This window comes from Argiope bruennichi, chromosome 10 (assembly GCF_947563725.1).
Source record: "Argiope bruennichi chromosome 10, qqArgBrue1.1, whole genome shotgun sequence".
NCBI lineage: Eukaryota > Metazoa > Arthropoda > Arachnida > Araneae > Araneidae > Argiope > Argiope bruennichi.
Window position 1 is genome coordinate 123,626,732 of NC_079160.1, and position 144,179 is coordinate 123,770,910.

The 144,179-nt window shown below is 34.2% G+C and overlaps 1 protein-coding gene and 1 long non-coding RNA gene across 3 annotated transcripts; one reads left to right on the plus strand and one right to left on the minus strand.

The window, feature by feature from the left end:
- Nucleotides 1-797: 797 nt before the first annotated feature.
- On the minus strand, nt 798-61,106 carry LOC129987768 (fibroin heavy chain-like). The gene is made up of 73 exons (XM_056095706.1): nt 60,490-61,106; nt 57,116-57,304; nt 56,226-56,504; nt 54,051-54,380; nt 53,216-53,256; nt 52,741-53,119; nt 51,910-51,945; nt 51,616-51,861; nt 50,774-50,821; nt 50,306-50,572; nt 49,474-49,509; nt 49,180-49,425; nt 48,338-48,385; nt 47,870-48,136; nt 46,769-47,014; nt 45,903-45,974; nt 45,459-45,725; nt 44,628-44,663; nt 44,334-44,579; nt 43,492-43,539; nt 43,024-43,290; nt 41,923-42,168; nt 41,057-41,128; nt 40,607-40,879; nt 39,776-39,811; nt 39,482-39,727; nt 38,640-38,687; nt 38,172-38,438; nt 37,340-37,375; nt 37,046-37,291; nt 36,204-36,251; nt 35,736-36,002; nt 34,635-34,940; nt 33,301-33,840; nt 32,200-32,445; nt 31,334-31,405; nt 30,866-31,156; nt 30,035-30,070; nt 29,777-29,986; nt 28,935-28,982; nt 28,443-28,733; nt 27,463-27,648; nt 27,232-27,336; nt 26,014-26,058; nt 25,004-25,099; nt 22,626-22,640; nt 22,218-22,316; nt 20,171-20,320; nt 19,988-20,011; nt 17,538-17,642; nt 16,350-16,406; nt 15,055-15,453; nt 14,224-14,259; nt 13,930-14,175; nt 13,088-13,135; nt 12,947-12,997; nt 12,629-12,895; nt 11,798-11,833; nt 11,504-11,749; nt 10,662-10,709; nt 10,521-10,571; nt 10,203-10,469; nt 9,361-9,408; nt 9,220-9,270; nt 8,920-9,168; nt 7,843-8,124; nt 7,001-7,048; nt 6,860-6,910; nt 6,551-6,808; nt 5,480-5,755; nt 3,006-3,059; nt 1,864-2,211; nt 798-1,275 (listed from the first exon to the last, which is right to left on the minus strand). Exons 1-73 carry the CDS (start codon nt 61,082-61,084, stop codon nt 860-862), a joined length of 12,672 nt encoding a protein of 4,223 aa, XP_055951681.1. The 5' UTR covers nt 61,085-61,106; the 3' UTR covers nt 798-859.
- Nucleotides 61,107-72,723: 11,617 nt separating this feature from the next.
- LOC129988564 (uncharacterized) lies at nt 72,724-82,786 on the plus strand. Of its 2 annotated transcripts, none has more exons than XR_008785656.1 (4): nt 72,724-73,050; nt 79,040-79,155; nt 79,307-79,379; nt 81,463-82,786. It is a non-coding gene; the product is annotated as an uncharacterized LOC129988564 (long non-coding RNA). The 2 variants fall into 2 exon arrangements; XR_008785655.1 differs by lacking the exon at nt 81,463-82,786 and adding an exon at nt 81,181-81,423.
- The last annotated feature ends 61,393 nt before the right edge of the window (nt 82,787-144,179 follow it).

A 144,179-nucleotide genomic window follows, 5' to 3' on the forward strand; every position in this document is an offset into this window, starting at 1 on the left:
TACAATTATTTTTTTTTAAAAAAATCTTATATTCCTCCTCATCAATTAAAGTATCTGAATACAGTTTTCTTTTTATTAAAACAATAAATTTTAAAATAATCCAATTTAAAATAATATCCCAAATTTTAATTTAATATCCTAACATACCTCACACACAATCCGCAAAACAGTATGAAAGTAGTCTATAATTGCAGAATATCTGTGTCCTACATTCATTGCATAATTTTACAAGCAGGTTTATGTTAAATGTAATAGAAAAAAGTTGAAAATATCTGTTTTTCAATTTTTTTAAAATTTTAAAATGATGAATTTCAATTCGTCAAGACGAAATGAAGCAACCGACTTTTCACTGACTTTTACACTGTGTTAGAATTTTGAAGTATTAAAGGCATTTTACAAACTTTTGTTAGCTTGCTTTGTTTCATATATGAAAACTTTGTGTTTACGAAAATTGAATGTTCTAAATGATTTAAATCCCTCTTTGATGTTCCACTAGAATTCTGAAATTTTCTATAATTTAGTGTTTTCTATGATAAGCACTACTTTAATATTTTCAAAACTTAATCATTAGCTAACATTATTCATTTTTGTTCCAATATATGAGGTACTATCAAGAGGCAAATTTAATTTTAAGATTATTTATAATAATGATTCATAAATTGAAGACAAAACATTTTGGATCTACTAACAAAGATATTTTAATAAATACAGTATTATTATTATTTTAAAACACGATAAAATTTTCAAATTTTTGTAGCAAAATAAAATAACAAAAGCTATATAAACACAAATCAAAATATGCTTTACATTTTATTGCTTTAATTTCTAATTTTATACAATAAGGAATTACAGATGAACTTTAATATGCAAACATTCTGCGGATAGATTGGTTGTAGGCAGACATCGCCGAATACGACGGGGTAGAGGGGACTGAGCCGGATCCTCCATAAGAGAGGCAATGCAAGGCCGCCATGAGTGCGTCCATCATCAGATTCATGTCATTGCTGTTGCAGGTTCCGGAACCTGTGGAGTACTGAGACATAACATTTCCGAAATTCTGATAGTTGAATCCGGATGGCTGCATGGAGCTTAGCACTCCGTTCACCAAAGATGACATCCTAGATGGTCCGCCATATGTTTGGCCGCCAGGGGCGCCACCAATTCCTCCTGATGGTCCACCGCTCACTATTATGTTTTCAACGACTCTTAATTGGTTTGCAACTCCAGATCCGCTGGAGGTGGAAACAGTGCCACCACGGACTCCACCTGCACTACCTAAGATTCCAAAGAAATTACAATGAAACTCATTATGTGCATTGTTTTGTGTATTCATTAAACTTTTCCAGAATTTTTTTTGTATAACAATTTATTTATATTTACTTCTTCTATGTTTAGAAAGATACAATTTTTCAATCCACATTCATTCGCTTTCTGATAAATTTCATGTTTAAATTTTATTTTTATAACAGTCATAATCAATTATAGTCATTTAAGAACACAATTATCTCGAAGCTAATCACAAAATTCACAAAACTTGTGATTTGAGAGGCAGAGATAGAGAAAACGAAAATAAAACTGGTTAGTAAAGAAAATGCAATTGTAAAATATTAAGGAAATTAGAGAACTTAACACAATTCATTTATAATAACAATTTCAGTCAATTAGGAAGTTCCTTTTTTTAAGTGTTACATGCAAAATAATAATAAATGCCTTATAAATTAAATATAAAGAAGATAAAAAATATATATTTAATTATACATAAGTTAAATAGAGGATGCACAAAACAATCATACATTTACTAGCTACTTCTGTCAACTATTTTAAAACTTTATGTATAAGGATACAGAAAGAAAATCACTCTACCTCCAGGTCCGTACGCTATTCCTCGTCCTCCTGAACCACCGGGACCTCCTGGCGCACCTCCTGGACCAAATCCAGCTCCACCTCCAGGACCAAATCCAGCTCCACCAGGTCCAGTGCCGCCAGGGCCTCCTCCTGGTGCCCCGCCAACAGTTACGTCGACATCCACTGTTACGGGACCCTCACCTCCTGCGCCACCTGGTCCTGCACCACCTGGTCCAATTCCTCCAGGTCCATAACCTCGGGCTCCACCTGGTCCGACTCCTCCTGGTCCATAACCTCCGGCTCCACCTGGTCCAAAACCTCCGGCTCCACCTGGTCCATAACCTCCGGCGCCTCCTGGTCCGGATCCTACAGATCATAAAATATATAAATATCTATAACAGTAAATAATGGTACTAAAAGATTTCATTTCTTATAGGACATGCAATCTGTAACAATGAATTCCACAAAATTGGATACTTTCAGACATCCTGTGTGAAGACAACCAAGCAAAATAGTCGAAAAAAATATTTATTTGTATTTCCAATAAAAATATATTCTTTTAATGTTTAGTTTCCGATTTTCCAGTTAGTGTTCGTTTTCTCTTCTCTTATGTATTTGGCGATTTCAGTTTATTCCTCTTCAATGTGTAGCTATTCCTTACGACAGAACTACTCCTATATCAACTTGGGCAAGGATGGAACGTATATAAAAAAGGGAAATATAAATCTCCCGTATAAAGTATCAGCCAATACAAACAACTATCTTGAGAATATTAAAGATGTAAAATTTTCTTAGGAAATACATTTTATTTCCCCTTTTTTCGTTTCTGTTAGTAAAGATTCTTCTTTTCCTTGAAATTTCAAATATCAGCATTATAAATAATGTTTGTTCGATCCAATACCTTTCAATGAATATTCAGAGTAAAATCAATGCACCCGAAATTATTTTCAACAATTTATTATTTGGCTTCGAAGAATATTGCATTAAAAAAATTCAAATCTTCAAGCACGATGTGGCAATTGCAAAGAAATGAAGATATTATCAAATTATAGGATTAGAATGTTGAAAATACTACGCGGAAAAAATTAAAATAGGATATCTTGAAGATTATGTTCCCAAATACTTTAAACATATACGAATAATATTTAAAATCACTCTACCTCCTGGTCCGCCTGGACCACCTGGTCCACCGGGACCTCCTGGACCACCGGGACCTCCTGGCGCTCCAGGTGCTCCTCCTGCACCAGGTCCAACGCCGCCGGGACCTCCGCCTGCTCCTTCAGGACCTACTGTTACGTCCACTTCCACTGTTACGGGACCCTCGCCTCCTGCACCGCCCGGTCCTGCACCACCTGGTCCGACTCCTCCAGGTCCATAACCTCCGGCTCCACCTGGTCCAAAACCTCCGGCTCCACCTGGTCCAAAACCTCCGGCCCCACCTGGTCCATAACCTCCGGCGCCTCCTGGTCCGGATCCTACAGATCATAAAATATATAAATATCTATAACAGTAAATAATGATGCTAAAAGATTTCAACCTCTTATATGACATGCAATCTGTAACAATGAATTCCACAAAATTGGATACTTTCAGCCATCATGTGTGAAGACAACCAAACAAAATAATCGAAAACAATATTTATTTGTATTTACAATAAAAATATATTCTTTTAATGTTTAGTTTCCGGTTTTCCAGTTTGTGTTTGTTTTCTCTTCTCTTATGTATTTGGCTATTTAAGATTATTCCACTTCTATGTATTGCTATTCCTTACGACCGAACGACTGCTATATCAACTTGGGCAAAGATGGAACGTTTATAAAAAAGGGAAATATAAATCTCCCGTATAAAGTATTAGTCAATACAATCAACTATCTTGAGAATATTAAAGATGTAAAATTTTCTTAAGAAATACATTTTATTTCCACTTTTTTCGTTTCTGTTAGTAAAGATTCTTTTTTTCCTTGAAATTTCAAATATCAGCATTTTAAATAATGTTTGTTCGATCCAATACCTTTCAGTGAATATTCAGAGTAAAATCAATGCACCCGAAATTATTTTCAACAATTTATTATTTGGCTTCGACGAATATTGCATTAAAATAATTCAAATCTTCAAGCACGATGTGGCAATTGCAAAGAAATGAAGATATTATCAAATTATAGGATTAGAATGATTAAAATACTGAGCGGAAAAAATTAAAATAAGATATTTTGAAGATTATGTTCCCAAATACTTTAAACATATACGAATAATATTTAAAATCACTCTACCTCCTGGTCCGCCTGGACCTCCTGGTCCGCCTGGACCTCCTGGTCCACCGGGACCTCCTGGACCACCGGGACCTCCTGGCGCTCCAGGTGCTCCTCCCGGACCAAATCCAGCTCCACCTCCAGGGCCAAATCCAGCTCCACCTGGTCCAACGCCTCCAGGGCCTCCTCCTGGTGCACCTCCAACAGTTACGTCGACATCCACTGTTACGGGACCCTCACCTCCTGCACCGCCTGGTCCTGCACCACCTGGTCCGACTCCTCCAGGTCCATAACCTCCGGCTCCACCTGGTCTGACTCCTCCTGGTCCATAACGTCCAGCTCCACCTGGTTCAAAACCTCCGGCTCCACCTGGTCCGACTCCTCCTGGTCCATAACCTCCGGCTCCACCTGGTCCAAAACCTCCGGCTCCACCTGGTCCGACTCCTCCTGGTCCATAACCTCCGGCTCCACCTGGTCCAAAACCTCCGGCTCCACCTGGTCCAAAACCTCCGGCTCCACCTGGTCCATAACCTCCGGCGCCTCCTGGTCCGGATCCTACAGATCATAAAATATATAAATATCTATAACAGTAAATAATGATACTAAAAGATTTCATTTCTTATAGGACATGCAATCTGTAACAATGAATTCCACAAAATTGGATACTTTCAGACATCCTGTGTGAAGACAACCAAGCAAAATAGTCAAAAAAAATATTTATTTGTATTTCCAATAAAAATATATTCTTTTAATGTTTAGTTTCCGATTTTCCAGTTAGTGTTCGTTTTCTCTTCTCTTATGTATTTGGCGATTTCAGTTTATTCTTCTTCAATGTGTAGCTATTCCTTACGACAGAACTACTCCTATATCAACTTGGGCAAGGATGGAACGTATATAAAAAAGGGAAATATAAATCTCCCGTATAAAGTATCAGCCAATACAAACAACTATCTTGAGAATATTAAAGATGTAAAATTTTCTTAGGAAATACATTTTATTTCCTCTTTTTTCGTTTCTGTTAGTAAAGATTCTTCTTTTCCTTGAAATTTCAAATATCAGCATTATAAATAATGTTTGTTCGATCCAATACCTTTCAATGAATATTCAGAGTAAAATCAATGCACCCGAAATTATTTTCAACAATTTATTATTTGGCTTCGACGAATATTGCATTAAAAAAATTCAAATCTTCAAGCACGATGTGGCAATTGCAAAGAAATGAAGATATTATCAAATTATAGGATAAGAATGTTGAAAATACTACGCGGAAAAAATTAAAATAGGATATCTTGAAGATTATGTTCCCAAATACTTTAAACATATACGAATAATATTTAAAATCACTCTACCTCCTGGTCCGCCTGGACCTCCTGGTCCACCGGGACCTCCTGGCGCTCCAGGTGCTCCTCCTGCACCAGGTCCAAATCCTCCGGGTCCAACGCCGCCGGGACCTCCGCCTGCTCCTTCAGGACCTACTGTTACGTCCACTTCCACTGTTACGGGACCCTCGCCTCCTGCACCGCCCGGTCCTGCACCACCTGGTCCGACTCCTCCAGGTCCATAACCTCCGGCTCCACCTGGTCCAAAACCTCCGGCTCCACCTGGTCCAAAACCTCCGGCCCCACCTGGTCCATAACCTCCGGCGCCTCCTGGTCCGGATCCTACAGATCATAAAATATATAAATATCTATAACAGTAAATAATGATGCTAAAAGATTTCAACCTCTTATATGACATGCAATCTGTAACAATGAATTCCACAAAATTGGATACTTTCAGCCATCCTGTGTGAAGACAACCAAACAAAATAATCGAAAACAATATTTATTTGTATTTACAATAAAAATATATTCTTTTAATGTTTAGTTTCCGGTTTTCCAGTTTGTGTTTGTTTTCTCTTCTCTTATGTATTTGGCTATTTAAGATTATTCCACTTCTATGTATTGCTATTCCTTACGACCGAACGACTGCTATATCAACTTGGGCAAAGATGGAACGTTTATAAAAAAGGGAAATATAAATCTCCCGTATAAAGTATTAGTCAATACAATCAACTATCTTGAGAATATTAAAGATGTAAAATTTTCTTAAGAAATACATTTTATTTCCTCTTTTTTCGTTTCTGTTAGTAAAGATTCTTTTTTTCCTTGAAATTTCAAATATCAGCATTTTAAATAATGTTTGTTCGATCCAATACCTTTCAGTGAATATTCAGAGTAAAATCAATGCACCCGAAATTATTTTCAACAATTTATTATTTGGCTTCGACGAATATTGCATTAAAATAATTCAAATCTTCAAGCACGATGTGGCAATTGCAAAGAAATGAAGATATTATCAAATTATAGGATTAGAATGATGAAAATACTGAGCGGAAAAAATTAAAATAAGATATTTTGAAGATTATGTTCCCAAATACTTTAAACATATACGAATAATATTTAAAATCACTCTACCTCCTGGTCCGCCTGGACCTCCTGGTCCACCGGGACCACCGGGACCTCCTGGCGCTCCAGGTGCTCCTCCCGGACCAAATCCAGCTCCACCTCCAGGGCCAAATCCAGCCCCACCTGGTCCAACGCCTCCAGGGCCTCCTCCTGGTGCACCTCCAACAGTTACGTCGACATCCACTGTTACGGGACCCTCACCTCCTGCACCGCCTGGTCCTGCACCACCTGGTCCGACTCCTCCAGGTCCATAACCTCCGGCTCCACCTGGTCTGACTCCTCCTGGTCCATAACGTCCGGCTCCACCTGGTCCAAAACCTCCGGCTCCACCTGGTCCGACTCCTCCTGGACCATAACCTCCGGCTCCACCTGGTCCGACTCCTCCTGGTCCATAACCTCCGGCTCCACCTGGTCCGACTCCTCCTGGTCCATAACCTCCGGCTCCACCTGGTCCAAAACCTCCGGCTCCACCTGGTCCATAACCTCCGGCGCCTCCTGGTCCGGATCCTACAGATCATAAAATATATAAATATCTATAACAGTAAATAATGATACTAAAAGATTTCATTTCTTATAGGACATGCAATCTGTAACAATGAATTCCACAAAATTGGATACTTTCAGACATCCTGTGTGAAGACAACCAAGCAAAATAGTCGAAAAAAATATTTATTTGTATTTCCAATAAAAATATATTCTTTTAATGTTTAGTTTCCGATTTTGCAGTTAGTGTTCGTTTTCTCTTCTCTTATGTATTTGGCGATTTCAGTTTATTCCTCTTCAATGTGTAGCTATTCCTTACGACAGAACTACTCCTATATCAACTTGGGCAAGGATGGAACGTATATAAAAAAGGGAAATATAAATCTCCCGTATAAAGTATCAGCCAATACAAACAACTATCTTGAGAATATTAAAGATGTAAAATTTTCTTAGGAAATACATTTTATTTCCCCTTTTTTCGTTTCTGTTAGTAAAGATTCTTCTTTTCCTTGAAATTTCAAATATCAGCATTATAAATAATGTTTGTTCGATCCAATACCTTTCAATGAATATTCAGAGTAAAATCAATGCACCCGAAATTATTTTCAACAATTTATTATTTGGCTTCGACGAATATTGCATTAAAAAAATTCAAATCTTCAAGCACGATGTGGCAATTGCAAAGAAATGAAGATATTATCAAATTATATGATAAGAATGTTGAAAATACTACGCGGAAAAAATTAAAATAGGATATCTTGAAGATTATGTTCCCAAATACTTTAAACATATACGAATAATATTTAAAATCACTCTACCTCCTGGTCCGCCTGGACCTCCTGGTCCACCGGGACCTCCTGGACCACCGGGACCTCCTGGCGCTCCAGGTGCTCCTCCTGCACCAGGTCCAAATCCTCCGGGTCCAACGCCGCCGGGACCTCCGCCTGCTCCTTCAGGACCTACTGTTACGTCCACTTCCACTGTTACGGGACCCTCGCCTCCTGCACCGCCCGGTCCTGCACCACCTGGTCCGACTCCTCCAGGTCCATAACCTCCGGCCCCACCTGGTCCATAACCTCCGGCGCCTCCTGGTCCGGATCCTACAGATCATAAAATATATAAATATCTATAACAGTAAATAATGATGCTAAAAGATTTCAACCTCTTATATGACATGCAATCTGTAACAATGTATTCCACAAAATTGGATACTTTCAGCCATCCTGTGTGAAGACAACCAAACAAAATAATCGAAAACAATATTTATTTGTATTTACAATAAAAATATATTCTTTTAATGTTTAGTTTCCGGTTTTCCAGTTTGTGTTTGTTTTCTCTTCTCTTATGTATTTGGCTATTTAAGATTATTCCACTTCTATGTATTGCTATTCCTTACGACCGAACGCCTGCTATATCAACTTGGGCAAAGATGGAACGTTTATAAAAAAGGGAAATATAAATCTCCCGTATAAAGTATTAGTCAATACAATCAACTATCTTGAGAATATTAAAGATGTAAAATTTTCTTAAGAAATACATTTTATTTCCTCTTTTTTCGTTTCTGTTAGTAAAGATTCTTTTTTTCCTTGAAATTTCAAATATCAGCATTTTAAATAATGTTTGTTCGATCCAATACCTTTCAGTGAATATTCAGAGTAATATCAATGCACCCGAAATTATTTTCAACAATTTATTATTTGGCTTCGACGAATATTGCATTAAAATAATTCAAATCTTCAAGCACGATGTGGCAATTGCAAAGAAATGAAGATATTATCAAATTATAGGATTAGAATGATGAAAATACTGAGCGGAAAAAATTAAAATAAGATATTTTGAAGATTATGTTCCCAAATACTTTAAACATATACGAATAATATTTAAAATCACTCTACCTCCTGGTCCGCCTGGACCTCCTGGTCCACCGGGACCTCCTGGCGCTCCAGGTGCTCCTCCCGGACCAAATCCAGCTCCACCTCCAGGGACAAATGCAGCCCCACCTGGTCCAACGCCTCCAGGGCCTCCTCCTGGTGCACCTCCAACAGTTACGTCGACATCCACTGTTACGGGACCCTCACCTCCTGCACCGCCTGGTCCTGCACCACCTGGTCCGACTCCTCCAGGTCCATAACCTCCGGCTCCACCTGGTCTGACTCCTCCTGGTCCATAACGTCCGGCTCCACCTGGTCCAAAACCTCCGGCTCCACCTGGTCCGACTCCTCCTGGACCATAACCTCCGGCTCCACCTGGTCCGACTCCTCCTGGTCCATAACCTCCGGCTCCACCTGGTCCGACTCCTCCTGGTCCATAACCTCCGGCTCCACCTGGTCCAAAACCTCCGGCTCCACCTGGTCCATAACCTCCGGCGCCTCCTGGTCCGGATCCTACAGATCATAAAATATATAAATATCTATAACAGTAAATAATGATACTAAAAGATTTCATTTCTTATAGGACATGCAATCTGTAACAATGAATTCCACAAAATCGGATACTTTCAGACATCCTGTGTGAAGACAACCAAGCAAAATAGTCGAAAACAATATTTATTTGTATTTACAATAAAAATATATTCTTTTAATGTTTAGTTTCCGGTTTTCCAGTTTGTGTTTGTTTTCTCTTCTCTTATGTATTTGGCTATTTAAGATTATTCCACTTCTATGTATTGCTATTCCTTACGACCGAACGACTGCTATATCAACTTGGGCAAAGATGGAACGTTTATAAAAAAGGGAAATATAAATCTCCCGTATAAAGTATTAGTCAATACAATCAACTATCTTGAGAATATTAAAGATGTAAAATTTTCTTAAGAAATACATTTTATTTCCTCTTTTTTCGTTTCTGTTAGTAAAGATTCTTTTTTTCCTTGAAATTTCAAATATCAGCATTTTAAATAATGTTTGTTCGATCCAATACCTTTCAGTGAATATTCAGAGTAAAATCAATGCACCCGAAATTATTTTCAACAATTTATTATTTGGCTTCGACGAATATTGCATTAAAATAATTCAAATCTTCAAGCACGATGTGGCAATTGCAAAGAAATGAAGATATTATCAAATTATAGGATTAGAATGATGAAAATACTGAGCGGAAAAAATTAAAATAAGATATTTTGAAGATTATGTTCCCAAATACTTTAAACATATACGAATAATATTTAAAATCACTCTACCTCCTGGTCCGCCTGGACCTCCTGGTCCACCGGGACCTCCTGGACCACCGGGACCTCCTGGCGCTCCAGGTGCTCCTCCCGTACCAAATCCAGCTCCACCTCCAGGGCCAAATCCAGCCCCACCTGGTCCAACGCCTCCAGGGCCTCCTCCTGGTGCACCTCCAACAGTTACGTCGACATCCACTGTTACGGGACCCTCACCTCCTGCACCGCCTGGTCCTGCACCACCTGGTCCGACTCCTCCAGGTCCATAACCTCCGGCTCCACCTGGTCTGACTCCTCCTGGTCCATAACGTCCGGCTCCACCTGGTCCAAAACCTCCGGCTCCACCTGGTCCGACTCCTCCTGGACCATAACCTCCGGCTCCACCTGGTCCGACTCCTCCTGGTCCATAACCTCCGGCTCCACCTGGTCCGACTCCTCCTGGTCCATAACCTCCGGCTCCACCTGGTCCAAAACCTCCGGCTCCACCTGGTCCATAACCTCCGGCGCCTCCTGGTCCGGATCCTACAGATCATAAAATATATAAATATCTATAACAGTAAATAATGATACTAAAAGATTTCATTTCTTATAGGACATGCAATCTGTAACAATGAATTCCACAAAATTGGATACTTTCAGACATCCTGTGTGAAGACAACCAAGCAAAATAGTCGAAAAAAATATTTATTTGTATTTCCGATAAAAATATATTCTTTTAATGTTTAGTTTCCGATTTTCCAGTTAGTGTTCGTTTTCTCTTCTCTTATGTGTTTGGCGATTTCAGTTTATTCCTCTTCAATGTGTAGCTATTCCTTACGACAGAACTACTCCTATATCAACTTGGGCAAGGATGGAACGTATATAAAAAAGGGAAATATAAATCTTCCGTATAAAGTATCAGCCAATACAAACAACTATCTTGAGAATATTAAAGATGTAAAATTTTCTTAGGAAATACATTTTATTTCCTCTTTTTTCGTTTCTGTTAGTAAAGATTCTTCTTTTCCTTGAAATTTCAAATATCAGCATTATAAATAATGTTTGTTCGATCCAATACCTTTCAATGAATATTCAGAGTAAAATCAATGCACCCGAAATTATTTTCAACAATTTATTATTTGGCTTCGACGAATATTGCATTAAAAAAATTCAAATCTTCAAGCACGATGTGGCAATTGCAAAGAAATGAAGATATTATCAAATTATAGGATAAGAATGTTGAAAATACTACGCGAAAAAAATTAAAATAGGATATCTTGAAGATTATGTTCCCAAATACTTTAAACATATACGAATAATATTTAAAATCACTCTACCTCCTGGTCCGCCTGGACCTCCTGGTCCACCGGGACCTCCTGGACCACCGGGACCTCCTGGCGCTCCAGGTGCTCCTCCTGCACCAGGTCCAAATCCTCCGGGTCCAACGCCGCCGGGACCTCCGCCTGCTCCTTCAGGACCTACTGTTACGTCCACTTCCACTGTTACGGGACCCTCGCCTCCTGCACCACCCGGTCCTGCACCACCTGGTCCGACTCCTCCAGGTCCATAACCTCCGGCTCCACCTGGTCCAAAACCTCCGGCTCCACCTGGTCCAAAACCTCCGGCCCCACCTGGTCCATAACCTCCGGCGCCTCCTGGTCCGGATCCTACAGATCATAAAATATATAAATATCTATAACAGTAAATAATGATGCTAAAAGATTTCAACCTCTTATATGACATGCAATCTGTAACAATGAATTCCACAAAATTGGATACTTTCAGCCATCCTGTGTGAAGACAACCAAACAAAATAATCGAAAACAATATTTATTTGTATTTACAATAAAAATATATTCTTTTAATGTTTAGTTTCCGGTTTTCCAGTTTGTGTTTGTTTTCTCTTCTCTTATGTATTTGGCTATTTAAGATTATTCCACTTCTATGTATTGCTATTCCTTACGACCGAACGACTGCTATATCAACTTGGGCAAAGATGGAACGTTTATAAAAAAGTGAAATATAAATCTCCCGTATAAAGTATTAGTCAATACAATCAACTATCTTGAGAATATTAAAGATGTTAAATTTTCTTAAGAAATACATTTTATTTCCTCTTTTTTCGTTTCTGTTAGTAAAGATTCTTTTTTTCCTTGAAATTTCAAATATCAGCATTTTAAATAATGTTTGTTCGATCCAATACCTTTCAGTGAATATTCAGAGTAAAATCAATGCACCCGAAATTATTTTCAACAATTTATTATTTGGCTTCGACGAATATTGCATTAAAATAATTCAAATCTTCAAGCACGATGTGGCAATTGCAAAGAAATGAAGATATTATCAAATTATAGGATTAGAATGATGAAAATACTGAGCGGAAAAAATTAAAATAAGATATTTTGAAGATTATGTTCCCAAATACTTTAAACATATACGAATAATATTTAAAATCACTCTACCTCCTGGTCCGCCTGGACCTCCTGGTCCACCGGGACCTCCTGGACCACCGGGACCTCCTGGCGCTCCAGGTGCTCCTCCCGGACCAAATCCAGCTCCACCTCCAGGGCCAAATCCAGCCCCACCTGGTCCAACGCCTCCAGGGCCTCCTCCTGGTGCACCTCCAACAGTTACGTCGACATCCACTGTTACGGGACCCTCACCTCCTGCACCGCCTGGTCCTGCACCACCTGGTCCGACTCCTCCAGGTCCATAACCTCCGGCTCCACCTGGTCTGACTCCTCCTGGTCCATAACGTCCGGCTCCACCTGGTCCAAAACCTCCGGCTCCACCTGGTCCGACTCCTCCTGGACCATAACCTCCGGCTCCACCTGGTCCGACTCCTCCTGGTCCATAACCTCCGGCTCCACCTGGTCCGACTCCTCCTGGTCCATAACCTCCGGCTCCACCTGGTCCAAAACCTCCGGCTCCACCTGGTCCATAACCTCCGGCGCCTCCTGGTCCGGATCCTACAGATCATAAAATATATAAATATCTATAACAGTAAATAATGATACTAAAAGATTTCATTTCTTATAGGACATGCAATCTGTAACAATGAATTCCACAAAATTGGATACTTTCAGACATCCTGTGTGAAGACAACCAAGCAAAATAGTCGAAAAAAATATTTATTTGTATTTCCGATAAAAATATATTCTTTTAATGTTTAGTTTCCGATTTTCCAGTTAGTGTTCGTTTTCTCTTCTCTTATGTATTTGGCGATTTCAGTTTATTCCTCTTCAATGTGTAGCTATTCCTTACGACAGAACTACTCCTATATCAACTTGGGCAAGGATGGAACGTATATAAAAAAGGGAAATATAAATCTTCCGTATAAAGTATCAGCCAATACAAACAACTATCTTGAGAATATTAAAGATGTAAAATTTTCTTAGGAAATACATTTTATTTCCTCTTTTTTCGTTTCTGTTAGTAAAGATTCTTCTTTTCCTTGAAATTTCAAATATCAGCATTATAAATAATGTTTGTTCGATCCAATACCTTTCAATGAATATTCAGAGTAAAATCAATGCACCCGAAATTATTTTCAACAATTTATTATTTGGCTTCGACGAATATTGCATTAAAAAAATTCAAATCTTCAAGCACGATGTGGCAATTGCAAAGAAATGAAGATATTATCAAATTATAGGATAAGAATGTTGAAAATACTACGCGGAAAAAATTAAAATAGGATATCTTGAAGATTATGTTCCCAAATACTTTAAACATATACGAATAATATTTAAAATCACTCTACCTCCTGGTCCGCCTGGACCTCCTGGTCCACCGGGACCTCCTGGACCACCGGGACCTCCTGGCGCTCCAGGTGCTCCTCCTGCACCAGGTCCAAATCCTCCGGGTCCAACGCCGCCGGGACCTCCGCCTGCTCCTTCAGGACCTACTGTTACGTCCACTTCCACTGTTACGGGACCCTCGCCTCCTGCACCGCCCGGTCCTGCACCACCTGGTCCGACTCCTCCAGGTCCATAACCTCCGGCTCCACCTGGTCCAAAACCTCCGGCTCCACCTGGTCCAAAACCTCCGGCCCCACCTGGTCCATAACCTCCGGCGCCTCCTGGTCCGGATCCTACAGATCATAAAATATATAAATATCTATAACAGTAAATAATGATGCTAAAAGATTTCAACCTCTTATATGACATGCAATCTGTAACAATGAATTCCCCAAAATTGGATACTTTCAGCCATCCTGTGTGAAGACAACCAAACAAAATAATCGAAAACAATATTTATTTGTATTTACAATAAAAATATATTCTTTTAATGTTTAGTTTCCGGTTTTTCAGTTTGTGTTTGTTTTCTCTTCTCTTATGTATTTGGCTATTTAAGATTATTCCACTTCTATGTATTGCTATTCCTTACGACCGAACGACTGCTATATCAACTTGGGCAAAGATGGAACGTTTATAAAAAAGGGAAATATAAATCTCCCGTATAAAGTATTAGTCAATACAATCAACTATCTTGAGAATATTAAAGATATAAAATTTTCTTAAGAAATACATTTTATTTCCTCTTTTTTCGTTTCTGTTAGTAAAGATTCTTTTTTTCCTTGAAATTTCAAATATCAGCATTTTAAATAATGTTTGTTCGATCCAATACCTTTCAGTGAATATTCAGAGTAAAATCAATGCACCCGAAATTATTTTCAACAATTTATTATTTGGCTTCGACGAATATTGCATTAAAATAATTCAAATCTTCAAGCACGATGTGGCAATTGCAAAGAAATGAAGATATTATCAAATTATAGGATTAGAATGATGAAAATACTGAGCGGAAAAAATTAAAATAAGATATTTTGAAGATTATGTTCCCAAATACTTTAAACATATACGAATAATATTTAAAATCACTCTACCTCCTGGTCCGCCTGGACCTCCTGGTCCACCGGGACCTCCTGGACCACCGGGACCTCCTGGCGCTCCAGGTGCTCCTCCCGGACCAAATCCAGCTCCACCTCCAGGGCCAAATCCAGCCCCACCTGGTCCAACGCCTCCAGGGCCTCCTCCTGGTGCACCTCCAACAGTTACGTCGACATCCACTGTTACGGGACCCTCACCTCCTGCACCGCCTGGTCCTGCACCACCTGGTCCGACTCCTCCAGGTCCATAACCTCCGGCTCCACCTGGTCTGACTCCTCCTGGTCCATAACGTCCGGCTCCACCTGGTCCGACTCCTCCTGGACCATAACCTCCGGCTCCACCTGGTCCGACTCCTCCTGGTCCATAACCTCCGGCTCCACCTGGTCCGACTCCTCCTGGTCCATAACCTCCGGCTCCACCTGGTCCAAAACCTCCGGCTCCACCTGGTCCATAACCTCCGGCGCCTCCTGGTCCGGATCCTACAGATCATAAAATATATAAATATCTATAACAGTAAATAATGATACTAAAAGATTTCATTTCTTATAGGACATGCAATCTGTAACAATGAATTCCACAAAATTGGATACTTTCAGACATCCTGTGTGAAGACAACCAAGCAAAATAGTCGAAAAAAATATTTATTTGTATTTCCGATAAAAATATATTCTTTTAATGTTTAGTTTCCGATTTTCCAGTTAGTGTTCGTTTTGTCTTCTCTTATGTATTTGGCGATTTCAGTTTATTCCTCTTCAATGTGTAGCTATTCCTTACGACAGAACTACTCCTATATCAACTTGGGCAAGGATGGAACGTATATAAAAAAGGGAAATATAAATCTTCCGTATAAAGTATCAGCCAATACAAACAACTATCTTGAGAATATTAAAGATGTAAAATTTTCTTAGGAAATACATTTTATTTCCTCTTTTTTCGTTTCTGTTAGTAAAGATTCTTCTTTTCCTTGAAATTTCAAATATCAGCATTATAAATAATGTTTGTTCGATCCAATACCTTTCAATGAATATTCAGAGTAAAATCAATGCACCCGAAATTATTTTCAACAATTTATTATTTGGCTTCGACGAATATTGCATTAAAAAAATTCAAATCTTCAAGCACGATGTGGCAATTGCAAAGAAATGAAGATATTATCAAATTATAGGATAAGAATGTTGAAAATACTACGCGGAAAAAATTAAAATAGGATATCTTGAAGATTATGTTCCCAAATACTTTAAACATATACGAATAATATTTAAAATCACTCTACCTCCTGGTCCGCCTGGACCTCCTGGTCCACCGGGACCTCCTGGACCACCGGGACCTCCTGGCGCTCCAGGTGCTCCTCCTGCACCAGGTCCAAATCCTCCGGGTCCAACGCCGCCGGGACCTCCGCCTGCTCCTTCAGGACCTACTGTTACGTCCACTTCCACTGTTACGGGACCCTCGCCTCCTGCACCGCCCGGTCCTGCACCACCTGGTCCGACTCCTCCAGGTCCATAACCTCCGGCTCCACCTGGTCCAAAACCTCCGGCTCCACCTGGTCCAAAACCTCCGGCCCCACCTGGTCCATAACCTCCGGCGCCTCCTGGTCCGGATCCTACAGATCATAAAATATATAAATATCTATAACAGTAAATAATGATGCTAAAAGATTTCAACCTCTTATATGACATGCAATCTGTAACAATGAATTCCACAAAATTGGATACTTTCAGCCATCCTGTGTGAAGACAACCAAACAAAATAATCGAAAACAATATTTATTGGTATTTACAATAAAAATATATTCTTTTAATGTTTAGTTTCCGGTTTTCCAGTTTGTGTTTGTTTTCTCTTCTCTTATGTATTTGGCTATTTAAGATTATTCCACTTCTATGTATTGCTATTCCTTACGACCGAACGACTGCTATATCAACTTGGGCAAAGATGGAACGTTTATAAAAAAGGGAAATATAAATCTCCCGTATAAAGTATTAGTCAATACAATCAACTATCTTGAGAATATTAAAGATGTTAAATTTTCTTAAGAAATACATTTTATTTCCTCTTTTTTCGTTTCTGTTAGTAAAGATTCTTTTTTTCCTTGAAATTTCAAATATCAGCATTTTAAATAATGTTTGTTCGATCCAATACCTTTCAGTGAATATTCAGAGTAAAATCAATGCACCCGAAATTATTTTCAACAATTTATTATTTGGCTTCGACGAATATTGCATTAAAATAATTCAAATCTTCAAGCACGATGTGGCAATTGCAAAGAAATGAAGATATTATCAAATTATAGGATTAGAATGATGAAAATACTGAGCGGAAAAAATTAAAATAAGATATTTAAAAGATTATGTTCCCAAATACTTTAAACATATACGAATAATATTTAAAATCACTCTACCTCCTGGTCCGCCTGGACCTCCTGGTCCACCGGGACCTCCTGGCGCTCCAGGTGCTCCTCCCGGACCAAATCCAGCTCCACCTCCAGGGCCAAATCCAGCCCCACCTGGTCCAACGCCTCCAGGGCCTCCTCCTGGTGCACCTCCAACAGTTACGTCGACATCCACTGTTACGGGACCCTCACCTCCTGCACCGCCTGGTCCTGCACCACCTGGTCCGACTCCTCCAGGTCCATAACCTCCGGCTCCACCTGGTCTGACTCCTCCTGGTCCATAACGTCCGGCTCCACCTGGTCCAAAACCTCCGGCTCCACCTGGTCCGACTCCTCCTGGACCATAACCTCCGGCTCCACCTGGTCCGACTCCTCCTGGTCCATAACCTCCGGCTCCACCTGGTCCGACTCCTCCTGGTCCGACTCCTCCTGGTCCATAACCTCCGGCTCCACCTGGTCCAAAACCTCCGGCTCCACCTGGTCCATAACCTCCGGCGCCTCCTGGTCCGGATCCTACAGATCATAAAATATATAAATATCTATAACAGTAAATAATGATACTAAAAGATTTCATTTCTTATAGGACATGCAATCTGTAACAATGAATTCCACAAAATTGGATACTTTCAGACATCCTGTGTGAAGACAACCAAGCAAAATAGTCGAAAAAAATATTTATTTGTATTTCCGATAAAAATATATTCTTTTAATGTTTAGTTTCCGATTTTCCAGTTAGTGTTCGTTTTCTCTTCTCTTATGTATTTGGCGATTTCAGTTTATTCCTCTTCAATGTGTAGCTATTCCTTACGACAGAACTACTCCTATATCAACTTGGGCAAGGATGGAACGTATATAAAAAAGGGAAATATAAATCTTCCGTATAAAGTATCAGCCAATACAAACAACTATCTTGAGAATATTAAAGATGTAAAATTTTCTTAGGAAATACATTTTATTTCCTCTTTTTTCGTTTCTGTTAGTAAAGATTCTTCTTTTCCTTGAAATTTCAAATATCAGCATTATAAATAATGTTTGTTCGATCCAATACCTTTCAATGAATATTCAGAGTAAAATCAATGCACCCGAAATTATTTTCAACAATTTATTATTTGGCTTCGACGAATATTGCATTAAAAAAATTCAAATCTTCAAGCACGATGTGGCAATTGCAAAGAAATGAAGATATTATCAAATTATAGGATAAGAATGTTGAAAATACTACGCGGAAAAAATTAAAATAGGATATCTTGAAGATTATGTTCCCAAATACTTTAAACATATACGAATAATATTTAAAATCACTCTACCTCCTGGTCCGCCTGGACCTCCTGGTCCACCGGGACCTCCTGGACCACCGGGACCTCCTGGCGCTCCAGGTGCTCCTCCTGCACCAGGTCCAAATCCTCCGGGTCCAACGCCGCCTGGACCTCCGCCTGCTCCTTCAGGACCTACTGTTACGTCCACTTCCACTGTTACGGGACCCTCGCCTCCTGCACCGCCCGGTCCGACTCCTCCAGGTCCATAACCTCCGGCTCCACCTGGTCCAAAACCTCCGCCTCCACCTGGTCCAAAACCTCCGGCCCCACCTGGTCCATAACCTCCGGCGCCTCCTGGTCCGGATCCTACAGATCATAAAATATATAAATATCTATAACAGTAAATAATGATGCTAAAAGATTTCAACCTCTTATATGACATGCAATCTGTAACAATGAATTCCACAAAATTGGATACTTTCAGCCATCCTGTGTGAAGACAACCAAACAAAATAATCGAAAACAATATTTATTTGTATTTACAATAAAAATATATTCTTTTAATGTTTAGTTTCCGGTTTTCCAGTTTGTGTTTGTTTTCTCTTCTCTTATGTATTTGGCTATTTAAGATTATTCCACTTCTATGTATTGCTATTCCTTACGACCGAACGACTGCTATATCAACTTGGGCAAAGATGGAACGTTTATAAAAAAGGGAAATATAAATCTCCCGTATAAAGTATTAGTCAATACAATCAACTATCTTGAGAATATTAAAGATGTTAAATTTTCTTAAGAAATACATTTTATTTCCTCTTTTTTCGTTTCTGTTAGTAAAGATTCTTTTTTTCCTTGAAATTTCAAATATCCGCATTTTAAATAATGTTTGTTCGATCCAATACCTTTCAGTGAATATTCAGAGTAAAATCAATGCACCCGAAATTATTTTCAACAATTTATTATTTGGCTTCGACGAATATTGCATTAAAATAATTCAAATCTTCAAGCACGATGTGGCAATTGCAAAGAAATGAAGATATTATCAAATTATAGGATTAGAATGATGAAAATACTGAGCGGAAAAAATTAAAATAAGATATTTTGAAGATTATGTTCCCAAATACTTTAAACATATACGAATAATATTTAAAATCACTCTACCTCCTGGTCCGCCTGGACCTCCTGGTCCACCGGGACCTCCTGGACCACCGGGACCTCCTGGCGCTCCAGGTGCTCCTCCCGGACCAAATCCAGCTCCACCTCCAGGGCCAAATCCAGCCCCACCTGGTCCAACGCCTCCAGGGCCTCCTCCTGGTGCACCTCCAACAGTTACGTCGACATCCACTGTTACGGGACCCTCACCTCCTGCACCGCCTGGTCCTGCACCACCTGGTCCGACTCCTCCAGGTCCATAACCTCCGGCTCCACCTGGTCTGACTCCTCCTGGTCCATAACGTCCGGCTCCACCTGGTCCAAAACCTCCGGCTCCACCTGGTCCGACTCCTCCTGGACCATAACCTCCGGCTCCACCTGGTCCGACTCCTCCTGGTCCATAACCTCCGGCTCCACCTGGTCCAAAACCTCCGGCTCCACCTGGTCCATAACCTCCGGCGCCTCCTGGTACGGATCCTACAGATCATAAAATATATAAATATCTATAACAGTAAATAATGATACTAAAAGATTTCATTTCTTATAGGACATGCAATCTGTAACAATTAATTCCACAAAATTGGATACTTTCAGACATCCTGTGTGAAGACAACCAAGCAAAATAGTCGAAAAAAATATTTATTTGTATTTCCGATAAAAATATATTCTTTTAATGTTTAGTTTCCGATTTTCCAGTTAGTGTTCGTTTTGTCTTCTCTTATGTATTTGGCGATTTCAGTTTATTCCTCTTCAATGTGTAGCTATTCCTTACGACAGAACTACTCCTATATCAACTTGGGCAAGGATGGAACGTATATAAAAAAGGGAAATATAAATCTTCCGTATAAAGTATCAGCCAATACAAACAACTATCTTGAGAATATTAAAGATGTAAAATTTTCTTAGGAAATACATTTTATTTCCTCTTTTTTCGTTTCTGTTATTAAAGATTCTTCTTTTCCTTGAAATTTCAAATATCAGCATTATAAATAATGTTTGTTCGATCCAATACCTTTCAATGAATATTCAGAGTAAAATCAATGCACCCGAAATTATTTTCAACAATTTATTATTTGGCTTCGACGAATATTGCATTAAAAAATTCAAATCTTCAAGCACGATGTGGCAATTGCAAAGAAATGAAGATATTATCAAATTATAGGATTAGAATGTTGAAAATACTACGCGGAAAAAATTAAAATAGGATATCTTGAAGATTATGTTCCCAAATATTTTAAACATATACGAAGAATATTTAAAATCACTCTACCTCCTGGTCCACCGGGACCTCCTGGACCACCGGGACCTCCTGGCGCTCCAGGTGCTCCTCCTGCACCAGGTCCAAATCCTCCGGGTCCAACGCCGCCGGGACCTCCGCTTGCTCCTTCAGGACCTACTGTTACGTCCACTTCCACTGTTACGGGACCCTCGCCTCCTGCACCACCTGGTCCGACTCCTCCAGGTCCATAACCTCCAGCTCCACCTGGTCCAAAACCTCCGGCTCCACCTGGTCCAAAACCTCCGGCCCCACCTGGTCCATAACCTCCGGCGCCTCCTGGTCCGGATCCTACAGATCATAAAATATATAAATATCTATAACAGTAAATAATGATGCTAAAAGATTTCAACCTCTTATATGACATGCAATCTGTAACAATGAATTCCACAAAATTGGATACTTTCAGCCATCCTGTGTGAAGACAACCAAACAAAATAATCGAAAACAATATTTATTTGTATTTACAATAAAAATATATTCTTTTAATGTTTAGTTTCCGGTTTTCCAGTTTGTGTTTCTTTTCTCTTCTCTTATGTATTTGGCTATTTAAGATTATTCCACTTCTATGTATTTTTATTCCTTACGACCGAACGACTGCTATATCAACTTGGGCAAAGATTGAACGTTTATAAAAAAGGGAAATATAAATCTCCCGTATAAAGTATTAGTCAATACAATCAACTATCTTGAGAATATTAAAGATGTAAAATTTTCTTAAGAAATACATTTTATTTCCTCTTTTTTCGTTTCTGTTAGTAAAGATTCTTTTTTTCCTTGAAATTTCAAATATCAGCATTTTAAATAATGTTTGTTCGATCCAATACCTTTCAGTGAATATTCAGAGTAAAATCAATGCACCCGAAATTATTTTCAACAATTTATTATTTGGCTTCGACGAATATTGCATTAAAATAATTCAAATCTTCAAGCACGATGTGGCAATTGCAAAGAAATGAAGATATTATCAAATTATAGGATTAGAATGATGAAAATACTGAGCGGAAAAAATTAAAATAAGATATTTTGAAGATTATGTTCCCAAATACTTTAAACATATACGAATAATATTTAAAATCACTCTACCTCCTGGTCCGCCTGGACCTCCTGGTCCACCGGGACCTCCTGGACCACCGGGACCTCCTGGCGCTCCAGGTGCTCCTCCCGGACCAAATCCAGCTCCACCTCCAGGGCCAAATCCAGCCCCACCTGGTCCAACGCCTCCAGGGCCTCCTCCTGGTGCACCTCCAACAGTTACGTCGACATCCACTGTTACGGGACCCTCACCTCCTGCACCGCCTGGTCCTGCACCACCTGGTCGGACTCCTCCAGGTCCATAACCTCCGGCTCCACCTGGTCCGACTCCTCCAGGTCCATAACCTCCGGCTCCACCTGGTCTGACTCCTCCTGGTCCATAACGTCCGGCTCCACCTGGTCCAAAACCTCCGGCTCCACCTGGTCCGACTCCTCCTGGTCCATAACCTCCGGCTCCACCTGGCCCGACTCCTCCTGGTCCATAACCTCCGGCTCCACCAGGTCCAAAACCTCCGGCTCCACCTGGTCCATAACCTCCGGCGCCTCTTGGTCCGGATACTACAGATCATAAAATATATAAATATCTATAACAGTAAATAATGATACTAAAAGATTTCATTTCTTATAGGACATGCAATCTGTAACAATTAATTCCACAAAATTGGATACTTTCAGACATCTTGTGTGAAGACAACCAAGCAAAATAGTCGAAAAAAATATTTATTTGTATTTCCAATAAAAATATATTCTTTTAATGTTTAGTTTCCGTATTTCCAGTTAGTGTTCGTTTTCTCTTCTCTTATGTATTTGGCGATTTCAGTTTATTCCTCTTCAATGTGTAGCTATTCCTTACGACAGAACTACTCCTATATCAACTTGGGCAAGGATGGAACGTATATAAAAAAGGGAAATATAAATCTCCCGTATAAAGTATCAGCCAATACAAACAACTATCTTGAGAATATTAAAGATGTAAAATTTTCTTAGGAAATACATTTTATTTCCTCTTTTTTCGTTTCTGTTAGTAAAGATTCTTCTTTTCCTTGAAATTTCAAATATCAGCATTATAAATAATGTTTGTTCGATCCAATACCTTTCAATGAATATTCAGAGTAAAATCAATGCACCGGAAATTATTTTCAACAATTTATTATTTGGCTTCGACGAATATTGCATTAAAAAAATTCAAATCTTCAAGCACGATGTGGCAATTGCAAAAAAATGAAGATATTATCAAATTATAGGATTAGAATGTTGAAAATACTACGCGGAAAAAATTAAAATAGGATATCTTGAAGATTATGTTCAAAAATACTTTAAACATATACGAATAATATTTAAAATCACTCTACCTCCTGGTCCGCCTGGACCTCCTGGTCCACCGGGACCTCCTGGACCACCGGGACCTCCTGGCGCTCCAGGTGCTCCTCCTGCTCCAGGTCCAAATCCTCCGGGTCCAACGCCGCCGGGACCTCCACCTGCTCCTTCAGGACCTACTGTTACGTCCACTTCCACTGTTACGGGACCCTCGCCTCCTGCACCGCCCGGTCCTGCACCACCTGGTCCGACTCCTCCAGGTCCATAACCTCCGGCTCCACCTGGTCCAAAACCTCCGGCTCCACCTGGTCCAAAACCTCCGGCCCCACCTGGTCCAAAACCTCCGGCCCCACCTGGTCCATAACCTCCGGCGCCTCCTGGTCCGGATCCTACAGATCATAAAATATATAAATATCTATAACAGTAAATAATGATGCTAAAAGATTTACACCTCTTATATGGCATGCAATTTGTAACAATGAATTCCACAAAATTGGATACTTTCAGCCATCCTGTGTGAAGACAACCAAACAAAATAATCGAAAACAATATTTATTTGTATTTACAATAAAAATATATTCTTTTAATGTTTAGTTTCCGGTTTTCCAGTTTGTGTTTGTTTTCTCTTCTCTTATGTATTTGGCTATTTAAGATTATTCCACTTCTATGTATTGCTATTCCTTACGACCGAACGACTGCTATATCAACTTGGGCAAAGATGGAACGTTTATAAAAAAGGGAAATATAAATCTCCCGTATAAAGTATTAGTCAATACAATCAACTATCTTGAGAATATTAAAGATGTAAAATTTTCTTAAGAAATACATTTTATTTCCTCTTTTTTCGTTTCTGTTAGTAAAGATTCTTTTTTTCCTTGAAATTTCAAATATCAGCATTTTAAATAATGTTTGTTCGATCCAATACCTTTCAGTGAATATTCAGAGTAAAATCAATGCACCCGAAATTATTTTCAACAATTTATTATTTGGCTTCGACGAATATTGCTTTAAAATAATTCAAATCTTCAAGCACGATGTGGCAATTGCAAAGAAATGAAGATATTATCAAATTATAGGATTAGAATGATGAAAATACTGAGCGGAAAAAATTAAAATAAGATATTTTGAAGATTATGTTCCCAAATACTTTAAACATATACGAATAATATTTAAAATCACTCTACCTCCTGGTCCGCCTGGACCTCCTGGACCACCGGGACCTCCTGGCGCTCCAGGTGCTCCTCCCGGACCAAATCCAGCTCCACCTCCAGGGCCAAATCCAGCTCCACCTCCAGGGCCAAATCCAGCCCCACCTGGTCCAACGCCTCCAGGGCCTCCTCCTGGTGCACCTCCAACAGTTACGTCGACATCCACTGTTACGGGACCCTCACCTCCTGCACCGCCTGGTCCTGCACCACCTGGTCCGACTCCTCCAGGTCCATAACCTCCGGCTCCACCTGGTCTGACTCCTCCTGGTCCATAACGTCCGGCTCCACCTGGTCCAAAACCTCCGGCTCCACCTGGTCCGACTCCTCCTGGTCCATAACCTCCGGCTCCACCTGGTCCAAAACCTCCGGCTCCACCTGGTCCGACTCCTCCTGGTCCATAACCTCCGGCTCCACCTGGTCCAAAACGTCCGGCTCCACCTGGTCCAAAACCTCCGGCTCCACCTGGTCCATAACCTCCGGCGCCTCCTGGTCCGGATCCTACAGATCATAAAATATATAAATATCTATAACAGTAAATAATGATACTAAAAGATTTCATTTCTTATAGGACATGCAATCTGTAACAATAAATTCCACAAAATAGGATACTTTCAGACATCCTGTGTGAAGACAACCAAGCAAAATAGTCGAAAAAAATATTTATTTGTATTTCCAATAAAAATATATTCTTTTAATGTTTAGTTTCCGATTTTCCAGTTAGTGTTCGTTTTCTCTTCTCTTATGTATTTGGCGATTTCAGTTTATTCCTCTTCAATGTGTAGCTTTTCCTTACGACAGAACTACTCCTATATCAACTTGGGCAAGGATGGAACGTATATAAAAAAAGGGAAATATAAATCTCCCGTATAAAGTATCAGCCAATACAAACAACTATCTTGAGAATATTAAAGATGTAAAATTTTCTTAGGAAATACATTTTATTTCCTTTTTTTCGTTTCTGTTAGTAAAGATTCTTCTTTTCCTTGAAATTTCAAATATCAGCATTATAAGTAATGTTTGTTCGATCCAATACCTTTCAATGAATATTCAGAGTAAAATCAATGCACCCGAAATTATTTTCAACAATTTATTATTTGGCTTCGACGAATATTGCATTAAAAAAATTCAAATCTTCAAGCACGATGTGGCAATTGCAAAGAAATGAAGATATTATCATATTATAGGATTATAATGTTGAAAATACTACGCGGAAAAAATTAAAATAGGATATCTTGAAGATTATGTTCCCAAATACTTTAAACATATACGAATAATATTTAAAATCACTCTACCTCCTGGTCCGCCTGGACCTCCTGGTCCACCGGGACCTCCTGGACCACCGGGACCTCCTGGCGCTCCAGGTGCTCCTCCTGCACCAGGTCCAAATCCTCCGGGTCCAACGCCGCCGGGACCTCCGCCTGCTCCTTCAGGGCCTACTGTTACGTCCACTTCCACTGTTACGGGACCCTCGCCTCCTGCACCGCCCGGTCCTGCACCACCTGGTCCGACTCCTCCAGGTCCATAACCTCCGGCTCCACCTGGTCCAAAACCTCCGGCTCCACCTGGTCCAAAACCTCCGGCTCCACCTGGTCCATAACCTCCGGCGCCTCCTGGTCCGGATCCTACAGATCATAAAATATATAAATATCTATAACAGTAAATAATGATGCTAAAAGATTTCAACCTCTTATATGACATGCAATCTGTAACAATGAATTCCACAAAATTGGATACTTTCAGCCATCCTGTGTGAAGACAACCAAACAAAATAATCGAAAACAATATTTATTTGTATTTACAATAAAAATATATTCTTTTAATGTTTAGTTTCCGGTTTTCCAGTTTGTGTTTCTTTTCTCTTCTCTTATGTATTTGGCTATTTAAGATTATTCAACTTCTATGTATTGCTATTCCTTACGACCGAACGACTGCTATATCAACTTGGGCAAAGATGGAACGTTTATAAAAAAGGGAAATATAAATCTCCCGTATAAAGTATTAGTCAATACAATCAACTATCTTGAGAATATTAAAGATGTAAAATTTTCTTAAGAAATACATTTTATTTCCTCTTTTTTCGTTTCTGTTAGTAAAGATTCTTTTTTTCCTTGAAATTTCAAATATCAGCATTTTAAATAATGTTTGTTCGATCCAATACCTTTCAGTGAATATTCAGATTAAAATCAATGCACCCGAAATTATTTTCAACAATTTATTATTTGGCTTCGACGAATATTGCATTAAAATAATTCAAATCTTCAAGCACGATGTGGCAATTGCAAAGAAATGAAGATATTATCAAATTATAGGATTAGAATGATGAAAATACTGAGCGGAAAAAATTAAAATAAGATATTTTGAAGATTATGTTCCCAAATACTTTAAACATATACGAATAATATTTAAAATCACTCTACCTCCTGGTCCGCCTGGACCTCCTGGTCCACCGGGACCTCCTGGACCACCGGGACCTCCTGGCACTCCAGGTGCTCCTCCCGGACCAAATCCAGCTCCACCTCCAGGGCCAAATCCAGCTCCACCTCCAGGGCCAAATCCAGCCCCACCTGGTCCAACGCCTCCAGGGCCTCCTCCTGGTGCACCTCCAACAGTTACGTCGACATCCACTGTTACGGGACCCTCACCTCCTGCACCGCCTGGTCCTGCACCACCTGGTCCGACTCCTCCAGGTCCATAACCTCCGGCTCCACCTGGTCTGACTCCTCCTGGTCCATAACGTCCGGCTCCACCTGGTCCAAAACCTCCGGCTCCACCTGGTCCGACTCCTCCTGGTCCAAAACCTCCGGCTCCACCTGGTCCAAAACCTCCGGCTCCACCTGGTCCGACTCCTCCTGGTCCATAACCTCCGGCTCCACCTGGGCCAAAACCTCCGGCTCCACCTGGTCCAAAACCTCCGGCTCCACCTGGTCCATAACCTCCGGCGCCTCCTGGTCCGGATCCTACAGATCATAAAATATATAAATATCTATAACAGTAAATAATGATACTAAAAGATTTCATTTCTTATAGGACATGCAATCTGTAACAATGAATTCCACAAAATTGGATACTTTCAGACATCCTGTGTGAAGACAACCAAGCAAAATAGTCGAAAAAAATATTTATTTGTATTTCCAATAAAAATATATTCTTTTAATGTTTAGTTTCCGATTTTCCAGTTAGTGTTCGTTTTCTCTTCTCTTATGTATTTGGCGATTTCAGTTTATTCCTCTTCAATGTGTAGCTATTCCTTACGACAGAACTACTCCTATATCAACTTGGGCAAGGATGGAACGTATATAAAAAAGGGAAATATAAATCTCCCGTATAAAGTATCAGCCAATACAAACAACTATCTTGAGAATATTAAAGATGTAAAATTTTCTTAGGAAATACATTTTATTTCCTCTTATTTCGTTTCTGTTAGTAAAGATTCTTCTTTTCCTTGAAATTTCAAATATCAGCACTATAAATAATGTTTTTTCGATCCAATACCTTTCAATGAATATTCAGAGTAAAATCAATGCACCCGAAATTATTTTCAACAATTTATTATTTGGCTTCGACAAATATTGCATTAAAAAAATTCAAATCTTCAAGCACGATGTGGCAATTGCAAAGAAATGAAGATATTATCAAATTATAGGATTAGAATGATGAAAATACTGAGCGGAAAAAATTAAAATAAGATATTTTGAAGATTATGTTCCCAAATACTTTAAACATATACGAATAATATTTAAAATCACTCTACCTCCTGGTCCGCCTGGACCTCCTGGTCCACCGGGACCTCCTGGACCACCGGGACCTCCTGGCACTCCAGGTGCTCCTCCCGGACCAAATCCAGCTCCACCTCCAGGGCCAAATCCAGCTCCACCTCCAGGGCCAAATCCAGCCCCACCTGGTCCAACGCCTCCAGGGCCTCCTCCTGGTGCACCTCCAACAGTTACGTCGACATCCACTGTTACGGGACCCTCACCTCCTGCACCGCCTGGTCCTGCACCACCTGGTCCGACTCCTCCAGGTCCATAACCTCCGGCTCCACCTGGTCTGACTCCTCCTGGTCCATAACGTCCGGCTCCACCTGGTCCAAAACCTCCGGCTCCACCTGGTCCGACTCCTCCTGGTCCAAAACCTCCGGCTCCACCTGGTCCAAAACCTCCGGCTCCACCTGGTCCGACTCCTCCTGGTCCATAACCTCCGGCTCCACCTGGGCCAAAACCTCCGGCTCCACCTGGTCCAAAACCTCCGGCTCCACCTGGTCCATAACCTCCGGCGCCTCCTGGTCCGGATCCTACAGATCATAAAATATATAAATATCTATAACAGTAAATAATGATACTAAAAGATTTCATTTCTTATAGGACATGCAATCTGTAACAATGAATTCCACAAAATTGGATACTTTCAGACATCCTGTGTGAAGACAACCAAGCAAAATAGTCGAAAAAAATATTTATTTGTATTTCCAATAAAAATATATTCTTTTAATGTTTAGTTTCCGATTTTCCAGTTAGTGTTCGTTTTCTCTTCTCTTATGTATTTGGCGATTTCAGTTTATTCCTCTTCAATGTGTAGCTATTCCTTACGACAGAACTACTCCTATATCAACTTGGGCAAGGATGGAACGTATATAAAAAAGGGAAATATAAATCTCCCGTATAAAGTATCAGCCAATACAAACAACTATCTTGAGAATATTAAAGATGTAAAATTTTCTTAGGAAATACATTTTATTTCCTCTTATTTCGTTTCTGTTAGTAAAGATTCTTCTTTTCCTTGAAATTTCAAATATCAGCACTATAAATAATGTTTTTTCGATCCAATACCTTTCAATGAATATTCAGAGTAAAATCAATGCACCCGAAATTATTTTCAACAATTTATTATTTGGCTTCGACAAATATTGCATTAAAAAAATTCAAATCTTCAAGCACGATGTGGCAATTGCAAAGAAATGAAGATATTATCAAATTATAGGATTAGAATGTTGAAAATACAACGCGGAAAAAATTAAAATAGGATATCTTGAAGATTATGTCCCCAAATACTTTAAACATATACGAATAATATTTAAAATCACTCTACCTCCTGGTCCGCCTGGACCTCCTGGCGCTCCAGGTGCTCCTCCTGCACCAGGTCCAAATCCTCCGGGTCCAACGCCGCCGGGACCTCCGCCTGCTCCTTCAGGACCTACTGTTACGTCCACTTCCACTGTTACGGGACCCTCGCCTCCTGCACCGCCCGGTCCTGCACCACCTGGTCCGACTCCTCCAGGTCCATAACCTCCGGCTCCACCTGGTCCAAAACCTCCGGCTCCACCTGGTCCAAAACCTCCGGCCCCACCTGGTCCATAACCTCCGGCGCCTCCTGGTCCGGATCCTACAGATCATAAAATATATAAATATCTATAACAGTAAATAATGATGCTAAAAGATTTCAACCTCTTATATGACATGCAATCTGTAACAATGAATTCCACAAAATTGGATACTTTCAGCCCTTCTGTGTGAAGACAACCAAACAAAATAATCGAAAACAATATTTATTTGTATTTACAATAAAAATATATTCTTTTAATGTTTAGTTTCCGGTTTTCCAGTTTGTGTTTCTTTTCTCTTCTCTTATGTATTTGGCTATTTAAGATTATTCAACTTCTATGTATTGCTATTCCTTACGACCGAACGACTGCTATATCAACTTGGGCAAAGATGGAACGTTTATAAAAAAGGGAAATATAAATCTCCCGTATAAAGTATTAGTCAATACAATCAACTATCTTGAGAATATTAAAGATGTAAAATTTTCTTAAGAAATACATTTTATTTCCTCTTTTTTCGTTTCTGTTAGTAAAGATTCTTTTTTTCCTTGAAATTTCAAATATCAGCATTTTAAATAATGTTTGTTCGATCCAATACCTTTCAGTGAATATTCAGATTAAAATCAATGCACCCGAAATTATTTTCAACAATTTATTATTTGGCTTCGACGAATATTGCATTAAAATAATTCAAATCTTCAAGCACGATGTGGCAATTGCAAAGAAATGAAGATATTATCAAATTATAGGATTAGAATGATGAAAATACTGAGCGGAAAAAATTAAAATAAGATATTTTGAAGATTATGTTCCCAAATACTTTAAACATATACGAATAATATTTAAAATCACTCTACCTCCTGGTCCGCCTGGACCTCCTGGTCCACCGGGACCTCCTGGACCACCGGGACCTCCTGGCGCTCCAGGTGCTCCTCCCGGACCAAATCCAGCTCCACCTCCAGGGCCAAATCCAGCTCCACCTCCAGGGCCAAATCCAGCCCCACCTGGTCCAACGCCTCCAGGGCCTCCTCCTGGTGCACCTCCAACAGTTACGTCGACATCCACTGTTACGGGACCCTCACCTCCTGCACCGCCTGGTCCTGCACCACCTGGTCCGACTCCTCCAGGTCCATAACCTCCGGCTCCACCTGGTCTGACTCCTCCTGGTCCATAACGTCCGGCTCCACCTGGTCCAAAACCTCCGGCTCCACCTGGTCCGACTCCTCCTGGTCCATAACCTCCGGCTCCACCTGGTCCAAAACCTCCGGCTCCACCTGGTCCGACTCCTCCTGGTCCATAACCTCCGGCTCCACCTGGTCCAAAACCTCCGGCTCCACCTGGTCCAAAACCTCCGGCACCACCTGGTCCATAACCTCCGGCGCCTCCTGGTCCGGATCCTACAGATCATAAAATATATAAATATCTATAACAGTAAATAATGATACTAAAAGATTTCATTTCTTATAGGACATGCAATCTGTAACAATTAATTCCACAAAATTGGATACTTTCAGACATCCTGTGTGAAGACAACCAAGCAAAATAGTCGAAAAAAATATTTATTTGTATTTCCAATAAAAATATATTCTTTTAATGTTTAGTTTCCGATTTTCCAGTTAGTGTTCGTTTTCTCTTCTCTTATGTATTTGGCGATTTCAGTTTATTCCTCTTCAATGTGTAGCTTTTCCTTACGACAGAACTACTCCTATATCAACTTGGGCAAGGATGGAACGTATATAAAAAAGGGAAATATAAATCTCCCGTATAAAGTATCAGCCAATACAAACAACTATCTTGAGAATATTAAAGATGTAAAATTTTCTTAGGAAATACATTTTATTTCCTCTTTTTTCGTTTCTGTTAGTAAAGATTCTTCTTTTCCTTGAAATTTCAAATATCAGCATTATAAATAATGTTTGTTCGATCCAATACCTTTCAATGAATATTCAGAGTAAAATCAATGCACCCGAAATTATTTTCAACAATTTATTATTTGGCTTCGACGAATATTGCATTAAAAAAATTCAAATCTTCAAGCACGATGTGGCAATTGCAAAGAAATGAAGATATTATCATATTATAGGATTACAATGTTGAAAATACTACGCGGAAAAAATTAAAATAGGATATCTTGAAGATTATGTTCCCAAATACTTTAAACATATACGAATAATATTTAAAATCACTCTACCTCCTGGTCCACCTGGACCTCCTGGTCCACCGGGACCTCCTGGACCACCGGGACCTTCTGGCGCTCCAGGTGCTCCTCCTGCACCAGGTCCAAATCCTCCGGGTCCAACGCCGCCGGGACCTCCGCCTGCTCCTTCAGGACCTACTGTTACGTCCACTTCCACTGTTACGGGACCCTCGCCTCCTGCACCGCCCGGTCCTGCACCACCTGGTCCGACTCCTCCAGGTCCATAACCTCCGGCTCCACCTGGTCCAAAACCTCCGGCTCCACCTGGTCCATAACCTCTGGCGCCTCCTGGTCCGGATCCTACAGATCATAAAATATATAAATATCTATAACAGTAAATAATGATGCTAAAAGATTTCAACCTCTTATATGACATGCAATCTGTAACAATGAATTCCACAAAATTGGATACTTTCAGCCCTCCTGTGTGAAGACAACCAAACAAAATAATCGAAAACAATATTTATTTGTATTTACAATAAAAATATATTCTTTTAATGTTTAGTTTCCGGTTTTCCAGTTTGTGTTTCTTTTCTCTTCTCTTATGTATTTGGCTATTTAAGATTATTCCACTTCTATGTATTGCTATTCCTTACGACCGAACGACTGCTATATCAACTTGGGCAAAGATGGAACGTTTATAAAAAAGGGAAATATAAATCTCCCGTATAAAGTATTAGTCAATACAATCAACTATCTTGAGAATATTAAAGATGTAAAATTTTCTTAAGAAATACATTTTATTTCCTCTTTTTTCGTTTCTGTTAGTAAAGATTCTTTTTTTCCTTGAAATTTCAAATATCAGCATTTTAAATAATGTTTGTTCGATCCAATACCTTTCAGTGAATATTCAGAGTAAAATCAATGCACCCGAAATAATTTTCAACAATTTATTATTTGGCTTCGACGAATATTGCATTAAAATAATTCAAATCTTCAAGCACGATGTGGCAATTGCAAAGAAATGAAGATATTATCAAATTATAGGATTAGAATGATGAAAATACTGAGCGGAAAAAATTAAAATAAGATATTTTGAAGATTATGTTCCCAAATACTTTAAACATATACGAATAATATTTAAAATCACTCTACCTCCTGGTCCGCCTGGACCTCCTGGTCCACCGGGACCTCCTGGACCACCGGGACCTCCTGGCGCTCCAGGTGCTCCTCCCGGACCAAATCCAGCTCCACCTCCAGGGCCAAATCCAGCTCCACCTCCAGGGCCAAATCCAGCCCCACCTGGTCCAACGCCTCCAGGGCCTCCTCCTGGTGCACCTCCAACAGTTACGTCGACATCCACTGTTACGGGACCCTCACCTCCTGCACCGCCTGGTCCTGCACCACCTGGTCCGACTCCTCCAGGTCCATAACCTCCGGCTCCACCTGGTCTGACTCCTCCTGGTCCATAACGTCCGGCTCCACCTGGTCCAAAACCTCCGGCTCCACCTGGTCCGACTCCTCCTGGTCCATAACCTCCGGCTCCACCTGGTCCAAAACCTCCGGCTCCACCTGGTCCGACTCCTCCTGGTCCATAACCTCCGGCTCCACCTGGTCCAAAACCTCCGGCTCCACCTGGTCCAAAACCTCCGGCACCACCTGGTCCATAACCTCCGGCGCCTCCTAGTCCGGATCCTACAGATCATAAAATATATAAATATCTATAACAGTAAATAATGATACTAAAAGATTTCATTTCTTATAGGACATGCAATCTGTAACAATTAATTCCACAAAATTGGATACTTTCAGACATCCTGTGTGAAGACAACCAAGCAAAATAGTCGAAAAAAATATTTATTTGTATTTCCAATAAAAATATATTCTTTTAATGTTTAGTTTCCGATTTTCCAGTTAGTGTTCGTTTTCTCTTCTCTTATGTATTTGGCGATTTCAGTTTATTCCTCTTCAATGTGTAGCTTTTCCTTACGACAGAACTACTCCTATATCAACTTGGGCAAGGATGGAACGTATATAAAAAAGGGAAATATAAATCTCCCGTATAAAGTATCAGCCAATACAAACAACTATCTTGAGAATATTAAAGATGTAAAATTTTCTTAGGAAATACATTTTATTTCCTCTTTTTTCGTTTCTGTTAGTAAAGATTCTTCTTTTCCTTGAAATTTCAAATATCAGCATTATAAATAATGTTTGTTCGATCCAATACCTTTCAATGAATATTCAGAGTAAAATCAATGCACCCGAAATTATTTTCAACAATTTATTATTTGGCTTCGACGAATATTGCATTAAAAAAATTCAAATCTTCAAGCACGATGTGGCAATTGCAAAGAAATGAAGATATTATCATATTATAGGATTACAATGTTGAAAATACTACGCGGAAAAAATTAAAATAGGATATCTTGAAGATTATGTTCCCAAATACTTTAAACATATACGAATAATATTTAAAATCACTCTACCTCCTGGTCCACCTGGACCTCCTGGTCCACCGGGACCTCCTGGACCACCGGGACCTTCTGGCGCTCCAGGTGCTCCTCCTGCACCAGGTCCAAATCCTCCGGGTCCAACGCCGCCGGGACCTCCGCCTGCTCCTTCAGGACCTACTGTTACGTCCACTTCCACTGTTACGGGACCCTCGCCTCCTGCACCGCCCGGTCCTGCACCACCTGGTCCGACTCCTCCAGGTCCATAACCTCCGGCTCCACCTGGTCCAAAACCTCCGGCTCCACCTGGTCCATAACCTCTGGCGCCTCCTGGTCCGGATCCTACAGATCATAAAATATATAAATATCTATAACAGTAAATAATGATGCTAAAAGATTTCAACCTCTTATATGACATGCAATCTGTAACAATGAATTCCACAAAATTGGATACTTTCAGCCCTCCTGTGTGAAGACAACCAAACAAAATAATCGAAAACAATATTTATTTGTATTTACAATAAAAATATATTCTTTTAATGTTTAGTTTCCGGTTTTCCAGTTTGTGTTTCTTTTCTCTTCTCTTATGTATTTGGCTATTTAAGATTATTCCACTTCTATGTATTGCTATTCCTTACGACCGAACGACTGCTATATCAACTTGGGCAAAGATGGAACGTTTATAAAAAAGGGAAATATAAATCTCCCGTATAAAGTATTAGTCAATACAATCAACTATCTTGAGAATATTAAAGATGTAAAATTTTCTTAAGAAATACATTTTATTTCCTCTTTTTTCGTTTCTGTTAGTAAAGATTCTTTTTTTCCTTGAAATTTCAAATATCAGCATTTTAAATAATGTTTGTTCGATCCAATACCTTTCAGTGAATATTCAGAGTAAAATCAATGCACCCGAAATAATTTTCAACAATTTATTATTTGGCTTCGACGAATATTGCATTAAAATAATTCAAATCTTCAAGCACGATGTGGCAATTGCAAAGAAATGAAGATATTATCAAATTATAGGATTAGAATGATGAAAATACTGAGCGGAAAATATTAAAATAAGATATTTTGAAGATTATGTTCCCAAATACTTTAAACATATACGAATAATATTTAAAATCACTCTACCTCCTGGTCCGCCTGGACCTCCTGGTCCACCGGGACCTCCTGGACCACCGGGACCTCCTGGCGCTCCAGGTGCTCCTCCCGGACCAAATCCAGCTCCACCTCCAGGACCAAATCCAGCCCCACCTGGTCCAACGCCTCCAGGGCCTCCTCCTGGTGCACCTCCAACAGTTACGTCGACATCCACTGTTACGGGACCCTCACCTCCTGCACCGCCTGGTCCTGCACCACCTGGTCCGACTCCTCCAGGTCCATAACCTCCGGCTCCACCTGGTCTGACTCCTCCTGGTCCATAACGTCCGGCTCCACCTGGTCCAAAACCTCCGGCTCCACCTGGTCCGACTCCTCCTGGTCCATAACCTCCGGCTCCACCTGGTCCAAAACCTCCGGCTCCACCTGGTCCGACTCCTCCTGGTCCATAACCTCCGGCTCCACCTGGGCCAAAACCTCCGGCTCCACCTGGTCCAAAACCTCCGGCTCCACCTGGTCCATAACCTCCGGCGCCTCCTGGTCCGGATCCTACAGATCATAAAATATATAAATATCTATAACAGTAAATAATGATACTAAAAGATTTCATTTCTTATAGGACATGCAATCTGTAACAATGAATTCCACAAAATTGGATACTTTCAGACATCCTGTGTGAAGACAACCAAGCAAAATAGTCGAAAAAAATATTTATTTGTATTTCCAATAAAAATATATTCTTTTAATGTTTAGTTTCCGATTTTCCAGTTAGTGTTCGTTTTCTCTTCTCTTATGTATTTGGCGATTTCAGTTTATTCCTCTTCAATGTGTAGCTATTCCTTACGACAGAACTACTCCTATATCAACTTGGGCAAGGATGGAACGTATATAAAAAAGGGAAATATAAATCTCCCGTATAAAGTATCAGCCAATACAAACAACTATCTTGAGAATATTAAAGATGTAAAATTTTCTTAGGAAATACATTTTATTTCCTCTTATTTCGTTTCTGTTAGTAAAGATTCTTCTTTTCCTTGAAATTTCAAATATCAGCACTATAAATAATGTTTTTTCGATCCAATACCTTTCAATGAATATTCAGAGTAAAATCAATGCACCCGAAATTATTTTCAACAATTTATTATTTGGCTTCGACAAATATTGCATTAAAAAAATTCAAATCTTCAAGCACGATGTGGCAATTGCAAAGAAATGAAGATATTATCAAATTATAGGATTAGAATGTTGAAAATACAACGCGGAAAAAATTAAAATAGGATATCTTGAAGATTATGTCCCCAAATACTTTAAACATATACGAATAATATTTAAAATCACTCTACCTCCTGGTCCGCCTGGACCTCCTGGTCCACCGGGACCTCCTGGACCACCGGGACCTCCTGGCGCTCCAGGTGCTCCTCCTGCACCAGGTCCAAATCCTCCGGGTCCAACGCCGCCGGGACCTCCGCCTGCTCCTTCAGGACCTACTGTTACGTCCACTTCCACTGTTACGGGACCCTCGCCTCCTGCACCGCCCGGTCCTGCACCACCTGGTCCGACTCCTCCAGGTCCATAACCTCCGGCTCCACCTGGTCCAAAACCTCCGGCTCCACCTGGTCCAAAACCTCCGGCCCCACCTGGTCCATAACCTCCGGCGCCTCCTGGTCCGGATCCTACAGATCATAAAATATATAAATATCTATAACAGTAAATAATGATGCTAAAAGATTTCAACCTCTTATATGACATGCAATCTGTAACAATGAATTCCACAAAATTGGATACTTTCAGCCATCCTGTGTGAAGACAACCAAACAAAATAATCGAAAACAATATTTATTTGTATTTACAATAAAAATATATTCTTTTAATGTTTAGTTTCCGGTTTTCCAGTTTGTGTTTGTTTTCTCTTCTCTTATGTATTTGGCTATTTAAGATTATTCCACTTCTATGTATTGCTATTCCTTACGACCGAACGACTGCTATATCAACTTGGGCAAAGATGGAACGTTTATAAAAAAAGGGAAATATAAATCTCCCGTATAAAGTATTAGTCAATACAATCAACTATCATGAGAATATTAAAGATGTAAAATTTTCTTAGGAAATACATTTTATTTCCTCTTTTTTCGTTTCTGTTTGTAAAGATTCTTCTTTTCCTTGAAATTTCAAATATCAGCATTATAAATAATGTTTGTTCGATCCAATACCTTTTAGTGAATATTCAGAGTAAAATAAATGCACCCGAAATTATTTTCAATAATTTATTATTTGGCTTCGATGAATATTGAATAAAAAATATTCAAATCTTCAAGCACGATGTGGCAATTGCAAAGAAATGAAGATATTATGAAATTATAGGATTAGAATGTTGAAAATACTACGCGGAAAAAATTAAAATAGGATATTTTGAAGATACTGTTCCCAAATACTTTAAACATATACGAATAATATTTAAAATCACTCTACCTCCTGGTCCGCCAGGACCTCCTGGTCCACCGGGACCTCCTGGACCACCGGGACCTCCTGGCGCTCCAGGTGCTCCTCCCGGACCAAATCCAGCTCCACCTCCAGGGCCAAATCCAGCCCCACCTGGTCCAACGCCTCCAGGGCCTCCTCCTGGTGCACCTCCAACAGTTACGTCGACATCCACTGTTACGGGACCCTCACCTCCTGCACCGCCTGGTCCTGCACCACCTGGTCCGACTCCTCCAGGTCCATAACCTCCGGCTCCACCTGGTCTGACTCCTCCTGGTCCATAACGTCCGGCTCCACCTGGTCCAAAACCTCCGGCTCCACCTGGTCCGACTCCTCCTGGTCCATAACCTCCGGCTCCACCTGGTCCAAAACCTCCGGCTCCACCTGGTCCGACTCCTCCTGGTCCATAGCCTCCGGCTCCACCTGGTCCAAAACCTCCGGCTCCACCTGGTCCAAAACCTCCGGCTCCACCTGGTCCATAACCTCCGGCGCCTCCTGGTCCGGATCCTACAGATCATAAAATATATAAATATCTAAAACAGTAAATAATGATACTAAAAGATTTCATTTCTTATAGGACATGCAATCTGTAACAATGAATTCCACAAAATTGGATACTTTCAGACATATTGTGTGAAGACAACCAAGCAAAATAGTCGAAAAAAATATTTATTTGTATTTCCAATAAAAGTATATTCTTTTAATGTTTAGTTTCCGATTTTCCAGTTAGTGTTCGTTTTCTCTTCTCTTATGTATTTGGCGATTTCAGTTTATTCCTCTTCAATGTGTAGCTATTCCTTACGACAGAACTACTCCTATATCAACTTGGGCAAGGATGGAACGTATATAAAAAAGGGAAATATAAATCTCCCGTATAAAGTATCAGCCAATACAAACAACTATCTTGAGAATATTAAAGATGTAAAATTTTCTTAGGAAATACATTTTATTTCCTCTTATTTCGTTTCTGTTAGTAAAGATTCTTCTTTTCCTTGAAATTTCAAATATCAGCATTATAAATAATGTTTTTTCGATCCAATACCTTTCAATGAATATTCAGAGTAAAATCAATGCACCCGAAATTATTTTCAACAATTTATTATTTGGCTTCGACAAATATTGCATTAAAAAAATTCAAATCTTCAAGCACGATGTGGCAATTGCAAAGAAATGAAGATATTATAAAATTATAGAATTAGAATGTTGAAAATACAACGCGGAAAAAATTAAAATAGGATATCTTGAAGATTATGTCCCCAAATACTTTAAACATATACGAATAATATTTAAAATCACTCTACCTCCTGGTCCGCCTGGACCTCCTGGTCCACCGGGACCTCCTGGACCACCGGGACCTCCTGGCGCTCCAGGTGCTCCTCCTGCACCAGGTCCAAATCCTCCGGGTCCAACGCCGCCGGGACCTCCGCCTGCTCCTTCAGGACCTACTGTTACGTCCACTTCCACTGTTACGGGACCCTCGCCTCCTGCACCGCCCGGTCCTGCACCACCTGGTCCGACTCCTCCAGGTCCATAACCTCCGGCTCCACCTGGTCCAAAACCTCCGGCTCCACCTGGTCCAAAACCTCCGGCCCCACCTGGTCCATAACCTCCGGCGCCTCCTGGTCCGGATCCTACAGATCATAAAATATATAAATATCTATAACAGTAAATAATGATGCTAAAAGATTTCAACCTCTTATATGACATGCAATCTGTAACAATGAATTCCACAAAATTGGATACTTTCAGCCATCCTGTGTGAAGACAACCAAACAAAATAATCGAAAACAATATTTATTTGTATTTACAATAAAAATATATTCTTTTAATGTTTAGTTTCCGGTTTTCCAGTTTGTGTTTGTTTTCTCTTCTCTTATGTATTTGGCTATTTAAGATTATTCCACTTCTATGTATTGCTATTCCTTACGACCGAACGACTGCTATATCAACTTGGGCAAAGATGGAACGTTTATAAAAAAGGGAAATATAAATCTCCCGTATAAAGTATTAGTCAATACAATCAACTATCTTGAGAATATTAAAGATGTTAAATTTTCTTAAGAAATACATTTTATTTCCTCTTTTTTCGTTTCTGTTAGTAAAGATTCTTTTTTTCCTTGAAATTTCAAATATCAGCATTTTAAATAATGTTTGTTCGATCCAATACCTTTCAGTGAATATTCAGAGTAAAATCAATGCACCTGAAATTATTTTCAACAATTTATTATTTGGCTTCGACGAATATTGCATTAAAATAATTCAAATCTTCAAGCACGATGTGGCAATTGCAAAGAAATGAAGATATTATCAAATTATAGGATTAGAATGATGAAAATACTGAGCGGAAAAAATTAAAATAAGATATTTTGAAGATTATGTTCCCAAATACTTTAAACATATACGAATAATATTTAAAATCACTCTACCTCCTGGTCCGCCTGGACCTCCTGGTCCACCGGGACCTCCTGGCGCTCCAGGTGCTCCTCCCGGACCAAATCCAGCTCCACCTCCAGGGCCAAATCCAGCTCCACCTCCAGGGCCAAATCCAGCCCCACCTGGTCCAACGCCTCCAGGGCCTCCTCCTGGTGCACCTCCAACAGTTACGTCGACATCCACTGTTACGGGACCCTCACCTCCTGCACCGCCTGGTCCTGCACCACCTGGTCCGACTCCTCCAGGTCCATAACCTCCGGCTCCACCTGGTCTGACTCCTCCTGGTCCATAACGTCCGGCTCCACCTGGTCCAAAACCTCCGGCTCCACCTGGTCCGACTCCTCCTGGTCCATAACCTCCGGCTCCACCTGGTCCAAAACCTCCGGCTCCACCTGGTCCGACTCCTCCTGGTCCATAACCTCCGGCTCCACCTGGTCCAAAACCTCCGGCTCCACCTGGTCCAAAACCTCCGGCACCACCTGGTCCATAACCTCCGGCGCCTCCTGGTCCGGATCCTACAGATCATAAAATATATAAATATCTATAACAGTAAATAATGATACTAAAAGATTTCATTTCTTATAGGACATGCAATCTGTAACAATTAATTCCACAAAATTGGATACTTTCAGACATCCTGTGTGAAGACAACCAAGCAAAATAGTCGAAAAAAATATTTATTTGTATTTCCAATAAAAATATATTCTTTTAATGTTTAAATTCCGATTTTCCAGTTAGTGTTCGTTTTCTCTTCTCTTATGTATTTGGCGATTTCAGTTTATTCCTCTTCAATGTGTAGCTTTTCCTTACGACAGAACTACTCCTATATCAACTTGGGCAAGGATGGAACGTATATAAAAAAGGGAAATATAAATCTCCCGTATAAAGTATCAGCCAATACAAACAACTATCTTGAGAATATTAAAGATGTAAAATTTTCTTAGGAAATACATTTTATTTCCTCTTTTTTCGTTTCTGTTAGTAAAGATTCTTCTTTTCCTTGAAATTTCAAATATCAGCATTATAAATAATGTTTGTTCGATCCAATACCTTTCAATGAATATTCAGAGTAAAATCAATGCACCCGAAATTATTTTCAACAATTTATTATTTGGCTTCGACGAATATTGCATTAAAAAAATTCAAATCTTCAAGCACGATGTGGCAATTGCAAAGAAATGAAGATATTATCATATTATAGGATTACAATGTTGAAAATACTACGCGGAAAAAATTAAAATAGGATATCTTGAAGATTATGTTCCCAAATACTTTAAACATATACGAATAATATTTAAAATCACTCTACCTCCTGGTCCACCTGGACCTCCTGGTCCACCGGGACCTCCTGGACCACCGGGACCTTCTGGCGCTCCAGGTGCTCCTCCTGCACCAGGTCCAAATCCTCCGGGTCCAACGCCGCCGGGACCTCCGCCTGCTCCTTCAGGACCTACTGTTACGTCCACTTCCACTGTTACGGGACCCTCGCCTCCTGCACCGCCCGGTCCTGCACCACCTGGTCCGACTCCTCCAGGTCCATAACCTCCGGCTCCACCTGGTCCAAAACCTCCGGCTCCACCTGGTCCATAACCTCTGGCGCCTCCTGGTCCGGATCCTACAGATCATAAAATATATAAATATCTATAACAGTAAATAATGATGCTAAAAGATTTCAACCTCTTATATGACATGCAATCTGTAACAATGAATTCCACAAAATTGGATACTTTCAGCCCTCCTGTGTGAAGACAACCAAACAAAATAATCGAAAACAATATTTATTTGTATTTACAATAAAAATATATTCTTTTAATGTTTAGTTTCCGGTTTTCCAGTTTGTGTTTCTTTTCTCTTCTCTTATGTATTTGGCTATTTAAGATTATTCCACTTCTATGTATTGCTATTCCTTACGACCGAACGACTGCTATATCAACTTGGGCAAAGATGGAACGTTTATAAAAAAGGGAAATATAAATCTCCCGTATAAAGTATTAGTCAATACAATCAACTATCTTGAGAATATTAAAGATGTAAAATTTTCTTAAGAAATACATTTTATTTCCTCTTTTTTCGTTTCTGTTAGTAAAGATTCTTTTTTTCCTTGAAATTTCAAATATCAGCATTTTAAATAATGTTTGTTCGATCCAATACCTTTCAGTGAATATTCAGAGTAAAATCAATGCACCCGAAATAATTTTCAACAATTTATTATTTGGCTTCGACGAATATTGCATTAAAATAATTCAAATCTTCAAGCACGATGTGGCAATTGCAAAGAAATGAAGATATTATCAAATTATAGGATTAGAATGATGAAAATACTGAGCGGAAAATATTAAAATAAGATATTTTGAAGATTATGTTCCCAAATACTTTAAACATATACGAATAATATTTAAAATCACTCTACCTCCTGGTCCGCCTGGACCTCCTGGTCCACCGGGACCTCCTGGACCACCGGGACCTCCTGGCGCTCCAGGTGCTCCTCCCGGACCAAATCCAGCTCCACCTCCAGGACCAAATCCAGCCCCACCTGGTCCAACGCCTCCAGGGCCTCCTCCTGGTGCACCTCCAACAGTTACGTCGACATCCACTGTTACGGGACCCTCACCTCCTGCACCGCCTGGTCCTGCACCACCTGGTCCGACTCCTCCAGGTCCATAACCTCCGGCTCCACCTGGTCTGACTCCTCCTGGTCCATAACGTCCGGCTCCACCTGGTCCAAAACCTCCGGCTCCACCTGGTCCGACTCCTCCTGGTCCATAACCTCCGGCTCCACCTGGTCCAAAACCTCCGGCTCCACCTGGTCCGACTCCTCCTGGTCCATAACCTCCGGCTCCACCTGGGCCAAAACCTCCGGCTCCACCTGGTCCAAAACCTCCGGCTCCACCTGGTCCATAACCTCCGGCGCCTCCTGGTCCGGATCCTACAGATCATAAAATATATAAATATCTATAACAGTAAATAATGATACTAAAAGATTTCATTTCTTATAGGACATGCAATCTGTAACAATGAATTCCACAAAATTGGATACTTTCAGACATCCTGTGTGAAGACAACCAAGCAAAATAGTCGAAAAAAATATTTATTTGTATTTCCAATAAAAATATATTCTTTTAATGTTTAGTTTCCGATTTTCCAGTTAGTGTTCGTTTTCTCTTCTCTTATGTATTTGGCGATTTCAGTTTATTCCTCTTCAATGTGTAGCTATTCCTTACGACAGAACTACTCCTATATCAACTTGGGCAAGGATGGAACGTATATAAAAAAGGGAAATATAAATCTCCCGTATAAAGTATCAGCCAATACAAACAACTATCTTGAGAATATTAAAGATGTAAAATTTTCTTAGGAAATACATTTTATTTCCTCTTATTTCGTTTCTGTTAGTAAAGATTCTTCTTTTCCTTGAAATTTCAAATATCAGCATTATAAATAATGTTTTTTCGATCCAATACCTTTCAATGAATATTCAGAGTAAAATCAATGCACCCGAAATTATTTTCAACAATTTATTATTTGGCTTCGACAAATATTGCATTAAAAAAATTCAAATCTTCAAGCACGATGTGGCAATTGCAAAGAAATGAAGATATTATAAAATTATAGAATTAGAATGTTGAAAATACAACGCGGAAAAAATTAAAATAGGATATCTTGAAGATTATGTCCCCAAATACTTTAAACATATACGAATAATATTTAAAATCACTCTACCTCCTGGTCCGCCTGGACCTCCTGGTCCACCGGGACCTCCTGGACCACCGGGACCTCCTGGCGCTCCAGGTGCTCCTCCTGCACCAGGTCCAAATCCTCCGGGTCCAACGCCGCCGGGACCTCCGCCTGCTCCTTCAGGACCTACTGTTACGTCCACTTCCACTGTTACGGGACCCTCGCCTCCTGCACCGCCCGGTCCTGCACCACCTGGTCCGACTCCTCCAGGTCCATAACCTCCGGCTCCACCTGGTCCAAAACCTCCGGCTCCACCTGGTCCAAAACCTCCGGCCCCACCTGGTCCATAACCTCCGGCGCCTCCTGGTCCGGATCCTACAGATCATAAAATATATAAATATCTATAACAGTAAATAATGATGCTAAAAGATTTCAACCTCTTATATGACATGCAATCTGTAACAATGAATTCCACAAAATTGGATACTTTCAGCCATCCTGTGTGAAGACAACCAAACAAAATAATCGAAAACAATATTTATTTGTATTTACAATAAAAATATATTCTTTTAATGTTTAGTTTCCGGTTTTCCAGTTTGTGTTTGTTTTCTCTTCTCTTATGTATTTGGCTATTTAAGATTATTCCACTTCTATGTATTGCTATTCCTTACGACCGAACGACTGCTATATCAACTTGGGCAAAGATGGAACGTTTATAAAAAAGGGAAATATAAATCTCCCGTATAAAGTATTAGTCAATACAATCAACTATCTTGAGAATATTAAAGATGTTAAATTTTCTTAAGAAATACATTTTATTTCCTCTTTTTTCGTTTCTGTTAGTAAAGATTCTTTTTTTCCTTGAAATTTCAAATATCAGCATTTTAAATAATGTTTGTTCGATCCAATACCTTTCAGTGAATATTCAGAGTAAAATCAATGCACCTGAAATTATTTTCAACAATTTATTATTTGGCTTCGACGAATATTGCATTAAAATAATTCAAATCTTCAAGCACGATGTGGCAATTGCAAAGAAATGAAGATATTATCAAATTATAGGATTAGAATGATGAAAATACTGAGCGGAAAAAATTAAAATAAGATATTTTGAAGATTATGTTCCCAAATACTTTAAACATATACGAATAATATTTAAAATCACTCTACCTCCTGGTCCGCCTGGACCTCCTGGTCCACCGGGACCTCCTGGACCACCGGGACCTCCTGGCGCTCCAGGTGCTCCTCCCGGACCAAATCCAGCTCCACCTCCAGGGCCAAATCCAGCCCCACCTGGTCCAACGCCTCCAGGGCCTCCTCCTGGTGCACCTCCAACAGTTACGTCGACATCCACTGTTACGGGACCCTCACCTCCTGCACCGCCTGGTCCTGCACCACCTGGTCCGACTCCTCCAGGTCCATAACCTCCGGCTCCACCTGGTCTGACTCCTCCTGGTCCATAACGTCCGGCTCCACCTGGTCCAAAACCTCCGGCTCCACCTGGTCCGACTCCTCCTGGTCCATAACCTCCGGCTCCACCTGGTCCAAAACCTCCGGCTCCACCTGGTCCGACTCCTCCTGGTCCATAACCTCCGGCTCCACCTGGTCCAAAACCTCCGGCTCCACCTGGTCCAAAACCTCCGGCACCACCTGGTCCATAACCTCCGGCGCCTCCTGGTCCGGATCCTACAGATCATAAAATATATAAATATCTATAACAGTAAATAATGATACTAAAAGATTTCATTTCTTATAGGACATGCAATCTGTAACAATTAATTCCACAAAATTGGATACTTTCAGACATCCTGTGTGAAGACAACCAAGCAAAATAGTCGAAAAAAATATTTATTTGTATTTCCAATAAAAATATATTCTTTTAATGTTTAGTTTCCGATTTTCCAGTTAGTGTTCGTTTTCTCTTCTCTTATGTATTTGGCGATTTCAGTTTATTCCTCTTCAATGTGTAGCTTTTCCTTACGACAGAACTACTCCTATATCAACTTGGGCAAGGATGGAACGTATATAAAAAAGGGAAATATAAATCTCCCGTATAAAGTATCAGCCAATACAAACAACTATCTTGAGAATATTAAAGATGTAAAATTTTCTTAGGAAATACATTTTATTTCCTCTTTTTTCGTTTCTGTTAGTAAAGATTCTTCTTTTCCTTGAAATTTCAAATATCAGCATTATAAATAATGTTTGTTCGATCCAATACCTTTCAATGAATATTCAGAGTAAAATCAATGCACCCGAAATTATTTTCAACAATTTATTATTTGGCTTCGACGAATATTGCATTAAAAAAATTCAAATCTTCAAGCACGATGTGGCAATTGCAAAGAAATGAAGATATTATCATATTATAGGATTACAATGTTGAAAATACTACGCGGAAAAAATTAAAATAGGATATCTTGAAGATTATGTTCCCAAATACTTTAAACATATACGAATAATATTTAAAATCACTCTACCTCCTGGTCCACCTGGACCTCCTGGTCCACCGGGACCTCCTGGACCACCGGGACCTTCTGGCGCTCCAGGTGCTCCTCCTGCACCAGGTCCAAATCCTCCGGGTCCAACGCCGCCGGGACCTCCGCCTGCTCCTTCAGGACCTACTGTTACGTCCACTTCCACTGTTACGGGACCCTCGCCTCCTGCACCGCCCGGTCCTGCACCACCTGGTCCGACTCCTCCAGGTCCATAACCTCCGGCTCCACCTGGTCCAAAACCTCCGGCTCCACCTGGTCCATAACCTCTGGCGCCTCCTGGTCCGGATCCTACAGATCATAAAATATATAAATATCTATAACAGTAAATAATGATGCTAAAAGATTTCAACCTCTTATATGACATGCAATCTGTAACAATGAATTCCACAAAATTGGATACTTTCAGCCCTCCTGTGTGAAGACAACCAAACAAAATAATCGAAAACAATATTTATTTGTATTTACAATAAAAATATATTCTTTTAATGTTTAGTTTCCGGTTTTCCAGTTTGTGTTTCTTTTCTCTTCTCTTATGTATTTGGCTATTTAAGATTATTCCACTTCTATGTATTGCTATTCCTTACGACCGAACGACTGCTATATCAACTTGGGCAAAGATGGAACGTTTATAAAAAAGGGAAATATAAATCTCCCGTATAAAGTATTAGTCAATACAATCAACTATCTTGAGAATATTAAAGATGTAAAATTTTCTTAAGAAATACATTTTATTTCCTCTTTTTTCGTTTCTGTTAGTAAAGATTCTTTTTTTCCTTGAAATTTCAAATATCAGCATTTTAAATAATGTTTGTTCGATCCAATACCTTTCAGTGAATATTCAGAGTAAAATCAATGCACCCGAAATAATTTTCAACAATTTATTATTTGGCTTCGACGAATATTGCATTAAAATAATTCAAATCTTCAAGCACGATGTGGCAATTGCAAAGAAATGAAGATATTATCAAATTATAGGATTAGAATGATGAAAATACTGAGCGGAAAATATTAAAATAAGATATTTTGAAGATTATGTTCCCAAATACTTTAAACATATACGAATAATATTTAAAATCACTCTACCTCCTGGTCCGCCTGGACCTCCTGGTCCACCGGGACCTCCTGGACCACCGGGACCTCCTGGCGCTCCAGGTGCTCCTCCCGGACCAAATCCAGCTCCACCTCCAGGACCAAATCCAGCCCCACCTGGTCCAACGCCTCCAGGGCCTCCTCCTGGTGCACCTCCAACAGTTACGTCGACATCCACTGTTACGGGACCCTCACCTCCTGCACCGCCTGGTCCTGCACCACCTGGTCCGACTCCTCCAGGTCCATAACCTCCGGCTCCACCTGGTCTGACTCCTCCTGGTCCATAACGTCCGGCTCCACCTGGTCCAAAACCTCCGGCTCCACCTGGTCCGACTCCTCCTGGTCCATAACCTCCGGCTCCACCTGGTCCAAAACCTCCGGCTCCACCTGGTCCGACTCCTCCTGGTCCATAACCTCCGGCTCCACCTGGGCCAAAACCTCCGGCTCCACCTGGTCCAAAACCTCCGGCTCCACCTGGTCCATAACCTCCGGCGCCTCCTGGTCCGGATCCTACAGATCATAAAATATATAAATATCTATAACAGTAAATAATGATACTAAAAGATTTCATTTCTTATAGGACATGCAATCTGTAACAATGAATTCCACAAAATTGGATACTTTCAGACATCCTGTGTGAAGACAACCAAGCAAAATAGTCGAAAAAAATATTTATTTGTATTTCCAATAAAAATATATTCTTTTAATGTTTAGTTTCCGATTTTCCAGTTAGTGTTCGTTTTCTCTTCTCTTATGTATTTGGCGATTTCAGTTTATTCCTCTTCAATGTGTAGCTATTCCTTACGACAGAACTACTCCTATATCAACTTGGGCAAGGATGGAACGTATATAAAAAAGGGAAATATAAATCTCCCGTATAAAGTATCAGCCAATACAAACAACTATCTTGAGAATATTAAAGATGTAAAATTTTCTTAGGAAATACATTTTATTTCCTCTTATTTCGTTTCTGTTAGTAAAGATTCTTCTTTTCCTTGAAATTTCAAATATCAGCACTATAAATAATGTTTTTTCGATCCAATACCTTTCAATGAATATTCAGAGTAAAATCAATGCACCCGAAATTATTTTCAACAATTTATTATTTGGCTTCGACAAATATTGCATTAAAAAAATTCAAATCTTCAAGCACGATGTGGCAATTGCAAAGAAATGAAGATATTATCAAATTATAGGATTAGAATGTTGAAAATACAACGCGGAAAAAATTAAAATAGGATATCTTGAAGATTATGTCCCCAAATACTTTAAACATATACGAATAATATTTAAAATCACTCTACCTCCTGGTCCGCCTGGACCTCCTGGTCCACCGGGACCTCCTGGACCACCGGGACCTCCTGGCGCTCCAGGTGCTCCTCCTGCACCAGGTCCAAATCCTCCGGGTCCAACGCCGCCGGGACCTCCGCCTGCTCCTTCAGGACCTACTGTTACGTCCACTTCCACTGTTACGGGACCCTCGCCTCCTGCACCGCCCGGTCCTGCACCACCTGGTCCGACTCCTCCAGGTCCATAACCTCCGGCTCCACCTGGTCCAAAACCTCCGGCTCCACCTGGTCCAAAACCTCCGGCCCCACCTGGTCCATAACCTCCGGCGCCTCCTGGTCCGGATCCTACAGATCATAAAATATATAAATATCTATAACAGTAAATAATGATGCTAAAAGATTTCAACCTCTTATATGACATGCAATCTGTAACAATGAATTCCACAAAATTGGATACTTTCAGCCATCCTGTGTGAAGACAACCAAACAAAATAATCGAAAACAATATTTATTTGTATTTACAATAAAAATATATTCTTTTAATGTTTAGTTTCCGGTTTTCCAGTTTGTGTTTGTTTTCTCTTCTCTTATGTATTTGGCTATTTAAGATTATTCCACTTCTATGTATTGCTATTCCTTACGACCGAACGACTGCTATATCAACTTGGGCAAAGATGGAACGTTTATAAAAAAAGGGAAATATAAATCTCCCGTATAAAGTATTAGTCAATACAATCAACTATCATGAGAATATTAAAGATGTAAAATTTTCTTAGGAAATACATTTTATTTCCTCTTTTTTCGTTTCTGTTTGTAAAGATTCTTCTTTTCCTTGAAATTTCAAATATCAGCATTATAAATAATGTTTGTTCGATCCAATACCTTTTAGTGAATATTCAGAGTAAAATAAATGCACCCGAAATTATTTTCAATAATTTATTATTTGGCTTCGATGAATATTGAATAAAAAATATTCAAATCTTCAAGCACGATGTGGCAATTGCAAAGAAATGAAGATATTATCAAATTATAGGATTAGAATGTTGAAAATACTACGCGGAAAAAATTAAAATAGGATATTTTGAAGATTATGTTCCCAAATACTTTAAACATATACGAATAATATTTAAAATCACTCTACCTCCTGGTCCGCCAGGACCTCCTGGTCCACCGGGACCTCCTGGACCACCGGGACCTCCTGGCGCTCCAGGTGCTCCTCCCGGACCAAATCCAGCTCCACCTCCAGGGCCAAATCCAGCCCCACCTGGTCCAACGCCTCCAGGGCCTCCTCCTGGTGCACCTCCAACAGTTACGTCGACATCCACTGTTACGGGACCCTCACCTCCTGCACCGCCTGGTCCTGCACCACCTGGTCCGACTCCTCCAGGTCCATAACCTCCGGCTCCACCTGGTCTGACTCCTCCTGGTCCATAACGTCCGGCTCCACCTGGTCCAAAACCTCCGGCTCCACCTGGTCCGACTCCTCCTGGTCCATAACCTCCGGCTCCACCTGGTCCAAAACCTCCGGCTCCACCTGGTCCGACTCCTCCTGGTCCATAGCCTCCGGCTCCACCTGGTCCAAAACCTCCGGCTCCACCTGGTCCAAAACCTCCGGCTCCACCTGGTCCATAACCTCCGGCGCCTCCTGGTCCGGATCCTACAGATCATAAAATATATAAATATCTAAAACAGTAAATAATGATACTAAAAGATTTCATTTCTTATAGGACATGCAATCTGTAACAATGAATTCCACAAAATTGGATACTTTCAGACATATTGTGTGAAGACAACCAAGCAAAATAGTCGAAAAAAATATTTATTTGTATTTCCAATAAAAGTATATTCTTTTAATGTTTAGTTTCCGATTTTCCAGTTAGTGTTCGTTTTCTCTTCTCTTATGTATTTGGCGATTTCAGTTTATTCCTCTTCAATGTGTAGCTATTCCTTACGACAGAACTACTCCTATATCAACTTGGGCAAGGATGGAACGTATATAAAAAAGGGAAATATAAATCTCCCGTATAAAGTATCAGCCAATACAAACAACTATCTTGAGAATATTAAAGATGTAAAATTTTCTTAGGAAATACATTTTATTTCCTCTTATTTCGTTTCTGTTAGTAAAGATTCTTCTTTTCCTTGAAATTTCAAATATCAGCATTATAAATAATGTTTTTTCGATCCAATACCTTTCAATGAATATTCAGAGTAAAATCAATGCACCCGAAATTATTTTCAACAATTTATTATTTGGCTTCGACAAATATTGCATTAAAAAAATTCAAATCTTCAAGCACGATGTGGCAATTGCAAAGAAATGAAGATATTATAAAATTATAGAATTAGAATGTTGAAAATACAACGCGGAAAAAATTAAAATAGGATATCTTGAAGATTATGTCCCCAAATACTTTAAACATATACGAATAATATTTAAAATCACTCTACCTCCTGGTCCGCCTGGACCTCCTGGTCCACCGGGACCTCCTGGACCACCGGGACCTCCTGGCGCTCCAGGTGCTCCTCCTGCACCAGGTCCAAATCCTCCGGGTCCAACGCCGCCGGGACCTCCGCCTGCTCCTTCAGGACCTACTGTTACGTCCACTTCCACTGTTACGGGACCCTCGCCTCCTGCACCGCCCGGTCCTGCACCACCTGGTCCGACTCCTCCAGGTCCATAACCTCCGGCTCCACCTGGTCCAAAACCTCCGGCTCCACCTGGTCCAAAACCTCCGGCCCCACCTGGTCCATAACCTCCGGCGCCTCCTGGTCCGGATCCTACAGATCATAAAATATATAAATATCTATAACAGTAAATAATGATGCTAAAAGATTTCAACCTCTTATATGACATGCAATCTGTAACAATGAATTCCACAAAATTGGATACTTTCAGCCATCCTGTGTGAAGACAACCAAACAAAATAATCGAAAACAATATTTATTTGTATTTACAATAAAAATATATTCTTTTAATGTTTAGTTTCCGGTTTTCCAGTTTGTGTTTGTTTTCTCTTCTCTTATGTATTTGGCTATTTAAGATTATTCCACTTCTATGTATTGCTATTCCTTACGACCGAACGACTGCTATATCAACTTGGGCAAAGATGGAACGTTTATAAAAAAGGGAAATATAAATCTCCCGTATAAAGTATTAGTCAATACAATCAACTATCTTGAGAATATTAAAGATGTTAAATTTTCTTAAGAAATACATTTTATTTCCTCTTTTTTCGTTTCTGTTAGTAAAGATTCTTTTTTTCCTTGAAATTTCAAATATCAGCATTTTAAATAATGTTTGTTCGATCCAATACCTTTCAGTGAATATTCAGAGTAAAATCAATGCACCTGAAATTATTTTCAACAATTTATTATTTGGCTTCGACGAATATTGCATTAAAATAATTCAAATCTTCAAGCACGATGTGGCAATTGCAAAGAAATGAAGATATTATCAAATTATAGGATTAGAATGATGAAAATACTGAGCGGAAAAAATTAAAATAAGATATTTTGAAGATTATGTTCCCAAATACTTTAAACATATACGAATAATATTTAAAATCACTCTACCTCCTGGTCCGCCTGGACCTCCTGGTCCACCGGGACCTCCTGGACCACCGGGACCTCCTGGCGCTCCAGGTGCTCCTCCCGGACCAAATCCAGCTCCACCTCCAGGGCCAAATCCAGCCCCACCTGGTCCAACGCCTCCAGGGCCTCCTCCTGGTGCACCTCCAACAGTTACGTCGACATCCACTGTTACGGGACCCTCACCTCCTGCACCGCCTGGTCCTGCACCACCTGGTCCGACTCCTCCAGGTCCATAACCTCCGGCTCCACCTGGTCTGACTCCTCCTGGTCCATAACGTCCGGCTCCACCTGGTCCAAAACCTCCGGCTCCACCTGGTCCGACTCCTCCTGGTCCATAACCTCCGGCTCCACCTGGTCCAAAACCTCCGGCTCCACCTGGTCCGACTCCTCCTGGTCCATAACCTCCGGCTCCACCTGGTCCAAAACCTCCGGCTCCACCTGGTCCAAAACCTCCGGCTCCACCTGGTCCATAACCTCCGGCGCCTCCTGGTCCGGATCCTACAGATCATAAAATATATAAATATCTATAACAGTAAATAATGGTACTAAAAGATTTCATTTCTTATAGGACATGCAATCTGTAACAATGAATTCCACAAAATTGGATACTTTCAGACATCCTGTGTGAAGACAACCAAGCAAAATAGTCGAAAAAAATATTTATTTGTATTTCCAATAAAAATATATTCTTTTAATGTTTAGTTTCCGATTTCCCAGTTAGTGTTCGTTTTCTCTTCTCTTATGTATTTGGCGATTTCAGTTTATTCCTCTTCAATGTGTAGCTATTCCTTACGACAGAACTACTCCTATATCAACTTGGGCAAGGATGGAACGTATATAAAAAAGGGAAATATAAATCTCCCGTATAAAGTATCAGCCAATACAAACAACTATCTTGAGAATATTAAAGATGTAAAATTTTCTTAGGAAATACATTTTATTTCCTCTTATTTCGTTTCTGTTAGTAAAGATTCTTCTTTTCCTTGAAATTTCAAATATCAGCATTATAAATAATGTTTTTTCGATCCAATACCTTTCAATGAATATTCAGAGTAAAATCAATGCACCCGAAATTATTTTCAACAATTTATTATTTGGCTTCGACAAATATTGCATTAAAAAAATTCAAATCTTCAAGCACGATGTGGCAATTGCAAAGAAATGAAGATATTATAAAATTATAGAATTAGAATGTTGAAAATACAACGCGGAAAAAATTAAAATAGGATATCTTGAAGATTATGTCCCCAAATACTTTAAACATATACGAATAATATTTAAAATCACTCTACCTCCTGGTCCGCCTGGACCTCCTGGTCCACCGGGACCTCCTGGACCACCGGGACCTCCTGGCGCTCCAGGTGCTCCTCCTGCACCAGGTCCAAATCCTCCGGGTCCAACGCCGCCGGGACCTCCGCCTGCTCCTTCAGGACCTACTGTTACGTCCACTTCCACTGTTACGGGACCCTCGCCTCCTGCACCGCCCGGTCCTGCACCACCTGGTCCGACTCCTCCAGGTCCATAACCTCCGGCTCCACCTGGTCCAAAACCTCCGGCTCCACCTGGTCCAAAACCTCCGGCCCCACCTGGTCCATAACCTCCGGCGCCTCCTGGTCCGGATCCTACAGATCATAAAATATATAAATATCTATAACAGTAAATAATGATGCTAAAAGATTTCAACCTCTTATATGACATGCAATCTGTAACAATGAATTCCACAAAATTGGATACTTTCAGCCATCCTGTGTGAAGACAACCAAACAAAATAATCGAAAACAATATTTATTTGTATTTACAATAAAAATATATTCTTTTAATGTTTAGTTTCCGGTTTTCCAGTTTGTGTTTGTTTTCTCTTCTCTTATGTATTTGGCTATTTAAGATTATTCCACTTCTATGTATTGCTATTCCTTACGACCGAACGACTGCTATATCAACTTGGGCAAAGATGGAACGTTTATAAAAAAGGGAAATATAAATCTCCCGTATAAAGTATTAGTCAATACAATCAACTATCTTGAGAATATTAAAGATGTTAAATTTTCTTAAGAAATACATTTTATTTCCTCTTTTTTCGTTTCTGTTAGTAAAGATTCTTTTTTTCCTTGAAATTTCAAATATCAGCATTTTAAATAATGTTTGTTCGATCCAATACCTTTCAGTGAATATTCAGAGTAAAATCAATGCACCTGAAATTATTTTCAACAATTTATTATTTGGCTTCGACGAATATTGCATTAAAATAATTCAAATCTTCAAGCACGATGTGGCAATTGCAAAGAAATGAAGATATTATCAAATTATAGGATTAGAATGATGAAAATACTGAGCGGAAAAAATTAAAATAAGATATTTTGAAGATTATGTTCCCAAATACTTTAAACATATACGAATAATATTTAAAATCACTCTACCTCCTGGTCCGCCTGGACCTCCTGGTCCACCGGGACCTCCTGGACCACCGGGACCTCCTGGCGCTCCAGGTGCTCCTCCCGGACCAAATCCAGCTCCACCTCCAGGGCCAAATCCAGCCCCACCTGGTCCAACGCCTCCAGGGCCTCCTCCTGGTGCACCTCCAACAGTTACGTCGACATCCACTGTTACGGGACCCTCACCTCCTGCACCGCCTGGTCCTGCACCACCTGGTCCGACTCCTCCAGGTCCATAACCTCCGGCTCCACCTGGTCTGACTCCTCCTGGTCCATAACGTCCGGCTCCACCTGGTCCAAAACCTCCGGCTCCACCTGGTCCGACTCCTCCTGGTCCATAACCTCCGGCTCCACCTGGTCCAAAACCTCCGGCTCCACCTGGTCCGACTCCTCCTGGTCCATAACCTCCGGCTCCACCTGGTCCAAAACCTCCGGCTCCACCTGGTCCAAAACCTCCGGCTCCACCTGGTCCATAACCTCCGGCGCCTCCTGGTCCGGATCCTACAGATCATAAAATATATAAATATCTATAACAGTAAATAATGGTACTATAAGATTTCATTTCTTATAGGACATGCAATCTGTAACAATGAATTCCACAAAATTGGATACTTTCAGACATCCTGTGTGAAGACAACCAAGCAAAATAGTCGAAAAAAATATTTATTTGTATTTCCAATAAAAATATATTCTTTTAATGTTTAGTTTCCGATTTCCCAGTTAGTGTTCGTTTTCTCTTCTCTTATGTATTTGGCGATTTCAGTTTATTCCTCTTCAATGTGTAGCTATTCCTTACGACAGAACTACTCCTATATCAACTTGGGCAAGGATGGAACGTATATAAAAAAGGGAAATATAAATCTCCCGTATAAAGTATCAGCCAATACAAACAACTATCTTGAGAATATTAAAGATGTAAAATTTTAGGATTAGAATGTTGAAAATACTACGCGGAAAAAATTAAAATAGTATATTTTGAAGATTATGTTCCCAAATACTTTAAACATATACGAATAATATTTAAAATCACTCTACCTCCTGGTCCGCCTGGACCTCCTGGACCACCTTGACCTCCTGGCGCTCCAGGTGCTCCTCCCGGACCAAATCCAGCTCCACCTCCAGGACCAAATCCGGCTCCACCTGGTCGAACGCCGCCAGGGCCTCCTCCTGGTGCGCCGCCAACAGTTACGTCGACATCCACTGTTACGGGACCCTCGCCTCCTGCACCACCAGGTCCATATGGTCCTGCTCCACCTGGTCCAGCTCCTCCTGGTCCATATGGTCCGGCACCACCTGGTCCTACTCCTCCCGGTCCTGCAAAATATCAATCTCAATCATATCTATGAATACCAGCATCAACTTTAGCGACAACACGGAGTCCTTATTAATGATATTTACCCATTAAACTAGTCTCAAATGTCATGTGCGAAACATTTCAACCATATATCTGATAGGGAAGGAAAATTATTCTTTAACATAATCATATATAATGGCTTTGCATTTTTTCAGTTTTGTATTCACTTTCAGATTTCAGCACATAACTATTCCATTTCTCTCAACGGAAATATGCCCCTATCAACATGATTATGAATGAAAAGTATCCTCTACAGGGATATACACATTTCCTGTTTAAAGTATTACTGTTTATATGGCAATCTATTTAAATATATGAGAGATAATGTATTCCGCTTCACTCTCATTTCTGTTCTTTCATTGAATGAACGCAAAATTCTCCTACAAACTTTATATTCCAGGATTGAAAAAGTCTTTGCACAATTCAGAAATCCGTGAAAAGCCAGTTTTTTCTTAAAAGCGATCTTGAATTTCGAAATAATTGCTTGAGATACGATTTTCCATATTTCTATGGTTATAAAATCTCCTGTTAAAGTTAAAATGAAAGAAAGATTAGAGGCATTTATTCCTACCTCCAGGTCCACCAGCTCCTGGGCCACCTGGCCCTCCTGGACCGCCAGGTCCTCCAGCACCACCGGGTCCGTAAGGTCTTCCTGCAGCTCCAGCTCCTGGTCCGATTCCACCTGCACCTCCTGGTCCGATTCCACCTGCACCTCCTGGTCCGTATGTTCCGGCTCCCCCTGTTTGGTATGGCCCAGTTCCTACAGATCATAAAATGTATAAATATCTATAACAGTAAATATTTATACTGAATTTTTCAACGTCTTATATGACATGCAATGTGTCGTAATGACTTCCATACAATTTGAGTTTTTCAGGCATTCTGGTCGAAGACCACCGAACAAAACACTGGAAAAATTTTTTCTTGATATTTGCAATAAAAATATCAAAAATTCATTCATTTATATTTTTTTGGAGAATTTATTTAATACTTGGTTTTCAATTTTTCAGCTATTGTTCAATTTCTCTTATTTTATGATTTAGCTGTTTCAGTTCATTCTACTGCTATGTATAGTTATATCTTACGGCCGAATTACTCCTATATTAACATGGCCAGGGATGAAACGTTTATAAAATAGGTAATATAGATACGCCTAAAAGTGAATAGTGAATATAAGCAACTATCTTTAGAATATTAAAAAAGTATAATTTTGTCAAGAAATGCATTTTCTTTTCTTTTCTCGGCCTCTTTTAACCCCTCTGACGGTAAGTCCGAGATTTCTTTGCAAACTTTTCTTGCTTCATAACGGCGGACCTCGAGAGTTACTTGCCAACATTTCTCTTCTTTTATATTTCTTACTGTTAACCTGATCTATAGGATTTTAAATCTTTCTACCATAAGAAAGAAGTTAAACTGAAAAATGAAAGAAATAAAAAATAAAATAAAATTTAACTCTTTTATAGATTGTTTACATTTGAGTGTATTCAAACTGAATTGGCATATGTAATTTATGTCTGAAAATACGAGTCTAAGCATATGTACAGTATTTGCTGAAAATAGTAAAGCACGATTATAATTTTTAATGAAATCATTTTCTTAGTTTTCATTATTTAGTGTATTTGAAAAAGGGGAAATTTACAACCGACGTTTCGAAGTGTTTTATTTTGAAAAAAATAACCTTGATTATATTATTAAATCGTACATTTTTATAGCATAATAATCTGTGTAAGCAAAATTGAATGTTTGTTTCATTCTTTAAACCTAATGCTATTCCACACTCTTTGGTGAGTTCAAACAAAATTCGGTACAAATGCTCCTTAGCACTTGAAAGGTTTATCCTATTAAAGATTTTCTATAAATCTCTAAAGTCTTAGGCATGTGAGGGGGGGGGGATTGTAATTTCTGCCATCATTTCTTATCACATCTCTGTACAGAAATATTTTTCACCATCCGAAAATCAATTTTTTTTTTAAATGAAGCATTCTAGTATGATCAATTTTATTGTTTTGCTATTTTTCTCTGATTTTTAATACATTTTTCAAAGAAAATGTAAAAAATTTTTTTATCAGATCCCTTTTCTCCCAGAAATATTTTCTTTACAAAGCTTATATTAACAGCTTTATTATTCGCGCCCTTCTGTTCATGTTGAATGGGCTTCCACTGGCATTTTTCATTTCCCTTTTTATGAGCAAAGTATAAGCGAACATTTAAATACATGCGAGAGATAATAAACACGTTTTTAATTTCTTTAACTGCTTGGTTTAAATCTATTCTAATATCTTCGATATTTAAATTTTCAATACGCATATCTGTCTTTTTTTTGTGCTCTTACTTTCTCATACACATAATATATAAGAAGTCATCTTTAAAACATTCGAACTCAAGATTTTAAATTATCTTCGCATTTTAGATTTTTCTGAGTTTAAAAAACAAATCTTTAAAAAATATTTGTCCACCCATCTGCCGTCTGTGACTAAGATAACTCAAAAATGCTTTGAGTTAGACGGGTGATATTTAGTATCTGGTTCTAGATTTCTATATCATTTTCTGGAACATTTATTCAGAGGAAATTTGCCAGGCCGGCTGTTTCAATATAAGACGGTACTGACAAAACAAAAAGAGAGCTAGATGGATAAAATTCGATGCACAGATGAAACATTCACAGCGTATCAAATGTTGAGATAAATGGAATAAGATGCTAACCGTCTGTCGGTCTGTACTTTTAGAAGCATGTCAACACAATAACTCAAAAAAGCCATCACCAGTGACTTGAATATGTCCAGTTTGGTATGTGATGCGACTACAGTTATCAGTTTGGGACACATTTTGTTCTCAATCGTTTGGGTGTCAAAAAACCTTCATTAGAATGCTAAGCGGGAGATCACTCCTCCATCTGAATAGGATTTTAATTCACTAGTTAAATGTTCATCGTCTTATGCGCCAAATAGCAAGACTAAAATAGTTTTTTATATTCTCAAATCTTTAAAGTAAGCATTCATAACAGTGAATGAAGTCGAAGGTTTCTATCACTTCTTAATCCATTGAATATGAAAATTCAAAACCTGTTAGACATAAAACTTCAAGCTGCTAAAATTTTCTCAAGGTTTCGTCATCTCTGTTCTCACGATTAGAAACCTTTAAAAACAATGATTGTTTTGTTTTCATTTTAAAAAAAGAAGACGTCCCGTTTTAATTGTCTCCATAATATTTTACAACGAAATACTTCGGGGGATAAAAGCCGCAGGTGACATTTCAAGGATCGGTTTCGTCTCATTATTGAAATGTCCTGAAGAGTGGGAAGGAAAAGTGCCATTCACAGCTTTCTGAAAATGGAGCCTTATATTAATCAGTGACCTGGATAGAGCTCCCCCCCCCCCCAAAAAAAAAGCCCTAACGAAAAAGGATTTAAAAATGACCAAATAAATGATTGCAAAGTCTCTCATTAAAAACATTAGGCATGCTTTCATTGTAAGAGACTATCAGAAAAGGTAAAAAAAGTGATATTTGTTCATTGTTTCTTCTGGGAGCAGTCAGAATATAAACAATTAAGGAGTAAAAAAAATCTATTATAAAATATTAAAAAATGCACAAAAACTACGATAAAAATGATTCAAATATACTGAAATGTAACACTAAAACAAGGTATTTGCGATCACTGAAATAAGAAGATTTCGGGAACATCCACATTTCAAACAATTTGAAATTCGTTACTCTCATTAAACTAAATGAAGGCTTATATTTTCCTTTTTCAAAACAAAATGTGTTTCAATAAGGGTGTCAAACACGCAGGCCACAGGAGTTATTTTCAAGATACCACAGTCATCCCATATGATTCTGGGGAATTATTCTTCGGCTAAGCATTTACTAGCCAAATAGAAAAAAAAACTTTATGATGCCCCACAGTTAAAGTGCTGGCTAATTGAATAGTAAAGACTGAAACCATACCTGAGGGTTGAGCAGCACCACCGCCACCTCCACCAACGATGACCGTAACCGTTTCGGTAACAGTCGGAGTTCCTCCTTGACCACCACCTGTTGAGGACTGATAGTACTGTCTTGATGAACCGGTGTCTACCTCGTTGAACTGCTCTTGAGAGAAGAGGTTGACGAGTTCTATAATTTCGCTGACGAAACCCTCGTCCACTTGCCCAGTTGTGGACATCAAGGCGCTCCTCAAAGCGTTTACCGCCGCGTTAGTCTTTTGCTGCATGTTCACCCCGCCGCTCTCCTCCACTATCAGCTCGGCGATCGAGGAGGCCAGAGCCATCTGCATGGCTTTAGTCTTGGCTTTGGTGTCATGCCGGCCTTTTCCCATGGTCTGGGCTTGTATCAGACTCTGAATGATGTCGTCAAAGTCCTCGGTGCCTTGGCTTCCGAATTCTCCGCAGCTCGCGATGTTGCTCACAAAACTTTTTGCAAACGTCATTGCCGTGTTGGGGTCAGAAAGGGGCGCGTAGATCGAGACATGGATGCCCCTCGCATAAGTCGTCGCACTCTGTGCTAAAAGGAAAAACACCACTGCTGTTGTAAAGCAGGCCATGTTGTCTGCTTTGTTCCAGAAGTGATCTGAGGTTGCCCCAACTTCAACCCGCTTATATATGGAACTGATCACGCTTTTCCGTGACTCGCGAGCATCGCAATTCGCAGAAACAGGTGGATCCAGTTGGATTCCTTAAATTAAACGCATGAAATATGCGCAATAAAAATTGATGAAAACGAGAATCAATCAAGTTTTAATGTTTACTTGTTTTTCTATAGCGAAAATACTGTTTGTCTGGTCCTCTGTTTGTCTATTAAAACTAATAGAATTCATGACGGGGAAAATTTGGAAATAGATTAAAAACCAGAAAATTCTGTAAATATTTCATCTGAGGTCATTCTAAATCATAACTACCATGAATTATGCAAGGAATTAAGAGATTCAAAATTTTTTAACATTTATCAAATATACTCCAGATTTATTAACGTGAATGTATATATTTAAATAAAATAGCATTATTACACGGTTCAATATATATGTTATGGTAACAATTCTACATCAGTAGCAAAAAATGTAACATTTAAAAAATTAAATTAATATTTAAATATATAACATTAATATGTTATAATAAATAATTAACATAAGAAAAGGTTAAAAATACAATAATAAATTGGTAACCATTACTAAATTTTTAATAGAATAAAACATAGTTTTTCATTCCTTGGAAAATTGACGTGAAATAACAACCAGCATGGTCAGCATAGTAGATTCAGAAAATGTTTTACCAGACTATATGAATTCATAATTCAGGCAGCTATGACCATATTTTTATTTTTCCAAATATTTATTTTGTACTTTATTATCAATCTTCGAATTGATTCTAATACTAAAATAAGCAGGTGGGTTTCTTTCAATCATAATTAAATGTTTAAATTTGATAAATCATATTTAAAAAATTGAATTAGACCCAAATCTGTGTTGCTAAATTCAGATTTCATTCATGCATTCGTATACAGAGTCATAAACCTAAGAATGAAAGTATGATAAAACGTCATTTAACAACTACATTAAAAATAAAATCATCTTCATATTTTTTCTAACATTTCAATCTGAACAATTATTAATCTCATCAGGGAATACACGAATACAGAGATGGGAATTTTTAAGATTAATAAAAAGGTGTCTTCAGGGTAAAGCAATACCTTCACTCAGATGCCTGTCATTAAATGACTTCCATTCAGATTGAATGGAAGTCATTTAATTACAGACACTGCCCAGTACAGGTCATCGTACTGGGCAGTGTCTTTTAGGACTATATCATCAGTTCCAGAGCTAATGTCGCGACGATTATCATTCAGATAACTTCAGTTGCATAGGCAGCGAGGAGAAAGTGCGCATTTAGCTGTCAATATTCACACTGATATTTTTTAAATTAAACATAATAGTTATATTGAAAGCAGCATTAATTTAACTTTAAAATAATGTGCAACGCAATAGTATAATATATAAAAGTATTCTATAAACTAGGAAACTCAAGGTGCGTGTGCGTGTGTGTGTTTTTTATATTGTAGCCATTTTCTTTTTCACTGTCGGTAATTTGCAAAGGTGCTTAGCAGTGTCAATTGGTTTTATCCTCCCACCCTTTTATTCTTTGAACCAATGTTTTCCCCCCTTCAATTTATGCGAATAAAGAAAAGAACATTTTTCTTTTCTTTTTTTAAAAATTTCTTTTTGTTTTTCTCGGGTACGTCAAATGCTGTATATAAACATGCATATAGTTTTATACACACTTTTTCATTTAAGAAAATTAAATTCCTTGCAGTTGTGTTAATTGAGACCACACAGGCCTATATTTTAACATTAATTCGTTGAGTGTTACGCAGGGGGAAAAACCTTAGTTGTATATCATCGGGATATTTTTTCACTTAAAAAGGAATACTCTGCGATTCTACTCTTATTTACTTTGATATTTTATTTCGTTCTGCTCGTTGTACTAACAGTTCTCTAATTTTTTGTCATCTCCTCTAAAATTTTAGCTTTAATTTGATATTATAGTGTTAAATTTTTTATTACAGAAACTTTCTTGCTGAAGAACCGTCGTATAAGTGGGTCTGGTGCACGTTAATTCCGTCGGGGCCAAACATCCTTCCGTTGGTGTGGTGTGAAAGTTTGGAGAGGGGTGTAGTCCTCGTCATCTGACGGCGGTTCAAAATTGCTAGGTCCGTCCCAAAATAGTCCAAGGGTTGCTTTAAAAACGGGACGTTAATATAACTAAACTAAACTAACAACTAACGCAAAAAATATTTCAGCATAAAAATAATTTTAACATCATTTGAAAATCAAAAAAAAAAAAAAAATTCTTATCATCTTAATTTTATTTATTTTTATTTATTCCTCTTATCAACGTAGTTGATAAGAGGAATCTACGTAAACGTTAAAATCGTCTACGTTTTTTTATCAATTAAAACTGTCTATGTTTATCTACTTTTTTTCTACATTTTATTCAATTAAAAATATTTTTGACATTTGTTAGGCAATATATTTCATTAACGAATTAAAATACAACGTGTGCTTTTTCATAGTGATTTCTAATATTTCATCCAGACATTTCAGTCCATTGTTAGTAAACAAGATACAAAAATTTGGCTTATTTTTTTCATACTGAAAAGGTTTCAGAATAAAGCTGATTTTAATAAAAGATTTGAAATTTTTCTTTACTTAAGATTTAACTTTAGAATCAGTTAACAGAGAAAATTTGTTAAAAAGGGTCCATTTTTAAACATTTCTGCTCTTTCTCATATTATTATTGGATGCATAAAGATATTAACTAAAGATATTAAAGATTAAAAAATGAGTTTAGTTTCAATTGATTACATTAACGTCCCGTTTTAAAGCAACATTAGGGATATTTTGGGACGGACCTCGTCATTCTGAACCGTGGTCAGATAACCGGGGACGACATCTGATTTTTAAAAAAAGTGACAGAAAATGTGTAGCACAATGAACCAAATGGCACATGGCTTTTAAAATACCCTGACTTAAATAATTTATCCGGAAGATAGATCCGACCACACTTTTCAAAGTCTCGATTCTTAATTGAAAATATGAACCACTTTTTTATTTTCTCGTTTACGAAGTGAACAGAAAGCATTGTAATCGTCAAAAAAATTCGAATTCGAGATTTTGACGAATCCCCATGTTTCAAATTTCTCTGAATTCGAATAACACATTTTGGCATAAAGTCTGAGTGTAACAAAGATAATTTAAAAACGCTTTAAGGCAAATGGATGAAATTTTGCATGCCACCTTTACGCCAAATGTGTGGAGTGCAAACTCCGTCTGGAAGATGTCTGTTTGCTCGATTATTCGAATATAAGACAATACGATAACTACAAAACGAAGAAAGCCAAAGATATAAAATTCGGTACACAGATCTATCATCTACAAAGTAGACACTTATCAAACATGAGCCAAATCCAATAAGGGGTTCGCGGTCTGTACTTTCAGAAGCATGTCAACGCGATCACTCAAAAAACGCAATGTCTTAAATATATCGAATTCGGTATGGAATTTTATGATTAAAAATGCAGCTCTGTGTCAAAGTTTTTGTTTTACTCGGTTGGGGAAAATGTGTCTAAAACACAAATTCGATTTTCAGATACTATTAACTCAAGCCAAGATTAATCGCCAAAATATTCATCAAGATCCAGCAAAAATGCCAATTATTCTAATTACCAATCCAAGTTTGGTCGTTTACTCCAATACCATACAAGGCGTTCTCTGATGTAACACTTTGTTTTAGAGATATGCGAGAAGGTTTTGGAGAGATCCCTCCCTCTGTTTGGTAGAGATGATCCTACAATAATCATTCACAAAGCAATATGCTAAAAATATTTTTATTTTTTAGTTTATATACATACAGTTTTGTTTATTTCGTGACAGTTTCTTATAAATCTTTATACCAAAACGATTATTTCCACAAAATTTGCATAAATATTATAGTGTAGCCTCACAGTTGGTAATGTTGAATATTTCGGAGATATTTAAATAAATCTGAGCAACATCAAGCGAAAGAGGCCGTCCTTAGGGTCTTTCCCTTTTTGAACGGAGGGCGATATAGGCATGATAGAGAAATATTTCTAAAGAAAGAAACTGGTGGTAGTTCCGTTATGGTATGGGTCGGATTCGGACGGAAAAGCTGATACAGCATTTGTAGCCAATCGTTTACATGCTGCAGACTATCAATATCTACTTGAACACATTTCCTTACCTAATCACAGAACTTAGGAGACCCTTTCTTTATTAAAAACAGGACAACTCTTTTGTGCATATTGCAAAGTCCTTTTTTTGGGGGGGATAATGCTGTGCTTGTTATTGATTGGCCATTCTTAGAGCACATCCATCCCAAAAAATCACTTCTTTCTGCTTGACTTACACGTATGCTCATGTCAGTTAGCAGTTTTAAAACATGTCTTTTGTTTTGGTGCCCAAGACGTTCATGTCATAATTTCTAAGTCTCAAATTTTAAAGCAATGCTGATTTCATCTGGATAGCAGCTATAAAAAGATGATATATAAAATGTCTTTCCAGGATCGAATTGCAACAAGGTCTCTACAGTTATAAAATTCAGCATGCTTATCAGTCATTTTAACCGAGCTTGGCAGCGTGTTGCACAGAAAAGAGATGCCCTTTCCCTTCTGGGACATACGAGACATCTTCCATATGAGCACCATGCCATAGATACATATTTCAATGTTTATTTTGTCACATGCCAATAAAACTTATTATTGTAAGAAAGTGATATCGCAACAGGCTTGGGGAAATGTTTATAAGGAAAAAAATATTGTTAGTTTCCAGGCAAGCATCAGAATCATAGATCCAAAATTTTGGCTGAGTACTGTTTACTCAGCCAAAATGCACTCTTATACTTTGATAATGATCGTTTATCATAGGCCTTTTCTTAGATGGATTTTGCATAAATGTGCACTTGATGTATATTTAAACCATTTCTATTTGAGAACGCTGGATTTGTTTTGAGTTTCAATAGTATTTTTTAGAATTCATCTACAATTTTCACAACTTTATGCTTAAAGAAAGAAGTGCAAGTTGCAAATACACTATAGTGCGCAGAAGCAGTATAATTTTGACGGGCTACTCAATCATACATAATTTTTCAACTAAATCATACATAATTTTTCCGAGTTCAAAGATTCTCAAACATCACTGAACTCTTAGAATTCGGGACCCACGGTAAGGAGCATTTTTTTATGCAATAATTCTTGTGGAATGGAGATTGAATCGATACGGTTAAGCTCACTATTCATATTCATGTATATATTTTTTATTTTCTCTGCATGGGTAGCAATATTATCACCAGAATCGATGTAGATTTGAAAAAATTGAATCATCAATATATTAAGTCTCTGGATACTGCTTTGCTCAAAAATACTGATTAATTTGTCTCAAATATTCTCGGCATTCGAATTTGTCATCACTAAACCGGCAACAGATGCACTCAACGTAATCACAATGACTACGATTGCCTTGGCATCGTCGTTTTCCATTCAGACACCTTCTGAGTGTACTTACGCATTCAATGCATTGCCATCCGCAGCGATGGACAGGTTCTGGTTCTAAACTATTCCTTCGCTCATATTTAAATTTAAAACATGGCTGGGCACATAATCAATTAAGATGATCAATATTTATTCTTAAATTTACTAACAATTTATGAAGCATTCAAAACAAGAAGGGGGAAAAAAAAAGAAAAATTACCGTAGTTACCCTAGTAGCACACAAATATTGTATAATATTGATCAATATTCACAATATTGTTTAATATAAGCGAATATCGATTAATATCATATAATATCGCACAATATTGTACTATTGTGCAACAGGCCGTGCTACCTAGGTAAGTTAACAGTTAAGTTCCATACATGAACAGTTTCTTGGATAGTATTCTTTAAATATGATGAAACGCCTTCGAAATTATTTAATATTTTGCGATTCAAAGAAAATACTTTTGACTGACTTTTATAGTGATCAACCAAATTATTCACTGGGATTCAGTTACCTCATCAAAATGTAAAACAGGTTGTTACCAAGTTTTTAAATTGTAGTTCGGGAGTATTATTCTTCATTTATGAAGAATAATTTTCTGAATCATTAATGCTTATTTTGTGCAATAAATATAAATTCTGTTATTTAAATGCATTTCTTTAAATAAATCTAGTTCTCCCAGAGGTTTTCTTAATTTAGCGGTCCTTTGGTTTTATGTGTGCTGCGTTACTGAGAGTATACTGTATTTAAGAAAAGGAAATGCAGTGGCTTTAGCATAAGGATGGGAACTTGTATTAATCGTAAAACAGTGATTCATCAACTTACGCGTTGCCAAGGTTGTCATGCTCATTCAAAGTAGCAATGAATCGCCAAAAATGCCATGCTAATCTAGTGAATATGTTCGCCAATGATAAGCGATGAAGCCTAAAATTTGCCAATGGCATGCAGTTGTTACACTAGTATTGAAATATATTTTAAAAGAAACTGATAATATATTCCCTATTATTTCAGTCAATTATTTTAAGTGAAAAGAACACTAGACAATTAAATTCTAAGATTAATTATGAAAAAAAGGCGATTTTCCCTTCAATATAATTTAAAAAAAAATCAAACGATGAATTTTTAATTTTTATCATAAAAAGTTATTTCCTGCATTGAATTAAGGATAATTGGATTCGATAACTAATTTATTCAAATATGTTCAAAATGCAAACGACACATTTTTTCTTGTCAACTAATACATTCTTTTTGCATTTGTTTAAAAACTTCAAAGCTTTTCAATAACATAAACAAGTTGGCTTATATATTATTTTTATAATACATGCTACCTAAATAACATTTGTATTGTAATAAATGCTGAATTATGGGATAGAAATAAAATTATTAACTATAGTTGCTTCACTATGTAACATTTAATTGTTTTTGTCTATTGTTATTTGAAGCGAGCTATTTTTTTCAATTCCTACTATTAATACTCTCTCTCTCTCTCTCTCTCTATATATATATATATATATATATATATATATATATATATATATATATATATATATATAATTTTCAATCGTTAATAAAATATTTTTTATTATTCCACTCAAGTTCAAATACATTTTTAAAAATATGTAGAGGATGATACTTGATTTAATGCAGTTTTTTCAAATATTAAATAATTAATTAAATTTGTCCAGTAATTTCTATTTCGTCGCCAAATCCGTCACCATGTTGCCAAATGGTCGCCCAGTTTGTCGCAAGTTTAATAAAAAGTAACTAAAATAATTTTTTGTTGTTGACCTAAGTAGGAATTGACTTAATTTTTATATATATATATAGTACTTGTTTCTAAGAAACATTAAACTATTGTTCCTTAATCTCATTTTACGAATTTTTTCCTTTTCTGACTCTAAAATTATTTTCCTGTTCCGTGAATATTCTTTTTATTCTTTAAATCACCATTTCTCTGAAAGATCTTATACATAAGGTACTATCTCAATGATGGACTTATAACTAATATATGAAGTATTCGAGATAGGAATATGGTTTGGTTTGGTTTGTTTTAGTGGCGCAAAAGCCATATTTGGCCATGCTGCGCCAAAAGGAATATGCTTTCAGTTGACAAAATGTTCAGACTGAAAAATATAATAGTATTTTTCTTTGTTTCAGTCAATAAATATATTTTTGAAATAATTATGAATTTTGCAATATATTGTCTTTCGATGCTATAAACCATATTCAGTTAAATATCCTGGCCATTCTAACTTTCAAATTAAAAAACGTTTCACTCTTCTGCGACGAAATATGACTGTGATATAAAGATTTAAATATAATTATTTTAGGACTATCTGAAATGTTATTTTAGACCTATCAACCTTGAGGAAAACTTGCCCTGATTAGCGTATTTCTGTTCGAGACGGTCAACGGAGTGGTCTTAAACCGCACATTTTTATAAAATAATGATATTCAAATTTTTATTATTCAGTCAATTTTAGTCGCAAAAAGTGTGAACTTTTAAAAATTTAAAATATTAATATTTCAAGAATATTTTATTAAATAGGACTCACAAGACCATAAGTTTGTAGGAAAATTTAAAATTCATAATTCATTAGAATATTCATTGACTCAAATTACATAAAATATAATTATTTACTTCATTTAATTCCTTTTCTTATTAGATGCATATGTTTATTATTAACGGTTTAGAAATTAGCTATTGGGCCCAGATCCGAATGGATATTCTGTATAGACTAAAAATCATGTTTGCTTTAAATAATAAAGATTTATTGAATTGATAGTACAGATATTTTAAAAGTCAAAAAAATCTTTTCTTTGCATTACTGTTTCTAGATAATGTTATATTATCTGTTTTATTTTATACACACACGTGTTAAAAATGACTCTTTTTTAGCCTTGATATACTGTGAGAAGTAGCTTAATATTTTATTTTGTGCTTTTATCAACATGATGGCAATGCTGTAGAAAAATCTAATTTTTCTCATGCTAGTATAACGTGCTCGTGAAATTACGTTTTAATTTATGCGAAATATGTCGTTGAAAAATATGCTTAAAATGTTTTTTTTAAAAATTGAAAAAAATATTTGTCAAAACAATAGACACCATTGAAAGGATTTTTAATTTTTTAAAAATAATGTAAAATATTCTACAGATTCTAACTTTCAAATAAAAAAACATTTTAACGATTTTTTTGTTTGCTGTAATATTTTCGAAAATTATTGCCAAAAGATGCCAGCATTTCACTTAACTTTCATTTACTTAAAACTCTAAATAAATTTTTTAAAATTCATCTGATGTGCACATCCTTATCTTCCAAAATATAAATATACAAAATTTAGTGGCTTTAATTCAAAAAATCCAGTTAGTAGAAGGTCAACATAAGGCACGCATTTATCTTTATTATAAAGAGGAAATAAATTGTTGGGAAATATGTTAAATATAGTTTAAAATTAATTTAAAATAGAAAAATTATACGTCAAAACAATAGGGCCACACACACACACACACACACACACACACACACACACACACACACACACACACACACACACACACACACACACACACACACACACTCATCCGTATTATAAGTAAAGATGTTTTTTTTTACCGTAATTTCTGATATTATTATAGCACAAAAACGAAATTTACATCATATTAAAATTCAAAAGATGCTCTTTCTATGATTCAATTTAAATATACTTGAATTTTTATTTATTTTTGATTAATTTAGAAAATTATTTTAAGTATGTTAACAACATTATATTTCACATTTATAAAAAAACTCAAATCTTTTTTACAGTTGCTACAAATATTTCATCTTGGAATTTCCCACCTGGAGTTTGTTGAAAATGAAGGTATGAAAATATGACCTTTTTTTCCGTAATGAGATGATTTTCTGTCCAAAGTGTGTTTTTTGAATTTTTGTCGCACTTATAAATAACGTTTAATTTGACAAGTAGGCAATGAAAAAATGTTTCTTTAACACGCGTCAATTTTTAAAGACTGCTCATCTCTCCTGTAATAATAGGTAAATACGTTAAAAAATCGATTCTTTGCGAAATTATGAGATTTTTTAAAATTTAATGCCCTTGATGTTTGAACAGGTTTCTTAATAAAACCATTAGAATTTTTTCTAAGTCTATATTTGGGGAAGTTACACTTATTTTTATATTTGCATTTGCATACGTTTTAATGCTATTTTACATATTTAAATGTTATTTCATCAAATTCTGATCTTTGATAGAATTTTTCAGCGAACAACCCGATAAATTAAAATCTAATGTATATTTTTTGTTCAAAATTGATATAATAAATTCTCAATATGGTCTGCAGTTCTTAAACTAGAGAATAAGAAAGATTTTATACTTATTTTAGTGCTTCATAAAAGTCGAACCCCAGTATTTAAAGAATGGATACATATGCGGCTTATTTTTCAGTTCAAGAACTAAGTAATATATTTCTTAAGCTATCCGCAAAATTTAAAGCAAATTCATTTGATAAACTTCAAAACTAAAAGACTTTTACTTTAAACCTCTTTTTAGTCATGAAAAGTCCCTTTTGCGAATTTTTAAAATCTTTTTGCCACTTTATATGTAAGTTTCATTAATGATTTTAAAAATTCATAATATATTGCACATTCATAAAATATTTGCATAAATCTCTTTTATGCAAATATTTGAGAATATAACTATTTTAGAACGTTTTTCAAAAGTTTCATCCTGAATAATTCCTGATAAAAATGATTATATATATATATATATATATATATATATATATATTATCATTTTTATCACCTCAAAATTTCTTTTTTATTATACTAAAATGAATTTGCATCAAATCAGAGAACTTTTTATTGAATAATTCTTTGTGATATTGCCTAAATTAAAAAAAAATATTCGTCAGTACACATAAGACTACAAAGCTGAATACTTCTATTTTTTGTATTGGAATTTTTAAAAATGTTTCAGTAAGAAAGTTTTTCTGTTATTTGAAATTTAATTACTTCCATTTAAAAGTTCAAAGTTTTGAAAATGATAGAAAATAAGGGAAATGCATATTACAGTGAACAGAACAGTGTAGGTTTTCAAAAATTGTATGATATATGATCATCAAAATTTGAAGCCTAAAAATATTTTTCTGGAAAGGACATAAAGATAAACTTGCTTAATATATTTATTTGAATCTTTTAGTAGACAGAGGTCGTTGGTAGTTTCATAGACTATGTATTACTCAATCATTTGCTATAAATGTTTAAAAAATAATTTTAATTTAAGCTTATAGGAACCTTAACTGTTAAGTATATGGAAACTTATTTATTTATGTTTCATAAACTTCTTGCTCTAAGAACCTGAATGTCATGAAAACTACCATACTTGGTCGAGAAACTTAATTTAAGAATCTCTAAATTAAACAGAAGGGTTAAAAAATTTCTCAAACGGTATAAGAAATTTTAGTTCCCACAACTATTGAAATATATTCATGTTTTAGAAGTTATTACTTTAAAATCCAAAAAGTTATATATGCTGAATCAGTTGAAGTCAGAATTCGTAGTTTAAAATCAGAAGAAAAAATTATTCTTATTTAAAAAAAAAAAATCTCGAAATTTTATTGACATGTTTTTTTAAAAATCATTTAAGTTCAGTGTACTTAACGACCTTAAAGTCCCGAAATTTATAGACGCGAACCCTCTTTGCGACGGTATCACATCATTTAAGAAACCTGCACAATATGAATAAAAATCTCTTAAAAATGATTGATTTTAATTAAAATTCTGCCTTCATGACCTTAGGCCAACCATAAAGTTTATTTTTCTTCTTTTGCAATTATTTGTGAGCTACTGCGCATCACTAGAGTAGATGATTCATGCCAATTTTTTTTCGACTTTCTCTATTCAGCTGGGTTTCTGCAATATTATTTTTGCGTGATTTAATTCGGAGGCCTTATTTATATAACATGAGAAGCATGATTGGGCACATAAAATTCATATCATCCCCTATTACAAATTCGAATGTTTTCGAACTATTTTTGGATTTGCACACTTTTTCTGAAAACAGGATTTCCATTAGAAGTGCAACTTAAATAAATATTGATATTTTTCATATCGTAATTTACTCGACCTGCTTAATGTAAAAACGTGAACCGCTTGGATGATAAACAGCAATTTCCAAAATTGAAGAGATAGGACAAATTTTACATAATAATATTAAGAAATTCCAATCGAATTATTTTTTTCCATCCTCTTCATGATTATACTTTGACAGAGGCCATAGCAACCAAATAAAGTTTTCAGACGATGAATCAACCATTTTCCATTCTGTTGATCATCAGGCGCAGTTTTTCAGCACAGATCACATTTCTTTCGTGGGAGTTAGCTTTAAAGATAATACCATTAGAGAACTGATATATCGCCATATTTTCATCCTGATATATTTTTCCGATTATAAAAGCTAATTATGGTAAGTTGAAATGACTATTTCTTGATTTAAAATTCATGCTGAATTTCTGTATTTGAAAAATAATTATATTAATAATATATTGTTCCCGTAAAAGAACAAAATTTCTTCACTGTACTAAAAATATTTTACTGTGTATTAATTTCTAAAGTTATTAATTGCTATTTACTTAGTATCCTGAAGTCTCACATTTTTACTATTAACGACGAAGATATTTTAGGCATAGTTTCAATATCTTTCAATTATTTAATATAATACATTCGACTTAAAGTTGCATAAAAAATAAAGCTTCACATATATTTGCTTCAAAATCATTCTGTAATCATATTACTTTGGGTTATTAAATGAATCTATAAAGTTAACAGTCCCTAAACGTTTAAGGATGTTATGTATTTTAACTTTTATTTTCTTTTAATTAGTACAAAAATATAAAATTTATTTGTATTACCAGAGATAATCCGATAACTGCGAAGTGTTTATAAAATTTCAATTTCAGAAATTCCTAAAAGTTGACTTCTTAATTCTGAACTGAAGCATATTACCTACCAATCAGCATTTAAATTCTAAACAACGATTTCAATCATAGTTTTGAAACAAGGCGAATTATTTATCAGCATTTTGATTCTTCGCAACTTCTGATAAGGTCTTCATTAATCATAATTATGACAAAGTCACAATTATCATAATTATGACACTTTGAAATTTTGACAAGAAACGAATTATTAACATTTAACTTCTTAAGAATTCAAATAAAACACGACATTCTTCAAAATTCTTTACTCTAATTTAATTAAGAAAAAGATAGTTAATAATATTTTAATTTTCTAATAAGAGGTATGCGTGTAGGAGATTTCAATTTAACTGCCATAATTTATTGTCATACGCATCCACAATTTCTGAAACGCGAAAAGTATATACGAGTTAAGAATTGGTTAACATATTGAAATGTCAGATTTGATTACATTTCCGTATGCAAATACATAAAAATATTTTATGATCAATTTATGCAAATCCTGCTAGTGTCGGTCGTGATAAAATGTTTGTTTTGAAGTGGTTTGTATTACGTAAAATTATACCAGTTACAAACAAAATTGCCAAAAGCATCACTTTAGTATTGAAAAAGTAAATTTTGTTGAAAAGTAAATTTTGTTTGTAGTTTGTTTTTGATCAAAGTACTGAAATATGGAGAAAACGTTATAAGCAATAAAAGGAAATAAATATAAGCAATATGAATTATTATAAGCAAATAAAGGAAAATCTGATAAAATAAATCACGTTTTTATAGAAAGGAATATTGGTCGCAAAATAAAAGAAGAAATTCCGCAACATTTGTGACGGAAAAATATTTCAGCAATTGAAAACAATGACTTTTTAAGAAAGGAAATGAAGCAATTATTTTTTTTCTATCAAAAAATCCTTTTAAAAATTCGTTTCAATTTTTTTTCTTAGAAACTTTTAAAAAAAATATTTATGAGCGAATTATGTTTTATTAATCAAGAACATTTCTCATGAAACTTCGAATCCGATCGTTTACGTGAGAGGTGGGCTGACATTTCCAGGGTATGGGCTACTTCGAATTTTTTCTAACTGTTGCGGTCCACCCAGTGGCATAGGTGTGTTGATCTAAAATAAAGGGTCTATAATATTGATTTTAACTTAATAATGAATACGAAATATGTACTTATCAACATAACTGCAAATATAATAATAATAGCATGATACAAACATAAAAATAAAAGCCACAAATATATTAATATCAAATGATGTATTTAATATCAAGCAATTCAAAATGCATTTGAAAATAAACCATTTTCATCTAAAATATTTCTCATAGTTATAGTTAGTAGAAGACTTCATTTGCATACTGTCCACCAATCTTGAATAAATTCGGTATGTAACTACCAACTGCTAATCTTGCACTGGATTCTAAGTGGTCGTCTGTGAGAAGAGAAACGATATGTTATATCAATTATATTCATCGTTGAAAATGCAGATTTACACAGGTCGGTAGAATAAAGATGAACGATGTCAAATGATGTGCAACTTTTTGTAAATTATGCCAATTTGAAAGAGAGATAAAGATAATATATAATTTATATTCTCAGTTATTTCTTCAACATTCCCAAATGGGTAACACATGAATGTAACAATTGGTTATAATCTAGTAAGTTCTTAAAAACGTCCCTCAAATTCAGAGTGAAGTTTTGTTATTTCATTCTAATATTTTTCTTTGTTCAATGGCACCTCCGTTTTTAAACAATTCGTTAGAAATATTTTTGAATTTTTTTTATCGGTATTCCATAAATATGTTTTTTTAGTATGGGTGTCTTACGTATTAATAAAGGTGGTCACCCTAAAATGTCTTGGTTGTCCACCGGTCTATCGCGATTGACTTAATGCCCTTCCTGGTTTACGTCATGTGAAAGTAACGGAAGAAAAAGTGAGATGAATAAAGTATTTCGAGAAATTAGGTTTCTCTGCACTATAAAGAAAACAAAAATTTCGAAACTTAATAATAAAAAGTACGAAATAAATGAAAAATGTTGGAAATACATTTTAAGAAATTGCTTGTAAAATACTAGAAACAGAAAAAAAAAAATCATTATTAAAGCCATTGAAATCTATTTTTATTAATCTTACTTATAGACTGACTTAATTCTATTCAAGGAGTACCAATGTTCTCTATTTTCAATACAAGAAATCTGCTCCAACTGCCTTCAATGGAACTTTCTTGAAAAAATAATTTTTTGTCAAACATTTATTTGTTTCAGGCGGTACAATCGTTTGCAGTTTATGAAATGACAATACAATAATAAAATGAAATCTTTCAAAGTAATTCTTTTTTAAAAGCAATGAAATCTGAATAAACCTTAAAAGATAATCTATCCGCTTGTTTCTATTTTATAGTAATCCGTAGTGTTTCAAATGATTTGGCATTTCAACGGAACTTACAGCTTGCATTAATTTTATTGCAATGACAATAACAGCAATAAAATTAGTATGAATCAATAAAAAAATATTTATCTACCTGCTATCGGCATTAGTATCCTCTATTGCAGTGGCGGGCATTAAGTCGATCGTGATCGACCAATGGACCACCAACACATTTGAGGCTACCGCCTTTACTAAGATTTAAGACGCGCACACTAAAAGAAACATTTTATGGAACATTATAATCTCTTCATCTCTTGAGGAAGATGAAGTTTTTCTTCTTTAAAATGACATAATTTTAAAAGCACGTAGTTCAGAATTTAAGAATAACTTTTAGAATCTAATGGAGGAAGTTAAATATCCTGATTTAAAAAAAGCTGCATATCATTTAACCTCGTTCTTTGGCTCTACCTACATGTGTGAATCTGCATTTTCAACGCTGAATATAATTAAGACAATATATTGTTCCGTCTCACAGGGGACCACGTAGAATCCAGTGTAAGATTAGTAGTTAGTAATTATATACCGAGATATTCAAGATTGGTGGACGCATGCAGCCTACTAACTACAACTCCGAAAACTAACTTCAGATGAAAAGGATTTATTTTTAATGTATTTTGAATTATTTGATATTAAATGCGTCATTCGATATTAGTATATTTTTGGCTATCTTGCTATTAGTATTATATTTGTATCTTGCTATTATTGTTTGTAGTTAGTTAAGTAAGTACATATTCCGTATTTATTATTAATTTATAATAAATAGTGTGTACCTACGCCACGGGTTGGACCGCATCATTTTGAAAAAATTAGAAGTAACCCGTACCCTGGAAAAGTATGCCCACCCCTGCTCTATTGCATTTCAAATGATTTCCTATTTCAACGAAATTTACCGCACCATATTTCGAAGTAAAATTTTCAATTAATATTAATTCATCTCCAAAAGCTATTGTGTCCTAACAGCCGATTCTTGATTTGACAATTAATGCATTGCTAATAGGAGATTCGATTCAACGGTAGATACGTCGTGCACATGTAATTTTGTCTTTAAATTATAAAAAGGAAAAGAATATTTCAATTCTGGGAGAAGAAGTGCATTTTTATATATTGTCATATACGAAAGCCACATGGACCTTGTTCATCTCATAAGATATCGTCAAAATGGCAATAGAAAGAAAATGTTAAATATTAAATTTTGTACTTTCTTGTAGTATTAAACATTCCATTTAAATATATGTTTTAAATACAATTGCAATTTATAAATTAATTCGGCAAAACTCTGAATATATACATACATGCATACATTCAGGGCGTTGCCAAAGTTTATCGACAAATTCAGAGGGTTGATAGAAGGCTTCAAGATGAAAAACTGCCTTCTGTAAACTTCATCTCTCGTTTAGTAAGAGAAAAATTGCAAAAAATAGTTATGAAGGTTGTGACGTTGAAAGGAGCAAAAAGGGGTGATGGTTTGCAACCTTATTTCCTATGGTAAATTTTCATCCTCTTGATGACTATTAGCACAGCTCTCACTTTGTCGGTCAACTTCGGCAACATCCTGTATGTGTGTATAATAAAAGAATACAAGTAAGTAGTAGCAGCTTAAATGTTGTTGTACAAATCCATTGTAAAAAAATCTACGCTCAGAAAATCTTTGTATTTTCTGTAAATTCTGTACAAAATTCAAGGAAGTAAGTTCTGTAAATTCTACAAGAAGCAGCAAGTGACAAGAAGAAATCGATAACCATAAATACTTTTAGTCCAATAAAAAAATTGTACAATTAACGGTGGGACATGCCATTAAGCATATGCCGACGGCTCTAAAATGTGAGCTTTTTTTCACCGATTCAAATTACTTTTGGAATTGAGATATACAGGCCTTCTTTTATTCACCTTAATTTTTTGTTTAATTTTTTGATTAGTGGTTCAATAAAATAAATTACATGCATGCATTTACTAAATTTTCATTAATTTGAATAAATTAAAACTTTTATTCCAATTTCATTTCATGAATTTTAGTAGTTAACTCCCCTTTTATTATTTTCTCGTATACGAAATATACAAAAAAAAAAGTATTACAGTCATCAAAAAATTTGACGTACACTTTTTGATGAATGTCGTAGGTTCAGGCCTCCCGAGTCCGAAATATATACTTTTTAATTAAAATTTCACAAAAGCAGATCGTTTATTTTTAGAGTTTCAACATTTTTTAATTAAAATCTCACAAAAGCAGATCGTTTATTTTTAGAGTTTCAAAATTTTTTAATTAAAATCTCACAAAGGCAAATCGTTAATTTTTAGAGTTTCAACATTTTTTTTAATTAAAATCTCACAAAGGCAGATCGTTAATTTTTAGAGTTTCAACATTTTTTAATTAAAATCTCACAAAGGCAGATCGTTAATTTTTAGAGTTTCAACATTTTTTAATTAAAATCTTACAAAATCATAATCATTAGAGTTTTTATTTTTAGAGTTTCAAATTCTTTTATTTATTTTTATGCACAATCATATTTATTTTTTCAATGTGTTGCGTGGTTCCAATTATTATTTTTTAATTACTGACTAGATATATATTTTCTATTTTTTTAAAAAAATTTATGATGTAAAACGCTTTTTTGAAAGGATTCAAATAACGGTAAAACCATAGTTTGGTTCATTATTGTTTGAAAATTAACTTAGTTTTATTTCCAACCCTGATTTAAACTAATTCCAATCTGTAGCACGAAAAGCTATTTAAAAAAAGACAAACAATTTCTTAAAAAACTATACAGTTAAAGTTTTTTCTGTTATGTTTTGAGAAAAAAACAACAACTACAAATTCGAGTCTTTATTTAACAAAGTTTTGTATTTAATGAAATCTTAGCGAATCTTGGCAAAGCATAGACTTATTATAATAATTACACTTATTATATAAATTACATTTATGCATTATTCACTCTCCATATTACGATAGATAAAAAAGTTCTTTCGATTTTTACAATGTTTCATGATCCTGATTTGTCGAAATTCCAACAAAATCTACAAATCAACTATCGTGATCTCATGCTAGCCTATTTTATTATAGAAAGAACAGAGCCAAGTGTCAAGTTGTCACCACACGGACGAAGACATTTATTTATGTATATGTTGAGGAGCATGATGTACTACAAAGTATTATGAAATGTAATGGAAAACCCTGTGGTAAGTAATGTAAATAATGAAGAAGTGATTCAGAAACTTTTACAAGATGAAATGTTAAAATTCCCATCGTATTGAACATAACACGATGGGAATTGCATGTTAAGAAATAATGTAGATTACGTATTTTAATTTTTACAACATTTTTCTTCAGAATAAACTGTACAAATCAAGATCACAGCTATTTTGTTATAATGCAGGACACGTGTAAAAATCAATGAAACATAGTAAGTAAATTTCTATCTGCTTTTTTTTTTCATAACTTAATCTACAAATTTCTATTTCACAAGACTTTTTTAGAACCGACGAGACTACTTTAAATGGAGATTAGAGTGTATTTCAAAATGCATAATTTAGAATTAGTTTCCTATTGCATTTAAATAAAAAATGATTCATATGAAATATTTTCATATGAAAGTGATTAAGAATAGCAAACATACACATATATAATAACAACATTAAATAGCAATTATGATAGAAACTATTTAACGAACAACCTCATTTTCGCATCATTTTATGAACAGTCATGAAATTTAATTGGAACAGTTTTTATAAAGCTGAACACAAAAGTCTGAAGCAGATTCAGTGGGATTTAAGGTGATAATTATTGGAGAAGAAGAACCAAATCGAAAATTCACGAATTGTTTAAAGAGCCAGATAATAATAAATTTATAAAAATAGAAAAGATGAAATGGGACGGATATTTAATAAGTTTGTGAAGCAATCAAGCCACAAAAAAAAAGAAGATATTTTTATGGGCTGAACCATTTGGTATCCGGAAAAGAGAGAGATCAAGATTTAGGTAGATTCACTGTTTGGAGAAAGACTTGAAAACTATTGAGTTGATAAATTGGAAAACCTTAGCCAAGAGCAGGGCGCCAAGGAATGAAATTCTAAGAAAGGCTAGGTCCCATCCGAGGCTGTCGCGCCAGTGAAAAAGAAATACGAAGGCTATTGACTTTACAAGATTCTCCAAATATGAATAGAAATATTAAGATGTTGCGTCAATTTCGTTGTGATGAAATAAAGTTTTAGGCTGAGTTTAGTTAGATTAACATCCCATTTTAAATGACACAAGAAATACAAGGTTACGATCTTCTTCATTTAGAGCCCAAATTAGATAACCGGAACGCTATCTGAACTGACACCTCCTCCTATATCTCGCATATAGCTATAGTTTGAAGGTATTTGAACTCGATATAAAAGTATGACGTAATAAGGGCCAGAACAGAATGTAAAAAAAAGAGAAAGTTTTCAAATATTGATCGAGGAAATAAGATTTTTTTTTTCGTTCCGGTGCCATAAATATAATGACGGTGAATAAAAATTTAAGTTGAGTTGAATTTCAAAACAATTTTTTTTTTAACATCAAGATCACTATTTTTTTTTTTTTTTTTTTTTTTTTTTTGTCATTTAGAGCAATTTTGATGGCACGAAATATTATAATTTAACTCTTTTCTGTAGAGTCATTGGAATAATAGTAAGAGTTTTGATCTAAATCTGGAAAATATTATTGTAAATTATGCATTTGATATACATTACTCATTTTTATATCTAATGCACTTTGTAATGAAATTCTCAATGGGTGTAATGACTCGAATGTCTTTCATTGTTATAGATTTTCACTTGCTTCTTCAGTGTTAGAGTTTTTAAAATTCTACACATGTTTATATTCTCCATAACTATGCACAATTTTAGTTTTTTAGAATTGACTAATGAATTGATCTGTCAATATACTAAATTTTAATTCCCTATCAGAGATGCCATTTGAGAGGAAAATGCCTCTTACGATTTCAAAATACATATTAATCAGCAAAAACTAAAAAAATAAAATAAAAAGCTTTTATTACTTTTTTCATTAATAAGCCGCGTTTTAAAAAGTACTTTTTATTAAATAAACTTTATATTCTGGATGAAAATGAGCCGAGAATCCGGTAATATGAAAAATTGTTTCCATTTGGAACCCTTATCTTCTAGGTCCGATCTTGGGCTAGTAACTAATGAATAAATGTAATTTTTTTTTATTAGGATGATTCATACGCTCAAGCAGCAGAACATGCATTCATCTGTTAAAGGAACACCCATTTAATTTCTATCATAATTTGATGCTCACTGTAATTTGATAATTAGACTCTCACTTTAACTGTTATCTTGGTCTCTTCTATACAGAAAAAAAATTTTAAATGTAGTTTAAATCCAAGTCCTTTTTTATTCTTTAAGTTTATTATTACTGTTATTTATTTTGCTACCCTAAAATATAATAAATTGTAAATCTGTTTTATTTTTCATGACTGGTTTGCTATCGTCAAGAAAACTACAACAAAGATTCTATTAACCTCCTAGAAGCAGGTTCAAGAAATCTGTGCGAACTTTTTCCCTCTCATACTGATAGATCTGAGACTCTCTTGGAAAATCGCTTATATATATCAGATCCGAGGTTTTTCGATTGCCCGTTATTTTCTTTCTTCAGTTGCCAAAGGGTGGCCTAGAGACAAGAAGTGTCTGTTCGCAGAGGAAGGGGGTCAGGTTGAATACACATAGTTTTTGAACTCATGTTCCGATTAGCCGCGTACTTTTGCAGGTTATTTTGAGCAGCCACTCGTTAAATGTAGACAGTAAATGTGTATCCAAAATGAGTCTTTGTTAATAGACATAAAAATGAATGCTTATGAAAAATACAAGTACGCATACAGGTATTATTATTAGCCTGATCTACAAGGCTAAAAGTCTTCCAACTTGTGAAATGTAATTAATTTTAAAAAACAAATAAAATGAATATAAAATGACAAATTAGAAAGTTCACAAGTTTTTCTCTCTATAGATTAGTTTCATATAAGTATCCTCGATTCAAATGACTTTTGGAATTTAGCTTTAGAATACGAAAATTTGTTACGAATCTGTAATGTTGCCCCCCGGCACGGTTAGTTCCATCGCCAGAAAGACCATTTTATAATTAGCTCTATAGGATGCTGAATGGATGTCGAACCAATGACTCTCCAAGCTTGGCGACTTTGGCAACACAACTGAAGATTCTAGAATTTTCAGGAATTTTGGCGATAGGATCAATACGAGGCAAATTGTGCCGATTCATCCAGAACTTTCTGCATCCTGCTGCGGAAGCTAAAAAAGAAAGCCCGCAGATCAAGCCGGTGTCAGTCAGTCAGTCAGTCATTAATGAGTTTGTTGGATCAGTCCAACTAACCAGCATCAGTTCAACTAATCAGTTCATCAGTCCAGCGAAGCACAATCCAACCATTTCAATATTACTGCATTGCGGTATCAGATGTTTTGCTATAAATACTGAGTTGGACAAAAAATAAAGAAATCATGCAAATAAACACCGAAACTCTTTGTCATGAAAACCAAAATGTCGGACGAGATTCTGTATTTATACATTTGTTATTTTAATGTTAAAGAAACAAAATTATAACTTATTTTCACTCATTGTGATAACTGATTTAAACGGCACAGCGGGCAGATGCGTTTCGTCTAAAATGTGCTTTGTTAGTGCTATATGTGTTCAAGAGTTTAAATGGTTGCCACAATACAAATTTAATCGATAAAATATAACGCATTGGCAACGTATAATTAATCAATTGACCTCATGTTCCACATTCCTGATAACGGAACGAAGCTTTAGAGGAAACAATACTAAAGGACCTAATTGGTGTTCTTTTGAAACGAATGACTAATATCGCTTTTTAAAAGAGTATTGAAAATATTAAATAAGATGAGAGAAATTTGATTCTAAAAAGATTTATTAAAACGGAACTCGTTAATAAGTTTGTCATGCAAAAGTCATTGATAAAAGTTATTAATTTAAGTGTATGAAACTAATGCAGTCTGAGATACTGAACAATAATTTTCAGTTTAATGATAATTAAATAGTTATACCTTGTTTCAGTTATTTAATAGAACACATCTACTATCCAGTACCCTCTTTACATCAAGGAAATCACGTCATCCCGTTGCCAATACAATGCCTATCCTTATTCCTAAAGTTAGATATTGTCAACGAATATAAAGTTGAAAGCAATTATTTCATTTGGACCTAAGAACACAGTACTGTATTATCGCCAACTTCGCAACATTTCCGTCCAAAGAAAGGCGACTACCACCATTAAGTCTTAAGGGTAGCCTAATTCCATATTTGGGGAGAAAACATTCACAAAAAGCAATATTTTTATTATAGCATTAAAAAAGGGAAAATATATGTGTTAATGATTCAGTTAAACATTAAAATTGGTTTGGATTTTCGTGCAATAATAGAAAATTTTTTAAAAAAATCATTAGAAAACATATAAAAATTAATACAATTTAGAAAATAGTCGCATAAAATTGAAGTTGGTAACACAGCAAAGCTGTTTTTCTGAAATTTTACAAATGGTTTAGAACAGATTTGGTGCAAATATATGCTCCAAAGTTATTGGTTGAAGACATATAATTTCCAAATAAAAATCTGGAAATTTTTTTCTTAGTGACCATCTGCTGCCCAAGGAATAACCAATTAAAAAATTTCAATTTTTTTTCCAAGCAGTTTAAAAGATTTCTGATGAAACAGAGAATTAGTGGTATTTCACCTTTAAATATATAAATCATTTTGAAACATATTCATAGTTTGGAGTTGAAATTATAGAAATTGTAACAATCAAAAAATTTTCAGCACACGAGTTACTCGTATAATGGAGCATTTAAATCGCCACATTTCGTCGAAATTTAGGATTAATTTAGGCTTTAGGTGGTTTTGGGCATTTTTATGCCTCAGGTAGTGCACATTATGAAGCCTCTCTTTTAATAATTAATTCATTTAGTTTCACATATCAACACATTTTTAACTCGTAAGTTACTTTGATTATTATTAGTTAATCATATCCTTATTTACACATAAAATTAATACAATATCATTACAGATTAATTAGAAATAAATAAAAAAAATAACAGTTAATACTAATACTTATAGTTTTACTGGAATTGTCCAGTGGAATATATCATCAGTTCAATAATAATTAATATTTAAATATATATTAAATAATTTATATATAAATATACAAAATCTATTTTATAAATCAAATATATTATAAATAATTCATTACATTTTGATTTATTTAAAAGTGATTTTAATAATACAATTTAAGAACACATCGTAGTCTTAATATTTTACAATTCATAGAAATTACATTTTTTTTACGAAAGTATTCGTTTCGCAGTTAAGTTAATGGAATTTTTCAGTAGATCTAGGTGCACCTCCTCCCCTCCCTTGCTCCTTATAAATTGCTGTCGGTTCAAATTCACTCAACATTATTCTCAAAGAAAATATGAACAAAGAGTTATTCAAACACCCATGCATATAAACTTGAAAACGAAGGTTGATTTGGTGCTCTTGGAACCAAAACAAAGATTTGGAATTTTCCCAAAGTGTTGCCATGGGAACCACCGGAAGGGATAATATTGTGGTGGGAAATCTATCTTCTTGTTTAAAATATATTCATTCAATATATGTAGCATAAGAAAGGACTTTGCAAACATGCTCTTCCTATTCTTTTAGTAATTTTTGCTTTCAAGAAAACATATATATTCTTTCATTGAAAGCTTCTTCCAAAATTTATCATTTAATTACTGCTTGTTAAATATGTCTTTTTTGGTCTTTTGTAATCAAATACACTCGGTGAGACAGATAAATGATTAGAGAGAGTCAGACATACAAAATTTCAAAATTAGATGTAAGAATCAGAGAAGTCTAAAACATCGAAACTCATTAAAATTCTGATGATAATTATTTTTTGACATAGTAAATGCTTTGTCTATGAATATAATTCGCATAGGAGAAAGTAAAATGACAAAAACGAAAATGGCTTAGGTTGATTAACGCCCCATTTTTTCCAGTGACAAAAGGGACAGATTTCATCATTTTAAACCATGATGAAATGACAACAACAAAAAAAAATATGGGGAAAAATTCATAACTGAACCAAAATAGGAATTAATGCATTTTTTCAATTTAAAAAGATCTGCAGTTAAGGACATATAAGAGACACTAAAAGTAATTAGATGTTCTAAAAATAATGAAATTTAAATGAAAGGAAGCAAGGATCATCTAAAACTTTTGAAAAGGGAAAAGATTGAGATCAATAGACAGCCTTAGATAATAAAAGGCCTTCGGTTAAACATTTTGTTTGAAAGCTTTAATTTAAAAAATGAATTCTTAATTCTTAATCTGATATTTTAACGGAACACTAAATGCTAGAAAGAACAGGATTAAAAAAAAATATTTTTATAAAACTAATTATTTAAACCACAATAAGAATCAATAAATTCTGATAATATACAAAAAATTTTAAAAAATCGCACTTAAAAACACATTTATAAAGTGAAATAATACAAAAATTCGCAAATTCAAATTCAAAAATTTATTAATGAAAATTCAAAAATGTATCAGAAGAGGTGAAATATTTAATGAAATTCAATTTATATAAATGGGAATTAAATTACTTAATTGGTTTAATTTTTGTCCAATGGAGTTTATTAATATTTGGATTTCGATGCATTTCGGATTCGCCAGAAATTATAGAAAATTGAGTGCAGAAAGCATAGGAAAAAAAGACGAATAAAAACTAAAGAAACTATTAAAAACACAATACGGCAGAATCCATCATTATAATAAGGAAAGTCCAACAGCTTTTATGAATGAGTAAATTTAGCAGCATATTCAAAAATCTTCAGACAAAGTTTTAAGGGTAGGTCAAGCAAACTGAAAGAAGTCATTTCTGCAACAAAAGATGTATCGACTTTACCGAAAATTCTTTTTTAGTGAATTAAATTATAAAAATAAAGTACATCTAATAAACTATACAACACAAATGCAACGGAATCAAATTTTCTGTCAAACACAACAATGTTACAAGTCATAAGTAGCGACAGACGCAATGGCAAATGGGAAAGCACACCATTTGAGTTCGTGAAGAAAGTATTCACGACTAGACTGATGAGACATACTGTAAACTTCACACATTGGTGAATTCCCGTACAGCATCCCATGACTGCAGGTTTAACGAGCGACAATAGACATTTAAATTATTATAATCCTATTACGAAATAAATGAATTCGTAAAAGATAAAAATGTAATGAATTTTGAAATATTAAGATAATAATATTTTATCAAATATAATTGGTCATATTTCAGTATATTTCGTAACATTCACTTAGTTATTTCAGAATTTATTAACACTGAACATCTACTACAAATCACATTAAATACAAACATAGATGCCGCGCAATCAATAATCATAATCTATGTATATACAATATGCAAAGTTCGTATGAATGCCCCTTATACAGTCAAAAATAAATAAATAAACTACTGGCCGGATTTATGCGCATTTCTTTGCAAAATGACCAATGCAAATGGTCATTTTGTGAATGCTTAAAGCTATTAAAAATTCTCGATCTGGCAAGTAGAAAGAAAGTTAATAGTCCAATTATGATGAGCGAATGCGGTTGTGAATGTTATATCAATGTGTGCGCTGGTACTCCACAGGTCAGACAGTTTGATCTACAGCTATCAAATTCGGAACGTATGAACCTTGGCTGGTGAAAATGCGTACCTAGGAGCATTTTTTTTAAAAAATTAATTAATTAAAAATTCAGAGCAAACTTTAAATTTGGCATTTTTCTGTGATAACTTCCGAAAATATAGAGCACAAAAATGACTTTTAGTCATTAAAATGTCAAAAATTGTCTTTCTAATGATGTCAAATTAAAAAAATATATATTGGGAATTTTAGCTGAATCAGTTTTTAACAATATTTTTTGTCTAATTTCTAACAATGGATTACATCATTACCCTGCAATTCAAGGCGTTTTTATTGTTTCATGAAATATTTAATCGAGTGATTTTCTTCCATTATGGAAAGCTAAAAAAGGAGAATTGTTTAATATCTGTGTAGTTTACAAATTAATAAATAAATAAAATAGTGAAATATCACGAAATTTATAAAATAGATTAATCGCATAATCACACTTTTAATTGCTATATGATGTTACAGGATCTATCTCCATTAAAAAGTTTCATGTACACAATAAACAGAATTTAAATAAGACAATTAAAAATAACAGCTTTAATTTCAGACAGTTTGGCAGCACTATTATTCACATGTAGATGGCGCCACGAGACAGCATTTATTACATTGAAGTTCATAAGGCAAAAAATACTTTCTCGCATACGTTAAGTAAGCTGGAATGTATTTCCATTTTGACTTCAATTGTGACAGTTAAATTTTGTCCATAATTTTTCAGTGTTTTAACGGTTTGTAAGTTTCATAATATTCAATTATAACTATAATAATTTTGTTGAATTGAGCAGTGAAATTAATCACAAGGTCAATCAATGCAAGTATGTGGAATGGATTAGAAGAATCTATGTTTCTCTCGTGGATACGTTGCATATTTCCTAGTACAGAAACTCAGAAATTGTTAATATATATGCCAAATGGTATTACTACAAACATTATATATCCAAATCTTTGCAATGAAATTAAAGTTGAATACGATAGTAACTACAATTTATGTAATTTAAAATACAAAAATAATAACGCATTTATAAATATCTAATTTTAATTCAATACAATAATTGACATTAATTCTTATTTGTGTTCATTTAATCTATAATCACGCTTAAATCTAGCAATAGCAAAGCACTACCTGATACATCTAGAAAAAGAACAAATATTAACACATAATTTATAAAAGGCATTAAAACATTATAGCAAATCAAAATCTTCTTGATTCACGAATCATGTAATAGATCAGGGGTGGCGAAGCTTTATGGATCAAAGTGCCATTTTTTCTAAAGAAATGTTTAATGAGGTATAGACGTGCCATCCAATAATTTTGACTTGTAATTATTGGGAAAATAAAACCAAGGACTAACAACTCAAAACTCTTCATATACTACGAAAAAATACATTTTTCATTATATAGAAGTAAGTGTTTTAGTTATACATATAATTCAAATTAAAGTAACATTAGTGTGAATTCTGTTGTTGCAGATTAGATGACAAATAATTTATATTAGGGTTGTAAGATGTTACTTTTAGCAGAATGCACGCTGAATTAGAATCATCTGCCAAATGGTTTCTAAGCGAGTCTTTAATGTTATTCATCTCTGAAAATAATGACTCGCAGTCATAGGTAGATAGACGAAAATATGGTTAAAATAACATGAGCCAGCTTCTTCAAACAGTTAATGTGTCTGGAATAGAATTCCATGTTTCCAAAATTTTGTTACTAGCATTTTTACTTATATTGCTGGTTAATCTTTCTGTTTCAATCAATTCCAACTTTTTTCCTTGTTTCAATCAATTTTTGAAACCACATTACACTAGACTGGAATTCAATCAGTTGCATTTCAAATTCTTCAATTTCCAACCCATCGAATTGGGACAAGTTCAATATATCAAATGAAGTCACATCAGGGTACATGACAAACTTGAGCGTTTCCGATCATTCTTTGAACTATGAAAATCTCGATGAAAATTCCTTGATTAAAAAATCAGTTACAGAAATAAATTCCTCAATAACTTTTTCTTCGTCTGGTTTCTTATGTACATTTAAATCGTTAATATTTTTTTTCAAGTGAGGGAAGTACTTGTAGTTTCTTGTAATAATATCGTTTCTGAAAACATGCAGTTTAGTATCAAAAGCGCGAATGAGATCCATCATAACTATAATTGTTTTATTTGTGCCTTGAAGTTTTACACACAATTCATTGAAATGTTAGCACATGTCTGTAAAAAACATCAATTTTGAAAGCCACATAACATTCAACAACTGTGGGTATGGTTCTATTCTCCTCTCATTTTTCAGAAACAGTCTGATTTCTTCCAAACAGTCAGCAAATATTTGAAATACGTTCCCGCGGCTCAACCAACGAACATTATTATACATTAGTAAGCCATTATACACCGAGTTGACTTCATCCAACAAAGCATCAAACCTTTCGCTTATTTAAAACCTGCGATGATATAAGGTTGATTATTTTTGTGACTAACGCCATTACATTAATAAGAGATGTTAAACCACTCTTAGCACACAAGGCCTGTTGGTGAATAATGCAGTGGGATTTAAGAATCGAATGTCCTACGTCTGTTTGAAATAAATGAATGAAACCACTTGTTTTGCCCACCATATTTGGAGCACCATCAGTTGTTTCTGAAACAATTTTTTCCAAATCAATTTCTTTCTCAGCAAGCGAATTTTTAACGGCCGAACAAATAACTGTGCCTATGTAGTTGTTCGCAACGATGTTATTGCAATTCATTCTTCCTTAATGATGTTTCCTACACAATATCGAGCAAAAACAGCTAAACGTGCAGATTTAGTGACATCAATACTTCCGTCAATACATAGTGATATAAAAGGAGGGGAGTTAATGTCATTTTTTTGTTGTTGTTGATCTGATACATTTCCGGCCAGTTTTAAGATTCTTTCTTTTATTGTGCTTCTAGACAAAGGAACATCTTTGATGCGCTGCATTATCTTATCGTTACTATCAAAATCATCGAAAAGTGAGGACGCGCATGCTAACCAGGCTTCCTTCAAAAATTCTCCCTCTTGAAAAGGTTTACTATGCCGAGCAATGAGATTTGCAGCCGAGTAACTTTCCGAGCTCGTATGACAATTTTTGCAAACATATTTAATTTTAAATGTCGATTGTTTATTTCTAGCTTTTATTGCACTTGTAAGTAATTCTTTTTACTCTGGTTCGCTTTTTTGGCAAAAGGATTTGTGATTTGTTTCAAAATGCCGTTTTACAGACGATGTTCCACATACCACTGTTCCAGAACATAAAACACGCACCGCTTTGCCGCCTTTACTTATCATGCCATATTTCTCTGTTACACTTACTATCTTACTTTCTTTTTTTTTTTTTTGCTAAACTAGCCATGTTAAATAATAGTTAAAAATTGTAAATATAATACAAATAAACTTTAAAATACAGTTGTATCAAAGAAATTGACTATACTACGCGTAGACAAACTTTGAATCATTAGCATTTGTAGTCCACGACGTAACTATATATATTAACAAATGTAACAAAATACTGTTAACAAACGAGTGTGCTCCCAGTGTTGATTCCAAATTCGTCCTTCGGAAATTACGAAGTATAATCCGAGCAATACGAACTGAAACTACTTCGAAATTTGCATATAATGACGTCACACTCTCTTTGCAGAATGCGCGACGGTGTGAATCAATGATATTGCCCGATTTTTTTCATGTATAAAATAGGGTAGGGAATGGAAATATGCGCGCCAGGACCGAACACTCGCGTTTATTCGTAATACTTCATAGGAAACTTTGTTATTTTGAACTAAAATGCAAACTGTTCTGATCAGTGGCGTGCCCAACATATTGTGTCGCGTGCCATTAGTTCGCCATCCCTGTAATAGATAGATTGATTTCATTAAAAATGTGCAAAAATGTGTCAGACCCTCATAATGTGCACGGCCTAGGACTGCCAAAAAACCAAAATCTGTTACCAGCTTCTCATATTGTTATCAGTGTAAATGAGCTGCAGTACAGGTGTGCATTTTATACCATTCAATTGTGCCTACTCATTTCATCTGGTATTCCATTTTCTTTTTCTTAATTTATTGATAAAGCGCCCTTCGTAGCGGCTGCTCTTTGAGTTTCCTTACCCCATTCCTTGTGAGAGGGAAATGACTTGTTTCAGCATGATTGACCTATGATTAAATTTATTTGAAGAGTTTTGAGTCAACCTGTATTTAAAAAATTAAAATTATAATGGAAAGCTGGATTCCAAATTACTAAAAGGTCAGGGGCCAGCATTAAATTAGCAAGTAAAGATTTATATTAATCATGCAGCATACGATTTTCATTCATATGTTCTTGCATTCATACAACCTACGTTCATCAGAACAAACATGAGACAAAACAGAAGAGACAAAATCATTAAAAAATCTAATTACTGGAATAAAAATGTTAAAGCTATGGGATTTTACTATTAAGACATCAGAAAAATTTTATCAGTGCCGACAGGATAGCGCCGTGTCATACCAACCTTGACTAACTTACCATTAGAATTAACTTACCATTTTAAAATTCCAGTTCTATACGCTGCTCTTTACAGTGACGGATTTCCGATTGGCAGCTTCTTAGGACAGCTGGATTGGGTGTGGGGGGGGCGCAGACAGATCGATTAAAGGATTTTATAAAGCCAGTTGCAAAATAAATAAATCTACAAGAAATACAAATTTTTTAGATTATAAAATATTAAAACATCAGATTGTGTGCATATTAAATTATTAAAATCATTAATTAAAGTATAAATACTTATATTTTATAATGCGCTGGAATATCCATTATCCATTAACTGGTTATATAAAATTCGGCTGGACAGGTTCTGTAAAATAATAATTTTTGACTTTACATTTATTTCGCTGTAATCTTTGCTGATAATAAAATGTCTATAATTGTAAATAAGATAATCATTATTAATAATTGTGGTTAATATCTTTAAATAGTTTTATTACTTTTCCTATGGTACATAAACTAAAAAAAAAAAAGCATATATGCATACATTCAAAAATTCAAATATGAGTAAAAGGTTAATTTTAACTATTTAATTAAGAAAAACGAAAGTTGATATAGTTTAAAAAATTCCAATTAAGTAGAAAATTGTTAAAAAGCGGCTTCATAATCTGCAATGTCTAGGGTCACAATAGATTTAAATTTAGCGCTGCTTTTCTCTGCTTATTCGTCATTAAAATGTTAATATTCTTTAGTTCTTCTTGTTATAAATTTAATTATAACAAAGGAATACATTTTAGTAATAAAGCACACTACTAAATTAATAATTGCAAATCGTAATTTAAATATGTTTATGCTGCACCACTGATGCACCATGGGATATATGAAGTACGAAAATCTAAACAAATCTTTTTTCTTCTACTTAAGTGGCTTTCAAAATTTATTAAATGATTAAAAGTTAGAATCATTAAAAAGTGTTTCTTAATTAACTTTTCAATTCATTTAGTTCATCAATAAAAATTTAATATTTCTTTATTTTTTATTATTCTAAACTTAATTAAAAATGAATGAATATCTTCCAGTTCTGAAGCACATAACTGAATTAATAACTGCCGCTCTCAACTTAAATGTGGATAATTATGTAGCCATTGATGCACCACGGGATGTACTGAGCTACGAAAAGATGAACAAATCATTCTATTCTACCTAGCATCATTTTTAATCATTCTCAAAATTGAGAATACATCATTCATGTTCCTCATTAAAATTGTGAAATAGCGCCATAAAATATTCATTTAATTTTATACTTATGGAAAAGTTAAATTGCTCATTAAAAATGTATTAAGCATGAAAACAAAGATAAGAAAATGATAATAACTTAATATGTGTAACTTTTTATGAAGCTCTAAGTTTAAAAATTGCAAAATTAAGTTTAAATTTTATAAAAAAATTTATTTGAACCAGTTGTGTATTTTCTCAAACGAACCAATATGTTTCCGCGCACCATTATTTCGTATACATAACCATAGAAATAATAATAGAATAATAGAAATAAACCATGGAAATGAAACAAGTGTTGATAGAAATTTGTAATTCTAGAAATTAAAGAAAGCAAACTTTTAAGAAAAAAAAAAAAAAAAAAAAAAAACGGACGCTTCGCACAGTCATGTATGCAAAAAAAAAAAAAAAAAAAAAAAAAATCATTCACAAAATATTAAAAGCCATAGCTAATTCCAAAAAGGAAAGGGCAGTTTTCAGATCGATGACTTAGAGGCACATTGTTAGACAATTCTGAAAAAAATCAGGAAATGAGTTCGGTAAGAATTTTTGCATTCTTATCTTCAAACATAGGAAGTAATATTTCAGTAGAAAAAATTAGAAAGGTGTATGAAATGACTTACGGTAATGGCACAGTAGTCTCTGGGGAAAATATACACTCTCTTTTCTCAATAGGAATAAAAGATTCTGCTTAAAAGCATATTTCAAAGACAAGATTTTTGTAAGAATGCCGCGTTCATTGACGATAAAGGCTTTAATGTTTTTGCAAATGATTGTTGAAATTATGTATGACACAAGCCTAATTTTTGACAATTTCTCCAAATCATTATTTCCATAGTCAAGCATGGGTGACGTTCAATCTATGTGTAGAGTTGTAAATCTGCAGATGAACGAAAAAAATTTTTTATCGATAACATAATGGATAGAATGAAATATTAAAATGCATTAAAGAAAATTTTAAATTAAAATGCATAGCAGTTAAAGATTAAATTTAAAGGCAAAATCACATGCATGTAGACAAAATTTATAAAATTATAATTATAACAAAGTTGTAAAATGTTATTGCATACTATATTTTAATCCTCATACTTTAATATTATTGAAAATTTCTAATTAAATTTCGAAAAAAAAATTGTTCAGAACACAGCATTATAGAATTTTTGGTACTTACGTATTAACGCCACCGCAGCTACAGATTTGGCGTTTTTTGCGCTAATGCGCCAATAAAGAGCAATCCTGTTGTTCGCACACAACACATAAAAACCGCCAAATCTGTAGCTGCGGTGGCGTTAATACGTAAGTACCGATTTTTTTTTAATGTGCTGCATGAAGGAAACAGAAGCTATCTCGAAACTAAAAGAATGTGAAACAAAAATTAGTTCATATTATTTATCTATTTTTTTGTTAACGAGTTAGATTAATTGTAGGCTCAATTTTGTAACTATCATAATTACTATATAACTATCATAATGACATAAATTTTATGTTATTGATATTATAATATCAATCATTTGTTCTTGTATATAAGTTTCATTATGTTTTCTAATGTGTCTTATTATCACTTCGGGTCTTAAATTTAAAAACGCGATTTTAAAAACACTTTTTATACCTTAAATAAAGCGAGAGGCTTAGTTTAGTTTAGTTATATTAACGTATTGTTTTAAAGCAACACGAGGGCTATTTTGGGATAGACCTCGTCATTTTGAACTACAGTCAGATGACGAGGACGACACCTGATCTGGCACTCCCTCTCCAAACTTCCACACCAAACCAAAGGGAGGAAGTTTGGTCCGACAGATTTAGTGTACCGCTTACAAATGCCAGTGTACCAGACCCACTTACATGACGGTTCTTTGGCAGAATCGGGTCTCGAACGTGAAACCCTCCGGTGCCGAAGCCACCACGGCTCAAAAGCGAGGGTATTGAATATGCAAATTTCACGGTCTGTTGACTGAGGTATTGTTCTTAACCTCCGAACGTTACAATGTTTAAAAGAGAAGATACATGAAGAGAGTTACATAAGGAATGAGTGTATATTGAATTTTGAAAGCCGTTGTCGGTCAAATTTAGTGTATGTCTAATATTTTATGAGACTCACATGCTATTATAAAGATTTGTAGTTGGGTGTGTGCGTTTAATCCAAGGAAAGATGTTTTTTTTTGTCTTTTTCTTATTTATTTTCGCACACGCACACATATATAACAAACACACATGGACGATGATTAGACATATATAAGGTAACACATAATATATACATTGAAAGTAGAAAATGCCGCTAACAAAGAGCAAACGGTGCCTGCTTGCACCAATTTAAACATAGAAATTGCCGCTAACAAGAAAGCGAGCGATGCCTGCTTGCACCAGTTTCACACCAACTCTCAGGTTGAAGTGTTTACAACAAAAAGGTCTAGTGCGCGGTAATGATATGTTTGACGGAGCGCCTAGCCCCGAGGGTTGGGGCTTAATCTCCGGTAAATGGAAAAAACTATTGTGAGACTTGGCTTTCAGTATTTAACGTGATCATCTTCGCAAAAAGGTCCGATGAACTGTGTTACAGGAACAGGCAGGAGATGAGGAGTGAGGTGCATGACGAAGCAAAGGTAACAAATGTCTGACAGGAACAAAAAGGTCTAGTGCGCTTCCCTTACATTCTAAATATACAAATGGTCCAGGGCACACTGCGCCATCTATGTTCACTATTAAATTTTACTGTATGAATGAGTATGCAAAGAATAAACAATAAAAATAAAATAATTAAATGAAAAACAAAAATTACAAATAATAAAATCACATAAACAAGATTGCTATAAAAATATTTAAGCGAGTTACCTAAAAAATGAAACAATTGATTAAAAGATTCCGAAAACTGTTATTTCAAAAACCATAATATTTTTCATTGAAATCAATCTTTTAAATATTTAAATTTAAAGTTAATTATTATTTCGTTTGGACATTCAAAATTGATATTATTCAACGCAAATATGATATTTTGATTTTATACAAGATGTCTCGTCATTCCGACTAAACGAAATGGATAAACAAAAGCAGCGATAGAAATCTGCTCTCGAGATTCTTAAATTATTCATATTAAATATGAAAACACGAAGAAGCGACATGGAATATACATTTTACTTACGACTATATTAAGTAATCACTAAAATAAAAAAGAATGCACTCAAATGTTCGAGTTAATTTAGAGACTTACACCTGTAAGCGAAGAATTGAAAGAAAACTATAACGCCACAATTTTGTTAGTTCCTGTTCCAAATATTTTAATAATGGCTTCAGAAGATAGCTCGAAAAAATTCACTCATTAGGAAATTGATTGAAAATAAATTAACTAATGAAAATATCAACATAAAGAACAAGAAACATTTCGGAAACTTTCGACATGATCGTCACTTTTAAAAGGCATAATCACATTTAATATGATAAATTCAGCGCATTTAACAAGAAATCTGGATGCATAAGAGATTCCTGTTATCATTTAATAAATAAAAATAAAGAATCGAGAAAAAGGTTTTCCTTTCAAATGGAAATTAGACCAACAAAGCAAAATGGACATTGTTCCTTCCAAAAAGAGATTCAGTTCAGCACTACATAACAAAATATGTCGGACCTCAGAAATCAGAACATCCGTTATGGATAGTAATTTTAATACAATATTACAATAACCTGGAAATTTAAAAATATTTAAAGAAATAATGGGAAAGATTTCTAGACTTTTACCAAGAATTTGAAGATTCTTTAAACTTTTGTTGGCTGCTGTTTCTTTTATGCAAAAGTTGAATAGTTAATGAGCATAAGAGCCAGTCAATAATCCTTGATAATACAGCATAGTTCTGTGGTAACGGGGTGACTGGCTGTAAATAAAAATAAAAAAAGTCCTGATATCAGTCATTTCATTTCAGCACTGAAAACTTATGCTACAGTGGATCACTTTCATTTTTGTTCCCTTTTTTTATCACTCTTTTTATTTTTCCCCTTTCAATTATTTTGTTATTAAAATTTATCTGTACTCAGCATTTCTTTAGTAACTGCTCCTGCTTAATGTTTTGGCTTTTAACATAGTTATGTCTAGAAAGAAGGAGCTCATATAATCCGTGAAACAACCCTCACATCAAGGTCAAATCAGTGGTAGATCATCCAAATGCATGCAAGTATATAAAAAAACAAAATATTGCCAATAAAACAAAAATGAAAAAAAGTGTTTGAAGAATGAAAGATATAACCTTTTCATCAGCGGAAGTAATAAAATAAACCATTTTCTTTTAGAAGTGACTCAGCATTTGCTATCTAAATAGAATGTTATGTTTTTAGATTCCAAATTTTCTCTTCCAGCCTACGCTGATATCCGATGCCAATCAAGTTTTTTTTCATTGAAATCTGGCGTCAACTAATATTTAATTAATGGGATGTTATGTAACAGGCCTCCACGTGGTACACCCTGGTTAACACTAAATCTGCTACGGCTTTGCCTCCTTCCTTGTGTCTCTGACATATTGGAAGGCATCATAGATAATCTTCTGGGCATTTGTAATAAATAAATATTTAATTATTAAGACAAGCTTATTCTCTGTTTAAACTAAAAAAGCAAATTCGGTAAAAATAATCATTGTAGACTAAGGTGACCATTTTTTTTTAAACCTGAAACCAGAACAACATGAATTTTGACCAGTCACACCCAAATTTTATAAATTTTTATCAAAAATTCACCCAACGGCCAACCTGTATACCTAAGTAAATAAAAAACTTTTAGATATCAAAAAATGTTGCGTTTATTTAAACACAAGAAATGTTTAAACTAAAATATGATTTTACAATATAAAAATGAAACATAATAAACATAACATAACATGATAAGCCATACCTAATATAATAACATAATAAAACATAAGGAGTTATTTAATTTAGTTAGTTTTTTTTATATTTTTCTGAGGAATGAATTGCTTTTAACAAATTTTTGTTTTCCTGTATATTTTCATAGAATTCCATACATTTAAATTATTTTTGACAATCAACAAAGATTTCAAAGTTTCCACTTTCAGTTGGGTTTTCTCGCTAGTCCAGATGTTGTTTAATAAAGAAAAATCCCGTTCGGTCGGTGCATTAGTTCCTGGCATACAGAGGCAATACTCTACCAATTTGCCAATATTATTGGACACATCATTTTCTTTAAAGGTGTTAAAAATTTCAATCCACCTATCTCGTGGCGATCCTGCTCATGCGGCACCTGACGATATCACATGGAATTATCAGGGTTGCCAGTTCTAATTTTATTATTTTTATTTTATTACTTTTTTGTTTTAATGTTTTCTAATCTAAAACCAATACTTTTCGTGTACTGGCTTTGTTTAATGAATAACCAGGATTTATGCCCTGAAAACCAGTACTTTACTGGTAAAATCAGTACGAATGGTCACCTTATTGTAGACGGAAAAAAAAATTATTTCATAAGAAAAGTATCGGAAGACTTTATTTCTAAATCAAAATGAAAGACAGCATTCATGAAATATATTTACAAAATGTATATTACTTACCATAGATCGCAATTTAATATTGATTCGAAGAATTTCTCAAACTAAGTTTCTCTATTGATTTAGACGCATGTAAACCTACTAATATGATAGTTAAAACTAAATACAGGCAATTTCAAGTAATAGTTCTTGTGAAGTAATGTGCATGGCAATAAGAATGATTCAGATCTTGATTTCTGCATAAAACGGTAATAATTATAATTACATATATTTATGAGATAAGCATTTTGGGATGATGACGTTGTTAAGTAACATGCGAAAAAAAAGTTTGCTGGGGGTGTTCAACCAGATATTTGTCAATGATTGTGAACACTGTATAAATGTAAACCAGGGGTGGGCAGACTTTTACAGCGTACGGGTTACTTCTAATTTTCTCAAGATTTCGCTGTCCATCTAGTTGCGTAGGTCTACAATATTTATTATAATTTAATAATAAATACGGAATATGTACTTACCTACATAACTACAAACATAATAATAATAGCCACAAATATAATAATATCAAATGATGCATTTAATATCAAACAGTTCAAAATACAATAAAAAATAAATAATTTTCATCTAAAGTTAGTTCTCGTAGTTATAGTTAAGTACACTGTGTAAAAAAAGTAGGACAGTGTCTTTTTGCCAATTAACATCTCTTATTTTCTCCTAACTACCAGATATTTATGCAGATTTAGTTTAATGACCCTTGTTTTCATTTTAGGCAAAAATTAAACATCTACCACTAATATTATTAAGAAAATTAGTATATATAATTTCCGATGCGTAAAAAAAGTAGAAGGACACTTGCTAATATATTTAATTTAGTGAGTTGTTCTTTATTTAAATAGCGATTTTGTACTTTGTTTATCCTTTTCTGTCAAAAAAAATCTAATATGTTTAAAAGTTACGTTGTTTCTCCGTTCTCAGAAATGCCTAAAGGAATACCTTTGAACGATTTGCAAAAAGGGCAAATTTCCGCATATCAAAATGATGGTAAAGGTGTCAGAGAGATTGCTCGATTGTTGCAGGTGAGCCCCAATACAGTTTCAAACTTTATCAGAAATCCTTATAAAAATGGAAATAAAAAGAAGACTTATAGACCGAAGAAGTTAACACCACGTGATGAAAGAAAACTTGCTCGTGTGCTGAAGAAGAACAGAGGAAGTGTTTCAAAGGCAAGAAATCAAGCAGGACTTAATCATATGACGAAACAAACAGTTTACAACTATATTAAAAGATCTAAAAAATTAATTTTCAAAAAACGGAAACATCATCCTAAGGGGAAACAAGCTCACATTGATAACCGTTTAGCGTGGGCTAAGGAGCACATGTCCTGGACTACAGAATGGACTTCTGTGATATTTTCCGATGAAAAGAAATTTAACTTAGACGGTCCAGACGGATATCAGCACTACTGGCATTGTCTGGGGACTGAAGGCGAATACTATTCAACACGACAAATGGGAGGAGGGAGTTTAATGGTTTGGTTGGCTGTTGGATACGGAGGAAGGACAAGTCTGGTTTTCTTAAATGGTAGGCAAAAACATACAGACTACATTCAAGTGCTGAATTCCGAGCTTCTTCCTTATGCCTCTGACATGGGGGGTGAAGAGTGGAAGTTTCAGCAAGACGGAGCTTCCATTCACACCGCGACTGGAGTCAAAAATGGGTTCCTAACAAATAATGTGGATGTTTTACCATGGCCAGCCAAAAGTCCTGACCTTAATATAGTGGAAAACATCTGGGCAATGCTAGTTCGTCGAGTTTATGCTGATGGAAGGCAATTTGATTCGCAAACTCAGCTTCGAGAAGCATTGAATGACTCGTGGGACAATTTTTGTCAAACTGAAATTCAAACTCTATACAATTCACTTCCAAACAGAATATTTGAAGTTATAAAGGCTAATGGGAAGACCATTCCTTATTAAAGTCACTATTTTTTCATTCATTATAATGCTGTCCTTCTACTTTTTTTACAAAGTTTCAAAAAAGAGAAACTATTTTTGTTGCCATTAATATTTTATGTTTGAACATCATAATTCTGATGTTAAAATTGTATTTTTGAAATATTTGTTAAATGTTTCTAATAAAAAATTTTACTAAAAAATAAAATATTTTTCGGTTATTGTTACAAAATCAAGTGTCCTTCTACTTTTTTTACGCAGTGTAGAAGACTTAGTCTGCAGACTGACCGCCAATCTTGCATATCTCGGTATATAATTACTTACTCATAATCTTTCACTGGGTTCTAAGTGGTCGTCTGTGAGACGGAAACAATACGTTATCTTAATTATATTCATGGTTGAAAATGCAGATTCACACAGGTAGGTAGAATAAAGATGAACGATGTCAAATGATGTGCAGCTTTTTTATTATTATGCAAAGGTTTATTAACTTGTTTAAGCAAATCATGTCATTCTGAAGGAGAAAAACTTCGTTTTTCTCAAGAGATAAAGAGAATATAATGTTCCATAAACATGCTTATTTTAGTATGCGCGTCTTAGGTCTTAGTAAAAGCGGTCACCCCAAAATGCCTTGGTGGTCCATCGGTCGATCACCCCTGACGTAAACTGTTATAATTTCTTTATCCTAAAGAGGCCAAATGTAGAGTTCAGTGCGAATTTAGACCTTTTGCGGACCTCGGTAGTACACAATATGAGATCCCTCTTTTTAAATTCATCTTTTTGTAAAATTTTATTAATTTTGTGACAGTAAATTTTTTTAAAAATTTATCATGGCTGTATACCTTCGGGTGGGTTGGGGATATTTATCTATCATGCCTATCCGGTATTGAAACAGATGTTTTATGTTAATCTATACTACTAATAAAAATGAACGAGGGTCTACTCAATTGGCTCTCTATAGAGAAGACAATTTGGCCCCCAGCTTCCAAATTTGGCACACATATAACTTGTAATTTAGGAATGTGCAACTCAAGAGCTATTTTTTGAAATTTTAAAGATATTTTAATTGATTAAATATTAAGCTGGATTTAGGCGTTTCTCAGCGATAATTTCCAAAAACATTATTGTGTCATTTCAAAATTTAAAAAATTGTCTTTTTAATGATATTAATTTAATAGTCATGCAAATTTTTTTTAGGAATTAAAAATTTTGTTGTCTAATTTTCAACAATAGATTACATTGTTGCCATGACATGTGTTTTTCAGTGTTTCATAAGATAATTAATCGCGCGATGTTATTCCATTGTTGAAAGCTGAAGAAAAGGGATTCTGTTCAATATCTGTGCAGTTTACAAGGCAAAAAAAAAAAAATGAAGTTATAATATGGCGAAATTTAGAAGATAGATGAGTCAAATATTTATGTTTTAATAGCAGCACTGTGATATTTAGAAACTCTCTCCATTAGAAAAATTCACATACACGATAAACAGAATGCAACTAAGACAATTCAAATAACGTCTTTAATGTCAGAGAATGGATGAAGTCATGAACGTGAAGTTATTGTAAAACTTATCTAAAATCAAAAATAGCCAATACTCACGGCGAACACTTGTCGATACTGTTTTGTCCAGTGGTGGCGAAGTGGTCTGCTGCACATAAGAAGACTCTCGACGAACGAGCTGGTCGCCTCAGGCAACAAGTAATAATCAAATGAAAGTAATGAAACATATAAAAACTGAGCCTAATATTTTATAATTCACAGAATTTACATTTTCTATAAACTTATTTATTTGGAAGCAAAGGAAATAAAGTTTTTTAATTGACCTCCCTGCGGTTTTAGGCTTGATTGAAAATTCATCACTGAAAAAATACCAAATTCATTTGCAAAATAGTAACCTTTGTGCATCGATGTGAGAAGAAAGCATAAGCGGGAAGTAATACTTCCTTATTTTCGATACTCCATTATGTATCCTCTGTCGAAAAAAAATGAAATTTTCTCCTTATTCAAAGAATCCGTTGGAATGACACAAAAAAAATTTGTCAGAATGCTTAATTGCTTGCTCAGCTAGTAGGTCTTTTCTTTCTTTCAGTGACAACACGGGAGATTGGAGTTATTTAAACTGGAATTTCATTTGCGGCAAATAATTATTGCTCAGTTGCCTTTTTTTAAAATTCATATGGATATTATTTGTTACCTAATTTCATTGCGAGCTGCGGTGGCCTGGTGGTAAGGTCTCGGTTTCTTAACGTGAGGGCTTCAGGTTCAAGATCCGATTCCACCGAAGAACCGTCGTTTAAGCGGGTCGGCTGCAAGCCAATTACATCAGAGCCAAACGCTTTCCCGCTGGTGTGGCGTAGAAGCTTAGAGGCAGGGGTGCTAACTAAGGTGTCATACTAGCCAATGATCACGGTTCAAAGTTAAGAGGTTCATCTCAAAACAGCCCTAGTGTTGCTTTTAAAAAAACGGGGCGTTAATATAACTAAATTAAAACTTATTTTCATTTCGTACAGTATTTGCTTTCGTGAGAATAGCTTAAATTTGAATTTTTTGCTTGTTTCACTCATTTTTATTAATATTATATTATTTATATTAATATATATTAATTAGTAAAAAATTTAAAATTGAAGTCATTATATTAAAATGCTGATTACAAATGATTTTTTTTTTTTTTTTTTTTTTTTTTTTTTTTTTTTTTTGTAAAATTAGGTTTACCTTCTTGGGCCCGTGGCCGACGCTCCATTTCCGTATGCTCCGCCCCGTGACAGCGCTTCGTTCTCTGCGGGCTGGTCCTTAATGGGGTTAGAAGCGACGACGTAAGAGAATACCACGGCAAATGAATTGTAAGATTTTCAGGGGCACAAAGGTATTGTTCACCAGCTTACAGGACCTTCTTCAACAGAACCAGCTATGTATTTAGCAATTTCACTATTCCAGGCAGTATATATTATAAGCCATCTCCCCTTTTTGTTTAACAAACGGGTCGATTCATTTTCATATTCAAATATATTTTGAACTTCATTCGCATACTAATGATTTATTTTAAGTCATTTTTTATACTCGTATTTTAGTAACTTTATGGATTTGTTTTTATTTATTATGAATGACTGAGCGACATCCATGCTCATGCACAGTATTATATAAGCTTATTAAGCCCGATTCTTTTTTTTTAAACCTTTTTTTATACGGAAAAAGAGGACATATTGTGATAGTCCAAAAATTCGAACTCGGAGTTTTGACGAATCTCCATGTTTTATACCCCCGAGTTCGAAAACTACATTTTTGATAAATATCTGTCCGTCAAAATATAACAAAGTTGACACACACACAAAAAAAAAACGCTTTAAGCTAGATGAATGAAATTTGGTATACAATCTTTACTTCAAACTTGGAGGTTTCTATCATATTTTAGCGAATCCATTTCATTTGGAGAAAATATATCCTAATACGATAACTATAAAACATCGATAACGTATAACGATTACTATAAACATCGATCGAGATCGACAGCCGGGGAAGCCCTCGTTGGATTTGGCTCAAAATCGAGAATTGTCTACACTACAGATATTAAATCTGCGTACCGAATTTTGTACATCCAGCTTTCTTCGTTTTATAGTAAGCGTGTTCACTTATATTCGAACACCCGGATAGACAGATTTCCTCTGAACATAGTTTGATGAAACTTTTATAGAAAATCTGCAAAGTTGGTGTAAAGACTGTATACTTTACACCAACGTCTCATTCAAAGCGTGTTTGAATTATCTTTGTCCTTAACGGGCAGATATTTTCCAAAAATGCGTTTTTCAAATTCAGGAAGGTCTAACACATGGAAATGTGTCAAACTCTCAACTTCAAATTTTATAACGCTTACAAATACAACACACTTTCTACATTATCTGTCTCTTACTATATATATTTATTCGCATATTTACTCTATACTTCTTATTTGAGAAAGTAAAAATCAGAAATATGGGATGACTAATCCAAAAGAAGGATTCAAAAAATATAGTGGTCAGTTCAAAAATAAATAAACAACTTCAGCATTTAATACTTTTATTAGAAAATTTTGTCTTTCTTTTGTAACAGATATAATGAATATGGCCTTCCCACGTGTATGAAATATACTGATGAACAGAAAAGAGAGCATTTAAAAACATTTCATTTGTGTTATCGTCACTTTAAAAAGCACCTCGCAGTACATTGTAGGAAACGAATAAATATTTTAGAAATTTATAAAAATGCATCCCAAAATAATTTTTTTTTTAAATTTATCTAAAAGCAAACTCGAAGTAAAGAATCCTGCCATTGAGGTGAATGCACACGAAAACAAAATGATCGCATCGACTAGGCAATGGCAGAAAAATCCTCATTATTTACGGTATCGTTGAAAATAAAAATAGATCTAAGATTTCTCGTGCATTAATAGATTTATATGAGTTGTTGCGCAAAAGAATTAATTAGATAATTAAATTTAATAAAAATAATAAGTGGACTCATTCGGAAATAACCATGATGAAAAAGAATTCTCAGTTAGCTCCATTTATCTTACAAGTAAAACCAATCAGTCCAAAAGCATAAATATTGAGATTTACATAACGGATAACATATCGCCTGATTCCGTTCCTGATTCCGTCGGGATGAATTACTTGTGGAGCTTTCAGTCAGGCCATAGAACAAAAACAACCGAGGAATTTATTTAGTCCAGACGATGTTTAGAGAAACACTCTGAGAGCGAACATCATCAAATCTAAACGTTTCGATTATTAATTCATTCTTTACTTTCGTTAGCAAAGTCGATGCGTCAGCTATCTTTTTTTGGCACTCAATCTTTCTGGTGTTTAGAGGAATTCTTTACGAGAGACAGAGTGATTCATTATCTCGAGAGGAGCTAGAAGTCATTGAATTGTTTAATGAAAATTTGCGGGCTGAAAATGGAAAATATGTTGCGATCAATATTATTATTAATAATAACCAGATAAACCGGTTAAAGTAAATGATTTATGAGCATTTATCGCATTAACCGGTTATTATTAATAATAATTAATGAAATTTGGTCAATGTCAGTTTGATTGTTTATTTTACAAGTTAGAGTCCCGATTCTTTTGTTGTCAGTTTTTGGCGCTTATATTATTGTTTTTCACAAATTAAGAAAGTTATTTTAACAAATTTTACTACGGCATAATGGATGAGGACTTAGTAGTCACGAAGTCACGTTTCAACAACCATTTAGACATGCTCAAATAAAAAAAAAGGAGGGGGGAGGAACCATCAGTTTCTTACAATAGAAGAATATAATTCGGTTCTCGCAAAATCTAAGGAAAGTAAAGAGAAGACTTGTGTCAAAACACCAGAAGATTACCAACGAGTACCTAGATATGATATCAAAATATCTTTTTTTCCCTCTTCAACAGATAGATATTGCGATTATTGAATGACTCCCCTCCCCCCAAAAAAGACGAGACTAATTAATTATGAAATAAAGAAAAAGAAGTTAGAAAAAAATAGGAAAACTTCATAACAAGTTTTAAAAAACACACACAAAGAGACACACCCACGTCCCAATCCTATAAACCGTTTACGCATTGACCGAACTTCGTCGGCAATTATTAATGACTAGCCGCCTTTGGCGACCAGCCGGTTCGCCAATCTTAATGCTCGTTAAAATTTTAATAATTAAATATTTTATGTAATTATTACTTTAATAGGTTCTTCATCAAATATTTTAAAGCTTCAAATTTTGATAGTCATGTAATTCACTCATAATAATATAAAGTCCTTCAGCCATAACATAATATGTATCTCTCTAATTTTCTGTTAGTTCCGGTAGAATTTATGCTTAAAATTAAAATGGAAATGACTAAACTGCAATTAATATAATATTTTTTACTGAAACAAAGCATTTTTTTAATAATATGATTACTGATAATAGAGTCACTGAGCGTTTAAACTTTATGGGCACTAAAGAATATCTTTCTTAAGTTATGTAATATCTCAAGAATTTGTCAACAAAATTTTCTCAGATTCATCATGAACAGATCGATTCATTAATAATGTTTAATTTTAAATGCATCAAACTTTAAGAAAATAAAATGAATCGTTTAAAATAATCGGTCGAAAACAGGTTTAAAAAACTACTTAAAAAACGATGTACTTAAAACTATAAGCATATACAAAAAATATATAACTAACATAAATACAATTTACTTACAAAAGCATGCAACTAACCTAAAAATAATTTAAATCAACCGTTTATAACGGTTGTCATGGCAACATTCAGAATGCGCATGCGTGCATTTTCTTCGCCAGCTCCGGTAACGCAAATGCGTGAATTTTTCTTCGCCAGTTGGGGTAACGCTATGCAGATTATACATTTTTAATTTCCTTTATTCTGTGTTATTTTAATTCAAAAGTACTTCAGAATGAATCTGAAACATGGATTAATTAACAATGTTTAATTTTAAATGCATAAAACATTAAGAAAATAAACAGAATCGTTTGAAATAATCCGCCGAAAAATGTTAACCCTAGCCTCATTTCTTTTGGGAGAAAAAAAAATTGAAGTTGGCGGTGGGGAAAATGGAAGATTTTTTTGGCGGGAAAGTTAGTTTTTAATTAATAATTAAAATTCTAATTAAAATTTAAAAAAAGGGACCCCAGGTGCACATTCCCGACCTCTAAGGTATACATGTACCAAATTTGATAGCTGTATGTCAAATGGCCTTGCCTGTAGAGCGCCAACACACACACACACACACACACACACACACACACACACACACACACACACACACACACACACACACACACACACACACACACACACACACATTGAGCTTTATTATAAGTATAGATATAGATAACCGGTTAAAGTGAATAATTTGCGATATTTCTCACTTTGACTAAAAGAAGCGGTTATTTTTAATACTGCCCGGTTAGTATTAATAATAACCGATTACTCACATTGACCGGGAATATATATGCTTCATTTTATAACGAGAAATAATCACAACTTAAAATTAATTTCTTAATTGCTATATTCTTAAAAATAGAATTTTATAGTTAGAAACGAAGTTGAGGAATAATCAATGATTACTGAATGAATACAAGAAAATAATTAATAAACAATTAGAAACTGGAATAATTAAGAAAAATGTAACATATAATTGTGAACATAATAGGGATAACTAGTTATTTTAAACCTCACAGTCTTATAATTCATCCTGAGAAGGCAATATTCGCTGTGCATACTGCCGATGATGGTCCCTTAGTGCAAAATCTTTAAACAAATATTTAAATACGGGGCCTAACTTGTATATCAATTTAATAGGTACTATTTTAAGATTCAGGTTGAGTGAAACAGGTTTCGGAACAGATATAATAGGTTATTTTCATTCTATTTTAAATGAGAAAGATGTAAAAAATGATTTAATTAAAAATTATTTTCCGAACAGTTTATTTGTTCGGAATTGATAAAAATTCGCAATTTCAAATATACGAAAGGTAACTCTTACCTTTCGAAACTTGTCAGTCATTTTTCGGGCTTGCAGCAATTACTAAATATCACATGAAAATGTAAGGAGGAACGTATTGATGTAGAAATGTTGGGCAATTTCCTGCACGTAGAAGAGCCTCTTCACGGAGCTGAAACGACAATACATTTTTTTTATTTCTCAACTACCGCTGCGAAGATTCTGAAAGATACATAACACACATAAAATGGTGAGCCATTCCAGAGTTCAAAAATATATGGATTAAAAAAGAACTGAAGAAAATAGTTTAACTAAAAACTCCTCAAAAATTGTGGGTTTGAATTGGGATAAACATCAAGACAATTTAAAGTGGGATGTTACGCCATTCAGAAACGAACTTAATGAACACAAAATAACAAAGAGTCTCATTTTACAAATTGTAACCCAAATTTATGTCCCTATTGGATTAGTTTCCGCACATGTAATGAAAGCTAATTTTATGATAGAAGAATTATAGGAATTTAACAGCGACTGAAATCCTGAGATTTCTGATAAAGTCAGAAATAGATTCTTGATTTGATATTCTTAAACCGAGGAACTTGTAAACATTAATATTTCTAGAAGATATTTTTTTGAGTAGTTCCGTTATTAATACAGAAGATATGATTCTAGTAGTATTCGGTATGAAGAGATATGATTGTTTGGGATGTTTCAAATTCTCCCTATTTTGTAGACATCCTTCTCTTTATTCAAAAACAGATGAGCCCCTCCAAAGAAACTAATTCTTCCTCTTTCATTGCAGATAGTTGCTAACAGTACTGCAAGAACAGATGACTATATGAAGACGCGTTTGAAAACAAGAGAATGTAATATTTATAGTTTTAGTCTCTTTCAAATAATACTACATTGGATAAAAGATTGCGTCACTTATTAGAAACGGATCGCGCCAAATCGTGTAAAAGAAATATAGAATTTAATAGCTCTTTCTCATTGGAAATTTTTGTAAGAGAACAGTCCCCCCCCCAGATTTATTATTTCGAGGTGCGGAACTGATAGATCTCATTCACAGCGGAGGACCGCAGTGGTCTGGTGGTAAGGACCTGGTCGCGCAACCGGAGGGCTTCAAGTTTGAAATTCGATTCTACCAAAGAACCATGGTGTAAGCAGGTCTTTTGCATGTTATATCCATTGGGGGCCAAACGCCCTCCCGCTGGTGTGGTGTTGAAGTTTGGAGAGGGGTGTGCCAGCTCAGGTGTCGTCCTGCTCAACTGACCGCAGTTTTAGAATACGAAGTCCGTCCCAAAATACTCTTAGTGTTGCTTTAAAATGAGACATTAATATAACTAAACTAAAACAAACTAATGGATAGTGAGTTAGTTCCGGTTTCATGGTTCACCTTGGTATACAAAGTATATTTAACTTTGCAAAATATATTAATCAAAAATATGAGTCTATTTTAGATCTTCAACTTAATGAAATCTCTTGAAAAGCAATGAAAAAACTGTGGTGCGCGGCTCATCTAATAATGAAAATGAATTTAAATTTCTCGCCAAATTCTCATCCTGGAATAAGCTTAAACGTGTAACGGCGTGGTGTTTTAAATTTCTGAATATTACCAATCCTTCAAAATCAAAAGTCGAAGTTGTTTTAACCGTTCTGAACTTTCTTGTAAATGCTACAGGGCACTTAGATAAGAAAAGTGAATTTAAAGAAGAATTTTAGCTTGAAGATATGTGACTATGTTCAGAAAGAACATTTTAAAATAGTTATATTTTTGAATTTTTACACATAAAAACATCGAAAAAACATTTAAGAAACCAAAATATGCTAGTTAAAAGACAAGAATTTCTTAAAAATAATCAAAATCCGTCAAGGTTTTGATAAAAAATAATCAAGGTTTTTTTATGAATGTACTAGCCCGGTTCGCCAATCTTAATGTTCGTTAAAATTTTAATAATTAACTATTTTATGCAATTCCTACTTTAATAGCTTCTTCATTAAAATATTTTAAAACTTCAAATTTCAATTCACTCAGAATATTATAAAGGCCTTCAGTCATAACGTAATCTGTTTTCTCCAATTTTCTGTTAGCTCCCGTAGAATTTATGCTTTAAATTAAAGTGGTAATGATTAATCTGCAATTAATATAATAATATTTTATACTGAAACAAAGCATTTTTTTTTGTAATATGATTACTGAAAACAGAGTCACTGAGCATTTAAACCTTATGGGCACTAAAGAATATCTTTCTTAATTTATGTAATGTCTCAAGAATTTGTCAACAAAATTGTTTCAGATTCATCTTGAGCAGGTCTATTAATTAACAATGTTTAATTTTAAATGCATCAAACACTAAGAAAATAAACAGAATCGTTTAAAATAATCGGTCGAAAACAAGTTAAAAAAATTACTTAAAAAACGATGAACTTAAACTAACATAAATACAATTTAATTACAAAAGCATACAACTAACCTAAAAATAATTTAAATCGAGTCCGCTTACGTTGAAATGTAAACAATCAGAATACAATGCGCATGCGTGAATTTTCAACGCCAGTTACGGTAACGCAAATGCTGGAATTTTTCTACGCCAGTTGGGGTAACGCTATGTAGATTAGAAATTTTTAATTTCCTTTAATCTGTTTTATTTTAATTCAAAAGTACTTCGGAATGAATCTGAAAGATCGATTAATTAACAATGTTTAATTTTAAATGCATAAAACATTAAGAAAATAAACAGAATCCTTTGAAATAATCGACCGAAAAATGTTAGCCCTAGCCTCATTGCTGTTGGAAAAAAAAAAAAAAAAAAAAAAAAAAACTGAAGCGTAACTCATTTGGCGGTGGGGAAAATCATAGGATTTTTTTGGCGGGAAAGTTAGTTTTTAATTAATAATTAAAATTCTAATTAAAATTTCAAAAAAGGGACCCCGGGTGCACATTCCCGACCTTCAAGGTATACATGTACCAAATTTGGTAGCTGTAGGTCAAATGGTCTTTTCTGTAGAGCGCCAACACACACACACACATTGAGCTTTACATATAAGAATAGATATAGATAAGAAGTATAAAGTAAAAATCTTTTAGTTTCAAATTATTTGCTCAATATTCTATAGATAGTTTAAGAAACATTTTACCTAGTTCTGAAATTAAAAAAATAAGCCGTATTTTTATCCACTTTTTAAATATTAGAATTCGATTATCACACGAGGGGGCACCTCATAATTGAGGAAGAGGAGCTTCTTGCATGGTGGTTGGTTCTTGCCATCATTGTGAGCATCCGAAAAGGTGGCGGTTGGCTACCTCTCATCGATGACGGGGCATACTTGATTCGGGAAAGGTTGTACCGTGGCTGATGAAGGCCCTTAGGACTCAAGTTCCTGTTGCTGTTGCGGCTGTCCGGCGATTCAAGTTTTTCCCTGTGTCTTCGGGCGGGTCGGAGTAGTCAGTCTATGGTGAGAATTCGACTGATAAATAACACGTAATTTTCAGTTTGTTTGCCTTGTAAATCATTTGAACAAGTATTGAATATTTCTAATTAAATAGGTTACTTATTTTCTAGTTCAAGAACTACAAATATATTGAGAAAACATTACATCCATTTTATAAAATAAAATATAATATGTTTTAGATTTTAATTTGTGAGGTGCGTTTCATCAAAAAATTCTATCAAAGATAAGAATTTCAGAAAAAAGCATTCAAAGATATAAAATATCTCTAACATTTATAGAAATGCAAATATAAAATTCAATGTGCCCCCCCCCCCGCCTCAAAAAAAAAAAAAAAAGCCGGACTCGAAAACAAAATTTAAAAAGTTTTATAAAGAAAATTCTTTCAACATTAAGACTTTTAAAAAAAGAAATTTCATATTTTCATCAGAGCATCATACAGAAATTCATTGCTCCCCTTGCCTCCGCATTGATGGGGATTTGTTGGAGAATGGCATTAAACAAATGAAAAATCACTTCAAACAGACGACTGCAACGCACCATCTCACATTTGAAGAATTTCTCATTTTAGTAACTCATATTGAATCATGCTTGAACTCAAGACTTGTGACAATCCCCAATGATTGAAAGTATTTAACCGTTAGTAACTCATATTGAATCATTCTTGAACTCAACACCTGTTGTGACAATCCCCAATGATTTAATGACTTTAATCTATTCACATCTGATCATTTTTTTACTGGAGCAGCGTTAACAACCATTCTAGAAGTTAATGCACTCCATCAGATAGCACTTAGGGCCCATTGTAAATGGATTCCTACAAAGTTTTCAACATTTTTGGAAACCTTGATCATCAACCATCTATTATTCAACATTCCAAACACTGGAAACAATCATCCACAGACTTTGCAAAGGTGTGCAAAGTGGAAGTCAACTAAACCATACTTGGCCATTGGTGATTTGGTATTAATAAAAGATGATAATTTGTCACCTCTAAAGTGGCTCGCAGGTAGAATTATTAAACTCTTTTCAGGTGCATGTTGCGTACCTAAAAACTATGAACAGTGAACTCAAATATTCTTTCAGCAAACCTTCAATGGCTCTAAAAATTTACATTATATTTTCATATAATTAATCGTTTTTTTTATTTCAATCTCATTTTAGTTTTTTGATGGCGCATCTTACGTCTAGGTCCTTGTAAGTATCTCACCCACTTTTATCTTTCAACTTTTGATAATTGTTAAAGAATTATAAATTTATATTTTAATATTATTTTATAGTATAGTATTCAATGTTTGTCATAAAATTTATCAGAATTTTTATGTAATCATTGATGTTTGTTTCATAAGATAGTAATTTTGCTTAGTTTCCTCGCAAAAACATCCACAGCAATGAGATGTTTCTTTGATCCAATGTAATAATTTGCTGAAATATATAACTGTTGTGTTATATTATTTTATTCTCTCATTTAAGAGTGATTCAACTTTGATTCAAAAAATGACATTAGTTTTTGCACATTTGTAATGTTATGCCTTTTTAATGTACTATGGTGAACAAAATGCTTCTTCTGCAAATAAATGTCCAACTATTTTATAATTTTATTTTTATATGTAATATTTTATAATTTTTTATATATACTATTTTATAATTTTTTATATATACTGTTTTATAATTTTGTTTTATATATATACTATTTTATTTTATATTTACATATGCTTAATTTATAATAGCATTCAATTAACAAAAACTAAATTCATGGTTGTTTAAAATATATTTAATTAAATCTTATGCATTTAGAAAGTCATGCAGCCGTACTTTTGCAATAGTTAAACATAAGGGCGCAATTAATTAATTACAAAACACTCAGATTGTTTTTTTTGTTTGTTTTTATGCATCAAAATTTAGGTCAAATTATAATACATTTCCCTGAAATATTGATTTTTTTTTTTATTCTCCAGTATATTTATTGGTATACTGCATAGCAAAAATTAAGCCAGCCGAAGTGGTTTACAAAATTTTGTCCCATATTTTCTAATCTTGTATGAAATTTTATCCTTTGGTAAGCCCGCAAATGTCTTGCATGACAATGGCGAAGAAAAGTTAAGAAGTATTGATTTTTGACGTGAATTTACCACTTTTACTGAATCTATCGCGTAAATCTTCGCGATTGTTATGACGATTAATCCCTGGCATGAGGATAATAGCGCTCTAATTTATGTTTAAGACGTTTCTTTCCCAAATGATCGAAACCAAAATCTGACACAGAACCACAACTGTAGCCACAAAATCACGTATCAAGATCAGTACTTTCTTTCTGCTTCCTTCTGCAATGCGAACTCGAAATAAATTCGAGTCAGTATCAGGAGGCAGTGAAAATATTCGATTAATCGTTATTTTATTATTGCCATCTGTCAACTCAACTTAGCTTTAATTGTTTTTAATTTCTGCCTCTCAGCAATTTTATTTTTAAAGAAAATGATTTACGGTTTTTCTTATTCTATTCAGTAGAAATTCTAAACAATTTATTAACTTTTCCTAAACGTCAATCGCTTTTTCTGCTGACTAATGGAAAGATTCCATGAACAAAAATTCGCCCGAATGAACTTATTTATGATTCGTATACTTGCTTCGTTTATATTGCGGCGATATATTTGTCCTTGCTCTTTAACAACAATAAGAAGAAAAAAAACATATCTTCAAAACTTTATGGGCGGATTTCCAATGACGAAGAGACGAAGTCTGTATGGGGAACTTCAATACTTATTTGAATTTTGAGAAATGATTATATCAATAGAAAAAATAATTAGAGAATCAAAGTTAAAATTGGTGATAAATTATATGAGGTATAAGTTATATTTTAGATATAATTTATTTTATTTTTTAATGGAAATCTTGGAAATGAGAGTAAAAAATTACTTCTTTTTCCACTTTAATCCAACTCATTTATATTTAAATTTGTGCTTAGAGTACTTACACTGGTCCCTCTTCTTTGAACCCTCTGGAAGGTTTTGAGATAGAAATGATGAAATTGTGTCGACAGACCCTTATGATGCTGTCATCTGAGTCATATTCTCCACGCTTAGAAGAATGAATCCTCTCACAAGGTGAGTTGAGTATCCTTTTGAAAAATTTGCGTATTTTGAAATAAACTTTATGTGTTAAATTACTGGAAAAAAGCTGTCGATCTTAAGGTAAAAATATTGTAGTATTTATGTGAATGAAATAAATTTAAATTTGGCTACATATTTACATTTCTAGGAAAATTCAATTGACACAATAGATTGGAAAGTATTCTGTGCTTAACTGATAAGTTCAGTATGTTATAGGTCCTTTTTATTTGGATAGTTTGCTCAAAGAAAATTCAAAATTTATTTGATGTTGCGTAATTATGGGAAAAAGTAAATATCTGAATGCTATTTGTTTAGATACAAGTAACAAAAGATATCATGATTTATGGAAAATACGAACAATTTATATATGTATATCTTGCTGCTAATGTTACAAAATGAAATAAGAAAATTTAGAATTTTTGATTTTAAGAAAATAATTGCAGTATATTCCCGAGTATTCTGCCTAATGTGGCGGAAGGGCAGGCCGGATAACAAAATCGTCGGATGGACCGGATTTCTATGAACTCATTTCTTTGCCCACCGATACCAGAAGACAAAGTTTTTATACCAAAACACGCTGTTGTAATACGTTTTTTCTCACTTCTTACTGAGTGCCAAGCCTTCCATTTATCTCAAGCCGCGTAGAATGCGGATGGTTTTTCTTACTTTTATTCCACTTCCACTGGCTTGTGCAACACGCCACTTTTCGATTTCTGCCCGATTTTTTCCCCCAATTCAGCACTGGCAATTCCTAACTCCGTAGTTATATCTTTTGCTGTTAAACCAGAGTCTAATCGTCGTATAGAGCATACTTTCTCCTCCATAGTCATTGCAACTATTTTTCGTTTATCACCCACTTCGAAATCTGCACTGGGGTACACTAAAAAAACATTAAGCATATCCTAAAAACAATTTATGAATACTGTACGCACTGTGCAGTTATAATCAGAGACAGCAGTGACAGTTGAGGTGTATTACACCCTGATGAAACAATAAACATCGAGCAGAACACGGCTCTTTTCCCGTCACAACTTGTATTTTACACGCGACGCCTAGGAAGATCGTAGCAGACGCCCGCTTCCAATGCCTTGGCAATGTTGTCAATGTAACGCCTTGCCTTCCTCATTTAATTATGATAAAAGAAAACTAGGCCGAATAGTACGGAGCCGGATAGTCGCGATCCGGATACTCGGCAGTGTACTGTAGTTATAAACTTCCCTTATACTTTTTAAGATGGAATCTAAGTAAAATATATAAAAGATTATTTTGTAGACGTCCAACTTTTAAAATAATTAATGGGTTTTAACTTGGAGCAAAATGTACATTAGTTGAACCTCACATTGAAAAAGTTGACACTATTACGACACAATCTATATATAATTCAATGATGTTTGTTATGCTATCCACATTCAAAGATTATGTGTATATGTCTAATCAACAGTTTATTAATGTTTTACTTTTGAATCCTGCACTATATATTCTACAGGAGGTGCTTCTTATTAACATTCGATATACATCCATTTTATAAAAGTTTGCAGGAAGCACAAAAATATGCCTACATAATTTTTTTCTTTGATTTTTTTTTATTGATCAACGAGTCTGTTTAGAAGATACACTCTACGATATCAAAGGAAACTAACAAAAGAATTTTAGAGGGCATATATAGAAAAAAATCTTATATTTCAACTTATATTTAGCTTCGATATAAAACATTGACTTTATCAAATTTCAAAAACTTAAAACAAAAAATTATTTTCAAAATTACATTGAAACGGAGAATTTGAGTAAAAAAGGTTTTTAAATTTAAACCAAGTAATCTAAACCACATTCCTTACCTAGGCCGTAGCATTCTTCAAAATCCCCTTTTAGAATGTCACTTTCAGTCAGTTCTGGAAATGTTGCCCAATTTTCGCTGAAATCTGTAGTAAATAACCCAAATCCTGGACTTTTCCTTTCATTAACCTGTTCTCCAGGAAGATGTAGAAAGAAATATTATATTACCTTCTCATTTCCGGTTATTTTACTTAATTATAATTTCTAACGTTTTATTAAATTATAATAGGAAGAGTTAGTCCCAAGATCGATGTGTGATGTGAAATTATGCACAATTACACCATTGTTCCATTCTTTTTTAGCGATTCTCCTATATTTATCTGGATATGTTACGAGAGTTTGCTGTGAAACAGTTAGAAATCCTGAAATTTGTTGTACCTATACGAGAGGTTGATGTTAAAATGACTCGCCTCCTGTATAAATCATACTCGTTTCACTCACATGCATTTAATTCTAGGTGACAGAGCGCCAATTTGCCCCACATGTCATGTGAATTTTAGTGTAAAGCACATCTTTGTTGAATGTCCTTCTTTTAATCATCAGCGTCGTTGCCATTTTATGTCAAATTCTCTTAACTTAAAAGACTTGATGGGTGAGAAACACCATCCAAATATTTTTAAATTTTTAAAATCAGTTGGGTTTTTTATGAGTATTTAACATTTTTTATTTTCTTTGATAATCATTTTTGCGTATCGTATGTGTTTTAAAACCTTTACCGTTTTTAATTCAAATGGTTTCTAGAATTTTACTTTCATTCAACAAAAGTCTGGCGCAGTTTAGCCAAAAATGGCTCTTGTGCCAAAAAAAAAAAAAAAAAACCCTCTCACATTCTTCCATTCAGTGAGTGGACATGCAAATGCTTGTGGGGGAACATCCCCACAAAAATCTTTTTAAATATTTAAAAGAAATTGGTTTTTATCATATTATTTAACATTTTATTATGCTACCACTTTTTATATCTTGTTCACTATGTTAAGAGACATTGCCATGTCATTTTTATCTATCAGTTTCTACTTTTACATAATTTTACATAAAAACACGGTCTTTATATTTTAACCGTATGTCTGGCGCAGTAGGGTCAGGTTTGGCTTTTGAGCCACTCAACCTCACAATCCAATCCAATCCCTGAAATTTGTTGTCTTATTTCTTCACGATAAGGCACCACCTCCCTAATTGCCCATCCATTTCTGGATGTTTTCGGAATAGAAGATCCCATTCGATCTCTCTATACCAATGACACTTCTTTCTGTGGGATTTTGTGAAAGATCAGTTTATAAAAAAAGGAGAAAAAAAATATTAAATCATTGTCTCTATCGTATCTGTAAGTAAAAACTTAACTATGAATTTTAATTTTAAAACAAAAACGAATCGATTTATGTAAAACAACTGTTATTATTACATCATACTTGCTATTATTAGCATTGCATTTAGGGCAGAATTCAAATATATAATGCGTTGTTAGAAAATGTGACTTTTGATGATTGTTGACTAGTCGCCTTTGACAATCAGCCTGTCCGCCGTTATGAATGCTCTCTGAGGTTTTCAATTAAATATTTTATGTAACATGGTCTCATAATAGATTTATAAGTAAAATATTTTTACATCATCAGCTTCAAATTCTAGTAGTCATATAATTCACTTATACTTTATTATGTAGTCCTTAAGCCGTTCTATTCACCGTACTACGTTTCTCTCTCTCATTTTCTATCAGCGGCCATAAAATTCAATTTTAAATTAAAGAGGAAATGATTATACTGCAATGAATATAAAAACATTTCTTACAAAAACCAAGCATGACTTCAAAAAAAAAAAAAAAACTATGAGAATTCAAAGCACAGTCGTTCAGCATTGAAGTTATATGCGCTACAGAATCATATTCATAATTTATAATATCACAAAGAATGATTCAACAAGTATTTCACGGATTCGTCGTAAAATTCAGTGATTAGTTTTATTTTCAAAAAGATTTTAATGTCGATAATAATATTTTATTTTTCACGGTCTATAAATATTCTTCAGAAAATTATGAATTTTAAATTTTAGATTGTCCGTTGGTAGTGAAGAATCATATTCTGCAAAATATTCTTGACACTCCAACATTTAAATAAATAAATAATTTTTTTTATCTTCTACGATCAAATCTGAACGATTTATTAAGTTTTGAATATTACAATTTTAGAGCGATCCACATTTAGTACATAATCTAGACGAATCGTTCTCGAGAAACCCTGGGAAATGATTTGATTCTTTGAGACGGTTTATGAAGGGGTCTAAAATCGTCCGTTTTTATGGAAGTGATATTCAAATTTTCATAAATCTGCCAGCTTTAGTGATTGATTTAGTTGATTGAAGGGCAACTCTTTTTGTTTGAAATGTAGTGTTTAGAGAATATGATTTTTAGTGCAGGGCATATATGTAAAAATTTAAAATTCATAATTCATCAGAGCATTTATTGACTCAAATGACATAAAATATAATCATTTATTTCATTTATATCATCATTTTGTTAGCAGATATATGTTTATTACAAAAGTTTTACAAATTAGTTATTGAACCTTGATCAGAATGGATGACTTGTATATATTAAACAAAATTGCCTTAAATAAAACTGTTTTTATTGAATTAGTATTATTATAAAATATCCTATAAAACTTTTCCTTGCATTTACTCTTGAGAAAGTATTATATTTTATATTTATTTCGTATCTTACTGACATAGCTGAAAATGACACTTTTAAATGTTTAATATGTTTATTTTGCTTTAATCGTTGAGCCATTTTTTAATTTGAGCTTTTGTGAATGTGATGGCAATACTTTTATAAAAACTAATTCGCCCCTCCCCTCCATTGATGCGTAACGTGCAATGCAGCTTAAATTTCATTTTTATATTGTGCGAAATAAATTGTTGAAAAACATGTTTAAATTTTTTTTTAATTCATTAAAAACAGAAATTGAATTTATAGGTTAAAACATTAGTATCATTAAAAAGATTAATTTTTGAACTACAATATGATGTAAAATTCAATTTTTTGTTGCAATATTTTTGGAAATTATAGCAGAAAAACGCAACATTTTTCTTACTTTTTAATTAAATAAAATTCTAATTAAAATTTTAAAAAATTAGCCCCAAGGTGCACATTTTCGACTTCCAAATGACACATGTTCCAAATATAGTAGCTGTTGGCTCAAACCTTCTGGCCTGTAGAGCGCCAACACATACTCATTCGGCTTTATTATAAGTACTAGTCGCCTTTCTCGACCAGCCGTTTTGCCTGTAATAATGCTCATTTTAAATGTGCATTATTTAAAATGAGAATTATTAAATTAGAATTATTTAAATTAATGCTCATTTTAAAATTTTTAATTGAATATTTTATGTAACTTGGTCTCATAATAGGTTTATCAGAAAAATATTTCTGAGCTTCACATTTTGATAGTCATATAATTCATTTATACTAATATGTAGGCCTTAAGCGTTTCTGTTCAATGTACTATGTCCATCTCTCTTTCTCTAATTTTCTATTAGTGTGAGTAAGATTCAATTTTAAATTAAAGCGTAAATGATTAAACTACAATTAACATAAAGACATTTTTTTTTACTGAAACCAGGGGTGTCATTTAAAAAAAGGAGAACTAAAAGCAGAGTCGTTTGGGATAGAACTCTTATTTGCATTATAGAGAAATTTTCATAACTTATAATATTTCTCTCACACACACATTCAGTAAATGGAGCCACGACAGCTGAACGAAGGTTGCGGTTGTTCAGAACCAGGGTAACCAATGTGCAAGTTTGTGGTTCGAACTCGCAATCTTAGGGTTCATAGCCGCGTAACAAAGCCACCAGACAAAAGTGTATACTCCTTGCCGGAGCTTGTTATCTGGCTTATGAAGTTACCACCACAAGAGTAAACGGAGAACTAGGTTCGATTCGCGCCATTTTCTTGTTTTTCAGAAAACATAAGTCCATCTACATGGATGTTAGGAAAATGTGGATGGATGGATTTAACGCTTACAGATAAGTAAATTATTTATTTTTGTTTAAGCGCATGTTGTCGTTTTATGTTTCAATTTTATTTCAATTTACTTTTAATAAAAGAAACTTGTTATTAAGGAGTGAGAGGGAATTTTCGCAATGCATTCTGTTTGGTTTGGCTTCCATGAAATTTTTAGTAGTGCATGTATTACCGTTACTATTTGAATAAATTGTGAAATAATATTTGGCAAATGCTTGTTTTGAAATATAATTGCAGAATGTGACAGAAATTTATGAATTTATAATGGACATTTTGAATATGAAATTCTCTTTAGCTGCATGCAATCGAAAGTGAAAAAATGTCAGATTACTTAAAACATTGTTTATTTCACGTAAAATTTAAATAAAATTCGTATAAAATTTTGATTTGAATTTAAGACAATTAAAATATTTGAGATTTTTACTGTTTATTTCAAAAATAAAATACTCCAATTCATTTTCTGGCTTATTTATATTTCATGCTCGTAATATTGGTCTGACTGTATATTCTTATTTTAAATTCTTAAATAATCTATGAAACTAAGATGGAAGTAAAATTATTGCACGGTCGCATTCTTTCATAAACTATAAAACAAAGAAAATTATTTAAATTGTGAATTCTCATTTTGTATTGATATTTCCGTTCTGCATATAGTTTTATACATACATGAAATGCTATCTCTTAATCTAAATTAATTCCCAATTAATGCCCTGCTAACACTATTACATATAAACATCCCCCTTCTTCCCTGGTGTATATAGTAATGTTGTGGGGCCTAGCTACTTCCACTGCATTGACGTGAGCTACTTCCAACAGAAAGGTTGAGTTGTGGCTTTGAATCTGTCTGTTTCAGTCGTGGCCTTTAGGACTCCAAAATTCTGTTGCTATTCTGAGAGATTAATTCCCAGATGCGATGGTCAAACCAGAGTAACTTCATTATAGTTGTGGCTATGTTTCAGCAGTTAGGAACTCTGTATTATATAGAATGTTTCCTGAAAGGAAGTTTTGATAAGTTCCGCCTTATATGTGTATAGATAAGAGAGCATCCAACGTATTCTAGTTTAAAACCTCCTTCGTTGAGTGGAAGTATTATATTTGAAGCTTCTTTTATAGTCCCTACTTCTTTGAGCAGAGGGTACTTACTATACACAAATGATTTTCTCTATAAAGGGATCCGGGTACAAAAAAAAAAACATTTTTGCCCTAACTTTTTCAATTAAATAAAAAAAAAATTACAAATACGAACATATATTACTACTGCATGTTTGTTTAATGCATGTTTTGTTTTTGCTATTAATTACTTCAAAAAATTTAGTGCATTTAAGTACTTTGCATGCATGTTAGATTGAAGACAATTCTGTATTAATTTTAATTGCCAAATGAGCGCCCAGCATTTTCTATAGTAACTGGAAATGTGAAGAAAAGTTTCAACACAGTTAATACAATTAGAATTATTTTCTTATAATTATTATTTAGTATGTATTGCAGTATGTTTTGTGAATTATTTACGTCCCTTTTATTCGAAGTCATATCCCTTGGCAAAACAATTTTTTGGGTGAGGTTCATTTATATCCTTGTTATAAAACTTTACTGTTTTTGGAATACTTTTCTATGACAACAAACATAGTCATTAACATCTTTATCACGTAGCAATTAACCAATGAAATTTTCAATTTCAGCGATCTTTTTTAAATAAATGACAGGTACGTTTTGATTCTTGCAATTTGAAGAAAAATGTCGGTTAATTATAATTACACCTATGGAAAATGTTATTTAATAATGGAATAAGATTCAAAGCCAATGATTTCGTAAAAGTAATGAGAATTATGAAATTTTGGAAGGTTACGGCAACGATCTATTTTCGATCTATTTCGAGAGAAATGATTGTTGTTTCTAGATGCTTCAATAATTTTGGCTCTTTTCATTAACGTATGGAATAGAACATGTCTCATAATTTTTAATATATTTTTGATTATTGAATATTTGATTGTTTCCTTTGTTTTATACATTTTATAATTCTTGGGAATTATGGTTTTATCTCTAACACTTAGTAAATAACTTAAACTGTATTGTCGTCTTCTAAGTGAAATTAAATTTGATGTTTTATGGCGTAGTTATCATCATATTTTCTTTGCTATTTTTTATGTATACTATTTTATTGGTGTACACTCAAGGCTTTTAATCGTCACCTTTTTCTCAGCAATTTTGTCATCTTTTATAATTTACTATCTGATGTTCAGAATGATGACCTTTGTGATTTCTATTTTTATGGTTTTGTTTTACATTCTTGATAAGATAGAAATGTTTATATACTATTTTGTAGAGATTTTAAAATCGGGAATATTCACTAAAATCGAAAGATCACGGAGTCTTCAGCTCTTTTTTTGTCGTTGATATTTTGTTTCTTGTTGATTGGAAACTGAAGCAGTGACTACTGGAACATTTTCAAATTACAACTCAATTTTCACATAAGAGGTATACGCTGCTTATACTCTTATATGCTGAAAAGACGTGCAAAAAGAGCGTTAAATTTGAGAAAGAACATTTAAAAATAGGAAAGAAGCCACGTATTTTTATCTGAGATAGAGTGAAGTATCTTTTGTGGTAAATATTGGATTATAGCATATGATCAGATTTTTTTCAACGGACATCACTTTCTCAGTTCTAGGATTTTTTAAAACTGGGTTTAATTTCGCTGTGTAAAGATATAGACATTCTATACACTACCGTAGTTGTGTTTTTATTAATAAGGGATATCCTCTCATATTTAACATTTCCAAATACTACAGGATGGATAGCAGACAGATTATTTTTGCATATGAACAGTCAATTGGTTTTTTTTTGTACGTAGTAAAAAGGGTCTATTGACAAAATGCTGGAAAGAATTCTAACATTTTACTAAATGTGATTTAAAATTTCAGAAATGAAAAATATAAAAAAAGGTGGTGAAATTTGTTTCTGATTTGACTCCAAAGGCTACAAAGAGGACGATTGTACAAGAGATGGTAAATCATACAGTATTTGATTTACTTATAGTTCCATCTTTAGCACAACGAATGATATTAAGCATTCTGCGTGAGACAAGATATGTAAGATGAGAGAAAATGAGAGGAATCTGTGACATTAAAAATGAATTACTTTTGCAGTTTCATATTTGAATCTGAAGTATATTATAATGCCTGGTTCATTTCTCTCACAACATTATTGGATTTCAATGTGATGCTATTTCATTAAACGATTCCCGAAGTGTTGACTGAACTTTGCAGGATAACAATGCTACTCATCCTTCAGGCCTGGAAGATGACATCCTTGAAGAATTTAAATTCAAGATTCAGTTCTTACTTCCCAATAGCACTCCTTTACTGCAGCCCTTGGATCAACAGGACATCTCAAATTTTAAGAAGCTACATGCCAAAGCGCTCTTTGAGCATTGCTTTATGGTAACTGAAAAAAACACATTTCACTCTATGCAGCAACTGAAGAAATCAATCAGAAAGTTTTGGGAGGACCCTATTCACATCGTTGCATACTTCAAGATGACCGGTAAGGCATGGAACAAGATCACTAAAAGAATCATTCCATTCGAAGAGAGAGAAAAAGATACGAGATAATTTCTGGATGAAAGATGTTTTAGCCAGAAGGCGTTGTCGAACATGAATTTGAGGGGTTTGAGGAATTTCCTGATCAGTCAACTGTAATCCACGAGATTGTGTATCTAGTCAAGATTATGGGTTTGGAGGTGGGTAGCAACTACATCGGCTTGTGGAAAAACAGAATTTCTGCATCATAGGAAGAATGTGTGAAAGAGATTTCGTCAAAAGAAGGAGAAAACATTCTCAGCACAGTGAAAAGCATGGGAAACTGCTGTATCGTGGTTATGAAGCATCATATTACTAAGACAGTGGCTAGCCGTACTGCAAATTTATTTAATAATGCTGTATTGCATCTTCGGCAGATTTTGAAGCATAAGCAAAAACAAATGAGTTTTTTTAAAAACGCATATATTTTAATTAATAAATTACATCATTATAAATTTATTAATTTTTTGAAACCGAACGCATTATCCTGCTTTATATTAATCCTTTGGAGAAAAAATGTTTCGCCGAATAAGTGTTACAAATGACGAGTAAGATTTGGGAACGGATTATCCTCGCTCAACCAGGTTGCACTCTATTCATATTTAGTATGGAAGATTGAAGAGTAAATTTGAAACCTTTTAAAAATGTACTTATTGAACTGTTGTATTACAATTTAAAATTCTGAATTATAAATAAGATTGAAATGAATCAAGTGAATAGTGGATATAAATCAGAAGCAGCATGGAGTGGAAACTATATACAAAACTTTTCAATATAAAGATGTAAAATTGTAGATATTCATAATCAAGTTGTACAGTTATAAAATGACTATCGGTATTTATAAATAACTTTTGAACATTAAATCATGGGTATACTTTATTATTATTAAAAATTAACTTAATAAATTGATTGATGAGATGAAAAAATTAAAACTGAGTCGATGTTGAAATAATTGTTTAATCGTTTCTTTAGAAATGTATATTTCCATTTCTGATTTATCATAATGTAAATGATGAAATGATCATGATTGTGTTATATATATATATATATATATATATATATATATATATATATATATATATATATATATATATATATATATATATATATATATATATATATATATATATATATATATATATATATATATATATATATATATAAGCTTAGATGAAAACCTATGACATGCTTCTAATTTATGTATTTGCATTTATTGATGTTTAAGAAGTCCATATAGTCATTTGTATGATGGTCTTTCAGCCACTAAATGAATTTCGGCATATCTACCAGTTGAAGTGGTGTGTGTATGCGAGGGTGGTTTTGTTTATAATTTCGAGATTAGTTATACTTTCAAATCACGAACTATGGTAATCAACTTTAATGGTCAAAAGTTCAAATTTGCATCTTTTTTAAAGGACTCTAGAGGTTGGAATGAGTGAGAGAAGGAACTAAGATGTTTAGAGTTCTTCTTTATTCGGCTATTTCCCTAGGCTGAGCGGTTTATTGCTCGATTTTTCATCAAAACTGTATGCCTAAACGTTCCGACGGTATGTGGCCTTTAGGTATGTAATCGTAAATCTGCCAACTGACCCATTGTTGGACTACCCCCGCCTCTGGACGTCTGTCAGGAGCTTCTCGCAAATTGTCAGTAAAATGAACAGACATCAAAGAATCCCGGAAAACCAAAAGAGGGCAATATGCGTCAGTTTCAAGGCGCGCACAGGTCGTCGGAACGCTGCTTAAGTAAACGGTTCTCCTTTTCTGATTTATTGTGTTAGTAGGATCAGAATTTTTTTTTTTTTTTTTTTTTAGTGATTGTAAATATATTTTTCATGAGCATATTATGTTATGCTGATAATAAGTTTTTTTTATTTCACATTAGGGAGAATTGCGTTCTGTAAGTTTCTTGTGTTTTACTTTTTCGGGACATTTGAGTATTTGCTCTCTAATATAATTGCATTACATTTCTCTGTCATCGGTCTGACAAGTCTTTGAGACTTCTAGCTTGGCAGCCTGATGGAGTTTGTTGAACTAGTTTGTATCTTTGTGAGCAACAACCAATCCTTAATCGAGTTGGTCTCGCACCTTGCTAAAACTGTTAAAGCTGCGCTCTTTTGCTCAATTCTACACTTTTGTTAATTTTTCACCTCTTTTGTGGCGTCTCCGGGAAAAAAGGCTATTATCCTGCAGTTTTTTACTACACAGAATTTGCAAATTTTGCTAGAAGTTTAATATAGATGTTGCATTTTTGAAAAATAATAATTTAATTAGATGTATTGATGAAAAATGTCGTACACAACATATTAAATGAACAAGTAAATTTATAACGAATGAAATACAAATCATTCATATTTTCTAAATGGGTGAATGTAAAACAATATAATAATTTTATTGTTCATGACAGCTACTGAATTTTGATATTGATGTGATCTTTAAAAACACCTGTTCTATCGTAGTATTTTTTTAGCTGTCTGATTATTGGCTATAGCTTGCAAATGAATAATAATTGAATTGAAAATTGGCAACTTACTTTATTTTCCCACAAAACAACATAGATCTATTTGAATTGAGAATAATAATTGAAATGATGTGCTTATTCTTTGATGCACGTAGGTAGCAATGGATACGAGAATAAGAGTCTGTGGACGAATGAAAAGTTAATAGAAACAATTCCTCATCTGAAATTCAGTTATGTCAATGTTGCGAATGATAACATGCATGTGCCATACATATTCATGGAAGGGTAAGATATAAATACAAACTTGTGATGGAATTTTGGTAAATGCTTAGTTATCCTACGACCCTTTTGGAATACTGTTATTTTGAGAATTTTTGTAGCCATTGAAAGCAGAGTTCTTGCAAAAGCTGTTAAGGACATATGGACGATATATCAATACGGAGAACGCGTCTTGCCTCTCACTGAAATACGTACAAGATTGAAGTCTCTAGTATAACATTCAATGCGAAGAAATGCATTTTCTTTCAGATGTTTATTAAAATTTTAGATTATATAATAAACGAACAAGGAATGGATCCAGACTCAGAGGAATGGCTGCAATATAAATTTCACCAATGATTAAAAGAAGACTAAAGCAACTATTAAGTAGAGTTAATTATTTGGCATACATTTCCCTCTGACTTTCTTGCAAAGTAACAGGGTGAATTTCGTTTGGGCATCACCACAGCAAGAAGCTTTCAAAAATATTGGCGTCTGATCCTGTACTAACAATTTTTAATCCTGGAAGAGAAATAATAGTTTTTACAAGTACTTCATCCTATGGCTTGGGAGTCACAATTCATTCTAAATAGTAGAGATGTTGAACTCTAAAGGAAACTGAAGCTACGCATCATTTTGCTGCTTCACGTTTCATCAAATTCAAGACAAGGGCATAAAACCATATAAGAACATGTTGAACTCAATATTACCTAAAAGTTTCTTTACAAACCATTCTATTATGCGTTATAGCTTACTTTGTATTTTTAATGTGCTGCTAAATGGAAACGTCATAAATATTAAACAGAATTTGTACCATAAGAAAAACTTTAGTGACTTATGATATGCTACAACGAATTTGGTTTGCCTGCAATGGCAACGCCGTTTTTTTTTTTCCTTCTTTTTTTTTCTTCTTTTTTTTATGTTTTGAATTCTAGGGTTGATCACGTTTGTACAACATACATGTCAACCCCATGCCTAATAATGCTGAATGAATACTTAAAGATGATCAGTACCTGTTTGCAGCAATATAACGTTTTCTAAACAGACTCAAACGACGCGAATATTTTTTCCTTAGGTTTCGGCAATGAAAGAAAGTCACCCTTTAAATATTTGATGAAACAATAAAAATGGTTGAATTTCAATACATCACGTTGTGGAAAATAAGGTGAAAAAATGCCCAGAAAAATTTATAGAGCTTTCAATTGGAATTGTTAAAACCATAATATTTTGAATTTAAAGATATATAAAAAAATTTTTTAACGCTGTACTGTTTTCGGGAATTATTGAGCTTCAACGCCAAAAAAGTTTACTTAATTTTTTTATTAATTAAAATTTAAGAAACATTGCTCCAAGTTGGTAATTTCCCTCTTCCAAAATAATATAACTTTGCCAAATTTGTTACTTGCAGGTTTAATGGTCTATCACACACACACACACACACACACACACACACACACACACACACACACACACACACACACACACACATTATTGGACAGTAGCTTATTCACGGAAACGCATTTTTCTTGTGGTTATTGATAAAACTTATAAATTAAATAACAAATGAAAGTTACACAAAATTGATTTGTCCTACTCTTTGTTTTACTACGAAGAAAAAGCATTTATATATTTCGTATTTTGAATCAAATGTTTAAATGAGTAAATGATTAATGTTTAAATGAAGAGCACAAAACAAATAAAATAAAAATTTAAAAAAAAACAAATATCAGATCAGAAATTTTCAACAGATTCTTCAGTCATTCACATATTAGATAAAAGTATTATATAATATTTTGAAAAAAAAAACAATAAAATAATCTGAAATAGAAACTAAATTTCGAAAACTAGTAATAAGAAATATGCAAAACATGTCATTTAAAAATTTTAAATGCTAGAATTTTGCAAATAATACATTTTGTGAAGAGGAACTTTTCATCTAGTTGAAATGCCTAATAGAAAAGAAAACCGATTTTAATATTTGCAAATTTAAGTTTAACTGAAAGTACGTTATTTAAAAGCACAACTATATAGCAAATAACCGTTATCTCTGTACCGAAAGTATCCATTTACAATTGGTACTTGCAAAATATTTCAATGTACAAAATTTTTCAAATACAATAAAAATCCTGTTATTTGATGGACATGAGTTGGAAAAGACAATTTTAAAAGTGTATAATACCAAAGGCGGCCGATTAAAACTATATATAAATATTTTAAAGAAAGAAAGTTTTGCTAATTATACATAGAATAATGGAAATAATGACGCAATTAACAATTTGATGAAATAATGAAATTAATTTATTTACATTGCAAATATGAAAGGTATTATTGCTAATCAAAAAAATGTATTTTAAAATATTTTTTAAGTATTAAAGTGATGTTTGTTGTTGTTTCTTATGGCACTTGCTACGCACAAGCCCGCTGTTCAAAGGCAGCCGATTTAAGCCTAAGGTGTAGCGCTTCTTGTTTTTATCGTAGAGCCAACTTGGGCCAAGAGTGCGACTTCACTACTCACACATCACTCATTCGCTTGCACAACCCGTTTTCACAGGAGGGCACATCTCACAGACAGAGCAGGAAGAACAATCATGCCCAAACCCAGACTCGAATCCGGGACTCCCAGATCACGGGGAAGATGCGCTACCCCTATGCCAGGACGCCGGCTTAAAGAGACGTAAAAATATTTTTGTGAGACTATGTTTTTGGAAGATATTCAAAAACTCCATAACTGTGTATAATTTTTATTTAGTTGAACTTTTATTTAAGTAGTATATATATATATATATATATATATATATATATATATAATAATAATAATAATAATAATAATAATTATTATTATTATTAGATATATAATATAATAAATGTATATATATATTTTATATATATATATATATATATATATATATATATATATATAATATATATTAAAGCAAGAAAAATTACGAATTTGTTGCCGCTGCTTCTGATTTTTTATACCGCCGTAATTTATAGTAATTTAATCTATTAAAAAATGGAGTAGAAAATAAAAATGATTGGAACTACACAGAACGCCTAAAAATTAACTAAATCTAATAATGTTTAGAGAGACATTCTGTCTTACACATTTTTAACAGTTAAACATTGAAAGCCAAAATCATGAATTTCATAACATTCGAAATATAACTTGAAAATTTAGTTCAAATATTAACTCAGTTACTAGTTATTATTTTTCTTTTATTGTAAAGCTAACGCATTTTCTGTACTTTTATAGCAGTTAAATTTTTATTTATCAAAAACTAAGTTCACAAATTTAGAGTTAGTTAACATGATTAAATTAATACTATTAATAAGACCGAAAAATCTTCTGTCAGATAGTGTTTAATCTAACAAAAAACGTAAAGAGTGAGAAATGATTATATGGGCATACCAAATTGAAATTATATTTTTCCTTCTTCACCAAGATACAAAAAAGTATAAGAAATTTTTTCTGCGTTGACTCTATGTTGACTGAAAACCGAAAGACCACTTTCCCTAATTTGCAATTTAGGAAATAACCAAGGATTTGTCCAATAAGATTTATTTATTTACTGCCCTTAGCATGTCTGATGACGAGGAGCCGTCTAAACGTTTATGCGTTGATGCTCAGTATATGAACATTGATGAGAATAGTGACAAAATTGAATCAAGCAAACTTTGCTTCCGGGAAGTTTATTATTAGGGAAAGTATAAAACATCAGAAGAAAGTTATCTTCGCATGTTAAAAACCTTAAAAATTATGGAGATAAATAAAATGATAATACGTACAAAGAAGGAAACTGAATACATCAACTCATCAAGAAGTAATTTGAAATGAAGGTCCGTAGGGAGCACCTGAATAGTGAGTTTGATAGATTATCTGCATGTGCATGTTCCTTACCGGAGAAGTGCAGCTCATGTAAAAGCAACATAGAAAAAAAACACGGTTAATTATGTATATAACCAAATAAAATAAAAGAAAAGCGGTCAAGTTCAAATCCAACGTATCCCCACCCAAAATAGATTTCAAGAGCTTAACAAAATAAATGATCGAATATAAAGGATAACGAACATGAACAAATCCCATCCATTATGCTCAAATTCACAGCTGATTAACACAGAAAAAAAAACACATAACCAATTTTCAATCAAAAGCGCCGGACTTTCTAACGGGGTTTTTAAGTTTTTTCCTGAATTCGGAGAGGCTCATCAAAAAATTCAAGAATTCTGTAAATAAAATAAATTTGGAATCTACGTTATCAAAGCCATCGGATCTGTGAAAGTGGTCATTAAGGGGTTGCACATTGATTATACGATTGATGATTTGAAAGGAAATTTAGTTGAAAAAGTCGCCAGATTCCCTACAAGCTAAAACTAGGAGGGCCTCATGTCATATTTCTTTTAAAATGAGAAGGACATTTTCGAAGTAGAACACATAAAATATCTCAGAGTCGCCATCGAAGAGTACAGAGGAAGGAATTCTGTGGCTCAATGCTATAAATCCACTTATTTCGGCCATAGATCCATTATCTGCCCAAAAAGGGGAAGTAAATCATAACCCCAATGATTTTCCCATGAAATAAAAAATAGAAACACCTACCTGTATCAATTATAAAAAGGCGGTTGATATAGTTTCATGCAAATGATCCGAATCATTTCACAAGCTAAACTAAAAACAAAACACTGTCACGAATTCAAAATAAATCCCTAAGCAAACTCAACCCATAGTAAAAAGCAATGTCAACTATGTTCCATATTTTCATATCATAATTTAACAACAGATAGCGCCACAGAATCCTCATACTTTATGGAGACCGATCGAGAAAACATAGTCACGAATTCAAAATAAATCCCTAATCAATCCTTCGCAAAAAGCAATGTTGATTATGATCCATATTTTCACAACATAATTTAACAACAGATGGCGCCACAGAATGCAAATGCTTCATGGAGACCGATCGAAAGTTCAAAAGAAAGAGTTAATAAAATTATAGCAATGCTGGATGTTTTTATGTAAATATAACAACTATTTATTCAAATTCTTGAAAAATTCGCTACGGCACAAGAAGTGAAAAAAGGATAGAAGATATAAAAAAAAACATATACTTTTAAAGACACTTAAATGTGTGTGAAAAATTTAAACATAATGCTCATTGTAAACTCACTAAATATAATCGTGTAGTGGAATGCAAATAATATTAGGCTTAAAATTAAGGTTCCAAGAATGTTTATTAACAAGTACAACCCCGACTTAATGTAAGAAACCCTCCTGAGTCCAGGACAAAAAATTTATATTGTCAACTACACTACCCTAGTAGCACACATATATTGTACAATGTTATATGATTTCAAAAATATTCACAATATTGTATAATATTGTAAAATATTGAATAATATAATATGATGCCGCAAAATATTATGCAATATTGGACAACACATGGTGATACCCGGGTACCTGTTACAGCTATAGACGAATACAGGATGGCACTAAAACTATCAGTTCATCTAATTAATAGCCAAAAACTCTATCCCGCATTTTAAATAATCTTTCTAACTTTAAATTATTTAAAAATTCAGCCAAGGGAATTACATTTAGAAATTTCATTGCATTGAATATTTGCACCAAACGAACCATTCGTTATGGAAGTAGCTCTGCCCCCAACACTGATTTTGCAATAATTTAAAGAATTTTTATTTCCGTACGAAATCAAGTTACTCTCTGAAATGAGCTCTGACCAGAACTCCGTCGCTCTGAATTAAAAAAAAAAACTGAGTAAAAGTGCAAAATGAAAGCTAATTGGACAAAGAACCTTGCTAGGGTGAAATTTAATATTCATTGTTTATGTTGGGATTAGTTCCAATTCCTAACCCCAGATGGCAGCGCATTTCCATTGTTTGAAAGTTATTCAGAAAATATTTTTTGTTTGCTTGGCAATTCAAGAAAATGTAGACATTTACTTGGAGTGTGAGTGATCAGTTTCTGACGAAAAGCAGAGCAAAATTATTTTAATGATCACACCGAATCCCTGCGAGTTTCTTGTGAAATGAGCAGTTTATGAAGAAAATAATTTTTATTGTCTCTAAGAAATATTCGTAACCTTGATATGGAATTGCTTATCGGGAATTGTGTAAAAATGATAAGTGGCTGGTTGTGAATCGGAAATTGTGTGGATGACTAGTCAAGAAAACTGTTTCCTGATTTTTCTTGCGTAGAATCTTCTATTTTTTTGCAAACAGGAGCACAGACTATGTGCTCATGAACAGTGCAGAAATACTTTGTTAGGGAAATGTCCCTTATATTCGACAACTTAAACAACTTAGAAAATATAGAGAAGTTCCCAGACGAAATATATTCAAGAAAGATGAACTCTAACCCCACTCCACCTACTAAAAGTAAACCAAACATATATTGACTCGATGATCAAAAAACTAAATTCGGAAAAAAAAAACATTTCAGAAAATTATATCAATATAACAAACATCCAGATTTAAAAACCTAGCTAAATAAAATGGACGAAATGATTAATAGATTGGACTCTAAAATTAAAAACGATGAACTGACTAATAGATAAATAAATCTGACAAATGGAAATGGGGAATTATGGGATTTTGGGAGACTCTTTAATAAGATATATATATATATATATATATATATATATATATATATATATATATATATATATATATATATAACACGACATTCCTCCCCGTAATGGTCTGATCGATTTCGGAAAGGCTCAATATAACTTAAACAATCACATGAAGAAATCGAAATACCATCGCAAAATTTAATAATTTGTCTTTTTAATGATATTGATTAAAAAGTCATGCAATTTTTTTTCTGCATTTTGCAATTAAAATATATCTGAAAGACCGATTTTCTGTCAACATTTTTTTTTCTTTATAAAATCGTGTTTTTATCGGAGAAAATATTTAGATACGAATCACATACTGATTACATATGAAAAGACCATTAGAACTAGAGTTATTAAATTGACACAGTTATAATTTGAAATGTTGGAATGTGTTCCTCGGAGAGACTTTTTAAATATTTTAATTAATGAAACGTTTTTGCCGTTTTTCATCTCTAATGGATAGTAATATTATAGCAAAAAGCAATTTTTTTACACCTTCTTAAAAATGAAAGTTTTTTATTTATTGATATGATTATAATAATTGTGGGAATTCGCTACTGAAATTTGGTGTTTAAAAAAAATTCTTACTTTTTAATAATAGGAAGTACATTATATAACAAAAATTCAGAACGTTTTAGGTGTTTTATCAAATATTTAATCTGTGAATTTCTTCAAACTGTGCAAGCCCAGGATGATAGATTCTCTTTTATACGTTTGTGTTTACAAGACGAACAAAAAAGTGAAGTTATATTATCAGGATAATTATATTGATGAATTGGGCAGTTACAATTTTAAGCGTTATGTTGTCATGGCACAAGATTCTATTAAGATGGTTCAATGCAGACAATGAAGAGAGCATGTGTTGGTCTATTAAACCAACAGGTTTTTAAATTATTTCACTATTTTATGCTTGAATATATTTTCTTGGGGGGAATCAAGAAAATGGATTAAATTAAATAATGAATTAAATGACATTCAAATGATGCATAAAAGATTTTATTGAATGAGAAAACAATTAAAATTCCTGGTGAACCGATGGATCGTTAAAGGCAACTAGTTCAGAATATTTATCTTTCATGTAACGATTAACTTCAATATTAAGATTTTTTGAAAGATTTTTCTTTGTGACACACACACAAAAACATAATTACCCGAAACATTTTACTCATGGGCCCCATTATCTTCTTTAATCCGCCAGCTGTACGTGATCTTGCTCTACATTTTTAAAGAATTTCCCTTGATTAAAGAAACAGAAGTGGCTCAAAAATGTTTTGAAAGAACAATTTTGTGTACAGAAAATTGAAAAAAACTTTAAAAAATATTTTCAATTAATGTAAACAGTTCTTAGTTCATATTCATTCTCTAAAAAAAGCATTGTTTCCAATTGTTCCATTTTTTTAATACTACGAACAGCAAAGTTTATTTTATGGGCAATTCTCTTTTTCTATGAATACACAATTTATTTTTTTATTTATTCACAAATTTTCTTGCATATTATAATAATTTGCTCAAAAGCTACAACAAAATTTCCTTTTTTATAACTAAAGACATGCTTTGTATGCAGAAGTTGTGCATACAGCTGGCATAATTTTATATAATCAGGGCCGACCATCTGGGGTGCGGCGGATGTAATGCACCGAGGCTCTGCGAGTGAGGGGGCCTTAACATGATGAAGAACTAAAATAATGATCTGAATAATAATAGCGATATGAAAAGAAGAGAGAAAGAAATTTAACTGGAACAATCGACGGGTTTGGAAATATGTGAAGTTTATAGATATATTAGAGTTTGGTGAAAGAGCACAATATGTATTATAAACATAAAATACGGTCATATAGCTTACCTATTAGGTTAGATTGCACATAGTATTTTGATAATTCATACCATAAAAGGCTTAATATTGTTAAATTTAATCATTTCCATGTCAAGGAAATGTGCCTCTAAGTAACAAAAAAAAAAAAAAAAAAAAAAAAAAAAAAAAAGAGGGGGAGGGGAAGCTAAATTTTAAGAAGTAATAAGTAGATCTGTTTTCTTGTCTATAAAGTAATTCTGGCGATGATATTGCTTCGACTTCAGAAGTTCTATTTCTAGCTCCACCTGGATAAGAAAATTATACACAAACTGCACAATCTTGCAATGAAAACGTAGAAATTGAAATTCTTTCAAGAACTGCTTGTTTATAAAAACAGAAAATAACGACGAAAAGGACAATAGAAAATATGATTAAACGAATATAAGTGACCCACGTTTATGGCCAAGTAACAGAACTGATAATTTTAGAATGTTTTGTGTTACCACATGGCTCGTACAACACAAAGGAGTTTTTGCTAAAAATGCTGAAAGTAGATCATTTTCCACTATGTACTAAAAAAATACCAGATGGTGAGACCCAGCTTCGCAGCCAGTTAATTTATTTAAAAACGCAAGATTCGGTATTTTTTTAATACTGTTTTCCCAAAAAAAGAGGAAATGAACAATTTACACGATGAACAATCAGTAAGTAGCTATAACAGTTGGTTTAGCTTAGTTATATCGACGTCCCGTTTTAAAGCAACACTAGGGCTATTTTGGGACGGATTTTGTAATTTTGAAGAGCATTCAGATGATGAAGACGATATCTGAGCTGGTGCTCTCTTCTCAAAGCTTCTATACCGCTGGAGGGCCTTTGGCACCGACGGATTTAACGGGTACCAGACCCGCTTACAGACGGTTCTTCGGTGGAATCGGATCTCAAACTTGAAAGACTCAGGTCTGATGAACAAACTGAAACCTTGAAAGCCGAGACCTTACTACCAGGCCACCGCGGACCTACGATAATAGCTGGTGAAGCTGGCAAGTGTAACTCAAGATATGAGCGTTTTATTTGTCACTTTAATTCCTTTATTGGTTGGAAAGAATTACTAAAATGACTAAAGTTTGTTTAACGATTGATAAAAGCAAATAAAGTTTATATAAATAAAAAAAAGGAACATCATAAATTACTATTTCAAAGAATTGTAGATGTGATTCTATTTTTATCATATAATATTTTTTCACTTCTTGGAAACTGTGGAAATAATGGGATCTCCTAATAATGGAAATTTTTTAATTGAAATATTTAGTAAATGAGACTTTGTGCTACTAAATCATATAAACAGAATAATAAAATTCAAAAATTAGAAATGTGCATTATTTAGTACAGAGATCAAAAGAACAAATTATTCCTGAGTTATGAAATGAAGTCCTTGACAAAATTAAAGACGATATAAAAGCAGCCGCGTACAATAATATCCAAATGGATTACGTTCCTGATATTTTCTATAAGGGACGAACTTCAGCCATAATTAGATATGTAAATTTTGAAGAGAAATATTAAATATAAATGAGTCGTTTATAGGGTTTATTAAAGTAACTAATGTGTTGGAGAGAGACTAGCAAAAGCTCTGGTAACTCTCTAACAAAAACGACAACGGTAGCAACAAGAAAGGGAAATTTAAAGGTGTACAATCCAGAATTATTGTTCTAAAGTCACATGCAATTTATGTGCCTTAGCAATCATAATCTTTTAATTTATTAAAGAGTATGATAGGCAAAACATATTATTAATTTGTGATATCATTTCCAGCAGTATATATCGTGAAAAAAAATTTAGGATATTTATATTGCTTATTTTCTGCATCTACAAAAAGATGGAAAATTCTACAAAAGCATTTAAATATTACTCTGAAACCGTTATGCGATACACTTTGGGAAGCCAAAATAGATTCAGTTTCAGCAGTGTATACACAGTTTGAAAAAATTTGTAATGCCCTAGAAGAATTTTTTGACGAAACTAACGATAGTACACCGATATTCGAAGCTAAAAGTCTATTGGATTCAATACAAGAAATGCCATTTATTTTATGTTTAATAGTATTATTACCGATATTGTCCAAAATTAGCACTATAATAAATTATTTTAAGCAAAAATAGTTGTTCTTGATCGGGCTTTTAATTTAATCAGCAAAATTAAAACTGAAATCCAAAATTTTAGAAAAAAATTTAATATATTTTTAGATGAAGTAGAAGTGATAGGACGCAATTTGAATATTTTAGAACATTTTCCTGAAAAACGAATTCGAAAAAGGAAAAAGGTTATATTCCGAAATAGCAGAAGATGAAGTTATAGATAACCCGATAAAGGAATTTAGATGTTATTTTTAACACAGTAATTGATATTTCTATTGTAAAAATAGAAGTTAGATTTAAAAGTATGTGAAATTAATCATTGATATAAAAGCTTTAGAAAAATATGAATTAGAAAAATGATGTAAAGTTTTATAACTGGATGTAGAAGAAAACATAATCGAGGAAATCGGTTTGCTACAGGATTTGATTTTGAATGAAAAAGGACGTAATTAACGCGCAAGACATATTGCAATACATACTAAATAATAATTATAAAGAGTTATTTTTAAATTATTAACTATGTTTAAACTTCTCTTTACTTTGCCAATTACTATAGCAATTGCTAAGCTCTCTTTCAGCAATTTCAATTAAAATTAACAAAGAGTAGAACACTTAAATGCACTTGATATACTAAACATTAAAAAAATGCAAAAAAAATAGCATTTCACTAATAATTAACAAAATCATTTAATAAATAAACACACAATAGTAATATATATTCTGTTTGTATTAGAACTTATTTTTTTAATTTACAAAAAAAAAGGACCCAAAATGGTTTGTTGCACTCATGCCTCTTTGTAGAGAGGGCCAGCTCTGTATATAATACAAACTACTTCAGCGATAGTATAATTTATATAAATATTTCGATAACTAATTTTCTGTATTTGTTACATAAATGTAATCTTATTTTACATTTAATGTAAACCATTTCAAAATAAACATTTTATCACGATAAAGGCCAATGCGATTTGCATAAGTCAATCATAAAATTATTTTATGTATTTGCATATAGAAATGTAATCATATTTGACATTTAATACAAACCATTTCTAAATAAACATTTTATCAAGAGAAAAGCCAATATGATTTGCATAAACAAATCATAAAATTGTTTTATGTATTTGCATATAGAAAAGTAATCATTTCTGACATTCAAAGCAAACAATTTCAAGACAAACATTTTATCACGACAAACACCCACATAATTTGCATAAGCGGTCATAAAATCATTTTATGTATTTGCATGCAAAAATGTAATCATATTTGACATTTTAATCTATTACCAAAAGTATTTCTGATATATACTTTTAAAATCTTATAAATGGTGGGTACATATGACAATAAGATATGGCAGTTAAATCGAAGCGTCGTGTTCTTAAACTGCTTGTTAGAGAATTAAAATATTGTCATCACTTTTCCTTGATTAAACTAGAGTTTACAGATTCATGAAGAATTGCTTTTTTAATACATGCCGCGAAGAATATAAATGTTAATAACCAATTAATAAAACTTATAAAAATATATAAAAATTCTGAAAACTTTTTAGAATGAAAATGAAATCAAGTAATATTAATTAAAACTTACCACAGCAAAATTTTATGATTGGAGGAATGTATCAGGATGAAAATATGGTGTTTCATAATTTTTCTTATAAATATCTTTCGTAATTGAAGCCGAGTCTGATCTGATAATTCTGAAAAACCTGATGATCTATAAGACGGAAGACAGTTGATTCATCATCTAAGAATTTATTTCGTTGCTATGAGCTTGGTCAAAGTATAACTATGTGCTACGTAAAATATGTTGTCTATCTTCCGTTTGGGAAATTATTGTTTATCATGATACATCAAAACAGGTCGGATTAATTATGATCGGAAAAATATCAATATTTATCTAAGTTGATCTAATAAAAATCTTGTTTTCTGAAAACGAGCGTCTTGCCGAAAATAGTTTGAAAACACTTGTATTTGTAATAGGGTTTGATACAAATTTTGTTTATCCAATCATGTATCTTCTGATGTTGAATAAATAAGGCGTCCAAATTAAATCACGCAAAAAATAATATTCTAGAATTCCAGGTGAACAGTGATAGGTCGGAAAAAAATAACGTGAGTCTTTTTCGGCAGTGCGCCATGACTCACAAATCATTTCAAAAGAAGAAAAACAAGTTTTTATGACTTGTCCCAGGTCACGTCGGCGGAATGATCCAGAATCCGTAATTAAAATTACTAATTTTCCTAAGATTTAATTCATATTATATAAGAGTTTTAAAGCTGTCTGTTATAATAAATAGAAATACCTCAAAGGTATTTCTATTTATAAAAAATTTCGTGATTTAAAATTCGTAATGTTGAAATAATTTGAACTTTTTTTTTGAATTGATCGATGAATCTTCTAGAAATGTGTATTGAAATAAAAATGTTTTCTGCTGCTGTATTTAATTTACGGACCCTGACATCTACTGGTTATTATAACAAATGTTTTGAATGTTGGAGTAATAAAGTTATGAAATATGAAAATGTTTTGATAATCGTGTTCTTTGAAATTTATTAATACTGTTGCAGAAATTTTCTTAAGTTTTTATGAATTGAGAGGTTTTTAAGAGGACAATGGATTGACTCTTTCAGACATTTTTGCGAATTATTCACTTAAGAGTTATGAAAATTTTTTTATACATATGTATTAAAATATAAATACGTCAAATATCTTTAAAAGACTTTTTAAAACGAGCCGTATTATTTTTTAAAAATTAAATACATAATTTTTTTAAATTTCAAAATATTCCAAGGCGACTTAATTTATAATTTTCTTTTCTATTATTTTTTCCTTATTACTCAATACAATTTTGTTTGGAATAAAACTGTTTACGATTTTGTAATTCGAATTAAATGCTAATTTTTTAGAAATATTTTTTATATTCAATTACTGAATTTTTATAAAAATTTTATGATTTTGAAAATAAAATTGACTTTTTACGTTTTAGAAAAACTCGAAATATAAAATTCGTACTCTGTTTCCTTTTAATATTTTACTGAAATCTTTATAATCAATTCTTTTTAATTTCTTCAAAAATTAAGACATCTCAAAGGCATTTAAATCAGATTGCTATATCATTTTGAGGAGTTTAATTAAAAAGTGCTTTTTTTCTCTAGACCATTCAAATATTCATTTTATCGAACAATTTATCTAATAACACTATTTTAGTTGAATATAAATATATATTTTGGTGAGGAAACGGTAAATATAAAATTTCATGCTTCTGTCCAATTTTGCTTATTTCCGTGTCCACTGTCTTCTTAAATTCTGTTTCCTGACTCAAGTATGGAGTTGTACAGAACTCTCGGGATTTTGGGAGTATAAAAATTAGGAAACTTTATTAAGTTCCTTAAAGTTAATACATAAAGCTCTCAAAAACTTCTATTAAAATTATTAAAACTTTTTATAGCCAACACTTTTATGTCAGAAGGGGATAAAAAATGTGTAGGTATTGAACCTAACTAAGATCGTGAACATAATTTTTGGGATTTTGAGGCAAAAAATGTAAGAATGTAAAGAGATTACCATGATATTAGTAACTGAAGGTGGTACAATATTTTATTAAAATTTTATAATTTCTCATAATTTTGTCTCATTAAATGCAGATTCTTTTAAACTGCGAATTAATCTTCTAACGGGGTGGTTGAATTAAATCACGCAACACACATTTAAAAATTAAGATTTTATTGTTTAAAAATGCAAAGTGGACAAGTTTATTAATGACAGCAACAGACATTTCTATTTTTTTTTCATTTTTTAGAACATTTTCGAATTAGTATATTTATATGTTGGAGGTTTTCATACTTTGAATTCCATTTGAATGAGAATCTGGTATACAATTTTTGGTCTTTTTTGGCCATACAATATGCGAATGTCAAAGGTTACCTCTACTGAGGTTCCAAGAATAATTACTTAAAACGAACGCTTTTTCAAAGCCATTGGTGCTTTTCTATAGCCTTCTTAAAATATGGATCATAACTAGGGCTTTTTCGATTTATTGAAAAAAAAATCGATATTTTTGAAAAATTGATTTTTCGATGTCAATTTTCGAAAAATATCAATTTATCGAAATCATGGTGAAAAATAATTCACAATGAATCGCGATCCAATAAATCGATATTCACAGTTAATTTACGTTTTCGATTTCGTTTTTATTATCGGTTAGTGCTTATTTTTATTGTTCTTCATTCTATTTCGCTTTCAGATACCATTTTTGTTAATATTTCTATAAATTCTATTATGTTTTAATGTATAAAAATATCTGTTTTAAGCGTGTCATTTTGGAATAAACTGTCTTCTGTTCTCTAAATGAATGATACCATTATGGAAAAATAATTGCTGTTATCAGAAGGTTGTTGAGTGTTTAATCGCTGAATATTCATCTTCAGAAATAAAAGCAAAAAGGATTCATTCAGATTAAATCCACAATTTTATTCACAGCTCATATTTTCTCACTAAAACGTACTCGCTTAACAAAAAATAAGCTCTAATTAATTATTCATGACATCAGATTTTGCATTAGTGATTTATTAAATTTCTTACTTTTACTTGTTAAAAGCATTATTATGTCGTTTTTTTTTCTTTTTTTTATGAAGAATAAAAGAAACTGAAGTTTTTTTTAAGTCAGCAGTAAAAAGAATAAAATTTTAAAAATTATTATAATGAAAAAACGCAATGTTATAAATTGTAACATGCAAACATTGCTTTAGCATTGACATACTTTTATCAAAGGTTTGAAGGAAATTATTTTCTAGCTATTTTTATTCAAAAGAACGCAAATATTTTTATTATATAAATTGAAACTTCCTTTTATTTAGAATAGTTCAGATAAGTCAATATGTTAAGAGAGGATTATAACAGCTTATAACTTATAATAGCTATAAATAAATAATGATATCTCGATGTATCGAAAAATATCGATATGTGTTGGATATATCGTGATGATGAAGTTCAGTCATCGCCTAGCGCTAACCATAACTCCCCATTGGGATTAAATGTATAGATTACGGCTTTTTGAATACAAAGTACACAGTACATAAACATCTTTGCACAGATATAGCAGCTGAAATTTCTAATAATCTTTCTTTAGCACTTTTCATTATTCAGAGCTCTTATCTTGGTCTTAATTGGAGTCTCCCGAATTAATTTAGGCCTCTCAAAAGCATCAACTATTGGTGTTTCTGTCAAATTTTGCTAAGCTTGCTTTTGCTTTTAATAGATGGATGTGTTCCGGTTTTCCGTTTTTGGTTATATGTATATTTCAAGTAGAGATAATTTTTCTATGCATTTGCATCTTCAGTCTTGCACTGCGCAACTTCGTTATCTTTCGTAATGTGGTGAGTGTTTGAAAAATATTCTTAAGGGGACAGTAGACTTTAAAATAAACAAAAATGGACGAAAATATGCAGTTTTATTTTTATCATTTCATCACCAAAATATATGTTTATATTCAACTAAAATAGTGTTATAAAATGCATTGTTCGATAAAATAAATATTTGAAGGGTTAAGAGGAAAAAAGGCGCACATCTTAATGACATTTTTCAAGATGATATTATTAGATTTAAATTAGTAATTAGATTTAAATATCTTTGAAATATTCAAGGTATTTTAATTTTTAAAGAAATTAAATGAAATTGAGAATAAAGATGTCGGTCAACATTAAAAGAAAATGGGGTATGCATTTTATGTTTAGAGTTATTTTAGATTGTTAAAAGTCAATTTTAATTCAGGAAAATATAAAATTCGTATGAAAATTCAGCAAGTGTGCATGAAAATATTTCTAAAAAAATCAGCATTTAATTGGAATTACAAAACTGTACACAGTTTTGCTCCAAATAAATATACATTGGGTAATAAGAAAAAAATAATAGAAAAAGTAAAAAAAAAAAAAAATATATTGAATATATTGGAATATTGGAATATATTGAAACATTTAACGTATTGAACGAAACATTTGACGTATTTATATTTTAATGCATATACATAAAAAATTTCATAACCCTAAGTGAATAATTTCCAAAAGTGTTCAATGGAATCCAATGTTCCCTTAAATGCAGTTTAATTAAATGGAAATTCGTTAAATAAAAACTTTATTACATAGTTATATGATATAGTCAAAACATTAAAAAAATAATTGACTATATATCTATATATTCCAAACTGATTACTTCTTCCTAAATGTAAATTAAGTTACTTTGAATTAAATATCGCTTTTGTGCTACTAAAGAATGCATCGGTTCAAATGTGCGTAGCAAAATGCAAAAATATTGTTCTAAAAAAATGGTGATCTATGGTAGTCACCGTTTATTGAGCCCTTTCACAAAAACTTTTTTTGTTATAAAAGACTAAAAATTTAAGAATATAGAATGAATTAATAATTAGAAAAAATACTAATTAAAATGTAGAAATTATTTGATACTGCAAAAAAAATATATCTTGAGATGCTAAAAATAAATTATTTTTGTAAGATTTAATTGAATAGGACTGATGAGGTTTCAGTCTTAAAAATTTGTCAAAATCTGAAGGTCAAATGTTTGAAGAAAAAAAGTTCAAAATTGTTTAAATTATAGGACAGATAATAAAGAACATGGATGCAATTATTTCATTAAACAATAGAATTTAATAGGTATATAAAAAAGTCCTGTTTGTCTCGTTCCAAAACTTGTTTAAAACAGTGTGAAAGTTTTTTGAGATCGCTGCGATTTTCTTGAAGTATATACATTAGAGTGGAACGAAAAAATCAATTTTTAATTTGTAATAGCGTGGAAAAATTGCCTTTCGGTGTCTATAAGATAAATTAGAAATATGAAAAATATTGGAGTGCATCTTCAGGAGCCACAAGGATGTTAAAGTTTCATAAAAACACACTTTTTGGTACTTTTTCAAACATACCACATGAAGTTTTAAATAGGTATTATAATATGAATAGAAATATAAAAACAATTTTACTATTGCATTGGTATGGCATTCAGGACAATGAATCATTGCAGGAGCGGATACTACTGAGTGGAGGCGGAGATTTGTCTGCATGTGCTCAGTGCTGGCTCAAGTCAGCAACTTCGCCGACTTTCATTGAGGTGGCATCTCCGCTTCGTCTATTGTGTAACTAATTAACGTTAGTGATTTGTTAGTTTGTGTGTTTTGTTATGCTCAGATGAAATGAGTCAAGACAAGACAAATGTCCGAATGTCCTAATTTTGGGAAATTTAGTGATTTGCTTGAAGTTAAACTACCTATCTACGAATCTGTTATGAAGTGCTACAGTTATATTATATATAACCTCAAAGTTGCTTCAGAGAAGGATCCTTCTGAATGTGAAATAAGTATCACTTGGAAAGAGTCCCTGGAAAAATGTTTTAATAAGGGGGGGGGGGTTCGGTTACATCATTTTCAAGCCATGAGATCATGTCGATGCCATCCTTTGCATCGAAGTTTATCTTTGGAACTTTAAACCTCCTGTCTCTGTCGTTACTTTCTGTTCTTGCTTTTAAAACACGTCGCAAACCACTTCTCG

What these genes read in the sequence shown, in the direction of transcription:
- LOC129987768 (XM_056095706.1), bottom strand. Translation starts at nt 61,084, where the DNA reads ATGGCCTGCTTTACAACAGCAGTGGTGTTTTTCCTTTTAGCACAGAGT. An exon ending in TGGACCAGGTGGAGCCGGAG is followed by an intron (nt 48,137 to 48,337) that starts GTTTTGGACCAG and finishes GAGTCAGACCAG; the next exon opens with GTGGAGCCGGAGGTTATGGA. An exon ending in CGCCGGAGGTTATGGACCAG is followed by an intron (nt 37,292 to 37,339) that starts GTGGGGCCGGAG and finishes GTTTTGGACCAG; the next exon opens with GTGGAGCCGGAGGTTATGGA.